At 45.9% G+C, this 143,788-nt stretch overlaps 4 protein-coding genes and 1 non-coding gene across 8 annotated transcripts in view; 2 read left to right on the forward strand and 3 right to left on the reverse strand.

Annotated features, from left to right (window-relative positions):
• Positions 1-2,510, reverse strand: part of WDR24 (WD repeat domain 24) — a 9,886-nt gene extending 7,376 nt beyond the window's left edge. The window contains exons 1-2 of one of the 3 annotated variants that reach the window (XM_028705432.2): positions 2,363-2,510; positions 1-671 (exon numbers count right to left, since the gene is read on the reverse strand). The exon at positions 1-671 is cut by the window's left edge and continues 223 nt beyond it. In XM_028705432.2, coding sequence (XP_028561265.1) covers positions 1-258 — 258 coding nt within the window. In that variant the 5' untranslated portion in view covers positions 259-671; positions 2,363-2,510. Of the gene's footprint in view, positions 672-2,193; positions 2,328-2,362 lie in introns of those variants that run through there. The other 2 variants (XM_028705433.2, XM_028705434.2) reach the window with 2 other exon arrangements.
• A 6,308-nt stretch (positions 2,511-8,818) lies between these two features.
• On the reverse strand, positions 8,819-73,671 carry FBXL16 (F-box and leucine rich repeat protein 16). Its single transcript, XM_028706593.2, has 6 exons — positions 72,947-73,671; positions 29,580-30,301; positions 25,581-26,089; positions 21,572-21,656; positions 20,124-20,187; positions 8,819-19,040 (listed from the first exon to the last, which is right to left on the reverse strand). The coding sequence occupies exons 2-6, from the start codon at positions 30,285-30,287 to the stop codon at positions 18,892-18,894; spliced, it is 1,515 nt and encodes a 504-aa protein (XP_028562426.1). The 5' UTR covers positions 30,288-30,301; positions 72,947-73,671; the 3' UTR covers positions 8,819-18,891.
• Positions 73,672-112,186: 38,515 nt separating this feature from the next.
• LOC114584889 (nucleoside diphosphate kinase A-like) overlaps positions 112,187-143,788 on the reverse strand; it is a 113,828-nt gene continuing 82,226 nt past the window's right edge. Inside the window, exon 6 of the mRNA XM_028707052.2 lies at positions 112,187-112,197. The gene's annotated coding sequence lies outside the window, so the exon portion shown is untranslated. The remainder of the gene's footprint in view (positions 112,198-143,788) is intronic.
• TRNAK-CUU (transfer RNA lysine (anticodon CUU)) lies at positions 114,051-114,124 on the forward strand. Its single transcript has one exon. It is a non-coding gene; the product is annotated as a tRNA-Lys (tRNA).
• On the forward strand, positions 114,758-130,988 carry METRN (meteorin, glial cell differentiation regulator). Of its 2 annotated transcripts, none has more exons than XM_028705912.2 (4): positions 114,758-115,242; positions 121,529-121,953; positions 126,435-126,494; positions 128,429-130,988. In XM_028705912.2, the coding sequence occupies exons 1-4, from the start codon at positions 115,154-115,156 to the stop codon at positions 128,743-128,745; spliced, it is 891 nt and encodes a 296-aa protein (XP_028561745.1). In that variant the 5' UTR covers positions 114,758-115,153; the 3' UTR covers positions 128,746-130,988. The 2 variants fall into 2 exon arrangements, with proteins under 2 accessions (XP_028561745.1, XP_028561744.1); XM_028705911.2 differs by having other exon boundaries at positions 114,760-115,242; positions 126,429-126,494.

Here is a 143,788-nt window from a genome sequence, read left to right on the forward strand (position 1 = left end):
ATCCATCTGGTGCCACACCACGTCGGCACAGCTGAAGTTCAGGGATGGCTTGCGGCCAACACGCAAGTTCAGCTTCTCCACAAACTGGTCTTCTTCTATAGAGTAGATCTTAAAGATGTTACGCCCAGCTACCACTACCTGGGCAGCATCACGACATACACTAATGGCATTGGCAGGGGCATCCAGGTGGCAGAACATGGTCCGTCCAGTGATGGTATTGCCACCAAGGGCAGTGGTCACCCTAGCCATTTTCTCCATGGCTGCCTTCTGAGGGGCTCCCTGTGGTTCCGCCGGATCTCCCAATGACCACACAGCAGGAGCGTCTACAGCTGTATCTTGATGGACAACTTCACAAAATTAAACTCAATCTTGCAAGCTCCTTCATCCACTAAAGCTTCATTTTAAAAAAGGAATATTCAGCACTTGAAATAAGGTCCTACCCAGAAATGGGCAGCATCTTAACACAAGGAAATGTCTGAAGTGATCACATAAAGCCAATGCTTACAGCTCCAGAGTGAGTTTGCATTGAAAGCTTACTTGGCTTTAGGTCTACCTTGTGTGGAAATTTCTTTGTCAACCATCAAGCACTTCTTTTCCTACATTCAAGCAGACTCTTGACAAAAACTTTTCACTTGCAGGATAGCTTCTGGCCGAAGAAATTCAGCAAAGTTCTGAAACACAAGACAGAATTGTTCAGGATGCAGATCAACACACACACACAGAGGGAGAAAATTAGTTAAGCAATAAACATCTCTCTCAAAGCATTGGACACTGAAACAAGACCAGTACCCACCATTGTAGAAGTTGCCATTTGCTTCTGAGAACCTGCATAAAAGAAACTGACACACCACTAAAGGCAAATGTTTTAATGTCTTTCATATTTTATTTATTTGTTGTCATCCGTCTGTCTCAACAGAAATAGAGTGCGCCTCCAGGGGTGAAGTCAAAGTACTGGAGAATCACAGCACCTGCCGTGTCTGCAGAGGCCAGCAATTAATAACTGCTGCCGCCCCTCCCAATTCTTATTGTTGCATTAGCAGCACCAAAGTGACCTCCTTAGGGAGCAGTGTGCATGGAGGTCCTGGACTGCCCAGAGGACAAGACCCCCCTCTCTGCCTTGCTGATGTGGTCCAAAGGGAAGCAGAGCAATACGTTTGGCACCAGCTTGGCTGCAGGAATTGGCAGAAAGTGTATAAGACGACATCCAACCATCCGCTTTAGAGACTCCACTCTGGATTTGTGTAGGGTTTACTCCTTGGCCTTTTCTTTTCCCAAAGATGTCCTGCAAGGCAGCAGGTAATTTGTTTATTTACTGAATATCCCACCATTTCCTCACTTGAAACTAGGGCTGACAACAAGCGTTGCAGCCCCAGTTGAATATATTGCTGGGAGGGATCAACTTTAATTGGCAAGACTGACAGTTAATGGCACATGTATTTTTGGGATCATCCACACTAACTTTTTGCCCTGCACTTTCCCAATCCGTGTCCAGGCACTTTTCTTCTCTCTGCCACTTTTCCCAGGAAAACCCAATCTGTACCCCTAAATCGGAGCAAATGGCAATTCGGGTTTTAAGTGGATTTGCTCCGATTCAGCACTAAAGAGCAGGTTTTTGCGGCTTGGACAGGAAGCTTTAAATTGTGGAGCCGTGCCTAGAAATGCAGAGTAAACGTTAAGTGTGGAAGAGTCCTAAATGTAACACGAGTCTCCTTATGATGCAATAGATGTGCAGCTCTGGACCACCGCTTTAATGGAAAGTGAACAAATTATACCTGAATGCTACGCTATCAAAAAACAAAGCACAACTTTTTCTGAAGTTTGGCATCTGTTTATTGAATACATCAAATTAAAGCAACATGGCCAGCAGCCGCCCTCTTCTCACGGTTTCCTTTGGAAAAAAACTATTATCGGATAACACGCTTATGAAGAACAATAGTCTGGAATTATAATGCTATTTTGTTGTAATACGACCCTCCTCTCTTCTCCCCCCCCCCCTTTTCCCTATATCGTTGTGACCATTGGTTTTTTTGCGTACTGGAAATGAAAGCAAGAACGATTACCAAAAAATACAAATAAAATAAAAAAGCCAACACCACAGATTAAAGTTTGCTTTAAAACTGAGCTTTGGTTAATTTAAAAACAAACAAACAAGCAAACCCGCCATGCCATGTATTCAATCCAGCATTTCCTCACCCTTACATGTCTCGGGAGCTCAAAAAGATGCGCTGCATATATAAATACGCAGCAGTTTTAGTCCCGCGCGAGGCCTACCCAGCCTGGCCTGGCTTCCCTCAGCCTTTCACCAGCGAGCGCCCGGCGAGGCGCTGAGGTAAAAAGCAAAAGCAAACGGGCGGCAGCTCACCTGGCAGCGGGCCGAGGCCGCCAGGCCAACGGTTTCACCGATCGCTGCTCCCGCGGCCACTCCTGGCGGGGCCTCCGTCGCTCAAGGCAGCCGCCTCTCCTTCCGCCGCGGAAACCCGGCCCGCCTCGCCCGGCCCCTTCCGCCACCGGCCAGGCCGCTCCGCCCTTGCTTGCTTTCCCGCCTGCCGGCCCCCCACCCTTCTCGGCCCTTCGCCGGCGAGCCCGCGGGGCGTTGGGAGGGAGGCTTCACCCGTCGCCCCCGGCTGCGTTTTCCCGCAGGATCGCGGGGGGGGGGGGGAGTCGCGTTTTTCAATGCTCCCGTGTAATTTATTTACAGTGGTACCTCGGGTTACATACGCTTCAGGTTATATACGCTTCAGGTTACAGACTCCGCTAACCCAGAAATAGTGCTTCAGGTTAAGAACTTTGCTTCAGGATGAGAACAGAAATCGTGCTCCGGCGGTGCGGCAGCAGCGGGAGGCTCCATTAGCTAAAGTGGTGCTTCAGGTTAAGAACAGTTTCAGGTTAAGGACGGACCCCCGGAACGAATTAAGTACTTAACCCGAGGTACCACTGTATTTGTTTTTAATCCTGCAGGTAGAAAACTAGCACAGCAGGGAGTGGTCTGGGTTAGCATCGTTCTCCCTGACATGCTGCCTTTCTTTTCGGAGGGAGGTTTTCTTTTAAAAACATGCAAGCATTGAAATAGAATCACCCCATCCGGAGTATGAAATCTAACTGTCCACTGGTTTTCACAGCTGCCACATTTTTGGTACCTGGATGCAATCCCCGCTCCAGATTAAAACTGGGTTTCCTTTGTAATTTCGTTGTTCTGTATGGGACAATGACAGTAAAGATTATCGTATATAATGGTTGCCACCACACTGGATGAGAGCCTGATGGAAAGCTATAAGGTACCTCTTGCAGTTGCCTCTGGGCAATGGTCATGCTTTGGGACACTTTGCCCCTGCCATCTCTGTCCGCTGTTGCTCCACCTGTATCAAGGAGTCTTTGGTTCTCCTTTTCTCCCCTGAGATTCCATTGCCCATATTTTGACAGAGTGGGAGTTCGAAGCTGCACGCAGGGGAAAGGCCTGAGCTTTGTATGCAGAAGATCCTAGGCTCAATCCCCCGGCATCTCTAGGCGTAGGACTGCGAGTCACACAGTTCTGAAACCCTGGAGAACTGCTGATAGTCAGTGTAGTCAATACTGAGTTAGATGGACCAGTAGTCTGACTTGGCTTCCTACCAGACTTTTAGACGACATCTGAAGGCAGCCCTGTTTAGGGAAGCTTTTAATGTTTGATGCATTACTTTATTTTAATATTGTGTTGGAAGCTGCCCAGAGTGGCTGGGGAAACCCAGCCAGATGGGCGGGGTATAAATAATAAATAATAATAATTATTATTATTATTACTACTAATACTCCTACTACTACTATGTTCTCAGGGCTTCAACAGTCCAGGGGGACATATTGGGGAAATGCGTGCTTCCCACTGCATGGACATTCATTTGGAAGTTGCACATTCTTTCTAGCACAGAAAGTTCTCCTTTCCTCCTTATATAAATGTTTTGTGCAATGTGTGATGTGGCCCTGTTTTGCTGGGGATGCTGTACATTGAGCAGTAGGCTGGACGTGGGCTGCATACACATCAAATATTTAAAGCACATTACTTTTCCAAATAATCCTGGGAACTGTGGTTTATTGAAGGTGCTGGGAATATACCTCCGTGAGGGCTAAACTACAGTTCCCAGGATTCTGTAGAAATAAGTAATGCTCTTCAAATGTATGATGAGGACACAGGTCTCTTACAAGGCACCCGCCAACTCTCTGATTCAGCCCTGTGCTGTTAGATCTTGAATTTGCACAGGTAAGGTGGCCAGCTTCAAGTATATTTTTATATACATTACCATACAATGACGTGGGTGTAAAAAGTAAATCAGATATTCTGTATTTTTAAATTTTTTAATATATATTTTTATAAACAGATCACGTGATAAAATAGCACAAGAAACACTTACCAAATATAAGGTTATATCTTCAGAATATACAGGAGAAGGAGGCTTGTATGTACAGTAAGAAAATGGTTTTCAGAATTTTATTTTTCTTTCCCCTTTTTATAGTAATTTGAAACATCTCAGCTTCAATAGCTTTAAATAATACTTTGGACCAGTGGACACTTTTAAAACAGGGGTGCTAAGGAGAATGGCAGGCACAACCCACTGAAGGTGTTCCTTTGCACAAGCCCGGCTAAAATGAATGAGCAATTCTCATTGGTGTCAATGCGGCTTGCCCAGCAGAAATTCCTAACAAGTTATGCCCTAAATTCACACCGATACACTCTTGCATGAAGTGGAGTCACCTTTCTCAGGGAGGAATCCCCACTTACTTGGGAGTAAGCTCTACTGAACTTAGTGGGACTTACTGTATAGGAATGCACTGTCACCCTGCTCCGTAACACAAGTAAATCAGGATATTGCAGTTGTATAGAACAAGTGATTGATCTTAAGCACATTTCTATCCTTCATATCTTTCCCTTACAACCCCCCTCCCCATGTCTCTGCCTGATACCTTTCCTCATCTCTTCTTTCATTGAAAGGCCCAACAGTGCACATGGAATGTTCCCCATCTCCTAATCATATTTAAGAGAACATTTCCCTATGTTTATGAGAATATTTTGCTTTCCTGTTAATTATGCTTCTCTAAATGTGGATATTATCAGAAATGTAAAGGGATATAGAAATGATTCAATAAATAAAATTATTGCATTTGGATATCACTCTCTTGCTCTTCCTAGCATACATATATGTATTAAAAATTACATTCTGTTCTCATCTAATCATGGTGGAGCAGTATATTATTCACTTTAACCATGGTTAGCTCCAGGGCTTTTTTTTTTTTTTTAGCCAGAATTTGCCGAAACTGAGTTCTGGCATCTCTAAGGTGGGCTCCATTGCCATTATAAGAGAACAAGGGAGGCATTCATAGTGAGTTTCAACACCTCTTTTTCTAGCAAAATAGCACTGGTTTGCTCAAACCAGAGTTTGCAAACTGAAAGGCTTAAAGCTACTACCTAGGCTGATATTTAAGCCAATGGAATTCCCAAGAATGTGATTTCCACTGAACTCAAACAATGGTGGAAATACCACTAATGATTGGTTATTATATTATAGTATAATAATAGATGATAATTAAAAGGAACATCAATAAGTTTCATGGTTGCAGTAGACAGGATCATTAGTAAAACCCAAAAACATTTAAATGTGCAGAAATGGCCATTTAAAATAATCTATAAACAAAACTTAAAACAATTTTGTAGCAACAATGATAAATAGATTGCTGTTAGCAATTTATTTTTTAAAATGATACCCCAAATCACAGCAATTTATCAAAGTTGGAATGCAGTTTTCTGAAACAATGAGAGTTGCCCAATTTGTGCTCAGTCTGAAATTTTAATAGTTTTTTAGCTGATCTCTCTCTCGCTCTCTCCCCCTCCCCCACTTCAGGCTGCTTTGGATAATAAATGAATGAATCTTTGCATTCCTGTGAATTCTTGTCCAGATTAGAATGGTAAATGCCTAATGAAAGAAAACTGGAATGGACTAAAATAGAAAGTGAATTAGCACTCTGCGTGTGTGTGTGTGTGTGTGTGTGTGTAAAGACACACTGCTGAAGGTTCTACTCTCAATCCCCATCTTGGGTAGCGCTGCAATAGCCTGATTTACAAGCCAAGCAGCTGTTTGTCCTCTTAATTAAAGTTATAAGAATAGTCATGACAATATAAGTATTCAAACTATGCTTTGGCCACCGCCGTGTGAAATGGTACTTTGCATTGCAAGGCTGGCCCAATGCATTTTCCTGCCTGAAGCGAAGGATAAGGTGATGTTGAATTTATTACCCACCTTTCACCAGCAGGTCCAAGGGTGGGTTATGACAATTTAAAATTCAAAACAATGAAAACAGATTACAATCAAGGGATAAGGTGAGCCCTGGAAACACATTTCAGGTGCCAAAGGCCAGGGTAAAGAGATATATCTTCAGCATTCATCGAAAGTGAATAAGCCAGATGCATCTCTCTGGGGAGGGAATTTGACAACTTAGGGAACGATGACATGCTGCCACCCCTGCCATTCTAACATATAGAATCAGACCAGACTGGCAATTGAATTTCACTTCCACCATGGCATTGGGGGCAGTTTTCTCTACTGCACTGAAGACAGCAGGGCAGCTTAGAGGTTACAAGACCAGAAAGAAAATCAAAGTTTGCTGACACTAGGGTGGAGGCTCAGGAGGAGGGGAACAGCAGAAGGTGCTCAGAATGTGTGTGTGTGTGTGTGTCACCTGAAGTGTCCACCTCACTGCCCAATGATGGGGCTGGCCTGGGAATTCTCACACCCATGCACATGCAATTTACCAGAATGTGTGTTAGGGACAAGATTCATCACCCTCTCAAGACGTTTCACATCCAGAAACCTGGCAGGGAGAGATGAACCCTGTGTAGAACAACAACTTTAGCACTTGCAAAATTTTAAGAAGGCACTTCACAAAAGGCCAAAACGGGTGGACACATTAGCCATAGTGGATTACCAGGAATAGGAATTGGAGAACAGGGGCAGCTTGATAGAGGCATACACACTTTTGGGGGGTTTTGGGGGGGCGGGAATTGTAAGTTTTAAAAACTTTCCTTAGCGTTGCACTTTAAATTGTTGTAATCTGCCCTTGGACTTTAGGGTGAAGGACGGATAATACATCGTAGCAACAGCAGGAACAACAACAATGTTCCAGTGGGTCGTGTCTGATTTTCATCTGTGTGTGAGGAGGGCTGTGTGTGCACCACGTGGATTTTCTCCTTCCCATTCAAAATATATTGGCGTTGCCCTGCTTTTAAATACTATTTTTCTCCCATAAATTTCTTTTTCACTAGCTAGCAATAACACAATTTTATCTCTGGAAAGCTCTTCGTGTCCCTCTCATGGCCCTTGGACTACTGCTCCAGGAGGCAGATTAAAGCAAAAAATAAAATAAAATGCCTTGTGTGCGTTCCCTTCATTGCCAGAGCTTCTTCAAGGTCACTCTCTCAATTATTACAGCAATTAAGGCCTCTTTAACAAATGTGGCATTAAAACAATGTCAATGCGTTTAGACTAATAAAGTCTTTAATGGGTTTGATATAATATTAACTAGGGGGAATGTGTCTGGCCTGTAAATGACAAAATGGCCAGACTCAATTATTCCATTGTCCCATTTTGACCTTCGGATCTATTTACATCTAATGAGCAGAAAATCACGGACCAGTCCCTTGGCTTATGGCTCTCCCACTCATGGGCAAGGTGGTGTTCGTTTGTGCATCGCAAAATGGGGAAATACTTCACACATGCACTTCCAGAAGATGAAACACATCCGCACAAAATGTGTGCATGGTAATTTACACATATAGATGCATAGATTTGGAACTAATTGAATTCAATTTAAATAGAAATACTGTACAATCCATCTCATTGGGAAGACTGTGAGCAGGTGCCCTGTGTGGTTGCTCAGTTTGCTCTCTAGGTGTGAATTACTGACGGGTGACCTCAACACCCCTCCTGCCTTCCCTTCCTAAGAGTTTTTAAATATTGAAACAGGACCAGTTGACCTTTCAAACAGAGGACATTTTCCTATCAAGGGATAGCCTCTCTAACAGGACACAATGAATGGTATTCAATTAAGTTTTACTTGGAGTACACCTACTGAAATTAATAGATCTTAGTTGTGTTAATTTCTGAGCTGCACTAACATTGGACACAACCCACATTTACCCTAGACATGACCTAAATGGGGAAGCTTTGCAAGTTTAAGGCTGCAGTCCTGTGCACACTGACTCGGGAGCAAGACCCGCTGAATGAAGTGGGAATGCACTTCTGAGCAAACATGAATATGAGGCCTTAAAGAAGCAGAAAGGGAGAGAGAACAGGAAAAATGTTGAGCAGTCTCAGGTCACATCAACCCCATACATTTAAGCACTCTTACGCCACTTTTAACTATCGTGGCCTCCCCCAAAGAACCTTGGGAAATGTAGTTTCTTAAGGCTGCTGAGAGTTGTTAGGAAACACCACACAGAGCTAGAGTTCCCAGGATTCTTAAAGGGTGCAAGACTGTTAAAGGGTGTAAGAATGCCCCCCCCCCATGAAACATAGAAAGAAAGCTGCCTTATTTGCAGACTATTTATCTCTCCAGCCCATGGTTGCCAGCTGTAAATGATTCTTCAAGGTCTCAGGTGAAGACCAGGAGTTAAGATCCCTCCTCCAATCTCAGCTGTAGGATGCATTGTTGCTGGGATCCCTTGCCCTCCAAATTTTGGACTCAAACTCCCAAGAGTCCCACCTGCATACCTAATAGTCGGGGATAATGGAAGCTGAGGTCCAAAAACACCTGGAGGGTCCCAGGTTTCTCATACCTCTCCTATAACTTTTTTGGGGGGGGGGGTGAAAGGTATTTAAAGTAATGATTCTAACAATAAGACGGTACTCTAGTGAAACCGAACAAGCAGTGATAAGATCAGAGTTCTAAGAAAGCGTACAGGAAGAGTGTGACCGTGTTCTCGAAAGACGGGCTCACCTACACCATATATTTGAAAAACATTTAACACACACCATTTCCCTCCAAAGAAACCTGGGAACTATAGTTAAGGGTGCTTGGAACTGTAGGTCTGTGAAGGGCCAACTGCAGTTTGCAGGATTCTTTGGCATAAGCTATGTGCTTTAAACATGCTAACAAATTTATGGTGTTTCCAGTAACTCACATATGTTGTATCTCGGTACTGCTGTCCTCAAAACAGAAATGGGTAGCCAAGCATGAGATGGATCATTCTGCTAAAGCTACGCATCAGGTTCATGGCAAAGGCCAGATCTGAACCAGAGACTTCCTGGCTCATAGCTCTTAGCCAGTCCACCGCAGCAGTCCTCACAGTTAAGATAATAAAAAGAGCCCTGTGGCATCAGACCAAAAGGTCCCTCTGCTCCACCATCCTGTTTTCACAATGACCAGATGCCAATGGGAAGCCTGGAAATGTGATCAATTATTTGCAGGAGAACATTATAGTTGTCCCAGAAAACGTGCCAACCTACTGTCATCTCAAAGCATAACATCGCAGAAAAAAACTATGGCACCCACTTTCATTTAGTAGTGACATAGCCTGCTTTGCTTGGGACTCGGCCACTGACTCCTCCACTGAGATGTTTCATTACAGTGCCTCCCTTGTCACCAATAATAATATGGTTGACTCCAGCAAGAGAAAGTGATTTCCTGGGAAAAACTCTGGTTCAATAATAAATCCTGATAGCACCCCTCTCCTTTAGAAGGAAAAAAATAAATACACGCACAAACATCCTTTCTGAAGGCACTCTCTGCTCCATGGCTTCTTGTTCTGCACCCCCAACCTCAAACCTTCCTTGCCTCTCCCTCCCCCCCATGAGAGTCTCAAGTGGGGCCATGGAAAACTCTGAACATTGTGGCGCAATTGACCCATGTGTTGTATCAGGTGAGAGCCAGGGCTGCTTGGCACATATAAACTCATAGAAGTGTAGAGTTGGATGGGACCATGATGGTTTTCTAGTCCAGCTGTCTCCAGTACAGGAATCTTTTGCCCAACATACAGTTCAAACATGTTTGTTTGTACAGTAGCTGTATATCTAAGATCAGGGATGTGGAACCTATGGCCTTCCAGGTGTTCTTGGACTCCAGCTCCCATTCAACCCAGCTAGCATGGCCGATGGCCAGGGATGATGGAAACTGTAGACTAGTAACATCAGATAGGACACCGTTTCCCCATCTCTGCCTAAGACTCTCTGGAATGTGAACCATTTCATGAGTAGGGATGGGCAAATCTGTCAATTTCAGTTTCTCTCAGTGTCTCCTTTTTCCAGTCCTAATTTCAGTTCTCTACATTTCCACATCAGTTTCATTTTTAAAGTGCTCATGAAAATACATCAGCATTCTTTGTGTGGATTTATGCACATTTTAAAAATTGAATTGAATTTATCCCCCACCCCTATTCACGGTGGATAACTGAATGTGTGAACGAGCTTCCACTGAAAAACACCCAGGATACAGTAAAAGTGCTGCATGCGGTATTAGATCTGTGGCAGTCCAATCACAAAGGGAGAAATGGAAAGCTGGTCCCACCACAACAGCTCTGCGGAGGTCAGTTCCATTTGGCTCCTCCACTTCCAGAATTTTAAGAACTGTTGCCTGAGTTTGCTTGTTTTCCTCTTCCCTCCATGTCCCCTTTCCCTTTTACTTTGTATCTTTTAGATTGTACACCTGTGGGCAGGGACTGTCTTTTTTTGTTATTGATCGCATGTAAGTTTCTCTGGGATACTTTTTGGATAAAGAGCAGAGTGGAAATGCTTTCATATAAGCTGCCTGCTTGTTGCATTCTGCAGGGGAGGCCCTGCTGGCAATTTGGCTGCCGAGTGAAGTTTTGGGAGCAGCGATGCGCAGCAGGGTGCTTTCTGTGGTGGCCCCTAAATTGTTGAATGCTATCCCTTCTGGGCTCATCACTGTATACCAGTGGTGTGCGGTGAATTTTTTCATAGGGGAACAATTAAGGCCAGAGGCACTAGCTTGTGAGGGGTGGGGTTGGTTGATATCATGCACTGTGATGTTGTAATGTCCTGATGTCATGCACACGAGCATCGCACCTCCCTCTCGGGCTTTGGGAAGGAGGTGCCAGGGCTCTGACAGGATGCTGGAGCCTTCCTGCCTCCTTGCAAAAGCCGGATGGGCTTTGGGAAGATGGCAGGATGGCTCCATCAGAGCCTTGTGCCTCCCTCCCTAAGCCAGGCAAAAGCTTCCCAGGCTTTGGGAAGGAGGCACCAGGGGAACATTTAGGGGACTAGCTTAGTCCCCTTAGTCCAATGGCCACACGCCACTGCTGTACACATTTTGACATCAGGTCAAGACCTCCATTTTGTATTGGCCTTTGGGTGTGGAAAATATTCTATGCAGTGTTGTTGTTTTCCAGGAGATACTCAAGGGTACACAATACTGGCACCTCTTGTTGTTGTTGTTGTTGTTGTTGTTGTTGTTGTTGTTAAAAAATGTGGGACTTACTGCAACAACTTCATGGTGGGTACCAGCACCTATTTTTCTAGGAAAAAACCCACTGATTATATAGATTAATTGTATTGAGTTGTCTGTAACCACATATTGAAGGGCCACATACTGAAGGGCCTATGAAAAAACAAACAACCTGCTGCTAGAGTCATCAGCTGATGAATGCACATATGATTACTAGCTTGTAGTAGCACAGTGGTGGGCTTTTTCCACAGGTAGCTCCAGTTTTGTGGAATGCTCCTCTGCAGATATACGAGATGCCCCATCAGTATTGGCATTCCACTGGATCTTGAATACACAAGCACTTCTCTGATCTCTCACTTGAGCTTTAACTGCTTTGCTGTTTTAATGGGCTTGTTTTTGTTGTTGTTTGATTTTATTGGTTTTATTGATTTGTATTGGTTTATGTTAACGTTTTGATGATGTTGTTTTCTCGTGTATCTTAATGATGTGTCTTTGTTTATTTTTATATTTTGTTTCACACTTGTAAATTACTTCGAAGCCACCTTGGCAATTAAGCTGCATTCAAATATATCAATCAATTAACTAAACACCTACCAGCTCTAAGATCTGCCGGCCTGTTGAATATTGTTATGAAGTAAGAACATTACATGAGTTTTTAAAGCTGATAGATGGAGAATCGAAAGTTTTCTCCTTTTCTTTTTTCTTCTCATCTTTATCTATTTTCTTTTAATTTTTATGTTAAAAATGCTTGATATTTGATATTTATTTCTTTATACTTTTTTTCCTTTGTTCTTTCAAGCTTTAATAAAAATTCAAGGGAGGGGAAACAATCTGCTGGTTTCAATGGGATTAAAACAATTTAACTGCCTGGTTACCAGTGTAAACAATTCATAGGGTGAAAGAAAACTCCATTATAGGAATGTTCACCCGATTTCTACATTAGAGACAATGGGTTTTTTGCATCAGTGGCCAGAGTTTTCCAATGACCCAAGCTTTGAGAAGCCTGAAGCTGGTAAAAATCAGATTCATTTCCCTTCATGCATTTATCATTGATCCAACACTCCCACCTACCAAACTTCAGGAGAGTTCAAAGGGGGGGACGGCGGCTCAAATTATGTGACTAGCAACCTCAGCTATGGCCCACAACAGACAAGAACCCCGACCCCAGTCCCACACTTACCCCACCCAAACCATCATGCACTTGGGGCAGGATGAGGAGGGCAGATTGAAAGAGCAGGAGGTTGTAAAACGTCATCTTAAAAAATAGCTTAAAGCTTTACAAAGATGTTATGGCAACGAAATTTTTTGTAATTAAAGTTCTGTTGTTGCTGTTTAAAAAAAGAAAGTGGTTGTCAAACCAAGTTTGTTCGTGTGAGTCCCATACAAATGAAAGAAGCCTGTGTGTGTGTCCAAACACATCCTTTGGAACGATGCAGGACCACTTTATCGCCAAGCACAGGAGGTCCATAGTCCATCCAGGACAGGTGGGTGCCTTTTGCTGTAATCCTGCCCAGGTGAGGTTTGCGTGGAGAAGCTGGGCCTCTATGCGGTGGCAGAGCTGAGCCAGTTGGTTGGCCCAAGCGGAGGGTTTATCGGATGATGATTGGTTGGGATGGATTTTTCCTGTTCACAGAAGATTCACAAACAAATTGAGTCTCCCCCCCCCCAAGCCCATCCCTCTTCATGCAAAATGACCCGCAGCGCTTCAACCCTCCCCCCCTCCCCAAGCTCTTTGAACCCAGACATCTAGTTGGGGTGTATCAAATGGTAAACATGGAATATCTTTCTTCTCTGTGGTCTCCTAAGCACCCCCAATGAGCAGGGAGCAAACCCCATGGCACCCCTATGGGGACTTGCTTCTGAGTAAACATGCCTTGGAAATTTGTAAAACAGGTTGGATGTGGTTACCATTAATCTCAGTGTATGGCAGGACTTTTAAAGATGGTTTCATTCTGGTTTCATTACTTTTTTTAGCTGCCTTGAGTCTCTTTGGAGAAATAGGTTGGGTAGAAATGTCTGAAATAAATAAACTAGGCCTGAATGGCTAAACAAGGGATGGAGAACCTGTGGCTTTCCTGATGTTGCATTGGCCATGCTAGCAGGGGCTGATGAGAGTTGCAGTCCAACAACATCTGGAGGGCCACAGGTTTACTAGCTCTCAGTTAATCTCATATTTATTTTACCTTATGTCTTTATCCAAACAAGCGAGGTGTTATGAAATGCTGCATGAGAGGGTTTTCCTTATTTATTTGGTTTTTTTAAAATGCAATTTTTTTTTAAATGAATGAATGAATGACTGGATATAACCTTCCTCTAAATCAGGCTTCAGCAACCTGGTGCCATCCAGAAGTTTTGAACTACAATTCCCATCAGTCCCAGCTGGTTGTAGTCCAGAACCTCCGAGATAATTTCTGGGGAATCCACAAAGAAAGGAAGCACTCTAGTTCTGCTAAGGAGATCTGCAGACATAGATCCCTGGCCAAGGAGGGTAAAAAACACATGAATTGCCATTGAATTTATAACAATTGAGCCAGAGTTCCAGGAACACATGGGAACTCTTTCTCAACCTTGAGAAGGAAAGATTAGGTAGATTCCATCAAACCTTACTTTGGTTGGTTTACTAGTCACTCCCAATGGCTGTGCTGGATGGAACAGATGGGTCCAAAACATCTGGAAGGCGCTAAGTTGGGAAAATCTCCGTTATACCTTTCGAGGAGATTCAGGGTCTTCTCGATAGGGTTTAATTCATAATAATCAAGCCATTGAGATATTGCAAACGGGTCATTGGCAATGGGTTTGGGTTTTACTTAATGGGTTTTCACCGGAAAGCTACAGCTGAATTAAATATGGGCTGGCAAGTTGATGTCGGTAACACTGTCTGGTCTCCTGCATGCATGAAGAAACACCCATCTCGAAACACCTTTAGCTGGGGAGAAAGGTTTAATGTTCTGAGAAGGCACCAGCTGGAGCTTGTTCATCCTCTGTTCTCTCCTGCCAATATACAGTAATGACTGGTGCCCACTAGTGAGGCAGAAATCAGAGGAGTCCAACAGGAGGCAGAGCCAGAGCCAACTCATTCTAGTTTTGTCCCCGTCCTCCTACTCCCTGCTGCATTCTGCAAGGGCAACACTGAGACTAAGGAGGAGGAAGCCAACAGGCAGTGCTGGCACCTCCTGGGTTGCATGTGAGTAAGAAGGCAGGTGGGTGGAGACTGGCTGGGGGCACCGTGATGGAGAAGCCTCCACTGCCAATATATAAGGAGGCAGGAGAGGCCAAGACTCAATGTAGGCCTAAGAGCTGCTGCCTTTGAGGGCTTTAGGGAGGCGGAGGCTGTAGCAAACCAGACCTTATCAGTTAACCTTGAAGAGGGAACCGCTTGCAGGGTATGTGAGAAAGCTACTGATAAGAGATGTGAAGTTAACGCCATAAATATGGGACGGAATTGTGAGGGGTTCTGCAACCAGAAAAGGGCAGGCAAATGCGGCGCTTGCTATGTGTGATGCAAAGAGTCCCCACCGGGACCATTTCATGCAGTAGAGGGCTCTAGAGCTCTGAGGATAATACTGAACCTAAACAGAGCTCTAAAAACTGAGAAGAAGGCAGTGAGTAATCTCACAGCTTCCAAAAAGAAAGTAAGTAAGTTGCTCTGTGTATTTTTGAAAACCTTTGATCCGTACATCTTTTAAAAGATGAATGAAATAATAGATTGTCATACAGTGGGGAGAGAGGGATGAGCAGGGAGTGGGAGATGGGGTGGGAGACTGTCCTCCTTTAGTGAGCAGTATCAATATAAAATGCATTACTAGTGCTGGAGCTGAATCCTCGGCTCAAATTAAGCCCCAGCGCAGTGATAATGCTGGGAAGACTCAACAGAGGTAGGGCTGGACAGTGCCTGTGGTCTCTTTCTGCTGGTATTGGGGATGATGGCTTAGCTGCAGGAAGAACGATGGGGACATTAGAATCAGAGGCTGCTTCTTCGGCATCACACATTCCTGTTTCTCCAAGCCACAGACTGGAGGAATATTGTTGTTCGGCGGTGGCTGGTGTCCATTGGGACTGGTGGGGCAGAAGGCAGGGAGGTCAACAGTAGGTGGCGCCAGAGCTAATGGCAGGCAGAGCCAACTAGTTCTACTTTTGCCCCCATCCTCCTGCCTGCTGGGTTCTACAAGGGCAACACAGGAGGGGGAAGTTGACAGGCAGTGCCACCTGCTGGACTGGTTGTAAGAAAGAAGGCAGGCATGTGAAGGCTGGCTGAGGGCAGACTGAGGTTGCCCTAATGGACCTGCCACTACAAAACCGTAATGAGAAGGCCACCAAAACACCATGAATAGGAAATGGCACAGTGTGTAGTAAAATATCTGGGGCTGGCCCAGAGCAATAAGTCAGCTATCACCAACCTGGCACACTCCAGGTGTTTCAAACTACAACTCCCATCAGCCCCAGCCAGCGCCAGGCGGGGAGGGCGGCAATAGGCAGTGCAGGTGGTTGCTTTGGGTGTTGGACTTCCAAGCGAGCCAGGTTAATTCAGGCAAAAGCCACTAGGGGGAGCTGAGACCTCCTTTCCCTAACCTTTGGGACAATGTTGCCTGGGTTGCGTGTACCATTTGCAACATCCCCTTTCTCTGCCTCTGAAGAACAGGACGCAATAGGCGATCAGCATCCATTCCTGCCCCTTTGCTTGTCCCGCCTGGGTGGAAAAAGGAAACAGGGCTGCAAACACCTGGAAAACCCGCAAGGAGGGCAGGCACTTGCCCCATACAACGAGATGCAAGAAGAGAGGCAGCAAAAGGCTTCTCCCTGAAAATCCCTCCTCTCATTTCTGCAGAAACACGGCACAAATCATGGCTTACATCCCTCAGTGCAATCCTAAGCATGCTTAGTCTGAAGTAAGGCCCACCATGTCCAACAGGTCTTACTCCCAGGTAAGGGTGCACAGGACTGCCACCGTGGTGACTTAGGCTAGCCTGCGGACACACACTTGCACCATCCAGCGAAATTGGAAGTAGCCTCTCTTTCTACCATTCCCCAAAAGGAGAAGGTGAGAAGCCTTCGCTGTTTGGAGGCGAGCTTCCTCCCTTTTCTTCCAAAGCAGTGAATTGGGCAGAAGGGTGTGTGTGTGTACAGGTGCTAGAGCGAGCGGCAATGGCAAGCGAGCATTGCTCATCAATAAAGCGGCAGCTCTAGCTGTCCCGACAGGAGATCCCGCCACCAGAATACAACGCGTCCTAGCTGCTTCAGAGGTGCCTGTCCTGATCCTGTAGCTAGCTGTGTCTCTTTGGGGTGGATCTCCATGGTAGCTTGCAGCAAGGGTAGGTGGATGGTTGGGAGTGGAGTGCCTGAGTTATTGAGGTTGCCCTCCAGCACCCGAGGGCCAACAGAGCCCCGAAAAGGACTTTGAAAAGCTACCAAGCAATGTTTAAAAAGAAGTCAAGGATCTTCAAGCAATGGCCAGCCCGATCCTTGACCCAGGAGAGGGCAGGGCAATAGACTCTGGAGTAGGGATGGGTAAACCTATCCATTTTGGTTTCTCAGTTTCCCAGTCTTAAATTGAGTTCTCCACATTTCCACGCCAGTTGGCATCTTTTCCTTTAAAAAGCCATCATGAAAACTCACCAGTATTTTCTTTAGTGTGAATTCTTCCTAATATACACTTTTTTTTTGCAAAGCAGTTTCCCTTGCTCTAATGAATTTCCCTACGTTATTTTCACTAACAAATGCATTGTTATGCACTCTTCACCCCAGTATATGCATATTTAATTTGCACATTTACTTGGCTGCGGAACTGCATTGCAAAATTCAGAGAAGTGCGAAGGAGGGCCGTAGTTTTGGTTTGTGTATCATTACAGAAAGTGTGGATTAGGTAAATTCGAATTCGAACACAAACTGAATCGAATCTCTCCCTCACCCCTACTCCGCATTGCCCACTTCGGTTGGCAGGGTTGCGTAAGGAAAGGAGGGAACTGGTGTGTAAGGGGGTGGTTTGCGGGAGGTTCAGGGAAGGAGATGCCTCCATCTCCTCTGGGCGGAAGCAGAAGACACAGCTGAAAAATCCCTGTGCATCAGTAAATGGAACGTGGATGGAAATACAAAGCCACGCCAGCTTTACACTGGAACAGACAAGCCGAGCCCGGGGTCAAGGCTGCTACCCACAGCCCTGCCCAAGGCGAAGCAAAATCCAGAGTCTACCTTACCACAAGACGGAAGCAAGCGAGCATGCAAAAGCTGCGGGTTTGTTCCGAAGAGAGGAAGAAGAGAAGAAGAAGAAGGAGAAAAAACCCTTCATCATTAGCAAAATAATAAGAATAATAATTTTTTTAAAAAACCCAGAGGGAGGCAGATGGCTGTCTGCCAAGCATGGCATGACCTTAGGGTCAGCCAGGATTGTTCAGATGACTGTTTGTTAAATCCATTTCCTGGGAAACATTTGCTCCTTGGTTTGCTCTCTTCATGTGAAGATGACTTACAGTCAACACACCAGCTTTTGCCTGTGGGAGCACCCATCCACCCCGGTCTCCCAAGAGTCACGGGGACAAGCGCCAAGGCTTTCTTTCACAGCGTTGATCGGTTTGCTTATTCTATCATTTTCTTCCCTCCCTTGTCTCCTCCTATAAACACTTCATTGCAGCGTCCCATTCTTGGAATCCAGAGGTGGAACCCAACACGCATCCGTAATCGCTCCATTATTCATCCTTAACCGACTTTCCTCTATCTCTTTTCTTCAGCTTTCCACCTCTACCTCGAACGACGCCGACTGTTTCAACCGAAGGCTCGGCCATCCAGAATCCATACCTGGGAAGGCCATCAAGGGGGTCTCTCTCCCCTTATTCTTGCATTACAACCCACCCAAGACCGGGCGGGGGGGGGGGGGGGACACAGGCGAACCTCTACCCACCAGCACTTGGCCGGAAACCACTTTTCATCCAGCACTGAGCGGCAGCAGCTTTTGCCACCAACTTGCCAATCTGCCACAGTGGTTTCTTGTTTCTTTCCATATACCACTTTGTTTGTTTTTCATTTGTGTTTTTCTTTTTTTTGTTTTTGTGTTTTTTTTTAAGCATCGTTATTTTTTTCCAAAAATTAAGATTTCAGGACAGATCACTACAAGGAAGACGGGAGGTGATGGAGGCATGGGGGTTTTACAAACTTGAGGAGGGATTTCTTCCAAGTTGCCACTGCCACGGCTTCATGGGACGTGGACGCACATGCAAAGTGCGCTGGTCATTGGTACGCACGATCTAACTCTTGGCTTACGATTTGCCACACGTTGCGTTGATCTCTCTCTCTCGCTCAGTGTACATGTGAGTGCATGTGTGGTTTATAAGTCACAGCATCTCTCCCGGAAAAGAAAATATATATATATAGATATATTAAATGAATAAATAAAACCATGACTCTGATTGGTTGGTCAGTGCTGGGTTGGGATTGGAGGACCTGGCTCCAGACGATGGTCAGATTCTTCCAGGGAGCGGCTTACTCGATCACCATGCAACGGGGCAAGTGTTGGGAAAAATATTTGAAAAGCTCTGGAGTGGCCCCTGGACAATTTGTCAACTCGAGTTCTTCTAAGTCTTGAAGCTGGACGAGGCCCGAGAGCCCAGTTGTGGTCAGGAGAGGACAGCCTGGGAAGACCAAAATCAGAGAGCACCCCATGAACGAGAAGCAACTCATTCAGACGACCACAACTTACAGCAAGCAAGGCTAACAATGGTCACATTCACACGTCACATTTAAAGCACTCTGATTCCACTTTTAACAGCCCCCTGCAAAGTGGGATTAACTGTGAAACCACTCTGGGAACTGTAGTTCCAGGAAGGGAACAGGGGCCTCCTAACAACCCTCAGCAGCTCCCAGAAATCTTTGGGGGAAGCCAGGCCCGTTCAAAGTGGTGTCATAGTGCTTTACATGTGTGGTGTTAATGTGGCCTCAGAAGTCATCCCCACTGAATTCAGCTGAAGCTATTCTAGGGACACGTGAATTCATTAGTTTTGGTTTCTCTCGGTTTCTCATTTCTCTGGCCTCAAGTTCAGTTCTCCACAATTCCACACTAGTTCAATATTCTTTTAAAAAAGTTAGCATGAAACTGCATCAGTATTTTAGTGCAAATTTATCCTAATATACACATTTTATGCAATTTGGCTGGTTACACATTTTTGTATGCCACTTCCTTGAACACAATGCATTTTTATAATATTATTTTCACAAATATAAGTATTTTAATAGACATTTTACCTCAGTTGTATGCATTTTTGTGCCCATTATTGTCATTCTCATGAGGCAATGCAGCCCTTAGGCCAGGCTTCCTCATCCTTGGCCCTCCAGATGTTTTTGGCCTACAACTCCCATGATCCCTAGCTAGCAGGACCAGTGGTCAGAGATGCTGGGAATTGTAGTCTCAAAACATCTGGAGGGCAGATGTTGAGGAAGCCTGCCTTAGGCAGAAAAGGGTTTCCCGCCTCTGAAGTAGAATGACCAAAGAAATGAGTATTATCAATTCCCTTTCTCCACTTTCAGCTTTCTGGGGAGAGGGGGAGGTAGTGTGTAATCCCTAGCCAAAGTTTCCCTTATTTTCCTTTTGCCCTGCCCCCACCCCACACAAAAGAATGTGGTGACAGTGTTTGTATGAATGAGTTTCTCAGCAAAGTGGTGGGTTCAAATGGATTCATGACATGCATCAGAAAATTTCCCCTTAGTTTGGCTCTCACCAGCAACAGACAAGAGGCGTAAACTTCTCATTCCCAGCAGATGCTTCAGGCCAAAATCTTGAACCTGAAACAGGAGAGAAGGAGGGAGGATTTGTGAGCCTGAATTGCTATTACTTGAGAAGCAAGTGGGTTACGTCTGTTAACTATGCTTGTTTTTAAGACCTGAAGTCTTGCCAATATGGGGGTATTCTATTGGCATGGGTGCCAACTGTGAAATAACCATAGCTGTCAACTTTTCCCTTTTCTTGCAAGGAATCCTATTCGGAGTAAGGGAATTTCCCTTAAAAAAAGGAAAATGTTGACAGCTATGTAAATGACCTTTCTAGAGAACTCTGGGGCAACCTTTGGCCCTTCAGATGTTGCTGAACTACAGCTCCTATAAGCCCTGGACACTGGCCATGCATGCTGGGGATTATGGGAGTTGTAGTTCATTAACAACTGGAGAGCTGAATGGCTGTTAGGCGGAAGATGGAGCAGACTGGTTCTCTGTTACTGCAGATGACAACATTAGGAGAAACTTCCTGATGGCTAGAGCTGTTCAGCAGTGGAACACTCTGCTTCAGGAAGCAGGGGGCTCTCTTTGACTTGAGATCTAGCAGCAGAGGCCTACCCAAAGATACCGCAGCTGCATCCTGTATTGTAGATCTTACACTGAGAAAGAAATTGGACCAGATGACCAACTCTATGTCTGTCCGTATTTTCATCAACGAAATATTGGAGCAGTGGAGGTCGGTCCATTTGGGAAAATAGGGCACTGTCCCATCAGCCTCAGTCTGCCCTCAGCCAGCCCCCACCTGTCTGCCTTTCCTACCTACAGCCCATCCAAGATGTGGCACTAGCTGTCAACTTCCTCCTCCTTAAGTCTCTTTGGTTGTCCTTGTAGAACTCAGCAGGGAAAAGGATGGAGACAAAACTAGAATTAGTTGGCTGTGCCTGTCATTGGCTCTGGCTAGTCCCAATGGGCACCAGCCATCACCGTTGTAAGTCCTTCAAATAGAGGACTCACCTCCCCAAAGGTGAGGCTACAGGACCACCTGAAGCTCCAGAATATTGTCATTTGCCAACTGACCTGGCAGCTGCCACCACTTGCCAGCTGTTGGGGAAGAGAGCAGGAAGCAGGGATTGCTTAAAGGGAGACCCCAAAATCTTTCCCACCTCCCCAACCTCTTTATAGCCTCTGCCAACAGATTGAAGGAACCAGGCTGCTCTTTCCCCATTACCAGAGGATTCTTGGGGGCTGCCCAAGAGATTGTGCCCCTTGAAGATAAGGTGGCATCCCACCCTGCTTTCCACACACAAAAGTTGGCTAGAGCTGCTATTGAATTGTACTTCAAGCCTAACAAAGAAAGTCATGTCAGGGGGAGAGCTGCCCCTGTTGCCCCTCAACATTTGCCTCCAGAGGCACTTGCATCAGTCTATTAGTAGGGCCAGCCCTGTCTATTACCTACCTGGCAGCACCAACGGAGGTATAAGTTCCTAAGAGATGACATGGTGGACAAGTAACTGAGCCCGGTATCTGTGATCCGCACACACCTGCAAGAGAGTTGGGAAAAATCGCAACTGTGAGGAGGAAGGCATGAACTATAGGAGCAAGGGGAAAGGGGGGACTTCTCAACTGCCCAGTCCCTTTTTATTATTGATATAAAGTAGCAGTATAATTTATGTTTTTAAATGCCTTTTTTATGCTGAGATGAGTAATGTATGGATTCCATAGTTTGAGAGCTGGAATATTAGAAAATGTACCATAATACAAATTAAATTAATTCAATAATTCAATAAATAAATAATTCAATATATCTATCTTTTGAAGAGTTGTTTCTTTGTTTGCTCCACGTCTGGACAGCTCTTAATATATCCTAACCCAATTTTGCAGGATGGATTCTTCAGTCAAGGAGCAGGTTCCGTCTGTGTTTGGATACAGTTGGAAGCCATTTGGAATCAAGATGGCGGGTCACACCTTTCAAAACTGTACTGATCTTAACAACTGATTTCAAAACTGAATCGACATTTTCCCCCTTAGAATTCCCTAGTGAAGCCAAATATGAGGCTGCCAGTGTGATATAATTCAATAGATTTTATTTATATGATGTATGATGCTGTTGATGAATACAATACCTTTATGTACTAAGTACTGTATGTGCTGAAATATTGTATGTACCATATTTTTTAATATTAGTAATACTAGATACAATTTTTAAAAAGCTGGAGCAGCAGGCATGGGGGGAAAGCAGGGGACCTTTTGATGGTACAGTTTCTAAAACCATCAGGTTGTATCATAGAATCATAGAGTTGGAATAGACCACAAGGGCCATCGAGTCCAACCCCCTGCCAAGCAGGAAACACCATCAGAGCACTCCTGACATATGGTTGTCAAGCCTCTGCTTAAAGACCTCCAAAGAAGGAGACTCCACCAAACTCCTTGGCAGCAAATTCCACTGTCGAACAGCTCTTACATATCAAATGTTAGTTCTACTCAGAGTTATGTCCATTAATTGCAAAGAGTGTACTCTGAGTAAAACTTAGTTGGCTACACTCCAGCCTTTCCAAATGTGTTGCCATGAAAACCTGGGCAATGTGCATTTTAAAACAAATTGACATCACATTTTTAATGAAACACCAATAAACTGAACAGCAGCAGTTGTCAGAGGACCAAACTAGACTATGCATTAAATGCATGTATGCATTGCTATGCATTTTGTACTGGAAGGAAGGAACCTGGGAGATGGGGCAGGGGGGTGTTTCTCGGTGACATCAGAGTGGACAGCCAATCAGTGCTGTGCACTTTGAAGCTTTCAGAACTGTGTCGCCCAATCCTCTTCATCAGAGCTCCATTCTGGAGAGGCACAAGTGCATTTTGAGCTGACTACTTAGAAGACATCTCCACATCCAGAAAAAGCTTCCAGATGAGGATTTAAATTTGGAGACAGGTCTTGGAGAAATTGCACACGGGTTATTGGCAAAAGATTTTTTTAAAATAAGATTTTCTTCTAAAAAGGTAAATCCAGATTAACTTGGTGGCGAGGGCATACAAAAGTTGGTATTTTGATGCCAATGACGCCATGTGGACACTGGCATGATTAAGGAGCACCCATCACCCCAAAACAGGTCTCTTCCAAGTGTCCTTTTTATTGTGCATTCATGATGATTTGTGCTCATGATGTTTGTGGGATGGTCACACGTGACCCTACATTCATGACTGGTTGCACCCGTAGAACCTTTGGGGCAGCCATACTGCTTCATTTCCAGGTAGCGCATCACCTGCAACTTCCTTGTTGGCTTTGCTCTGCTTCCATAGTCAGAGGCATTGTGCTCCTGAATACCAGTTTTTGGAAGCCCCCCAAAGAGGAGGATGCTCTTGTCTGGGGGAACAGGATGTTGGACTTGGACCACTGGTCTCATCTAGCATTTCTTCTTATGTTCATAGGAGCATTGGCCTCTGCCTTACTCCAAGTAAGACAATTGGTCCATCTAGCTCAGTGTTGTCTATACTACCTAGCAGAGACTCTCCAGGATCCAAGACAGGGTTGTTTCCTATCTGGAGATGCCACAATGTCCTGGAATGGGTGGGGAGGTGTTGCCTCACTTTTGTTGCACTTCTGTACAGGAATAATTTGGTAGCATTGGAAAACCACCGCAGAACAGCTAAGCAAGCAGAATAAACTTACCACAAATGCCCTATGATTGTGTCAAGCACATGTTGCGGAATACGCACACTATAGTCTGGAGAGACCCACAGATTCTCTGCATGTGCTAGGATAACTCACAAGGGGGCAGCATTGAATTAGAGAAGCTTCACTGACTGTGCAGTCCCTAGGCTGAGGGGAGGGCCTTTCCAGATGCCCAGAGATCAGAAGCTACACGCACAACTGGTACCTGAAGTTATGGGTGGGGAGGCAGCTGAGACAATTAGTGCCTTGGCGTAACTGGAGCCAGACAATGATGGAGAGAGCCAGCTTGGTGTAGTTGTTAGGATGCCAGGCCAGGACACAGAAGAAGAGGGTTCAAATTAGCCCTGAAGCTCATTGGTGGGCTTTGGGCCAGTCAGCATCTCTCAGCCTCACCTACCTCACAGGGTGGTTGTGAGGATAAAACGAGAAGTATATAGTCCACCATGAGCTTATTGGAGGAAAGGTGGGCTAGAAACATAATCTCATATAAAGACGTTGCACCAGCAGGGTCATCTACAGCAGTGTTTCCCAACCTTGTGCCTCCAGCTGTTTTTGAACTACAACTCCCATCATCCCTGACTAGCAAGACCAGTGGCAAGGGATGATGGGAATTGTAGTCCAAAAACAGCTGGAGGCACAAGGTTGGGAAACACTGATCTACAGCAGCAAGTGGAAATGAGCCACAGGTGTTTGGAGATCAAGGCTAGAACACTGCTCCTTGAGGCACTGCAGTTCCCTGGAAACCCCTTGGTTTCATGGGGACCAAGCTGCATTGCAGGCAGATAGGCAGCTGCCTCATTGTATCAACCAGGCCACTGGTCCATCTAGCTCAGTACTTGTCTACAATGACTGGCAGTGGCTCTCTAGGGTTTCAGGCAAGAGGGCATTCCCAGCCCTACCAGGAGATGTTGGGAATTGAATCTGAGACCTTGTGCATGCTAAGCAGGTGCTCTACCCCTGAGCTATGGGCCACCCCTGGTCCCCACCTTGCCTGCTCTGACTCTGCCCTATCAGCAAGCGTCTCTGCTGCAATCAGCTTCCCTTGAGCCTTGAGTTACGATGGGAGAAACTGCTGCACAGACGTCTCTCCTTGTTTTGCCCCTCTGGAAACAGGCCCAGTCCATTTTAAACTGTACCATTAGCTTCTAACCCTTTCAGTGGTTCTCAACCTGTGGGTCCCTAGATGTTGTTGGACTACAACTCCCATCATCCCTGAGTTCTGGCCTTGCTAGCTAGGGATGATGGGAGTTGTAGTCCAACAACATCTGGGGACCCACAGGTTGAGAACCGCTGCAGATTGTTGTGTGTCTGTGCTAGAACCAAGCCCTAGGGTTGTAGGAAGCCATTTAGCTCAGTATTGTCTACACCAGGGGTTGTCAACCTGTTATCTACTGCCCACTAGTGGGCGTTTCAGGATTCCAGGTGGGCGGTAGAAGCCGAATCCTCCTTCCATTGAACACTGGTGGGCGGTAAGGAAACTTTACCATCAAGAAAGATGCATTAGTGCATTTATAAAAGGTATAAAAAGGTTGACTACCCCCGGTCTACACTAACCAGCAGCAGATCTCCAGGCTTTTCAGACAGGGGAAACATTCCTACCTGGAGGTGATGAATATCAAACCTAAGACCTTCTGCATGCCAAGCAGGTGCTCTGCCACTGATCTATATGGCCTGGTTTCTGAGCTCAGCTGAGGCCTGGCAAGATATTTAGCCATTGCTCAGCATATCATGCTTCAATCCTCCATCCCATCCTCTGTGAAACTTCAAGAGGGCTCAGTTCTCTACCTACCTATCAAGGACCAGCTCCTCCAGCTTGTGCAGGTCACAGGCAATGTACTCCAAGGCCATGTCTGTGATCCGAGGACACCATGACAGGTCCAAGCTTCGGAGTTTGCGGAGGTTCTCTGCCACCAGCTCCACGCCATCGTCCGTCACCTTAGAGCAGCCAGAGAGGCTGAGGACACTCAGGTTAGGGAGGCTGTGCACCATGTTGACCACCCCGTGGTTTGTGATCTCCCAGCAGGAGTTCAGGCGGAGGGTGTGGGTTGTGTAACCCTGCTTGGCAGTGAAGTAGGCTAGGGCCGTGTCCGTCACATGATAGGCTTGGAGATTCAGCTCGGTCAAGTTGGGCAGCAGCTGGGAGATGGCGGCAATGGCGTCGTCGGCCACGTTGATGCAGTCGCTGACGCTCAGGGAAGTGATGCGGGCATTCAGGCTCGACCAGAGGCCAGCTTCGGTGAAATCATTACACCCGGACAGTTCCAGCCGCAACACCCCTTGCATCTGTTCCAGCATGACCTGAGAAAGGGAAAACACAGATTTCATTTTGAGGGAGGGGATCGTAGAGTGGCAAAGCTGGAAAGGACACCAGACATCGTCTAAGCCAGGGATCAGCGGGCATCAGACTTGTGGATGGGGACAGAGGTGTAGTAGTCTGAGGTCACCTAGGGTTAGGTAAAGGTAAAGGTACCCCTGACCATTTGGCCCAGTCGTGACTGACTCTGGGGTTGCGGCGCTCATCTCGCTTTATTGGCTGGGGGAGCCGGTGTACAGCTTCCAGGTCATGTGGCCAGCATGACTAAGCCACTTCTGGTGAACCAGAGCAGCGCACGGAAACGCCGTTTACCTTCCCGCCAGAGAGGTACTTATTTATCTACTTGCACTTTGACGTGCTTCCGAACTGCTAGGTTGGCAGGAGCAGGGACCGAGCAACGGGAGCTCACCCTGTCACGGGGATTTGAACCGCTGACCTTCTGATCGGCAAGTCCTAGGCTCTGTGGTTTAACCCACAGCGCCACCTGCATCCCCACCTAGGGTTAAAGACCTGTTAATATTTCTCCAGCAGGGTTTGTGTCTCCAGCATCCTTGAGCCGTCCAATCAATAGGAAGGGGAGCTTTTTAGCCAGTGAGAAGAGGTCTTTCTGACACTTTGTGCTGATTGCAGCCAATCAGAGTGGAAGGAGGTGAGCGGCCCTAAGTAATGGCTGAGTGGGGATTGGAACCTTTGTCTCCCAGGTCTGACACTCAACTACTATGCCACACTGGCTAAGCAACATTGGGAGGGCCAAAGGTTCCCCACCCTCCTGCTCTTTTGAACCAAGTGGGGCTTACTCTCAAGCAGACACATGTAGGTGCGTACTGCAAATTACCTACAAGGTATGTGTACTTGGAAGTAAGTCCCACTGAGTTCAAAGGTGCTTCCTCTGATGCAACTGTACAATAGTATTGCAGCTTTCACCCACCTCATGCTCTCTCAAAGAGAGAGAAAAAAGAAGAGAATCACACTCTACGGATGCTCAAGAAACTGAATTTCCTTAAATTCCATTGGGAATAGACTTGATCTGCGCATTCCAACCTTATCCATGGATTGGAATGAAATTATTCTCCAGATTTTGCACTTCTCTGAATTTTGCAAGACACTCCTCAGATCCCAACAGTTACTTAAATTGCCAACAAGCCAACAATTATTTAATTTGCATATTTTAGGGTAAGATAGGTTTAGAAAGGCATACACCTAGAGGCAGCTTTTTGGGAGGTGGTGCTCCTAGGAATTAATTTAATAACAAAACAAAATTTGATACCAATCCCTCCATTAGAATTACTGGGGATATGAGAGGGGCCAAATGAAGATGATTTGGATAAAGAATTGACTCTGTATCTTTCTCTTAAGAATTGATTCTGTATGTATTGTTAGCTGCTAGGATGGTTATCACAAGAAAATGCAAACATTTAGAGGAGTTCAATAAGGATTTATAGTGTAGTCAAATCTGGTCCATAGCTGTTGCTGAAAAACTAATTCAAAAATTAAGGTATACTAACAGACAATCAGAAAAAGATTCAATTTCAACTAAGTGGCAAAATTTTATATGATGATAACAACGTTCAAAAGCCTCCTGTGAATTATGCTACTGTCTGGAACTCTTAGTAACATTTCAGCTTTCCTGATATTTATGAATAAAGTAAACTTTTTTTTAAAGTTACTACCCTACAACACCAAGAATACCCACCCCCCGGGAATGTGAATAAAATTAACTGAATTTATACTTTGTGTGTGCATGTGTTTAATTTTCATTTTCATTCAATTGCATTGTTTGTCTGCATTTATTTATGCTTGTCTATTATTGAAGTATATGTAATTAATTGTTCATGGGAAGATATGGATTTAGACAGGATTTTCTCTGCATGGTTTTTTTTTTTAAAGTAAGTAATCAAAGCTAAATAGGGCAGAAGGGCTTACAGAGGTGCACTACCATAAACAGACTGCTGATCCATCCATCTACCCTTACCTCTCACCCCATCAGCCTGCTCAGTTCTTTCTGTGGATCGGGGCTCTCTTTTGCCCAGGCTGCTCAGCTCCTGTAGGCCACCTCTGCTCTGTTTGTCTTTAGACCCTCCCCTTTATTAAAATAACAGCAACCATCATCATATGGTGTTTTGGGATTGATTTTGCACTGGATCTGTGTTTCCATCGTTTGCATATGTTGGGTGGTTTTTCTGATGTTCATATTGTGCTTACAATATGGCTGTGGCTGAGTCACATTGGAATAACGGTTTGTCCTTAAAGACGGGGTGTAAACAAGCAAACAAATAAGGTCACATCTGTACTATGCATTATAAAGCAGCCTTAGACTTCCCCGTGGAAGATGTATTGATTAATATAGCACTCTGAGAATTGTAGCTCTGCATGGGGAATCAGCGTCTCCAAACAGCTCCTGGTACCCTGAACAAACTACAGCTCCTAGGATTCTTTGGAGGAAGTCATGACAGTTTAAACTGGTATGGTGCTGCTTAAAATGCATAATGCAGATGGGGCCTAAATCAAGACAGCCGATGCTCAGACATGTTGTAGACCAACATATGGAATGCCGCACGTTCCCCAGCCCGGCAACAGAGGAAAGTAGACCCTCCAAGTGTCCCTCTTTTCCAGGGACAGTCCCAGATTTATAGAAGCTGTCCCAGTTTCTCATTTGATCCCAGAATGTCCTGCTTTTCCTTAGGACGTCCCTATTTTCATTGGAGGAATGTTGAGGGTATGGGAAAGGCTCTCTCAGCATGAAGGCAGGGGACCAGGGGTAGGGGACATACTGCACCGCGAGGGCCACATTCTCTTCTGGGCAATGTTCTGTGGGCCACATGCTGAGTGTTGGGGTCAGGAAAAGAGGCAAAGCTGGATAGAGAAAGGTAAAGGGACCCCTGACCATTAGGTCCAGTCGTGGCCGACTCTGGGGTTGCGGCGCTCATCTTGCTTTATTGGCTGAGGGAGCCGGTGTACAGCTTTCGGGTCATGTGGCCAGCATGACTAAGCCGCTTCTGGCAAAGCAGAGCAGCACACGGAAACGCCGTTTACCTTCCCGCCGGAGCGGTACCTATTTATCTACTTGCACTTTGACATGCTTTCGAACTGCTAGGTGGGAAGGAGCAGGGACCGAGAAATGGGAGCTCTCCCCGTTGCGGGGATTCGAACCGCCGACCTTCCGATCGGCAAGTCCTAGACTCTGTGGTTTAACCCACAGCGCCACCCACGTCCCTGGATAGAGAAACACATGTAAAAATTACTTTCTAAGTAACACCCCCACACCCCTCTCTATCCTCTATCCAGGCAAGCAAAAGGCATTACTGGAGTTCAGGGACACATTCCAGCCAGAGGATAAAGTCTGACTGGCAAGGGGTGTGGCCTGGGGAGAGGGGGTGTGGCTGGGGAATGAGGGTGTGGCTAGAAGGGGGTGTGGCTACCTGGACTGCCTGTGGTTCCTGGGCCTGAGTTTCCCCCTCTGTGCAGGAGACCTACCTCAAGGCCTGCGTCTGTGATGGTCGATCTCTTAAGGCTCATGGATTTCACCCCTTTCTTGGACAGAGGATAGTTATCGATGAACTCACAAATGTCCAGGTCGGAGACGCCAACCAGGCAAAACCCCTCAAAACCCCTGATAGCAAAACCCTGGAGGTTGACAAACTCCTTGTCTCCACTGGGCAGGACGTTGTAAAGCTCTTTGGTGTGTAGCACCGGCGTCAGGCCCACCCAGAACTTGGGCTGGTACAAGACCCTCCTCCATGCCTTGCAGACCTGGGCCAGGACACACTTCTCGCAGGCGGAAAAGTACGTAAACAAGCGGTTGAGGATCTTCTCGTCCACAGCCAGCTGCCGTTCACTGGGGGAACCGGAGAGGCCTTCGAGGGAAGTGACCTCCCCGTTTGTCGGGGAAGCCTCGCTGGAGTTCAGTCCCACCATGGCAGCTCCAGAAGGAGATGGCACCCCGGCCAGAGCCGCCAAGGACAAGGGCGGTGCCAGGCCGGGGATGGGCAGGTCGCTGTGATTTGCTAAGGCTGGACCGATGAGAGCAGGCACAGATGAAGGCTGGCACAAGCGGTTTTTCATCGCTGGGGTCCCTTTGGTGATGCTGGCAGAGCCGAGTCCATTGGCCTGGGCGGGAATCTTCACAAGTCCGTTCCGGGGTAAACATGGAGGTTTCGTATCACCGTTACTCTGGTTCGACATCTTCCAAGGTCACTCTGGAAAAACAACAAGGAAGGCTGTTAGGGAATTGGACCCATGGCGCACCAGGGAACATCCGACTTTTCATTGAATCATCTTGCGGGAAGAATTGCCCCCCCTTTAGATGGTAATGGGCAGAAGTGTAGTGGCCTATGATCACAGTAGGTTGAAGACCCATAACAATTTATGCAGTAGGGTACTAGCAGCATCCCTGTTTGCAGCATCCTAGGGCCACCCAATCAGCATGGAAGGGGAGCTTTTTAGCCAATGAGAAGAAATCTTCTCACGCTTTGTACTGATTGGAGTCAATCAGAGTCAAAGGAGGTGAGTCAGCCACTGAGGATTGACTCCTAGGGTCACTCTGTGCATAGGAAGAACACCATAGGAAGATTTGTTCCAAAGCTAAGCATTTAGGAACACAGAAAACGGAAGGGGAGCTTTAGTTTAAAAGAGAATGATGTTCAAGTTCTGTTACATATAATGGAACTTCAAGGAAGACACAACTTAAGTCACTTCAAAAGAAGATATTGGAGCACTCCAAACCATTTGCCCATGTATGTCTACAGAAAATAGTAAATCTGGGTGAAAGGCAACACATGGAGATCAGCACTAACTGTTGCAATGCATCCCTAATTAATATTGTATAATAGCAGTATTGTACAATCTTAGAAGGTTGCATAATCTTAGAAGTGGGTATGGCTTTGAGGGGGCATGGCTGGCAATGGGTATTGCTTTGCTTACTTCATCAGCATTTGGGTGTGAATTTCTCCCATCTTTGCATACAGTTTTGACGAAATGTACATCTTTTTGCAAAGCAACTTTTCCTAATATAATGCATTTAGGAATGTTATTTTCACAAATACAGTGGTACCTCGGGTTAAGAACTTAATTCGTTCTAGAGGCCTGTCCTTAACCTGAAACTGTTCTTAACCTGAGGTACCACTTTAGCTAATGGGGCCTCCCACTGCCGCTGCACCTCCGCCATGCAATTTCTGTTCTAATCCTGAAGCAAAGTTCTTAACCCGAGGTACTATTTCTGGGTTAGCAGAGTCTGTATCCTGAAGCGTCTCTAACCTGAAGTGTGTGTAACCCAAGGTACCACTGCATATTAATTTTCATGTGCACTTTCCCCTATAATATATGCTTTTTTGTAAACTTTGATTGCTTGGAAAACTGCACCCAAAAATCCAGGTATGTGCGAATTTTGAAGAAGAAGAACAAGAAGAGGAGGAGGAGTTTGAGTTTGGATTTGATATCCCGCTTTATCACTACCCTAAGGAGTCTCAAAGCAGCTAACATTCTCCTTTCCCTTCCTCCCCCACAACAAACACCCTGTGAGGTGAGTGGGGCTGAGAGACTTCAAAGAAGTGTGACTAGCCCAAGGTCACCCAGCAGCTGCATGTGGAGGAGCAGAGATGCAAACACGCTTCACCAGATTACGAGACTACCGCTCTTAACCACTACACCACATGTTGGTTCTCACAGTGATACGGAAATTGCAAGTTTGATACATTCCCCTTTCAGTACAATGCCTTTCAGTGAATTTCTTCCCCATCCGTATCCATGGGGAATGTTTTACACGAAGCAGCATTCCATCAACCAAGCTCCCTCTGACAGCCCAGAGATCCCTCCCCCTCAGCGAGTGCTAGTCCTGAGTCTGCCGCACTCTCCAGTAAACTAAGCAGAAGGTTGGAAATTGAGCCAATTTTCCTTTAGTGAAATCTTTGTTGCTGAGTTCATCTTGCTCTGCTATTGTCATGTGAATGAAACTTTCCGGCAGTAACCACAGCAACCAAAGGTGGCAGCTTTGATAGCAACTTAATCCTGGGGCTTGCAAGAGTGGGCGGTGGTGGTGCAAGGGAAGCCCACATGTTTAATATTGGTCTTCTAGGAGAGGACTGATTAGGAAGCATAGGAAGTTGCCTTACACAGATCAGACCACTGGTCTATCTAAGCTCAGTACTGACTGGCAGCAACTCTCCAGGTTTTCAGGCAGAGGTCCCTATCCAGAAATGCCACAGACTGAATCTGGGTGGAAGATGGTGTCAAAACTAGACTGAGTTGGCTCTGCCTGACATGGGCTCTGGTTCCCCCTACTGTTGGGTTCCCTGCCTTCCAGCCTACCAGTTACAAGGGGCATCAGCTGCCACTGGATTGAAATTGCCTTGTTTCCAAAGAGTCTACATCCTTTTTCTTTCCAGTTACCTCTGGCCATAAGCATTGTCACCATTTTTTAATTTTTTTAAAAACCCTCATGATTTATCTACTGCCTTTATTTATATGCTGGACCCAATATTACTAGAACAGGAGGATTCAAATATTTTACATATTTTAAAATCCCACACTTTTAAGATGTCACACTTCATTTTGCATATGTGTTATCCATTGAACCTAAATTCAGAAGTCACACGCGCTCGGGTAGCTTTTCTGGTTTGTTTACAGGGGGCCATTTTACCCAGCTGCCTGGCAGGACTCCTAATGCAGGCCTGCAGCAGGGATTTCCCTGAGCCAAGAGATGGATGGATGGGAAGACAGGCTTGTGCTTAGCAGGTCACAGCACATATAATTCACAGGGCCTGACTTCAATACAGTGTGCAACACAGTGCACTGCTGGACCAGAGCATTTGCAGACCATAGTTGTGATGCTCTGGCTGCTAGAGGGTGCCATCTTGGTTACAGAGCCTGATCACTTAAAGAGCTGAACAAGATGATGTGGTAAAATATATTTCCAGCCCTGTCCCTCAGTCCAGAGAATAGTGTGGCCCCAGAGAGTCCAGACACTGGCCAGCTCTGAACTAAAGTGCACACTTGCATCTTGAGGTATACACAATCAATAAAGCCTTAGCTAATGTAAGCCATTATCAGTATCTTATGCGCCTCAGTATTGCATTCAACAGAATTTCATGTTTAATAAGAATGGGGGGGGGGGATGAAAAAAACATAGCACAAGCTATAGCTCAAACGTGCAGCAAGTAAGAAATCAGAATTTGTAGAATCCAAATGGTTATTTCCAGTACACGAAACTGATTGACAAACAGCCGGCTGTTGTCAGGAGTTAGAATGTGTGTGGGACCAAGACAAACTGTTGCTTGGATTTTCTTATTTCCCTCTGCCCTCTTGCTTCCTCCTTCTCCTCTTATTAAACTTTTGCACCTCCCCTGTTCTCCATGAGTGCACCCATATGCAGGGGTGTGGGTGTGTGTGTTAGGGAATTTTGTTCTTTTTTAAAAAAACCTATATGCTTCTGTAAATCTTGGGGGTCCCTCCGAGCATGCAGACACCTCCCTTCGTTGCATCTATAAGGCCAATTGCCATCCCTAGTGATCCTCAGGCTCTATCCAAGTTGGCCGCTAGAGGGAGAAATCTGGCTGCCACCATTCCACACGTTAACACTCCTTTGCTGGAAAAGAGCAACATAGTGGAGGCTGTTCCTTTGGAGCAAATGGGGCACCAACCTCAGTCTGCTCTCAGCCAGGTCCCCTCTTACAACCAGCCCCAGGGTGTGGCACGAGCCACACGAGCCACTCCTTCGTTTCAGTTTTGCTCTTGCAGAACTCGGCAGGGAGGAGGATTGAGTCAAAACTAGAACCAATTGGCTCTGTCTGCCATTAGCTCTGACTCCAACTGCAGTTGGACTCCCTGCCTTCTGCCCCACCAGCCCCAATGGGCATCAGCCACCTCTGCAGCCGTGACAACTGCCCACGGCACATAAAGCAATTGCTGCTGTTTTTCTTCATGCAAAGGATGGGAGCCAGGGAGAGAATTGCAATTTTAGACAGAGGAGGCAGGGACACTTCTTTCCTTCTTGTGTTGCCAGCTGACCTGAAAAAATCACTTTGGCCTGCTCTTGTGCATCGAACAGCAGATTAAGGTGCAGAAATTGGCAAGGGAATCTTTTGATGACAAAAGCAACCTGTTATTACCTCCTAACACAGGTGCGGGGAACATTTTGCACATTCCCTTCTGGGAAACTTTCCAGGGGCCACACGGCAGTGGGGGGCAGTACCAGGAGCCAAGGGGGCAGAGTAATGAATGTGAAGTTAACTTTTGTACCGCAATCTAGTTTCTATGCACATTCACACACCCCATCTCTATCGATAAATTCAGGCAAGCAAAAGGCACGATCAGAGCTCAAGGGCACTTTCCAGCCAAGCAAAAGCACCCAAGAAGAGAAGAAGAAGAGTTTGGATTTGATATGCCGCTTTATCACTACCCTAAGGAGTCTCAAAGCGGCTAACATTCTCCTTTCTCTTCCTCCCCCACAACTAACACTCTGTGAGGTGAGTGGGGCTGAGAGACTTCAAAGAAGTGTGACTGGCCCAAGGTCACCCAGCAGCTGCATGTGGAGGAGCGGGGAAGTGAACCCGGTTCACCAGATTACGAGACTACCGCTCTTAACCACTACACCACACTGGCTCCCAAGGAGGGAATGGAATTGGTCTGCTGAGTGGGTGTGGTCTGGGAGAGTCCCAAGGGCCAGACAGAGAGGCCTGGAGGGCCGCATTTGACCCTTGGGCCCAAGACACACCACCCATGCCCTAACACCTGTGCACCAACCTGCCACTGAGGCACAGCTGCGGCAGCTGGTTGAAAAGTTGGCAACGGCACTGCCTTCCCCTTGCCCTCACGAGATGTATTTCTAAAGTGCTTTTTCAGTCTATAAATAAGCCCATGAATTATTAAGGGTGCCTTCCACTGGCCAGGCCTTGGACTGGGAAGGCCCCAAAACGGCAGCAGCCCCACAGCCTGTCGCATCCCATTTGCCTTGGGAGGTGCAGCCCCCCCCCAAAAAAAACCTTGAAAGGGAGAGGGAGGGAGGAAGCAAAGAGTCTGCATCCCAGGAGACTCGCCAGCACAGACATGTTTGAAGCAAGGCTAGGATCTGCTGTCTGCCGGCCTGGACGCTGCTTGCAATCACGTGCCAATGCAGATGACTGCCTGTTTCGATGCTGAGCCAGCTGGCTTGGAGGAACCCCACAAAGACACAGAGAGAGAGAAAGAGAGAGAGATGCTCAACAGTCATGCTTTCCTCTCCACTGACAGACAACGGGCCTTCCTTCAGTTAAGGCAGCTGGCTGGGAGAGGAATGGAATACAGATGCTGGGTGCTCCCCCCCCCTTCTTCTGAAAAGCCGTTGGTAGCCTCTCCATTTGCACCACCCCACATTCTGCCCCACAAGAACGCAGTGGCCAAGAGAACTAGATTATGCACCCTGTTTAAATGGCACAGAGTAGTAAGGCGTGCCCTCTCTTAGGAGACAGGATTGATTTTGCAGTGTTTACTATTTTAACCAGGAGTTCTGGCAGGGAGAGGGAACCTTTTTCAGCCAGAGGGCCGCATTTCCTTCAGGGCAACTTTCCAGGGGCCACATGCTGGCACTTTGGCATGGGCAAAAGTGGGAGCAGCAATGAAGGTAAAATGTACCTTTGTGCAGTAGGCTAGTTTCTACAAACGCACACATTCACAGAGATCAGCAAGAGGCGTTATCACAGTTCAGTGACATATTCCACCCAGACAAAAACACTTGAGGGAGTAGTCTGGGAAGAGCCATGAGGGCCGAAAAGAGAGGCCTGGAGGGCCACATTGGATCCTCATGCCTTGGATTCCCCACTGTTAAGTTACAGGGAACCCAACCACTGAACATATGTTTCCATCTCTTTTCTAGTTTTGGATATTTCACCAGGCAGCTTCCAGCACTATTATCAAACACTGAATCTTTGCCTCCCACTACCCTCCGCTCCAAAGGAGACCCCCCCCAAAGGAGATTGACAAAGCTGACAATGGCCTAGGAGGAAAGGTTAAAGGAGTTGATGTGTCTTGACTAGAGAAGAGACAATTAAGAGGCTGTATGACACGGGTGGCGCTCGGTCCCTGCTCCTGCCCACCGAGCAGTTTGAAAGCACGTCAAAGTGCAAGTAGATAAACAGGTACTACTCTGGCGAGAAGGTAAACGGCGTTTCCGTGCGCTGCTCTGGTTTGCCAGAAGTGGCTCAGTCATGCTGGCCACATGACACAGAAGGTGTGTGCTGGCTCCCTCGGCCAATAAAGTGAGATGAGCGCTGCAACCCCAGAGTCGGCCACGACTGGACCTAATGGTCAGGGGTCCCTTTAGCTTTACCTATGATGCTGTTTTGGATGCTTTAATTGAGATTCCTCCATTGCAGGGGGTTGGACTTGGGTCCCCTCCACCTCTACAATTCTATGATAGCCACCTTGCCATGGTCAAATATATGATGGTGCAAATGTCTTTCCTACTGTTCCAGAGCAGGGATTGCTAGCATGGCGCTCATTAGATGTTGCTGGACTACAGCTTTCATCATCCCTTACCATTGGCTATGGGTCTTAAGGGAGTTCTGCAACATCTAGAGAGACTATTGCTGCCCTCAAACTTAGCAGTTCAAATCACAATAAAAACGATAGGGTGAGCTTCCTGGCTATGGAAGCTGTTTGATAGTAGAATAGACTGCCTTAAAAAGCCGGGGACTTCTTCATTAGGGTCATTACTCAGTGGTAGAGCACCTGCTCTAAATGCAGAAGGTCCCATGTCCACTCCCTGGCATCTCCAGGTAGGGTTGGGAGAGACTCATTATCTGAAACCCTGGAGAGCTGCTGCCAGTCAGTGAAGACAATACTGAGTTAGATAGACCAGTTGTTTGACTCAGTCTAAGGCAGCTCCCTGTTAAATGACTTGGTAGAAGCTTGCATCCATCCCATACTCACTTAGGTTGAAAACTGGATCATAGCACATCGAGTGTATGCTTGCTGTGCAAGAGAGCCCAGACTCTATTCCCATCATAACCAGTTAAAAAGCTTCTCAGGTAGCAAGTGGTGGGGGAAAGACCTTTGGATTGAGATCCTGAAGAGTCATTGTCCTCTATTTCCATTTAAATCAGAGTCACTCTTTCTAAATGTGCACCTAGGTGCAGGCAACAGCAGGGGCACAGTTCCTGCAAAAATTGTGTCCTCTTTTTTCTCTTGCGTGCATTTTGTGCATCTGTTTCTGACAATGTGAAACTGGCAAACTCCATGTGTGCACATGTGTGTATGCTCCCCTAAGGGGATTGTTTATTTTAGGCACATGGCAGGGGGTGCAAGGGAAGGGAAAACCGCCGTTGGAATTATCCCGACCTCAAGCAGATGGAACATGGCGATAACTCCCAAGCCAGGTGGCGGAAGGGAAGGATGGTTTGTAAATAAATATGAATGAGTCAGATTATGTCTGGCTGGGTGGCAAGCTCAATGGGAAGCTTCCCAATGAGGGGACTGCCCACAAACCCTCTGGGTTCTTCCGGCTTCCCAGTAGCCTCTTCTTCCCATCCCACACCCATTTCTGACTGAGGGAGGGAATCAGAGAGAAGGCCAAGCAAAACCTGTTTTTTGTTGTTTTCCTGCTTGATGTGGAGGTAGAGGCTGGTGAAGGTTGCCACTTTCCATTAGCTGGCTCCTGTGCCTTTTTAACAGCCACACGGAAGGTTGTCTGCAAACAACCTGTTTGTTCAGCTTCCACCCTGATTTGCCTGCACAAAGCTCACAAGGTGGTTAGACAGTGACTGGCCTTTATTGAGGATCTGCTCTATGCAGGGCTGTTATATCAGACCCTCCAAGTGTCAATATTTTCCAGGGACATCCCAGATTTAGAAAAGCCGTTTCGGTTTCCGACTCGCTCCCAGAATGTCCCACTTTTCCTTAGGATGCCCCTATTTTCACTGGAGAAATGTTGGAGGATATGCAGTTATCTGACCCCCCCCCCCCCAGCCACCTGAAGGCAATCCTATATACATGTTTTACATGTTTAATGTTTTATTATTTTTTTATGTATGTTGGAAGCTGCCCAGAGTGGCTGGGTCAACCTAGTAAGATGTGTGGGGTATAAATAGTAAAATTATCATTATGGAATGGGACGTCCCTATTTTCATCAGAGAAATGCTGGAGGGTATGTGTTATATGGCAATGAGTCTCCACCCCAATTTGCTTGCAGGGTGTTTACAAGGGATGCCAAACTACCCAGGGTCTCCAGATTCACCTGCTGCTCCCCCAGGTGAACAAGCTGGTTTCATTACACACCCACACATCCCTTTTTCTCTCTGTCCTCCATCCAGGCAATCAAGAGGCACAATCAGAGTTCAAGGACACATTCCAGCCCATCAAAAACACTCAAGGAAGGCATAAAACACTCAGTGAAGGGTGTGGCCTCCAAAGAAGGGGTGTGGCCTAGGGAGAGTCTCAAAGGCCAGAAAGAGAGGCCTGGAAAGTAACATTTAGTCACTGGGCTTGAGATTCCCCATCTTTAGCTTATCTAGCTCTGGGTGGTGATTTGAGACGGGGGAGAAATTTAAATCAGTCTGCATTTACAGGTAAGCCTACCTAAATCACATTTTCTGAGATAACTACATAAACTGAAACGCACTTATCCTTTGAAATTTGCACTTCTGTGAATTTTGCAATGTCATTACTCCAGTCAAGTAAAGTGTGCATAAAAATGCATATAATAATGAAAATAACACACAAAAATGCATGATTTCTAGGCAATATTGCCTAGAAAATGTGTCTATTTGAATAAATTCACACTAAAATGCTGATGAATTTTTATGAGAGAAATTAAGAAAAAAATCACATGATGTGGAAATGTGGAGAGCTGAATTTAAGACTGGAAAAATGAAAACAGAGAGAAACAAAAATGGACAGATCCATCCATAGTAGTGACAGGCAAAAGCCAAACATTAAAAATATGCTTACTCTATGTAGTAAAGAACACATTACGGAGAAAGGTGTCAAACAGCCTGCTCCTTTAGATGCTAGCTTACTAGACTAAGGGAGTTTTTGAAATGAACATATTTGGATTTGCAACCAGATGCAATTGTGCTGCTGGGTTTTCAAACAACCTTCTGTCCCACAGCAGTCACAGAGTTACACCAGCCTGATTTTATGAGAAGGAGGCAGCACTTCAACCATTGCTGGGATGATATGAGGCATGATAATTTTTGGATTATGTTCCTTGGTGTGTGTGTGTGCATGTATGCACATATACTGTGTGTGTGTGTGTAAAAGGTAAAGGGACCCCTGACCATTAGGTCCAGTTGCGGACGACTCTGGGGTTGTGGCACTCATCTCGCTTTACTGGCTGAGGGAGCCGGTCGGTGTACAGCTTCCGGGTCATGACTAAGCTGTTTCTGGCGAAGCAGAACAGTGCACGGAAACAGCGTTTACCTTCCCACCGGCACGGTACCTATTTATCTACTTGCACTTTGACATGCTTTCGAACTGCTAGGTTGGCAGGAGCTGGGACCGAGCAACGGGAGCTCACCCCGTTGCAGGGATTCGAACCGCCGACCTTCTGATCGGCAAGCCCTAGGCTCTGTGGTGTGTGCGTGTGTGTATCCCCCCACGTTTGTGGGGGGAGCTGCACAAACTAGCCCTCCCTGCACTGGCGGAGGAAGAGGAGGGGGGGAGCGCACTGCCCCTGGCGGAGGAAGAGGAGGGGGGGAGCGCACTGCCCCTGGCAGCGCAATCCCCAGGGTGCCATCGTGGCTGGCCCCCCACGCTAGGCGTCCTGCCCCCACAGGTGGTGCGCCACGCCCCCAGGACACGTGCCACACCCCTACAGGCGGCGTACCACCCCCCGGTGCCAGAGCATGAAGCTCCGCCACTGCCTCCCCGGTGTCCTAGTTTATGACATGCACCCCCCCAAAAAAAAACTCTTCCATGGAGAAAGTATTCACAAATATGACACTCACACCATCAGTTGCATCCTAAAGTGGTGCAGTCCATAATTCCACCCCCCTGCAGCCTGCCTAGTGTGCAAATAGGTTCTCATCTCCAGCCGCCTCCATCTTTAGTGTGGGCGTGAGGCCTGAAGCAACTCTAGGACTCATCTCACTGCAAAGGGGAGGGGGGACCACTGAGGCTGTCTAGGCCCATTTTGATCTCGGAGGCCGTGGGCTCTGCAGATTCCAACCAGTGCCTACAATGCCATCAGGCTTATTAGCACAGATCCTCACACTCCCAAGTGGAAAAAGCTTTAGGCTCTCACTTCAAAGGAAAGGTGCCAATTATGGGCTCACATCCTCCCACACCTCTCTGCTGCAGCACTGGCAGCAAGCACATCGTGCGAGCCCAGCATGGGAGCCGAAGATTGGGAGACAGCACTATTACCCACAGTCTTGGATAGAGGCACAGTTCTCCTGCAATTGCTGTGAACAAGCAAAGGGTGGATGGGGCGACCCTTTGCATAACACCACAGAAGAGGCAACGCATCACGAAGCGAAGAAAAGAAGGCTCAGATTTGCAGGAAATCTGTGCCTGCTCCTTTATATGCATGGATGCAAATTTAGAAACAACTGCTATTCCTAAAACAGAACTACAAGGTGCATTTCCCCATGGTGAGAAAGATTGTGGTTCATTGCCTTGTGTGCATGCTCTGCCTGCTGTCCATGGTGCTGAAACAGTTGACCAGCAACTGTAACCCTCCACCCAGCTCTCCCTTCTTACGGTTCTTTATTTTTAAATCAGACTTGAACTGGGAAGCTTTTGAACTAGAGGTATGTTCTCTGTAATGCAGAACACAATTCCTGGCATCTCCAGACAGGACTGGGAGAAGCCCCTGCCTGAAACCATGGAGAGTCACTGCCAGTCAGTGTAGAGAATGCTGATGTGGATGGAGCAATGGTCAGACTCAGTATAAGGCAGCTTCCTTTGTTGCCTTTTGTGATGATCTTCTAAGCTGTTGCTTATGAAATGCTAAAGGGGTGGGCATGGCTTAGCTACAATTGGAGAAAGTCAGGATGTGGGGCTTCCAAGATTGCCTTACCCCATGCGTAGGCAACCTAAGGCCCAGGGGTTGGATGCGGCCCAAACGCCTTCTAAATCTGGCCCGCGGACGGTCCAGGAATCAGCATGTTTTTACATGAGTAGAATGTGTTCTTTTATTTAAAATGCATTTCTGGGTGTGGAGCATAGGAATTCATTCATATTTTTTTAAAAAATATAGACCAGCCCCCCACAAGGTCTGAGGGACAGTGGACCAGCCCCCTGCTGAAAAAGTTTGCTGACCCCTGGCTTACCCCACATGTGCCCACTCAACTGCTTCCATCTGCAGAACTGGCGCTGTTACAGATGCCACATAATACTCATTCTGTATTCATAAGAAATGAAGCTTTTAATGTGGCAACACCTACACTTTGGAACTCCTTGCCTATTGACATCAGGCAGGTGTTGTACTTGTTTCAACACCTGCTCAAACATTTTTGTTTAGGCAAGCCTATCCCAACATATATAATATCAGCATGTGCTTTTTAGCCTCCCGCACTCCTCTGCATCCAGCCAGTCCATGACAATTCATCAAGCTGGAGGGCTTCATATTGAGGACCATAGCTTAGTGGTGGAACATTTGCTTGACACGAAGAAGGATCCAGGTTCAGGCATCTCCAGACAGGGCTGAGTGATACGCCTGCCTTAAACCCTGGACAGCTGCTGCCAGTCAGTGTAGAGAGTACTGAGCCAGGCCATTCCTGGAAACTTATACTGAATCAGATAATTTGTCCATCTAGCTCAGTATTGTCCATGCTGACTGGCGGCAGCTCTCTGAGGTCTCAGATAGGGAATCTTTCCCAGCTTTCTAGAAACTGAACCTGGAGTCTCCTGGACGCAAGACATGCACTCTTCCATGGAGCTACAGGATGGAGCAAACTTCTAGATGAACACATGTGATAGTTACATGGATAGAAAACAGATTCACCCATTTATCTACCTCTAAGTCCAAGACTGCTTGCACTTCTGTTCTGGGCACCTGATCCACCTTTGGATTTTTATTTTTCACCCTAATAGGTGAAGATCAAAATGCAACCACAGGACAGTCTAGAACTGCCAACAGTGTAGTTTTCCCTCCTGCAAAGTCACAGGATTCAAGGGGTTGGTTTGATCCATCTGCCTCCTTTTCAGGTACGCTAAATTTACTTGGAATCAGATGAAGTAGGAGGAGAAAGGGAAGGGGGAGGATGTAAATGCAAAAAAGAGAAAGAGAGAGGGAGAAGTCAGCTGAGCGCCTAGCAGCAATTAGAAGAAATGAGCGGCACAACATGCAAGGACGTCTAAATTAGAGGGATGCGACACAAATCAAAACAGATAATTATGGCACAGTCAGCACAAAAGGCAGATGACATGGCGTGAAGAGCCTGCAATTTGTGGTGGCTGCGGATGTCTGGCAGGGAAGGAAGTGGGACATGCTCAGCAGAGGATGGCTAGGCCAGGAATCAGGCCTTTGGTCCTCCAAGAGGATGCTTGTGGCATATCTGCACAGGTTTAACAGTCAGCTGCCTTCCACAGGTAACCCTGGGAAATGTAGTTCTGTGAAGGGGTGGGCTAGAGTCTCTGAGAATTCTCAGCACCCTTGCGAAATTACACTTCCCATGACTCTCAAGGGGAAGCCACAACAGCTACACTGGCGGAAAACCCAATATATGTATGTAGCACAGATTAGGCCTGAAGGACTAGGCAATGGTGGCTGGTCCATTAGGGCAAATGGAGCATTGCCCCAGCAACCTCAGCCTGCCCCCCAGACAGCCCCCACCTGCCTGCCTTCCTACTTACAACTCATTGAACATGTGACCCTAGCTGTCAACGTCCTCCTTAGTTTCTGTTCTGCCCTTACAGAATTCACCAGGGAGGAGGAGAATGGGGAAAAAACTAGGATTAGTTGGCTCTGCCTGTCATTGGCTCTGGCGCCACCTACTGTTGGGCTCCCTGCCTTCTGCCCTACCAGTCCCAACGCACACTGGTCACCACTGGGGATTGTCTTTGCTTAAACCCAGAATGGCCAACTCTTTTTGCACCCAGCTGCAGCCAATCTGCAATGGCTCATGCATGATGCAGAATCAGCGTGTGAGATATTGCACTGCCAGCTTCAAACTACACTACTTATTTAAAAAGTTCTCATTAGCAAATATCCAGAAACTTAGAATGACCCAGCTTTCCCCCCACCTTGAAGCAGCACAAATAGATTGGTATGTCTCCCACAGTTAATTGGCCGGAGAGGAAGAGACTAAGAACCCTTCATGGTGCATGTGAAGTTTCGGCAAGACGAACCTGGACACAAACTGCTGGAGATCATTAGACCCAGCTGGGAAGCACAGCTATAGTGATGTTTGGCAGTAAATAACATTTCCGGAAGATGAGGGAAACATCCAATTACTACATTTCCTAGAAGCCAGAACTTAAAAGTCTCCTTGGATATGTGCAGAGAAACCTGTTTAGTATGGTCCTTCTGCAGTAACAGAACAGACAGCAGCAGAGAATCTTCCCTCCTGCAGTGACTGTGTAGACCCAGGGTAGAACCCCCATGCAACCGAGCTCAGAATGGACACGGGAGGTTTCTCATGCAATGGAGCAGGAAGATGGAGATTAAAGGTGATGCTGATGGACAGGCACTGCCTATGGAGGAATCAATTAGGAGCTCAGGAAAACATTCCCCATGGGGATGCTTCCCTTCTAAGAGCCTGGCTATGTGTTAACATTCATCACGTCCAAAGGAGCCACATCTGTGCCAGGACCTGACAGTTGAGAACGGATTGAAGAAACCCAGAAGGCAGACAAAGGCAGCTGGAGGGGATCAAAGGGCCGAGCCCACAAGGAACCAGGAGACCCTGACCACCTTTCTGCCATTCATCTCTGCTTATCTTCACTCTCTTGGAGCAGCTGATTGTCCCCTGCTCCTCCCCTCCTAATCCCTAGAGAAATTAGCTGCTAAAAGAGCAAAAAAGCATAAGGGTGGGGGAGCAAATTGAAGAAGTGGATAGCACAACATGGTCAAGGGCTTGTGTTTCTCTGTGTGCTTGATCTCTTCCATCTTCCTCTGCTTTTCTGCAAGGAAACTTCAGAATTCTCAGCCATCGGGGGGGGGGGAGCACTCCACACAGTGGCAGCCATGTCTTTTGAGAGGCAGTGTGGTGTAGTGGTTAGAGTGTTGGACTAGGACCTGGGAGACCACAGTCCACATCCCCACTTGACTACAAAGCTCACTGGGTGACCTTGGGCCAGTTGCTGCCTCTCAGTCTAACCTACCTCACAGGGTTATTGCAGGGATTAAAGGAGGAGAGGGAGAACCATATACGCCACCTTGAGCTGCTTGGAGAAAAAGGTGGGATAAAAATGCAGCGAGTAAACAATAAATTGTTCCTGTGTTTGCGGGCATTTATAAAACAGGGCAAGGTAGCAGCAGCAATTTTATTTGCCAAGCTATAAGTCATAACAAAGATAGAAGATGTTCAAAATTGAGCTACAGAATTGGTTCTTAATGATCAGCCAGCACAAATTGGGAGACAGGCTAGGTGATGGAATTTTCCTTGTCCTGCAGCAGAAAAGGACACAAAGTCACTTGGTGTAACAAAATTATTCCTGTGGGTAAATCCACCAATCAAAATGGCCTGTTGTGGGATCTAGGATCCGGCATGTTTTTCCCTGCCTATTCCCTACCACTACTGGTGCACCTGATGTACCGAATTGACAGAGCCTTCTTGGTTGTGGTACCATCAGTATGGAATATCCTTCCATAGGAAGGAGGTCTATCCAGCTCCATCTTTGCTACCCTTTCAATTTGATTTTTTAGATTTACATATAGATGATAGATGATAGATGATAGATGATAGATGATAGATGAATAGATAGATAGATAGATGATAGATAGATAGATGATAGATAGATAGATAGATAGATAGATGATAGATAGATAGATAGATAGATAGATAGATAGATAGATAGATAGATGATAGATAGATAGATGATAGATAGATGATAGATAGATGATAGATAGATAAAACTTCATTCAAAACTTATTCAGACAATACATGGTATCAGTGCAATAGCCATGAAAAACACACACACTGTGAAGGTTGGATTGAGGAGCTGTAGAAACAATATCATTAAAGCTCCCCACATGCCCAAGAGAATAAAAAGGGTTTTACCTGACGCTGAAATGTAGTAAAGTTGGCGCCAGGCATGCCTCCCTAGGGCACTCATTCCAGAGACAGGGTGGTTGGGAGGGGAGCTATTACAGGGAAGGTCCATTTGATGGGCTGAGAAAAACCTTTTTATTCCAACAGGCATTTGAATCTTTTCAGCGGACTAGACCTTTTAATACGCTAAGATGCCTTCTGTTTTTTTTAGGGGTGGGGTGGGGCCTTTGATTTGCTCTCATTCATTTCTGTTGCACTTATTGATGTGCTATACATTTTCTCCTAAGCAGAAAGGCAGGATACACAATGAATAGAAATAAATGAACAATGATGATGAAATATCACAATGCTTTATATCCCTACCCAATCACTGAGATCGTGGCTGGGAGGTTCTCTGCCAGTGGCCCCATGACTCTCACGCAAAGTTCATTACTACCAGAAGTCATGCATTCCGTGTTGGGAGCCCAAGACTGTGGACTGTCCTCTTGGCTGTGATTAGACAGTCAAGTTGAACTTTAGGTGCATGATAAAATACTTTCTTATTCCAGCAGGCATTTTCAGCTGGTGTTTGGGTTTCTGCTTGGTTTTAGCCGCTTGTCGATTGTTGTTAGCCGCCCTGAGCCCAGCTTCGGCTGGGGAGGGCGGGGATATAAATAATTTTTTTAAATTATTATTATTATTATTATTATTATTATTATTATTATTATTATTATTATTACTTTTATTATTTTATTTTCCATGTGGTTTATTTTTATGCACACCATTTAAAAATGCTAATGATTAAGCAATATACAAATGACACACACACACACACACACACACACACACACACATTGGGCAAATTAATTGAGGATAAGCCTATCAAGGGCTACTAGCCACAATGGCTCTGTTCCGCTTTCATGGTTGGTGGTAGTGATGCTTCTGAATAGCAGCTGCTGGAAGCCAGGCAAGGGGAGAGGGCTTTTGTGCTTGTGTTGTGCTTGCTGTTTTCCAACAACCATCTGGTTGGTCACTGTGAGAAGAGGATGCTAGAGTAGATGGGCTATTGGCTCCTCTTATGTTCTTATGTACTGTCTTGTCTTGGAGAGCAAGTTAGGAATATAAGGATGGTGAATGAGGGCAACTCAGAGAGAACCAGATGCCACAGGAGAGTTGGGAGCTGCTGCTGCTGCTGCCCCAGGCCTCCTTGCACTCTGCAGCCACTTACCCCCAGCATCCTTGAACTAACGCCAACCCTGAATGATGCCCTGCTGACCTGGCTGTCTGTTCACCTGCAGCTTTTCTTGAAACTGCACGAACCTGTTTTGCCCCCAATCTAGCCACCTTGCACATGTCCTGGCTTTCCCCTTGCCAACCACAGGATCCATAGATGCAATAGGTGTGCAATTTGGGCCCACTGGCACATACCACCCTGTGGGCCCTTCTCCTTACTTGCTCCTGCCTTCAAGGATATCATGAGTCAGTTTCCATCCATGTGTCAGGCATGCACATGTTACAAGAGTGCCATTTGACTTGCAGCAGAAACAGGCATCCATTTGATCTCAAGCTCCAGAGTCTGAGTTTGGATGCAGTTCCCTACGGACGGGGGTGGGACAGGAATCGTGATCCCTTTGTAGTGCTGAGGCTGCCCGGAAATGGAGAGCCTTCATTGGAGGATCACCTTGCAGTCTGCAAAGTGGCACAATGTGAGGCAAGCGTTCTCTCATCCTGAGCTCACAGCTGGCAAGCATCCTCAGAAGAGAGATCAGCTTACAGCCTCTGGTTAAAGCGGCCAAGAGATACAAGCCTGGTTTCTTCAGAGGCAATTTCTCAACATAACAGTCATCTTTCATAGGAATATGTAGGAAAACACCTTTTGTGTTGAACAAAGTGTGTGACTGCAGCCCTTTCCTCAACAAGAAGATTAAAGTAGGGGAAAATGTGTCAGCAGAGAGGTGGACTCGTGTTCCCTGCAAATATGCAGAAAGTTGTATGTGCATTTGCAATTGTGCCGATGCAATTTTTGGGATGCAGTTCCATTTTGAAGTTTGAGGCTTGGTGTCAGTTGCTGTAAGTTAGCAGGGTTCACAGTTCAGCTGTATATTGACTTTATCTGAAGCCTTCTCCTGGGATGGCTGGGATTTGTTTTGCCTTTTGTGCTCTCAGGACACATAAAGGTTAAGCGGAGTTTCTGGGCATTGAATATATGCTGGTTTCCATGGGAAATAGTGCTCTCTGTTTGAGAAAGAGAGAGAAGGGTGGGGGGAGGGGAAACTAAAGGATTGTGCCTCCAATACCTTGTGGTCCTTGGCCTGAAAATATTGCCCCAGCCCTGCCCATCATGACAGCCCTGACTCATGTGCTTTCCTTACTCTGCCCTTTTCAAGCAAAAGTCTTGGCATTTACTCCTGTGGTGTTCAAAGCAGCTCTCATACGCTGCAGGCACAAAGATGTTCCCAGGTAGCCTGGTGAGATTCCAAGAAACATGTGAACATCTTTACAGTGTGAGCATCTTTGTAAAGTGAGCATCTTCCTATCTGGCTGAGGCATACAACACAGATGGGGTAGTACTGATCTTTAAAAACAAACAACCGCCACAGCTATATAACCACAGTAGAGCCAGAATGCTGGGCTTTGAGCTAATGATCATTACTATTATTTATATATGTAAATAGCACCTCTTATTCCATAACCGCACCCACTCAGCCTAAGAGAGATCATAGAATCATAGAGTTGAAAGGAACCCAAAGGTCATCTAGTCCAACCCCCTGCAACGTAGGAATCAAAGCTAAGTGATTCTGGAGAGCCAATAATGATATTACTGGCACTACGTAAGATCTTTCCTGGACTTAGCTCTGCAGTTTAAACAACCTATCCATGATGGAAGGTGCAGGGCAGACATTTGCCCAGCCCTTTAAAATAATTGAAGGTCCAGAGATTTTAGAGTTGGGAGGCACCCCCAGGAATCTAATAACTTCTCAATTTTTGTTTTGAAGGGAACTTTCTGGAGAAGCAGAGGTTGGATGGCCATCTGTCAGGGATGCTTCAGTTGAGATTCCTGCATTGCAGTGGTTTGGACTAGATGATTCCCAGAGTGCCTTCTCACTCTACAATTCTATGATTTTATTGGTTGTAAGCTACTTTGAGCATGGTTTTTTTGTGTGTGTGTAAAAGTGGCTTACAAATAAAATGAATGAGTGGATGGGCCCTATAGGAGACCCACCTCTAAGCTATTAAAAGGGACTGGCCAGGTTCCTGCAACTTCATCCGCCCAACAAATGGGTAGCAGCCCATTGAGTAGTACTGCCAAATTGCATCTCCAGGTAGAGCTGAGGGAGACTCCTGCCTGAAACTTTGGAGAGCTGCTGCCAGTCAGTGTAGACAATACTAGATGAACCAATACTGAGCTAGATGGTCTGACTTGGTATAAGGCAGCTTCCTATGCTTCCTCTTTGATCCACTGCAGTTTCCCACAGGCTTTCAGGCCACAAGAGCATAGTGGTGGTAATTTCAGCACCTTGGACAGCAAGTCAAGTGCTTAGCTGGCATTTCAGCACCTTGGAGAGTAGCAAAAAGTTCAGTAGGCCAAAAACCCATTTTCGTGTTTTCGCTGCATGGCTACTGGCTGCAGGAACGAACTAAAGAGAAGTCATGAAGAATAAACACCGTATTTCCTCAAAGCACACAAAAGCTCTCTGGCTTTCAAAGCACCCAGGGGCATTCAGAGCCATTTTACACTCTTGACTTCCTTCTCAGTTTCTACACCATCCTGGCTAAAGAGCCCACATATTTATTTTCTCCAAGAGTACATGGGGGTGGGCTGAGATGCTGTATTTTATGTCTGCAAAACGCACCCATTTCCCCTTGCCAATATTTTGAAGCCTGGGCCACAGTTCCATGTCTCCTTTGGCTCTTTCTCCCCCCCCCACTCTCCTTCTTGTCCACACATTAGGAAATTCAAGTGCTGAATTTCATCCCCACATTTATGCACCAAGGAGATAGTATATTATTTAATCACAAAAGTTCATACATTTGTAAGACTGCCTTCTTCCCAGCAGTCCCTCTTGGGTGTTATGATAAGCATGGGGGGGGGGGGCTGAGTAGTGCCACTGCCCTCAGAAGTTTGGAGTGGAGGGAGTGGCCGATGAGAAGGTTCTTCTCTGTAGCAGCTCCCATGGTTGTGGAATTCTCTCCCCACATTATCTCCCCACCTTCATTATATAGCTTCTGCTATATGCTAAAGTTGTACTTCTTTACCTTCCACACCCAAGATACGTGTTTTCAGGACCTACCCGACTCCTGTAATTTGTTCTGTTTTCAACATTGAATTTTAAATTGTTATAACCTTAGGACCTCACAGTGAAGGGTGAGTAATACATTTAAAATGATGAAGATGATCATGATCATGATGATGATCATGATGATATGAAGGGTGAAGGTATATTTCAAAGGCAGATTTCCCCTTTAAAAACATACAGAAGCAGGAGACTGATAAGTTCTTATCTGTCTCATGTCCATTTAAAGAGGAAAGCTACATTTGAAACAAACATTTTTCGTGTTTATGTATCAATTGAATTCAGTAAATAATTGCCATTATAAAGTGGTGGTGACCAGAAGTGGGGGAACTCTTATACAGCACCCCAGTTAGCCATGACTCTCACTTTGTGACCTTCGGCCAGCCACTCTGTCTCAGTCTAACCTACTTCACAGGATTGTTGTGAGTCAGAGGCTCTTAAACTGTGGTTTCTGTCCCCTGGTAGCCCACAATCTCCATTCAGGTGATCCGTGGAAAGGCTGTGGAACATTTTGCTTACAAAAACAGGCACATCCATCACACTAGAAGAGCAAGGCTACCATTATTAAAATATGAATTATGGATGCGCTGTGGTTTGTAGAACCAAAAAAAGTTTATTAAGTGATCCACTGAGACCCCCACAGCAATTTTCAAGTGGTCCATAGGAGAAGAATTATGACTACTGGTGTCATGAGAGAAGAGGAGGGTTTGAGCTTCTTGAAGGAAGAATAGTATATATATATATCACCATTCTTCCAAAGAGCTCAGGGAGGGAAGCATACATCTCCCTCTCCCCCATTCTCACAATAACTCTGTGCGGAAGGTTACACTTACTGCACCAAAGTCACTACACAACTCAGCAGCAATTTGGACCCAAGTCTTCCCCAACTTAAATCCAACACTACAGTCTCTAGACCAGCCTGGCTCAAAGCGATGTAGCACAGAGGTATTTAGGCAGTTGAGAACCCCTACTGGAGTACAGAACTTCCTATCTTGTGGGAGGCAGTATATGGGCACACAGGAAGATACAGTTATAGGCAGACTGATAGTAAAGATATTCCAAGCTCTCCTTTCTCAGCCATGTTTCCTGAAGACAAGTGCTCTGTTTGCCAACAAATAAGCATGATGACACATTGTATTTTTATGTATATAGGAAGATAATGGTAACCTTTGGGTAAAAAGCATCTAACAAGTCGTCATCATCATCATACCGTATTATAAGTTGCCACTTAGAAAGAGTGGCCAACTCTAATATTTTCTTTTTTCATTCTCTATTACAGAAACACACCGGAACCAAAGTACCTTCCAAGTATGAACACACAGTGGGGCTTCACTCTTTCTAATTCCAAGGTACCCTTTCCTCATTGACTTGCTTTGCCAAGGGATCTGGAATTCAAGCACGTTGCAGAGGATTCTGGAACATATGCCAGACTGCGCACACTGCTCCCAAGAGGGTTACCTAGCCCTGCCAGACCTCACTATGCCCTCAAGTGAAGTCGGAGCACAATATGAAACACAAGACATCAAAATTGTGTTCTTCAACCTTGGTTCTCCCAGATGTTGTTGGTCTACGGTTCCCATCATCCTTGACCATTGGGGTAAGCTGGCTGGGGATTAGGGGAGTTGGAGTACAACAACATCCAGGGACCCAAGCACTGTATTCAAGCACACATAGAGAAATGAATCGGCCATCACTTTCCCTTCTCATTGAGGAACTATGGAACGTTTGAAGGGTCTCAAGAGCACAGCCTGGAAATGGTGGGAGTAAATCTTTAGTTTATTATTCTACCCACTGAAGAACACAGCCCCAATGCAAATACACAAAGGGTTATCGTCAACTGGCTTCATGGCTGCAGCTCTCAGTTTTTGCTAATGTTAGCACTTCAGGCTGCTCTCAAGGAGAAAACAAAACAACCACTGAACTAGATAACTCTGTTTTCGAGAGGGGGAATAAGAGAGGGATAAAGACTTATCTGGATCCTTTGACGAGTAGCCGGGGGAGGGGGTCTAATTAGCTGTGCAGTTAAGCATTCAGCGAGCTTTGGGTGGTGAACCTCACTAGGCGTACGGCAAGAATAAAGTCATTCTCTGATAAATAATGCACCTCCCTTGTATCCTTTTCGCAGATGGTGCTGAGCACTCTGCAAGCTGATGTCATCCAGTTGACCTCTGCTCCTGTTGTTTATTTAGGCAGATCAATATATATTATCTGCCTCAATTGTAAGATCCCTGTCAGGTGCTTGGAACTTATGGGGCTGGGAATGTTGCAAATTCCTGGAAAGGCAGCATTGTGCATCCATGATCTCATTCCCTTCCTTCTACTGTTGTATTAAGCCATTTCCATACTTTTAACTGTGACCCCCCCCCCAAAGTGATACTGGGGCATGCTTAGGAATGATTGTGGTTCTGTATGGATATGGTTGCTGAAATTCTCTTACTGGTCAGATATAGGCTTCTCCTACTTACAGCTATTGTAGGCAACAACTCCCCACCCCTAAATTCCACTGGATGCTGCATGTTTCCAGTTTTTTCTACCCCCAGCAATATCAGGAGGGTGCAATGGCCAAATGTGCTTGACTGTGTTAGGCTGCAGGCACAGGGCCAAACAGAAGCTGCAATCTTGCCCCTCTACCTAGCCTTCTGCCCTTGCTAAGCCTCAGTGTGAGCTAATATTTAGCTTTTCATCAACAATTATGAAACTTCCATGCTAAAAAGAAATAATAACATCCCATTACCTTAGTCAATTAAAGAAACCCAAACAAGCCGCCGATGTTAGGCTGCTTAGGGACTTAGTTCAGGTTGCACTCAGGGCAGATGTTGCTGCTGCTGCAGCTGGGCACAACCAAAGATAAAATACAATCCAGACTGTTCTGCACAGATGTCCCAGCAAAATAGCCTTTAATTTTAGGTGTAGTGAGGACTGCAGTATTTGGGAAATAAATTTGAATTTATGTCAAAGTGCATCAACACGACCCAGGCTTTCAGCTTTGTGTATTGACTGCTTCAGTGATAACAAGCCAATTAAATGCAGGTGCTTATTTTTCTGACCCCATATCACCTAAATAACTAATGAAGCAATCTGAAGGTACGTGCAAAGGGGAGAGAGCTATTTTGTGGCAGAAGAGGCATTGTGGTCTCAGCCGCCTTGGCTCACTCTGGCCAGGACCGAAGCTGGGGGTGGAGATGATTTTTCAGTTCCCTCTTCCCCAATCCCTGTACAGTAGTACCTCAGGGTTACAGGCGCTTCAGGTTACAGACTCCACTAACCCAGAAATAGTACCTCGGGCTAAGAACTTTGCTTCAGGATGACGACAGAAATCGTGCTCTGGCGGCGCAGCAGCAGCGGGAGACCCCATTAGCTAAAGTGGTGCTTCAGGTTGAGAACAGTTTCAGTTTAAGAACGGACCTCCGGAATGAATTAAGTTCTTAACCCGAGGTACCACTGTATTGCATTTTAAATTTCTGCACTTCTCATAGGCAAGTCAGGGGAGCTTTCCCTTCAGGGGGCGGGGGTGGCACTGTTAGAGATTCTCCTCTCCACCAATGGAATAGCACTTATACCACACCTAAGGCCTCTCAGCTGGCTTTTGATGGGCATTATTTTTTCATAGAATCATAGCATTGGAAGGGACTCCAAGGGTCATCTAGCCCAACCCCCTGCAATGCAGAAATCTTTTTGCCCAAAGTGAAGCTAGAACCCACGACTTTGAGGATAAGAGTCTTGTGCTCAACCAGTTGAGCTATTTGACAGGCTTTTACACATATCCAGACACTCTTGGCAGTTGCCGATGCTATTTTATATGTAATTGCCCCACAAACTTATCTGTAACCATGTATCATCACGGACTTTGAGTTGTCATCCCCTGCTTCTCTTCATTAGTGACCTTGCTGCATTATTTGGTGTTCCTTCTTTCTACTGCCTGCAATGTTTGACAATTATTACTGTATTTTAATATTTTGTTGGAAGCCGCCCAGAGTAGCTGGGGAAGCCCTGCCAGATGGGCTGGGTATAAATAAATTATTTATTTATTTATTTATTTATTTATTTATTTATTTATTTAGGGTGTCTTCATCTTGAAATGAAACACAGGAAGCTGCCTTATTGGTCCATCACTTCACAGCATTGGCTACACAGCCTGGCAGTGGCTGCTCAGGATTTCAGACAGAGGTCTCTTTTAGTCTTACCTGGACATGCTGGAAATTGATCCCAGGTCCTTCTGCATGCAAACCAGATGCTCTGCCATTGAGCTAGACAGCCTTTCAAGAGCCAAAGTGGAACTTTGTTCCTTAAGACTCTCAGCCTACCCCCTCTTCCTCAAAAGTCTCTCATCTCCCAGGCCCCATGTAGTTTCAGCAGCCTGACAATGAAACAACAGCCTCTCACCTCCAGATAACCCATCAAACACACTGGGGGAAACCCAAGGCTGGTTCTTATTTGCCTGCTATTTATAGACTCATCTGAACTCCACAAATCAAAGATCGGAGACAGCAAGGAAATCTATTTCTTTGGATTCGCTGTCTCTGCCTTTAAATTACCAGAATCCACATGTCAGTTTTAAAAGAAAACGTCCATGTGATACTCACATAATCCTCCCTGAGCTCATAATGGGCGCTGCAAGTATTTTCTCCTCTGCCCCGCTTCCCTTCACCATTCCTGCTCATCCATGCAGACTCAGAAAAGAAGTCGGGAAATTTTGAGGAGGGGAGGGGCTGTAAGGATACAGTTGTGCCCTCCCCTACTCAAGCCCACCACTTAAGAGCAAGAGGCTACTTTGACTCAAACCACGCATCCCTTTTGCTTTGGAAAAGTTATTTCAACCCCGCTGGGTTGCAATTTGATTTAAAGGGTTCCCAGCTTTGGGCTCCCAAGACCTCAAGCAACTTCCCAGCTGCTGGCATTCCACTGACAACATATAGATACAGTGGTACCTCGGGTTAAGAACTTAATTCGTTTTGGAGGTCCGTTCTTAACCTGAAACTGTTCTTAACCTGAAGCACCACTTTAGCTAATGGGGCCTCCCGCTGCCACTGCACGATTTCTGTTCTCATCCTGAAGCAAAGTTCTTAACCCGAGGTACTATTTCCAGGTTAGTGGAGTCTGTAACCTGAAGCGTCTGTAACCCAAGGTACCACTGTACCACTATCTCTGACTTATTTTGTCACAGCCCTGATAGCTTAGCCAAATATGAGACGTGGTTGGATTAAGCAAACTTTATTACTACAGTAAAAGCTGGCTGTAACAGGTTCTAATATGATTTGCTTCTAATAACAGTGTTTGGATGCTTTGAATTTCAGCATGTGTTTACAATTCTAGTCCCATTCCTATCCTGCCTGCTCTACCCCTTACTCCTCAGCACCCACCCAGCCACCCTCCAATCACTCCCACAACCAACTATCCTTCCCCCTCACCACAAACCCCTGTTCTGTCACACTCCAATCTCAGCTAATCAGTGTGCAGCACACACCATGGTGCTATCCCTCCCTCCCCTGGCACTCACCTTACCTTGTATCTTGCAAATATCTCCCCACACAAAATTTTACCCTCCACCACTTAATAGTCAAACCTCTACAAGTCTACAAGTTTGTGCTCTGAACTACCAACTGGTCATTGGCGCCACCTAGTGTTGGGCTCCCCGCCTTCCAGCCTACCAGTCCCCCTGTGCAGTAGCCATCATTATCAGCTGTAGGGGCAAAGGGCTGGGCTCCAGCCCTGACATCTTGCCTTTGCTGCACTATGGCTTGGAACAGATGACATACAGAGGCCTTTTGCTTTGGCTATGAGCCAGGTTTGATTCACTTTCTCCCACTTCCCACTTGATTCCACTGGCATTCTGGACCCAGAGCCGGAGGGGTGTGTGTGGGCATTTAGACATCCCATTCCCTTGTCCTCCAATGTGGGAGAGGGCTTTGGAGAGCCCTTCCTGCTTTTCGTTACACAAAGAGAACGCAGCTGTGAAGGGGGACAGGGAGAGAGGGAATTTGTTTCCAAGCAAAGTCCATTATTTTATTCTTCCCCTGTATCTCTGGAATAGCTTTTGTCCCTCTCTGAGTCAGCTGGCTATAGAAATCAGATAATGGATCTCAGCATGGGTCATGAATCTAGACCTCCGGGGAAGGAGGAACAGAAGAAGCAGGGGCTGCATGTTAGCTGGTGCAGGGGATGGGGGGGGGGGGAAGGACAGTGCTTGCTCTGGTATCAGCAAACACACACCTCTGAAAAAGTGTGTGGCTGGTCGGTCCTGCACTCTTGGCAGGGTGGGTGGGGTTGCCATCAGTGAGCTGAGTACCGAAGATTCTTGGAACTTGCTGTAGTTAAATAGAATTGCCAATAGCACGATGCTTTTTGACAAATATGCAGTGTGACATAGGAAGCTGCCCTACACTGAGGCAAACCATTGGTCCATCTAGCCCAGTATCGTCTACCCTGACTGGCAGCAGCTTTCCAGGGTTTCAGGCAGAAGTCTCCCCCAGCCCTGCCTGGAGATGCCAGGGATTGAATATGGGACCTTCTGCCTGCAAAGCAATTTTCTGTGGCAAGAGATTTTGGCTTTGGGTCACATGACAGCTCAATGGAGCCTCTAGGTCACATCCTAGAGGAACTGGGAAGACCCTTGTTAAGGCATGAAGGCTGGAGTTCTTCCCTGTGACTGGGTACTGGGTATTCAAAGATCATGTCCGCACCATTCGGGGAAGTTTTTAATGCACATATTAGTGTATTTTTGGTCTTTGTGGAAGCCGCCCAGAGTGGCTGGGGAAACCCAGCCAGATGGGCGGGGTACAAATAATTTATTTTTTTATTATTATTATTATTATTATTATTATTATTATTATTATTATTATTCATTTTGAGAGCATCGGTTACCCCAAAGCATCATGGAAACCATAGTTTGCTAAGGGTGCTGTAGTAGCTTTGAGAGGGGCTAAATTACAGTTCACAGGATTATTGGGGGGGGGGGAGTTGTACTTTAAATATATGTGGGGTGGCTGTGACTAGAGGCCTTCCTAGAGGGCTGGCTGGGGCTCATGGCAGCTGTAGTCCAAAACAGCTGGAGGGCACCAGGTTGGGGAAGCCTGCTTTACATTTTCCTTCTACTTCTACTCTAGTCCATCTCCATAAATCTTTAAACCTACCTACTCCAATGGAACCATGCTCACTAAGTCAGTGGATGCAAATCTTTTACTTTTGCATAATATCCATTTCCAAAAATCTAGATGAGTTAAGGCTTTGAAAGGGACAAACACCCACCTCATCAAAAATGCTAGATTCCCTTCACGTTGCGTGAGCTGCATCTGGGTACCAAGCTATGCAAATCTCAACTGGAAAGAAAAATGCCCCATGCAAATTTCAGAATAACGGGGGTATTTATTTATTTTTTGTCTCTCCCTGTAGGAACAGTGTGGCAGTAACAAAACAAAGAGAGGGCCCTGAAGAGACATGATAAGGAGTGCTGTGTTCACGAAGCTGGAGGACTGACCCCCCCCCCCAGCTGAATAGCTGCCTCGCTCTAGCAGGAAGATGGGCATCAGGCAACGGTAATCATTTCTCTTTTCAAATATGAATGAAGATGTAATTTGAAGTGTCATGCATGAAGCGTATGACGCCATTAGACTAATCAGCCACACACAATAGACTACTTGATTGGCCTGTAAGTATCTGTCTGGGATGCACAGTTGAATTCTGTTTGGAAGAACAAAGCAAAGGCTTGTTTCTCTCCAATTGGGATAGCGGTGTGAGCCAACACCTGGATTTATTCCTTCGTTCAGAACATCTGTACATCACTTTTCACTTCTGCGACAAACTATAAAAGCAGCTTACATATGAAACACAACACCATCTACTACAATCAATAAAATCAGATTAATAAAACCAAGTCAAAACAACAGGGGAAAATTATGCACACACAAACACGCAAAGCCAAACCAGTAAAGGAAAAATAATCAGGAAAACGCTGGGGTAAATGAGGACTTTTTAGACCACCTAGCATTGAAGTAAACCTGATCTCTGCTGGAAAATCATTCCGCAGGGCAGGTGCCACTACTGAGAAGGCCCTTCCCTATACTGCAGTCAGGCAAACGGCTCAGTCAGCCTCAGGAGATCACAGTGGTGGTCTGTATAGGAGAAGGCAGTCTTTCTGATAGCCAGGTCTTTTAATACCTTGAAGCTCTCTCCATAGTGGACTGGCAACACAGTTATCTCCCCAAAATATTTGGGATTCAAGGCTGCCCCATTAGGGCAAATAAGGCACTGCCCCACCAACTTCAGTCTGCTGTCAACCTTTCCCATTTACAAGTGGTCCAGAGGGTGGGCCCTGCCTGTCAGCTTTCTTCTCTTTAGTCTTGGTCTTGCTTGTGTAGAATTCAGCAAGGAGGAGGAATAGGACAGAACTAGAATCAGTTGGCTCTGCTTGCCACTGATTCTGCCTATGAGTATCATTGGCTCTGGCTCTACCCATGGCCGGCTTCCCTGACTTCCCTAGTCCTGATGTGAATATTAACTGCCACTGAGAGCTGTTTGCTTCTGCCAGCTTTGGGCACAGAGAAACATATATGAAAATAAGTCTGTGCAATAAGTCTGTTCTGTCCCATTTTCTACATTAATCTACCATTTTTCTTATTTAAAAATTCATATTTAAATGCAGTTTTCTCACAAAATTCACATTTCTAAATGCATTTCATCCTAAAATACACATGGGGATATTATGAGTTGAGAATTGCACCATAAAATTTGGAGAAGTGTGAAATCTAAAGGGCAGCTGCAGAAGTGTACTTAGGGTCTCTTGCAGCCCTGGCAAGGAACCATATTGGTGCCTGCCAAAAGAGTGAAAAAATTTGAACGCCTTTGTGCCACAGTGCAAGAAGGATGGGAAACTTCTCCCGCATTTGATCTCACCATGACAGCTGCAGTGCAGAGCCACAGACATATATGTCATACACTAAATAGCCTGATAGGTTATTTTTTTGGGGGGGTGGCGGCCTACCCCTCCCCCCAGGGGGGCACTTTTGCCAACCCCTAGGTACACCTCTGGGCAACTGGAAGCTGATCCGCCCATTAGCCCAGAAGGTGCAAATCAGGTCAGACTGCAAATAATGATTTCCTCAAGAATGATTTCCTATATCAGAGGCTTTCAACCTTTTTGAGTCCACAGCTCCCTTGACCAACTACATTCTTTACGCGGCTCCCCTGTGGGATATCTGGTAAAAACTTGTGTAGTTTCATCATTTACTGGTTTTGCCCATCATTCCTTTAAGGCTTCAAATTTAAGCAGCACAGCTTTGAAAAGGCTTTAAAAAAATTATGAGCCATTCATTGCTTTGCTAAATGTTGCTTTTGAAAGTTGGGAGGAAAATGAAAACAAATTTATATAGCAATCAGAAAAAGATACAAAGTGCACTTTGAAGCACTGATATACTGATATACCGCAATGGCCATTTAGTCTTCATAAAATACACACACAGATCTCCCTGGTGTGTGTGTGTTGTGTGTTTGTGTGCATGTACGTGTGTGGAGATAAGGAATTCCATTCCCTGCAATCCTAACTGTGCCTACTTATAAGCAAGCCCTACTAAATTCCCACTCCTAGGGTCAGGGGTTGGAGAGAGAGAGAGAGAGAGAGAGAGAGAGAGAGAGAGAGAGAGAGAGAGAGTACATGCCTTGGAACTTCACCCCATCTAAGGCAGAGAAAGGGCTCAGGAACTACATTCCCCATCAGGCCTTGCAGGCCATGCCTCGCAGGTGATGCAGCCCTCACTTCTGCCATACACAGCCTCTTCTATTAATCTAATCTATCTATTAAGAGGAAGGAAGAAAAGAGGGATGGAGGCTGGTGCTGCCCGCGACTCCCCCCACCCACAACACATCTGACCATCATACAATGCACCAAAGGGCACAGCAGCACATCCGTTGAAAACCACTGTCCTATATGAACACATGCAAAGCAGTCGTTGGTACCCGACATTGTCGGGCACTTGTCAAAGGCCCAAGCACCCCTACATGGCTCATGTCTGATGCCTGCCTTTGTGTGTTTGTGGTGAGCAGCTGCATCTGGAATAGGATTCCTAACTCTTCCTTGTTTCAATGAATGTTTCCTTATTTATCAAACTTCATTTATTTGTGAGATGACGGTGACAATAAAAAGCAACGTAAGCTGGATACATTGCACAGGTTGCAAACTAGTTTTAACTAAACATTTCTTCAAGCAGCACATAGTTAAGTTCTGGAATTTGCTCTCCAAAGGTTTATTTTTTTATTTAACATAATTTATATACTGCTTGATTGCTTGGAGGGTCTATTTTCAGTTTGCCCCAAAACAAAAACAAAAAAAACCACACACCACAGATTAAAATGGTCAATGCAAGACAAAGTTAAAAACACGCACTCAAAAACTCCAAAATATAAATAAAACAATTCATCTGAAAACTGATTAAAACACATGCCAACTTCTACACGTCTGGATAGACTTGCCTGAACAAAAATGTTTTTAGCAGGCGCCAAAAGGAATAGAGATGTGGGCTTGTCCACACACCTAGAAAGCAGGGGTCCAAGCAGTTTCCCATTTGCCCTGCCGCATTCCCAGGGAAAACACATTCTTCGCTGCTGAATCAGAACAAATGTCAGTCTGTGGAAAAGCCAATTGCTCCAATTCAGTGATAAGGAGCAGGTTTTCACAGAGGAAAGTGCGAGACAAGTGGCAGTGTGGACATAGTCACCAACATGGATGGCTTTCAAAGGGGATTAGACAACTTCTCGGAGAAAGAGGCTATCAATGACTGCTACTCATTATGGCTGTGTGCAGTTCATCAATACAGCCTCTGAATACCAGTTCTTAGGGAACGTTAGTGGAGAGCATGCTGTTGGGCTCAACGTCCTGCTTGTGTGGCACCAGGTTGGCCCCTGTGAGAACAGGATGCTGGACTAGATGGGTCTTTGGGCTGGTCCAGATGAACTCTCATTACGTTCGCAGTTTCCTTATTCTGAAGCTCCTCAGGTAGCATAACTCCCTCCACACACAATTACACACATTTAACAGTATGTTTTTTTAGCTGAGACCTGTGATGGAACACCCAAGGAAGTGTGGAAACTGTTTGATAACTAGCTTGAGCTCAGTGGCTGAGCATCTACTTTGCATGCAGAAGGTCCTGAATTCAATCTGAAGCATCTCCAGGTAGGACTGGGATAGTTCCTAGTCTGAAACCCTGGAGGTCCATCAATACTAAGCTAGATGGACCAATGGTCTGATGCAGCATAAGGCAGTTTCCTACTTTCCTAAGTTCTGCTTTGCATGCTAGCCTAGAAAAGACAGATCAGGTCAGTTTCACAGTGGACTTTGCCAAAAACCTAACCCCTCAAGCATTCCTAGTATGAAGCAACTCTGGTTGTGTGAACAGCCCTAGGATTGCTACCCTAGAGGGTATTATGTTGTTGTTGTTTAGTCGTTTAGTCGTGTCCAACTCTTTGTGACCCCATGGACCAGAGCACACCAGGCACTCCTGTCTTCCACTGCCTCCTGCAGTTTGGTCAGACTCATGTTTGTAGCTTCGAGAACACTGTCTAACCATCTTGTCCTCTGTCATCCCCTTCTCCTTGTGCCTTCCATCTTTCCCAACATCAGGGTCTTTTCCAGGGAGTCTTCTCTTCTCATGAGGTGGCCAAAGTACTGGAGCCTCAGCTTCAGGGTACTATAGTGACTTGTAATCATGGTAGGTGGGTAGACACAGCTGAAACACTCTGGAATACCTTGATCACGGAGGCCTTGGCTGTTTGCTCTTAGGATAATGGAACAAATTATCCTTAACTGTATGCAAACAAATCCTCTGCATGGTAGACATTCCCCGCCATCCTGTTTTTACAGCAGGGTTTCCCCAGTGTGCAAATGTCTTCATGATCTATATCGTCTAACCAGCCTCGTGAGCAGGGTTTATTCTGAGTTCAGCATTCACCAGCACTCGGTTCCAAAACCCAAAGAAACCCTCCATTAAACCCAAACCCTTTAGAGGTTAATGGGAGTCGCTGTCTATCGCAAGAGTGAACACACCAGCGCCCTGCAGGGTTATTTACACAGAGAGGCCTGGCTTTCACCCTCTCTGACATCCCACTGCGAGTGGCGGAGGCAGCAAGCACAGCCCCTCCCCTCTCCCCATCCCCCTCTGCCTGCAAATTGCTGCAGCTTTTGAAAAAGCGAACATATGGCTCTCCTTCAGTGGCTATCTGAGAACTTAAAGGCAATGCTGTTGTGCTCAGCAAAGGCAGGCTGCAACCCGAACACCCACACCCACACACCCCACATCAGTTTCCCTTTTGGGATCTCCTGCACAGTGTGCTTTCCAATGATGTTTGCATCTACCCAGCAGGGGTGCTACCCTATTCCTCCTAAAACGTATGCTCCAAATGGCTCCATTTTTTGGTTCGTGTCCCTAGTAAATTCATGTCCCCTGTCTTTTGGGGATGCCTTGTTACACCCCGCCCCCTTGAGTGTGAGTTGCTAAAGTCGTTCTTCTTCAGAATTCAGCTGCGTCCCCAGACTCCCTGGAAGTGAAACCTCTGAGCGGGGAGCAGATGCCTCCTCTCTAGTGTCGAGGCAGACATGAGGACACTGAAGCACTGTGCAGTTCACAGCCTGCCATTTCACACTCAGCAGCTGCTGAGCCGCATCTGAACTGCTGGTCACCTATTTTGGGACAGCTCTGTTTTGTTTATTTTGAGCGGAAAGGAACAAAACCCTCTTCTGGCTTTGAAATCACTGGACGAGAGAGGCGATTGCAAAGCAAGCAAAGAGAGCACAAGGAAGAGATAGAGTCAAGCCCTTAGCAATGGAAAATAAGGGCGGTGGAAGGTCTCAGGACCACTCATTCTTGGGCCCTTCAAATGAGAATTGGCGTATTATGAGCACGTCCCTATTATTATTATTATTTAGTATTATTACATATTAATGACTCAGTGCTGAGCAGAGAAGCACCAAACCAGACAGATTCAGCAACCATCTTCCTTCTCCCACAGTACTTTTGGGTTTCCCCACACTATTCCCACTTTGACCTGGAGATGCCAGGTTTTGAACCTGAGACCTTCTGCATGCAAAGCAGGTGCTCTACCACCGAGTTATGGCCTTTTGATAAAAAATTAAATAACGGAAGCTTCCAGTCCTCATGGCTATGATTAGAGGGCTGACACATCAATAGAAGCCTGGGAAGCTGGCTTATACCAAGTCAGACTATTAGTCCATCTAAGCCAATATCAGGACTCTGGTCCTGGCGTGCTCTGGTCCATGGGGTCACGAAGAGTCAGACACAACTAAACGGCTAAACAACAACAAACCCAATATTGTCAACACCAGCTGGCAGAAGCTCTCCAGGGTTTCAAGAGACCCCTGGAAGAAGCGTGCGAGGACCTGACTACCACAGCACTCTCTCATCGGAAGCTGCCTTAAACAGAGTCAGACCAACCATCCCATCTAGCTCAGTATGGCCAGAGCTGACTGGCAGCAGCCCCCTGGAATTAAAGGTAGGAGCATTCCCCAGTCCTATTTGGAGATTCCAGGGTTTGAACCTGGGACCATGTGCATGCAAAGCAGCTGCTCTGCCACTGAGCTATTGCCCACTCATTCAGCCCATCCCCTGTGCCATCACGAGTAATCAGGAAGATGAGCTGGACGGATGGGGCCTTCTCAGTAAGTTGGTGGTGGTGGTGAAGGTGACTGTTTCTACATCACACACAAAAATAGGATAAGAGAGGGTGCAGATTTGCATGAAATATGGGTTTATATGCAATTTGTAAAGAATTACTACAATTTTAAAAGAAACACAATACTTTTTGCCATAGTGGAGAAGACTCTGAGCAGATAACCTCTACTGCAATATCTGGAGGGTCAAGGAGCCCCCACCTCTGCAGAAAATCAACCACAAAAACAGACAGGTGTCCCTGGAAGGAATAAAATGATGGGGGGTGGGTGTGGGTTCAGGGTTTGTTTGTTTTTGTTTTTGCATCTGATCACCTGCCATTAGCCACACTCAAGACTGCAAACTCTAGATTTATGAGGAAGAGAACAAGGGGCTCCAGGATGAAATTCTGCTGCAGGGTTGTTTGAAAAGAAAAGCCATTCAAAAAAACTGAAGCCGTTAGTCACTCAGCTGAGGGCACATGAGGATAAAACCAAGGTTTCCTGAAGATGAACCACAAGACCGGACAGTTTCCTTTGGGTTTAGACAATTGAAACCAATAGTGGGCTGTTCCCCCACAATCATGTTTAAAAACAAATATATATACAAATCCAGTGAGATTCGACAACCCTGTAGCAGCAGCAGAAGAATAACTCCGGGGTGTGGCAAACAAGGGACAGGATGACATGATCACCAGTTTCTGGCAAATACGCCCATTTCATTTTTTTCTCAGTTTTCTAAGCTTAAGTTCAGTTCTCCACATTTTCACATTAGAGAAAGAAAGAAAGAAAGAAAGAAAGAAAGAAAGAAAGAACAAATCCCCATTAAAATTCACCAGCATTTTAGTGCAGGTTTCTCATACATATTTTTGATATGCAATTTTGCCCAAAGCATAATTTTTTTGTAAAGCCATTTCCCCTAATATAATGCATTTTTGTGTTTGTGTTCATGAATATATGTATTTCTATGCACGCTTGACCCCAGCATATGCATCTCCTTGCTTATGCAAGGATTGTTATCTTTGAAACCAGACTTGGAATGAATAGATCAGCATTTGAACAGAGCTGGGGTGGCAAACTGGTGGCCTTCCAGATGTGGTTGATCTCCACAGCAACCGGCGTGGCCAGTGGTCAGGGATGATGGGTGTTGTGGTCCAAAAGCATCTGGAGAAACAGCTTACCCAGCTCTGAAACAGAGAATGTCTTCAAATAGAGGACTTTCCTCTGTAAAGTGGGACATAGGGACAAAGACTGCCATGTTCTCTGGTCTACGGTGGACATGTAAAATAGTAAAAAGACTTCTGGGAAATGATATACAATGAATTGAAAAAAATGTTTAAGATAACTTTTATTAAAACAAACAAACCCAGAAGCCTTTTTACTAGGGTTAACAGGAGACAAAATGCCAAAAGATTTTAATAGACTATTTACTGGTATGTACGTGACAACATCTGCAAGAATGCTACTTGCCCCGAAGTGGAAGGAAAAGAAAATCCCAACTAAAGAAGCTTGGATAACCAAGATGATGGACTATGCCAAAATGGCAAAGATGACCATGAGGATCAGGCACCAAGATGGCAAAAAAATTTAGTCAAGAGTGGAAAAAGTTTATAGAATACCTTAAAGACCACTGTATATACTTAAAAACATTAGCAGGATTGTTGTAACACTTATAATGTAATATGAAATTCCTTCCAGTAGCACCTTAGAGACCAACTAAGTTTGTTATTGGCATGAGCTTTCATGTGCATACCAATAACAAACTTGGTTGGTCTCTAAGGTGCCACTGGAAGGAATTATTTATTTATTTGTTTTGTTTTGTTTCGACTATGGCAGACCAACAAGGCTACCTAGCTGTAAATGTAATATGAGTTAAGGAGTTCAAAAAGGAGATAATGTAGATTAGAAAAATGTAATGATTTTATATATATATACACACACACACACATACATATATAACCACACACATATATATATATTGGAAACCAGAGGGTGGGGGAAGTCCAAGGGATCCCAGCAATGTAGAAATTGAAAAAGATGTGAGTGTATAACAATATTGCAGCCCTGTTCAGGGAAGTTTTTAATATTCAACACTGTACTGTTTTTAACACTTGATTGGGAGCCACCAAGAGTGGCTGGGGAAACTCAGCCAGATGGGCGGGGTATAAATAATAAATTATTATTATTATTGTCTTAAAAAATGAAAAATGAATTTTTTTAAAAAAAAGACTGCCATGTTCTCAGGCCTCTGTTCCCACCTCTGGTTCAAAGGAAGACTCAGAGGGGAGAAGGCATCACCCAGGGAGGCATCACCTCCCGCTCCAGGACCTTCCTGGTCAGATGACATGACTTAACCTGATTAATTGGACTGAAAGCCCCCTGCCCCATGCAGTCTTCACTGCCCCTGTGCCCCAGGAACCTGCAATGGCCCTTTGAGAAACAAACAGGTCTTCAGAGGCAGGCAGGGCCCACAGCCAGTCAGACCAGTGACGATTCATAAGGAATCAGCCAGGCTGCTAAGACAACAGCTCTTCTTGGGAGAGTTGCAGCCAGCATTTGCCACAGTGATCTGTCCAGGGTCCTGACAGACAGGCCTTGTTGTGATCCTGCAGAGCCTACCTTGACTCTGCTCTACCAGACTGGACTTTGCATTGTTATTGGTTTTGACTCTTCCTCTTCCTCACCTAACCCTGCCTTGCCAGGAAGTGCCACATCCTCAACACAGCCTTCCCCAGAAGCCTTGAGCCAAGCTAGAAGAGGACATCAACAGGATAGGTTAGATAGTGCACCCTCTCTACGGTTTAGCCAACACCTACTGAAAACCTTCTTCTTCCAACAAACCTTTTATATAGATATTTACATTGGAATGCTTTATATATATATATATATATATATAGAGAGAGAGAGAGAGAGAGAGAGAGAGTTGTACCTTGTTTGTCGAATGGAATCCTTTCCAGAAGTCCGTTCGACTTCCAAAAAGTTTGCAAACCAAGGCGTGGCTTCTGATTGGCTCCGGAAACAGTGCCAACAGCCAAAAAAAGACGTTCGGCTTCCAAAAAACATTCGCAAACCAGAACACTTATTTCCGGGTTTGCGGTGTTTGGGAGCCAAAGCATCCGAGTACCAAGGCGTTCAACAACCAAGGTACGACTGTATATGGAATTGTTTTTCATCGTTGATTGTTTTAGCAGTAATGTGTTTGCTGCCCTGGGCTCCTCTGGGTGGACAGATGAGATGATACAATAAACAACAACAACAACAAAGCATATCATCATTAAGGAAACTCTACTGGTCAGTTCACCTATGCATCACTTGCTGGTGGCAGCATCAAGCAACAGGTTGAATGTGTGAATGAGCCACCTATTGCCCACTTAGAGTGTTCCTGTCACCAGATGCTGACTCAAAGGCAAACACTTGGCCACGTAGGCAGCTCCTGTATGCAGCTATGAGAGTCCAAAGTCTTGAGTGCCCCATCCCTAGCTGAGGTGGTTCTGTGTGGGTAATCTTACCATCTCTTCCCTTAGGAACTGGCTCAGGCAACTTTCTTGTGAATACTGTATTAAATTTTGGAGGGTGGTGGTGGGGAACAGGTCTGATATTTTTGGAAGTGAGATCCTGTGAAAATTTAAAGGTGCTAATTTGTGACATTTAAGTGCAAAAGCTTCTCTGGCCTGAAGGAAAAGCTGTTTTGAATATCTCGTTTTTTTTCAATATCTCTTCAGCAGAGTGAGCTACCGGGTTCAATTAATGTGACATCTAAACTGCTCACTGCAGCAAACGCCTCACTCCCCCCAAATATTTTGTGTAATCGTTTAGAGGTTTGCAAACTTCAGGCAAGTAATGATACCTTTTCCCCACCTCCTGAATTATACTCCCCGCCCCCTAAATTAAAGTTGGAGTGTAAGAACTGCCCTGCTGGATCAGGTCCGTGGCCATGTAGTCCAACACCCTGTTCTCACGGAAGCCAGGCAGATGCCTAAGGGAGGCCTGCAAGCAAGACCTGAATGCAATAGCACTGTCCCTATAGGAACGGAGGAAGATGCCTAATACCACCCCAGGCTAGCTCAGCATCATAGCTACTCTGGCAGGTCTTCTCCAGGGTTTCAGGCAGAGGAGGGTCTTTTGCACCACCTGCTATTTTGTACAGTGGCAGAGCATCTGCTTGGCAAGCAGAAGGTCCCATGTTCAATCCCTGGCATATCAGGGTAGGGCTGAGAGAGACTTGCCACCTGAAACCCTGGGGAGGCGCTGCTGGTCAGTGTAGGCAATACTAGGCTCAATGGACCAATGGTCTGAGTATGAGGCAGCTTCCTATGTTCCTATCTAACTAAAAATGCCAGGAATTGAACCTAAGACCTTCTGATTGCAAACCACATGCTTTACTGCTGAGGAGTACAATATTGCCCATTGGTCTAGTCAAAAGTTTTGTTTTCACGCTATTAATGTGCTGCATTTCCCCACAGGGACACCCTTTCCTCCATGTGCTTTGAGAGGCAGAAACAGTAACCAGCTTTTAAAACACTTCTTAAACATACAGTATAGGATTGCATTCCTCTAATGCCCCATCTGCACTATTTGAAGCATCATCGTACCACTTTAAACAGTTGTGGCTTCCCCTAAAGTTTCCTGGGAACTGTAGTTTGTTCAGGGTGCTGAGAGTTGTTAGGAGAAACCCCCCTTCCCCTCACCCAGCTACAACTCCAGGTGTGGTTTAATAGTCAATTCCTCTTCACAAGGAATTCTGGGAACTTTAACTTTGGACATGACCCCTCTGTGTTCACCCAAGCCGTCCTAGATTCTTGATTCCCAATTCTTAAACTTTTTCATTCATGCACTGTTCCATTTTATCTGTGGCATATAGTTTCATTTCTGGTTTCATTTACCTTTTAAAAGACATTTTATTCAATTGTATATATATATGAAATTTATTTTTATATTAGGCAGATTTAAATATACAGAGATGCTATATAAATAAGAGATGCTATATAAATAAATACATTTCTGCCCGAAGGGCTGCAAGAATAAGGACTCCCAGTCCAGCACTTCTGAGTGAATCACTGTGCTGGACCCACGTCCGCACTGGAAACAGGAAGAACTGGGGCACTGACTCATGCCTGATCTCCTCTGAGTGTGGCTAATCTTGCTACCTCTCTGCAGCAGGTGTGATTGGGTCATCCAATCACACCTGATGCAGAAAACCAAGAATATAAACTTAAGAATATAAAAGGAGCCCCACTGGATCAGGCCAATGGCCCATTTGGTCCAGCATCCTGGACCCAAGCACAAGAGCACTCCTCTCCTCATTTCCAATTCCCAGCAACTGGTATTTAGTGGCATACGGCCTCTGACAGCAGAAGTGGTACCCAGGTAGGTGGTACCCAGGTTTAGGAACGTAAGAAGAGCCATGCTGGGTCAGGCCAAAGGTTCATCTAGCCCAGCATCCTGCTGTCAACGTGACTTCCTATGGGAAGCCTGGAAGCAGGACTTGAGCACAGCAGCCGTCTCCTCACTTGTGATTCCCATCATCTGGTCTTCAGAGCAGTGGTGGCAGAGCCTAGCCATTGTGTCTAGCAGCCTTCTCCATGAACCTCTCCAATTGCCTTTCAAAGCCACCCAATTGGGTGGCCATCAATATATCTGGTGGGAGCAAATAATATATTTTTATCTATGCACTGCTGTGTGTCTTGAATCCTCAGATGTTCATTGTGAGAGAGGGAGGATTTTTTCCTCTCTATCTACTTTCTCCATGCCATGTATAATTTCATAAACATCTACCATGTCGCCTTTTATTCATCTTTTCTATGAACTAAAAAGTTCCAAATGCTGTAAGCTTTCCTCTAGGAGAGTCGCTCCATCCTCTTTATTTATCACCTAGAGAATCGTGTTTGCGTGCACACCAAAATCTGGAGAACTTTTGGCATATGTGCCGTTTAAAATTTTCTGAAAGGGATCCCCACAATGTACCCGCATGAAGCATTTGAAGGTAGGGTGGTCAGTTATGCATTAGCAAAAGAAAAAGGAAAAAAAAGGAGTAAGTGAATCACTGGAAGTCCTTCTTCATGCAGTGCATAGTTAAACTATGGAACTCACTGCCACAAGGGTCCATGATATGGCCACCAACGTGGATGGCTTTAAAATAGGATTAGACAAATTCCTGAAGAATCAGTTGATCAATGGCTTCTAGGCACAATGGCTATGTTCTTCCTCCAGGATCAGTTGCTGGAAACGATGGGGTGGGGTAGCTGTGCTCTTGTGCTCAAGTCCTGCTTGAGGGTTGCCCACAAGAATCTGGGCAGCCAGGACGGTGGGCTAGATGTGCCATTGGCCCCATGCAGCAGGCTCTTCTTTCATTCTTATGAGAGTCATGTATAATGACTGGTCGGCTTGGGCCTTCAGATCCCTCCTGAAGAGCCACCTTCTCTTTGAACCTTTTCGCACAGCCTCCCACTTCCCACATCTAACTGAGCCTGCAGCCAAACCTCAGCACATGCAACTGAAACATGCCAATATTCCTCCTCTGTTTATTCTGGCTGCACTTCCCTCCTTTTCCTTGGTTTAGATCAGGTGTGGTGAACATTAGGCCTTCCAGATGTTGCTGAACTACAGCTCCCATCAGCCCTAGCAAGCATGGTCAATGGCCAGGGATGATGGGAGTTGTAGTTCAGCGACATCTGGAGGGCCAAAGGTTCCCCCAACCCTGATTTAAATTGGAAGGTCCTCAGAGTGGGGATCTGTCACCTGCTACTCTGGCAATACAAATGGATGAAAATCCTTGGTATGATAAGGAGGCTGCCCTTTTATAGACACAAGAGCATTCCTAAATTCATTTGTGAAATATTTCAGGATACACAGTCACACAGTACCAGCATTGCTACCTTTTAACAACTTTTCTCTCTTTTTTTTTTCAAGTGAAAAAAGCAGGAATTTTGCAGATGATTTCTCCACTAACAACCCAAAACAACAACCTCCTACAGGAGGAAGTGATGGCCATCAACTTGGATGTCTTTAAAAGAAGACTGGATGCTGGACTAGATGGGCATTGGCCTGATCCATCAGGGATCTTCTTATGCCCTCCAGATGTTTGGGGCTATTGTTTCATCAGTCCCAGACAGGAGCTGCCACCCTAAACCTCTGGAAGGAACCAGATTATGAAAGCCTGGCTGAGGGCTTCTCCATACCTTCCTTTGCCCCACCATTTTCTTCCTGGGGAAGCCCAGTTGTTTGCACTGCATTGGAACAAATGGCCATTGGGTTTTCCATGGATTTTCATTTGTTCTGATTTAGTGTGAAGGAGAGGGTTATCCCGGGGAAAGTGTCACGTCAAAGGCAAAACCACTCGGACCAGTGTCTAGAAAGTGTGGGTCAAGTGTGAAACCGCTTGGACCTAATCTTTTTGGGCACAGGACAAGCAGAAATGTGGATGAGCTCTTACACAGAGTGAAGCAAACACCAACCAACCCAGCATGCTGAAACTGAACCTTGGGTGACCCCTTGCCCATCTTTCTAATGGCAGGCATGGATCCCACAGAAAATCGTTTTTTTGAGCATATGCAAAACGTTTTGTTTGCCACTACTGAGAATAGCCACAGCCAGCTCCCACATGTCTGGGCTTAGCGATTATGGATTTCCAACGCAGCAGGCACAATTTAACCAGGGAATGGCCATTTTTAGAACAGAAACAGTGAAGAACACAGCCCACCATAATCTGCTCATTGTTTCTGTTATTATGGGGAATCAGCACAGCTAAACTTGCACGACTACCAGCCCTGTTTAGTTAACAACTGCGGCGTCTTTCAGTGCTAAATTAAGACGGAATTATTATCAGCTCTCTCTCACACCTTCACAATCTTTACACCACAACCCTCTTTTCATATCAGAATTCAGTTCTCAAACAGAGAGGGCAGCACATCTGGCATATGCCAGGATATTTTTCACCAACCATTGGAATTTCCAACTGACCAGAAAATAAAAATGGCCTAGGCTGCTTCTTCTGCCTTTCACAGCTGCTTCATGGGCAGATATCAGCAGGTGAAGCTTTCAGAGTGCAAGGACACACACCTGTTCATCTGACAACATCTGTGGCTCAGCTCCAGCTATTGGGAAAGGTGCAGGAGCAGAGGCTAGAAAAAGAGTTGGCAACTCTACTGCTTGTTAGCAGGGGTAGGGAGAGAACCACATCTCACCAGCTGCCACACTCATGGAACAAGGGATCAAGATTTTCAGGGCAGAGCACACAAGTTGGAGCCTCCAAAATAGTCATTTTAGAAAGAAACCAAGCCCCAAATTCAACGAGAAAACAGAAGCTCTCCAGCTAGCCACAGACCACTCTCTTAAGCATGGGAAGAAAGCTGCAGAGACATCTTCCAAACAACACAGCCCTCGCATCACCAACCCAAAAATAAATCCACTGCATTTCGAAACAATAACAGGCAAGCCAAACAGCATCCTGATGAAATCTGCCATTGGTGTCTCCTCTATGGCTGCTGATCACTACAGTGCCATTCCAAATCTCGGCTCTTGGCAGTCTCTAGGCAGAACCCCCAAGTAGACCATTTGCTCTTTCTGTATACATATATATGGGAATGGGAGCTTATGATAGTGCTGCCACTTTTTAAATTAAAACCCCCCCAACCCTTCTGATGTGCCTTTAACTACAGAACCCTGAAAAAACATGTAACAGGTGACACTTTCCTGGGTCATTTCTTGTTCTGCGCCAGTCAACCTGTTTTTTATTTTTATTTTTGTACCAGAGGTTCTTAGGGGGAAAGCATAGGTATGGGGGGGGGGGGGGGGGAAGGTCCAGAAAATTAAATTTGTGCAGACCAAATCTGTGCATAGAAATAATTCTTGATGAGTTCAGTGGAGCTTACTCCCAGGCAAGTGTTCCTAGCAGTGGACTCTCAAGACCCACATAGAAGTGGATATACGACATCAAACAAAAATTCTTGCATTGTTATTACTATTTCTTTCTTTCTTTAAAAAACAAACAAACCATTTTCCAACCACAATGGAAGGCAAGAGACCAAACAGCAGGGCCCTCTTCTCTTTCCACTGGGCAGAGAAGCAAAATCCAAAACAGTCAGGTCAGGCTCGCCCTGTTTTCTTTCGCCCAGTCTACCTTCTTTCCAAACTAAGAGATCCACGTGGGGCCCAAAAATCAACCATCTCACCGCCACATCCTCTTGGCCAGCCCAGATGGGGATCAGGAAATGGCGCCATCAAGACACCCCCCAAATCCATGAATCACAACAGCAGCTCCCCAAAAAAGAATGACAACAACAACAACAACAACAGTGTGTCCCACTCAACACCCAGCCTCTCGATGAGATCACCTTGGTAGCAATCCACTAAAATTTCCATTCAATGCAGCAAACCAAAACTGGGGGAGGGGGGTGTTTGAGCAGGAGGGGTCAAATTCCCCCCCCCCAATCTAAAAACAACCACCACCTAGGCTGCCAGACTATATTAGAGTATCTGCTGGAGACAGATAGAAACACAGAGTCGGATCCCTGTTAAGCAAAGCAAGGAGGTTTGTCCTTATGTAACACTGGCTTTGAGATGCTCTGATCTTCATTGAGGAGGGATGTAATTACAGCCCCTGGATGGTCTCTCCCTTGGTGGTGCAAATGCAAGAAAAACCCTCTGGGTGGGATGCCGTCCTACAGACATCAATACCTGGTGGGAAGGTATTCAGGGGAGGGAGGGAGGGAGAGTGTGTGTGCAAGCGTGAGAGAGAGGGGGGGAAAAAGATATTTGTGCCGTAAAGGATTAAAGACACAGATGCAGCATGCTTACCTCCAGGAGAGTCGTTTTAGCTCATGCCATGCCTTCCGCACACCGACGGCCTTTTCATGTAAAGAAGAGAAGCATCAGGGACCGGATGGAGGGATGCCAGAGGTGGTGGTGGGGGGGACAGCAAAGAGGAGTCGAAATCTCCCTTGTTTTCCAATCCAGCCTGATGGAGAACCTCAGCCAGGGAACCTTCTTCCTTCTCCCCTCTCCTCCAGCGCACAAACCTCCTGCTTCCAGCCTGCTCAGAGGAGAATCCACGGCTGGTCTCTGTTGTTTTCAGAAATGGAGATGGGAGACAGAGGGAGGGGGGAGAGAGAGAATAATACTAACAACAACAACCTGGGGGGGGGGAATACTCGGGGAGAAGCATCCCACCAGATCAGGATGAATGGAGCTGCAGAAGAGGTGGCAGCGATGGGAAAATAGGCGTCCCCTTCTTTTCTCTCCTCCTCTCCCCCCCCCCAGCAAAAATCAAGAGATGGTTATCCAGAGTGCAGGGAATGAAAGATGCTGGCGTTGGTTCTCTCTCTCTCTCTCTCTCTCTCTCTGCCTGTTTCCCTCCCTCAACACACACTCACATGTACACACACCCGCTTGCAGGCATGTTCATGCACGCACCCTCAAGTGTCGTAGAGCAAAGCCAGTTAAAGAGGCACGGCTGTTATTATCAATAATGCATGACTGCAGGCCGGTGAGTCCCATCTCTCTCTCTCTCTCTCTCTCTCTCTCTCTCTCTCCCTCCCTCCCTCCCTCCCCCCCCCCCCCCCACCTCTGCACACTCACTCACACAGAGAGATATACACACCCCTCCTGGCTTGGATCCTAAAGAGATTACAACAACCACTCGCTGTGAATAAATACAAGGGCTCCCCACTCTCCTCCTTTACGGCCTTACCTTGTTTTGATTTGGATTATTTTTACAGTTTAGGTCGATCAAGTGGGGTTGGGTTTGCAAGAGATCTATTGCAAACCGTATATATCTATATCTGCAAGCTCGGGAGGGAGGGAGGGAGGGATGAAATGATGGATAGGGGATTAGTGTGTATGGTTTATAATAGGGCTGTCAAGAGGCTTTTTATAGCCCCATCAACAACCCAGTTGAGCCTGGACTTAAACCAATTTACATTCCGATCCTAAGTCTTGCAGTGCCAAGGTATGGCCAGCAGCTCTGAAGGCCAGGCCCAGGGTGTTTCAAGACAGTTTCTAACTTCCAAGATTCAAATCAAACCTCTCCTCCCCACTGCATTTATTGCCACTAGGGATGGGCAAATATGTCCATTTCAGTTTCTTTCAGTTTCTCATTTTAGTTCTCCTCGTTTCCACATTTGTTTGCAATGAAAAAAACGAACAAAAGTCCTCATGAAAATTCAGCAGTAGTGTTAATTTCCGCTAATATACATATATTTGTATTCTATTTTGTCCAATATACACAATTTCTACAATTTGAGAAAAGGCAAAGCAAAGGTGCAAATTTCAAAGCATGGGTTTGTGTACTGATCCAGAAAGTGCAAATTAGGTAGGTTTACCTAAAATGCGAACTGAATCCAATTTCTCCCTCATCCCCAATCACCACGTTTTAAATATTTTATTTTATTTTGAGGGGGAATTAGGAACGAAATTAATATCCATGTTCCCCCATCCACATTTTCCCTGAGCAGATTAGTAGCATGGACAGAGCAGCATGTTTCTGAATGGTTATTGATGTTCCACAAAGCAGCAGCAACTACTACCAGCACAGAAAGTAAAAGGGGGGGGGGGAGAAGGTGACATATTAGCAAACTATTTTACTGAATCCTACCACACAAGAGCCTACTGTGCAAAACAAGAGAAGCCACACAATGGTCTGGTGGGCTGGGGAACCTGTCGCCCTCCAGAAGTTATTCGAACGCAATGTCCAGCATCCCTGATCATTGGCTATGCTGGCATGGCCCAAGGGGAATTGGGGTCATCTGGGGCTGAGCCGAGTCGGAGTCCAACCACATGTGGTTTTGTATTGTGTTTTAATTTGTTGGAAGCCACCCAGAGCGGCTGGGGGAACTCAGTCAGATGGGCAGCATATAAATAATAAATTATTGTTATTATTATGTGGAGGGACCATGTTGGCCACCTCTGGTAGGGCAGAAGGCAGGCAGCCCAACTGCAGGTGGAGCCGGAGCCAATAACAGGCAGAGCCTGAGCCAATGACACAACTCCTTCTTGTTTTGTCCCCCTCCTCCCCTCCCTGCTGAGTTCAACAAGGACAACATGGAGACAGAGGAGGAGAAAGCTGGCAGGCAGAGCCCCATTCACCCTAATGGAAGCAGCCTCTATTGCTTAACAGTATTTGGGTTTATTATTACAGTGGTACCTCGGGTTACATACGCTTCAGGTTACAGACTCCGCTAACCAGGAAATAGTGCGACAGGTTAAGAACTTTGCTTCAGGATAATAACAGAAATCGTGCTCCGGCGGCGCAGCAGCAGCAGGAGGCCCCATTAGCTAAAGTGGTGCTTCAGGTTAAGAACAGTTTCAGGTTAAGTATGGACCTCCAGAACGAATTAAGTACTTAACCCGAGGTATCACTGTATTAAATGCAAGGGTATCATCACATACACTAATATCAGTATTCTGTGTCTCATTATACAGCCAAAATCCACACAAAAAGAATATGTATCAGAGTGGTTGGGGGAAACCTCTGAGGTTTACATAAATTGCAAAAATTATGGAGGGGGCAACTCAGGGGGAACGGGAGCCAGGCCAGTGAATGTTGAGCATGCTCACTGGGTATGAACAACTTGGGGTGGTGTGTCTGGAACTCAGAGCTATGCACTGTGTTGCAAGACCCACGTCATCCCTCTAGTTCAAGGTGTGAGTGCCATTCCTTATGTAGCCAAAACAGCACCCCCTATGCACCAGAGAGAGGTGTTAGCAGGCTTGAGGAAGCCATAAGGTTTTCAGAAGTACAAAAAATATTTAGGGGAGGGGGAATCCAAAATGGGTAGCAGCTAAAAAAGAAAAAAGTTCAGTGCAGACTAAGCATACCCAATGAGCACACAATGCTAATTTACTAGGGGGGGGGGGGATGGAAAAGTCAAGCGGTGGGGTGACGGGGGGGGGGGGGTAGAAGAAATCAAACAGTATTGTACGGGAGGCCATGGTTGTCTGACTGGAACAGTGAACAGGAACACTCCACACACTGCAACCTTTTGCTTTAGTTCCCTTTAGTTCCCTTTATTGTTATTTATTACTTTTGTATACAGTGGTACCTCGGGTTGCATATGCTTCAGGTTACAGACTCCACTAACCCAGAAATAGTGCTTCAGGTTAAGAACTTTGCTTCAGGATGAGAACAGAAATCATGCTCCCGTGGCGCGGCGGCAGCAGGAAGCCCCACTAGCTAAAGTGGTGCTTCGGGTTAAGAACAGTTTCAGGTTAAGTACGGACCTCCGGAACGAATTAAGTACTTAACCTGAGGTACCACTGTACTGCCCTTCATCCACAGATCTCAGGGTGATTCACAACATAAACGTACAAAATAAAAGTACAAAATACATGATAAAAACAAGAACAAAACCCCCACAAACCAATCACCCCCCTCCCTGCTACCCCTCCTACAAACACATTTAATAGGGGTATAAGATGTCAGTCAGTCAGTCAAAGGCCTGGTTGAATAGGAACGTTTTTGCTTGGCACCTAAAGGTGTATAATGAAGGCATCAGGTGAGCCTCCCTGGGGAGAGCATTCCACAAATGGGGAGCCACTGCAGAGAAGGCCTGTTCTCATGTTGTCAGACCTCTTACAGAGGAGGCGCATAAGGAAGGGCCTCCAAGGATGATCTCAGGGTCAAGGTAGGTTCATATGGAGAGAGGCAGTCCTTGAGGTATTGCATATTCCTCCAAGGAGCTCAAGGTGGTATGTTACCCTTGCTCTCTGTTTTATCCCAAGAGCCCTATTAGGTAGGCTAGGCTGAAACAGGGACAAGGTCACCAAGTAAGCTTCTTGGAGATTTGAACCCTGGTCTCTCAGGTTGTAGTCAGACTGTCCAGCCACGGCCACACACTGACTCCCACTTGTTTAACAGAATGTTTTATCTCAGAATGGACCTGCGTAAGGTTGCACTTTTTTGGAAAAGCTTGGCACATCCAGTGTTGGGATAGGCACTGATACAGGCTGGCGGTGGAGGAGGGGCAATGTGTACCCTGCTTCAGATGCCTGTGTGCTAGAGCCAAAGTGCAGAGATTCATCACTTGCCATAGAGATGGGCACTACAGATGGTCCCTCCAGATGCTGCTGGACTTGCATCTCCCATCAGCCCCAGCCAGCTTAGCCAATGGTCAAGCGTGATGCCCAGTGACACCTGGAAGGCCACAGGTTCCTCATCCCTGATCTAAAAGATGGGGCAGATACACACACACAGGAGCAGGTACCAGAAAACTCGACTTGTCCCCTAGTAAACAAGGGCAGACAGTTGGAATGCCTGTAATCAGATCCTGGCAGGGACCCTAATTAGGTGGGAGCCCTGCTCTGTAGGTTACTTAGCATAATGATTAATCCAGCCCAGTCCCCGAGTGATAAAAGGACAGTGAGGAAGAGGAACCATCTTGAACCTAAGGCGGGCGAGGGGGGGGGGTTAGATGAAAAAAGTGGAAGGGAAAATCTGTCTAGAGAAAGGGTCGGCTAATATGCAGGGAATGTGTGTGTGTTAGAGAGAGAAAGGAGGGAGGAAATGTTTCTATTTTAAGAGCTGCAGTCTCCCTCTTCCTCTCCGCCAGCCCCCCCCCCCCCTTAGCATTTTGCACGCCTGCCAGATTGAGAAACCTGACCTGCCTTTTAAATAACCAAGGAGGAGGGGGAGGCAGAGGCGGCCGCCATCCCTGCAGGCCCTATCCTGGGTTTCATCAGCCATTCACAGGCCCCGGGGACAGGCCGGTCCCAGTGGCAGCTGGGGAAAGAACCTTTTACTGACTCTCGCATTCGGTGGCAAGGAGGATATGGCGTCCCTTGGCAGATAAACACGACTTCTGCCTCCTCCTCCCATCCCCTGCTGTGTCCTTAATTTATGAGCAGTGCGACTCCTTCTCCCCCCCCCCCCAGCTTCACCCTGGTGGGGTATTTTAGCTGAAGGGAGCAGGTGTCATGGCAACAGCAGCAGAGGGACATGGGTGAAACCCTAAAAACTATACAGGGAGCTTCCCAGGAAGGGTTGCTTTCTGCTCAAGAGTCGTCTTGCACCAGGGTACAAAGTGTCTTGCTCTCTCAGCTTGCTGTAGCCCATTAAACTTTGTCCCACAGAACTTAACGGAAGCCACCAAGAGCTATGCATGAGGGGTAGACAGGAGAAATCCAGCCTTGAAAGGTGAATCTGTCTGATCTGAAATTCAGCCTTCATTTTGAAATTTGCATTTCTCTGAATTTTGCCACCAAGGTTTCCATCCAGGTGTCCAATAAAAGAAAAAGAGTGAATGCACAGACTTGGGCAAAGTGTGTGAGAACATGTATGTATTAGTGAAGATGGTATACAATATGTGTTATATCAAAGGAAATTGCATACAGATATATAGACTGCCATTGCTTAGCTGCCATTGCTTCACCATATCCAAATCCATCCTTTTGTTTCATCTCATAGAAATAGTCTCCCAACTATGCCCAAAACCTAGCTCCCAATCAGGTGGTTGTTAAAACATGGGTTTGGGGAGCATTCCCCAAGTAGAGCACTAATATGCACATCTTTGCAAAGCAATTTCCTCTAAAATAGTCCCTGGGTAGTCCTGCCCCAAGCAGACCAGTGAGCAACTCAAATGTGAAATAATCAGAAATAAACCCTCTGCAATAGGAAATCAAGATTGCATGTTTGCATGATCATCCTTTGATGATTTCATCCTGACCTCATGCAGATGACTCTGCCAGGCAAGCATTTGGTATATGATGAGGCAGAAATCCAAATGCAGCTGCTAGGCTGGTAAGTGGGGCAACCCAATGTCACCAGTCTTGACATTGCTGCACTGACTGCCAGGGAATTACTCTACTCATAACTATGTGCTCATAACTAACACCCTAATGGCTTGGGAGACAATTACCCAAAAGAGTGCCTTATCCAATGACAAACTGACATGAATCTGGAATTGACAAATTCACCCATTCTAACTCTTACCAAGTAGTCAGCTGACCTACAAAAGACATCATGTGATTTGTCTTGGATGGTGCCAATTGGCCAAGGCAGGATAAGGGAGATAAAAAAGGGATCCCAGGAGGAAAACTATCTTGGCCCACAAATAAATTCCAAACCCGGTTGGTGGGTTTAGACATCAGGTGAGGAAGGAAATGCCAGCAGAGGAGTCATGTTTAGACAGGCCTCTTAAGCACTGCCCAAAAGAATGGAAAAGGGTCATGTATCACCCCTGCCCCCTGCAGAAAAGTTTTAACCCATGTGGCATCTTCAGGTGTGAACAGAGAACACTCCCTACCTGAAACCCTAAAGAGCAGCAGACAGTCAGCGTAGACAGTTAGTAAGGCCACATCCACACCATACATTTAAAGCCCTATGATACCACTTTAAACAGTCAGGGCTTCCCCCAAAGAATTCTGGGAGCTTTAGTTTGTTAAAGGTGCTGAGAGTTGTTAGGAGATTCCCTTTCCCCTTGCAGGTTACAGTTCTCAGAGTTGGTTTTAATTATCAATCTCTCCTCACAGGGAACTCTAGGAATTGTAACACCGTGAAGGAATTGGGGGGGGGGGTGTCTCCTGATAACGCTAAGCAACATTAACAAACTACAGCTCCCAAAATTCTTTGGGGGAAGCCATGACTATTTAAAGTGGTATCATAGTGCTTTAAATTTATGGTGTTAATATGATCTCAGACGAGCCAATGATAAGGCAGCTTCCTATGTTTCTGTGGGGCACATGTCACTAAATACTCAGTGGGGGGGGGGAGGAATCCCCTTCATGTAGAAAACCAGCACTTCAAGGAGCGAGCTTGATTTTCCCCCTGACGTACTAATTTTCTTTCTTCATTTTATGGTGTGGAGGAGCACTCCGTGGTGTGAAGTACCCACCTGCCACTTGAAGTGGTACAGTCCAAACACTTAGGCCGATCTGCCTCTAGGAGGACTAAGGTTTATGTTTCATTCATGCACCAGATGACATGTGAGGATTTCTCTCTCTCTCTCTCTCTCTCTCTCTCTCCTATCCTATCCTACTTGCAGAAATGCACTTCCACAGTGCTCAGGGTAATACACACAAAAACATTGCCTTCCCCACTCTCCACAGCAATTGAAATAGATATAATGTCCTTCTGCATATTGAATATTTTTTTAAAAGCCTGATTCTTCCCGAGCCCAAATCTCCACCGCTCCCTCCTCCCACTCTGCCGGAAACAAACATAAACAGAGCAGGGGGTGTGAAACCTCTCAGCAGGCGCTCAGTCACCGTTTGGCCAGCTCCTACCCAAGATAGACTGCACTGCAGATGACTCAGGCTCCTAGCTGTCACCACGGCAACCGGTGTCGCCTAGCAATGCCTGCCTCCCAGTAACCACGGTCTCCTAGCAATAGGATGGATGGATATATATATATATATATATATATATATATATATATATATATAATGAGAGAGAATTTTTTCACAGCTCTGGATGGAGAGTTTAAAGTTATTTTTGGTATTCCCACAAATCAATAGATAGCTCTCTTTGCTGTTGGAGAATAGGCTTGCTAGGTATTTTGTTCTCTCTCTATATATATGTTAGCAACGCATACTTGGTACTTAGTTGCAAGCCTGCTTATGTGCCTCATTTGTGGGACAAGTGGAATCTTGGCCCCAGGCTCCCAGAAGCATGAAACTGAAAGTTCCTCTTTGGAAGCTGCCTTATAATGAGTCAGACCACAGGTCCATTTAGCTCAGGATTGTCAATGATGATGGCAGGTCCATGCCATAGAGCCAATTCAAGGCACATTTAAAGCACCTGACTTCCACCCAAAAGAATCATGGGAACTGTAGTTTCCCCCCTCATAGGGCTACAACCCCCCAACCCTCTTTATAAACTACAGTTCCCAAGATTCATTGGGGTGAAGTCATGTGCTTCAAATGTGCACTTGGCATGCTTTAAATGCATGGCGATGACAGTGTCTCTCAGGGATTCAGACTTGGGATATCCTCACCTGAGGATGGCAGGGGTTGAATCTTGAACCTTCTGCATACAAATCAGGTGTCCTGCCATTGAGCTCTGACCCTACCTGAAACCTCCCTACACTGAGCAAGGCCCTTGGTTGATCAGTATTGTTGTCAATCACTGGCAGCAACCTTCCGGAATTTCAGAAAGGGTTTTCAATCCCAGGGGACTGAACCTGGGTCTTTCTGCAGGCATAGAAGATATTCCTCCTCCTCCTGGCTTCTTCCAGAGAAACCAGGGACAGCCCCAAACATTTTTGCTGCTTAAGGGCAAGGGCAAGATGGAGCTGTCACCTTCCATGTATAAAATCCAAGTGGGAGCAGAATCTCCCTTCAGTTCTGGTGAAGGAACAGCACCTTCTGCTGCATCTAGGAATGGCCAAATAGCTTAGACTCGCAGCAGTTCTCAACCTGTGGGTCCCCAAATGGGACTACAACTCCCATCATCCCTGAGCTCTGGCCTTGCTAGCTAGGGGTGATGGGTGTTGTAGTTCAACAACATCTGGGGACCCACAGGTTGAGAAAGGCTGGCTTAGAGGGTACAAGTTAGCTTCGGGGTCTCTGAGGGGAATGGGGGGCCCCCTACTTTCCTGCCCCCAGAGATTTGCTACCTGAGGCGGCTGCCCCACTCAGCCCAATGGTAGGGCTGACGATGCATTCAGGGCAGACAAACAAACAAATGCCTCGCCCGTAACATGTAGTTAACTGATGGGATTTACAGCTACAGGAAATAACAGTTAGCAGAGGTTGCCAGCCTTTGGGGGCCTGTAGGCACATCTGGATTTCTGATAAAGTGCTGAGGATGCCAGTCACAAAATGGCTGCCATGGGGGTGTGGCAGAACACAAAATGGCTGCCATGGTGTGTGGCAAAATGGCCGCCACATCTAAAAGAGAAGGAAAAAGAAACAGGACTGCAAAATGTGTGGACATAACCCCCTCCCCATCAGCTGTGCCATTGATATGGGGAAATGCACCCACCACATCTGCCACTGTGCTCACGGAAAGAAGGTCTTTGCGCCTCTCCTCTGTTCATACCTGACTGGAGTTCCAGTTCTTATGTTCTTCAATCATGAACATACATCCACAGGGGATTGGACTACTTCTGAGATCCTTTCAATGATATGGGTGTCATTCAGCTACATTTTACTCGGGGTAGACCCACTGAAATTAATAAAGATGACTAAGAGCCAGTATGGTGTCAGATGGGGACCTGGGAGACCAGGGTTCAAATCCCCACATGGCCATGAAGCTCACTGGGTGACCGTGGGCCAGGCCCTGCCTCCCACTCTCACCTACCTCACAGGGTTGTTGTGGGGATTAAATGAGAAGCGGGAAAACCATTTATGTCACTTTGAGCTCCTTGGAGAAAAAAAAGTGGGATATAAATGCAGGAAATAAATACGGTACATAAAGACAGGTCCATTAATTTAAATGGGTCTACTCTGGGTAAAACATAGTTGAATACCACCCCATAAGGACTTGGTGCCTTAAATATTCCATTGGCTTATCCTGTTCTAATATAGGATGAAAGATTGCCAAAGTTCTGAATATTTTCCCCAATGTACACAACTTAGACCGGAAATGTCTTTAAAAAGATATTTTATTCAGAAGCATAATATGCCTACTCATTTATGGCTGGCATTATTTTCATCCTTTCAAATCTTTTGGCAAGTAAAATTTCTACCATTACCATCACCTTCCCACAAGAACGGTATGTTTCTCTCCCACATCATTCCTGACATGCCCTAATAGATTTAATAATGGATTCATTCATCTCTCATATCCTATAATTGCTTTTATGTGTTCTAATATAGTTTGCCAATATTTTCTAGCCACTTTGCAATCCCACCAAATATGTTTAAAGTCTGCATTGTCTTTGGTACAGTGCCAACATCCTCCAGGATTTCCTGAGTAGAATTTGCTTATCCGCAAAGGCATATAATATCACTGGAGTAATATTTAATAAAAAAACCTTCCCTTTGGTGTTGTCTCCAACAAGAATCTTGGGAGAATATTCTCACCATGCAGCTGGAATAGCACATTCATTGTATTGTTTTCTGTGCCTACTAAAACCTTCTTTTTGTTTTGGCCCACCCAGAAATATAATTTTGACATGTATTCCATCAGGTCATTTTATTTTACTAAATATATTTTTTATAACTGTAGATTTTATTCCTGCATTTTGGGGGGGGGGGCAATAATAGGTTAACTTGATTTTCACATCTGATTTTATTGGAATGCCTAATGTATATTTTATATTGTTTTGTGTAAACTACTAAGAGATATTGATGTTTAAGTGGTATAATTACTGCCAAATAAATAAAAATAAAAACAATAATTCATGACCCCCTTTTCTCTCACACTCAGACAAAGACACACCATAGATGTGGGGTGCAGACTTGTACATTACAGACCTCTCTTGCCTCGGAGCTAAATGTTACATTGGTGCATCACAAGCTATAAGGATCAAAATTGGCCATGATGGAAAACGAAGCCCTCTTGGAAAGTAAGTGGCTTTATTCTGCCTTTGGCTGCTCTGCAAACAATACGCCGCTCATCCCAAACGATAACCCTAAATGGGAATGCAACCAAAGCTTGGCATCACTAATGCGTCCTGCAAGAATGCCAAAGTTGCAGTGACTGTGCAAGAAGATGCTGCCCCCCCCCCAATCTCTCTATAATTCACCCTTCTGGTCTTTGCTCCTTGCAATCTGCTTTCATTGGGGTGGAAATGGGGGCAGTAAATCTGCTGAGTCTGCATTAGGTGTGATTGGATCATTCAGAGACACATCAGAACTGGTCATCCCTATTCCTTTTTGGCCCTGAGCCTAAAGACGTGGAATGCAGGAATTCCATTATCAAGTCTCAGAAGTCTCCTCACCTGTGAAAGCCTGCTTCTTTGTTTTAAAATGATAATAATCTGATTTATTGTGCCAGAGCACCAAATCCACTTTAAAAACCTGGATTTCCTGTTGTTGTTTAGTCGTGTCCGACTCTTTGTGACCCCATGGGCCAGAGCACGCCAGTCTTCCACTGCCTCCCACAGTTTGGTCATGCTGGTAGCTTCGAGAACACTGTCCAACCATCTTCTCCTCTGTCGTCCCCTTCTCCTTGTGCCCTCCATCTTTCCCAACATCAGTGTCTTTTCCAGGGAGTCTTCTCTTCCCATCAGGTAGCCAAAGTATTGGAGCCTCGGCTTCAGGATCCGTCCTTCCAGTGAGCACTCAGGACTGATTTCCTTCAGAATGGATAGGTCTGATCTTCTTGCAGTCCATGGGACTCTCAAGAGTCTCCTCCAGCACCATAATTCAAAAGCATTAGGTGCTTGAATTCCACCTGGAAAAACCAGTGTAGTGTTTGGAGTATTAGATTTCCACTTGGCTCCACGTGGCCACAAAGCCACAAAGCTTGCTGGGTGACCTTGGGCCAGTCACAGCCTCTCTCAGCTTGACCCAACTCACAGGATGGTTGTGATGATAAAAAGGAGGAAAACAATGCATGCCGCCTTGAGCTCTCTGTAGGAGAGGCAGGACAGAAATATAAGAATGAATGAATGAATGAGTAAGAGCCAAAGGGGAGGAAATGTTTAAATACTGGTGTGAGTCAACCTGAGCCTGAGATTTGGGGTGGGTGCTTGAGAGTGAGGAAGAGTGGAGAAGAGAGAGTGATGAGTGAGAATAAAGAAATAAAGCTGTCAAGAGAGAGAGAGGAGAATCCACCAACATTCTGTTTTAAGCAAGTGCAATTTTTTCTTCTTTCTCCAGCCCTGCCGAAGATGAAAAAGGAGTGACCTTGAGTTTTTCACAGTGGAGTGGGTCAGAGAGAGAGACAGGCAAGCCTCTCAAGGGCTTCTGTCCCATTAGGTTTCCTTGCCAGGGTTAATTAACCTGAATTCAAGAGTATGGACTTCCTCAACCAGTCAGTTTCCACTGTGAAAGTCCCTGTGGCGTCTCCTGCCAAACGGGCTGATGTCGCAGAGGCTCAGCCTTAACTTAAAGGAAGCCGAAACTACACTTGACAGGCAATTGTGTGCATGTTGTTGCTGATTCTTACTTTCAACACACACAAAACCCCAAAGCAGATTTCCTATATCTTTTAATCTTCAGGGAGAAGAGAAGATCGGGAACAGGGGGCAGTGATTTTGCGCTGGGAAAGGCTAGAGGGGAAGGGGTGAAGCAGCTCCTCCTCTCTTGAGAAAGTGTCACTGCCCCTCCAGACAACCTTTTTCTTGTGCATTCATGAGGATTTGTGATAATGATGGTATTAGGGCAGTTAGACGCAAAGCTGCTTTCTATACTGTTTGCCCCTGCAAAAAGTTTTGGAGCGGATATCCCGCTTCATTTCCAACCAGTGCCTGTCTGGCAATTGAAATCCTGCAACTTTTTACACCAAAAATGTCCCGGGCTTATTTATTTTTGTGTCCCTCTTTTGTCGTGCTGCAGTGCAAGGGTGCCCCTCCAGATGGCAATAATGCAGTAACATTGGGGAAGTGTCACAGAACCGTGAACACAGAGGGATTGGTGTGTGGACAGCCCAGGATTAATCCATCCCAAATGGCCTGTTGCTGCATCAGTGACCTGTTGCAGAAAACACCAGCAAAGAACCCCCGTCAGGTAGAGCAGCAAATGTAGTTTCCCCTTTTTACAGTAGGCTAGTTTCTGTACGCATTCACACATCCTTCTGTGTTCTCCAGGCAAGAAACAGCTATCGCCAGAGTTCAAGGACAAATTCCAGCCAGGCAAAAACATTCAAAGAAGTTGGAAAGCAGGGCCAGTGAGTGGTGTGCTCTGGAAAGGGGAGGGTGACGTGGGGTGAGCTCTGGGGATCAGATAGAGAGGACTGGAGGACTGTATTCAGCCCCCAAGCCCAATATTCCTGCCCCCCCCCCCCGGTTTAAAAGACAGAAAGGATGGCAACACTTCATACAGAGTCAAAAACAAGTGCTAAACCAGCACCCCTTGCTGCCCGTGTGAACACATGTTTTGGATCTTCATGGTTCAAACACGATTGCAAGCAATAAAGCTTGGCTCTTGAACTGCTTTTGAGATTGTTTCTGTTAAGGTTGTTTTCGAAGCTTGGGACTGAACAGCTCTTAGGTGGCACCTCTGTTTGACAGAGGTGGTTATTATAAGAAACGCCAACTTGGTGGTGGTGGGGGGAATAACATTATCTCCTTGCTGAAAGGGCGCAGTTTCATTCAGAGTGTGCTGTGACTCAAAGACACAGTGACGCGTGCTATGAATATGCAAGCGTGAATCATTAGAGATGGATTGAGGCGAGAGCAGAGGGAGGATTCAGGCCTCCTGCCTTGACGCAAGAGGAAAAGGGGGAGGTATCAGAAGGACTTCTTTCAAGAATGGCCAGGGCCCATTGGGACCAACAGGGCCGAAGGCAGGGAGACAAACAGTAGGGGGAGCTAGAGCCAATGGGAGGTGGCAGTGGCGGACTTTGGGCTCTCAGATTTCAGCGGCTCCTTGTGCAATGCTAAAATTCAGCATCCCTCGCTCCATTCCACAGCATTGTTGTGGCACCCTTTGCAGCTGCACTGGTCATGCTTACTTAAAGCTGCCTCTGGAGGCACAGCCAACTCATTCTAGTTTTGCAATACCACCATACCTTTATTCCAGAGCCCAACACCCTCCCTGTTGCTCCCACCACCTTGAAATGTTGGTGTAGCCATTCAGCCAGGTGTGTGATCAATGCCTACTGGGCTAAAAAGCTGCTTGGCTCCCCTGGCGTATTGCAAAGGCTCCCCGCTGTAGTTGTTCTTAAGCGTTCAAGAGCTTTGACGTGTTAATGCATGCTACACCTGGAGGCTGCAGCAATCAGGTGCTGCAAGCCTAGATCAGATCAGTTTGCCACATATTTGTATAAATATGCTACCTGATATTATTACAGGAGAACTGGCCATTTGTGAAGGAGGGTTAGTGATGACAAGAATGGCAAAGGTGATAAGAGATAAGTGACATCTGTCAGGATAGGCGGCTGCCAATACTTCTGAGAACAGTTTTAGCAGCAGAACCTCCGCAGCTGGGGACTCCATTTTAGCTGGGCTAATGCTGGTTTTATGTAGCTTAATGCTATCTGGGGTTGAACCCACAAGCTGTTCCTCTTCACACACAAAAAATGAATGGCAAAGCTATACATTTAAAGCACGTTCGATGCCTACTTAAAGCAAATGACTTCCCCCAAAGGAATCTTGGGAACTGTGGTTCCCCCTCACAGAGCTACATTTCCCTGCACCCTTAGCAAACTACGCTTCCCAGTATTCTTTGAAGGGTGAAATTGCCAGGTGGCCAAGGCAAGAGGCAGGGAACTTTTATCAGCCTGAGGGCCACCTTCCCTTCTGAGCAACCGTTTTGAGACCACATACCAAGGACCTTTCAAATAAGCAGAGTGTGTGAGGTTTGACATGTTGGCTTACACTCATTTATGGCTGTCTGACATGAGAAATCCCCACCATCTCCAGTTAATAGGATAAGGTAGAAAGGCACGAGAAAGAAAGGCCGCCAGATAAGAGCAGCGGCTGCCAATCAAGATAAAGTGTGCATAACAATAGATATATTGGTGAAAACAACATGCAGAAAGGCATTCTATTAGGGAAGGGGTGGCCAACTCCCAAGAGACTACGATCTACTCACAGTTAAAAACTGGCAGTGATCTACCCCCCTTTTTGGGGTTCAGGTTTTTTTAGGAAGAAGGCCCATTTTGGGGGGGGTTGGGTTAAAGTTGTTGAGTTTTTTCAGGCAGGAGGTAAAATGTTGAGCTTTTTTTAGGGGGGGCACAGTTGTTCAGCTTGTTTGTGGGGAGCCAATGATCTACCAGTGATCTACCACAGATATCCAGTGATCTACCGGTAGATCGCGAACTACCTGTTGGACATGCCTGTATTAGGGGAAACCACTTTGCAAAAATGTGTATCTCGGGAGAAAGTCGCCAAGAGGAATTTCCAAGAGGAAAAAAAAATCTCCAAACTGATGTGGAAATGTGGAGAACTGAATTTAGGATTGGAGGGGAAAATGAGAAACTGAGAGGCAAGCGAAAAGGATGTGTTTGGCATGCAGAGGGTCCCAAGATATAAAGCAGGGCTGATGTGAAAGAGGAAAGATGGAGGAGGAAGTGCAGAAGAGGGTCCTCATCTCTTTCCAGAATGGCAGCTGCGTACAATGAAACTCAGAGATTTCCAAAATGTTCATTTAGCAGCGCTAGTCAAAAAATGCTGATGGTTCTTTTTTGATAAGTGCCAGGCAGGCAACAAGCAATCTCTATCCCACTGTTTTGTTACTAGCTGTGTAGCACTGCCCTCTGCTGTTTGGAAGGAGTCACATCGGTATGTAGGATGCAGGAACGATTTTCTCTGCAGGTTGGGTGGGTGTGTGACACTAGGAAAGCAGAAAGCTGCCTTATACTGAGTCAGACTAGCTCAGCATTGTCTGCACTGACTGGCAGCAGCTCTCCAGGGTTTTAGGCAGGATTTCATCCCTACCTGGAGATGCTGAAAACCAACCTGGAATCTTCTGCATGCAAAGGAGATGCTTAATCATTGAGCCTTTCCTGGGATGAAAGAGAGAAGCAAAGGAAGCACACTGGGTCCAGCCTTGCTTTTTGTTCCTCTATCAAAATGAGGATGGGGAACACCTGGCTTGACAACCATACATGTGAAAAGGATCTAGGAGTCTTATAAGACCACAAACTTAACATGAGTTAATAGTGTGATGCAGCAGCAAAAAAAGGGCTAATGCTATTCTAAGCTGCATCCACAGTATGCTTCTGTGTCCCGATCAAGGGAAGTAATGGTCTTGCTCTATTCGGTCTTGGTCAAACCACACCTGGAATACTGTGTTCAGTTCTGGGAAGTTTAAGAAGGACGTGAGAGGGAATATGAAAGCCATCTTCAAATATCTAAAGGGCTGTCACATGGAAGATGGAGTGTGCTTGTTTTTTGCTGCTCCAGAGGGTAAGATCTGAACCAATGGATTCAAATTAGCGGGGGGAAATTGTGGCTTAACTTTAGGAAGAACTTTCTGAAGGAAGAACTGTTTGACAGTGGAACGAACTACCTCGGAAGATGGCTTTAAAAGAGAGGTTGGATGGCCATCTGTCAGGGATTATTTAGCTGTGATTCCTGCATTGCAGGGGGTTGGACTAGATGACCCCTGAGGGTCTTCCAACAGTACCATTCTATGATTCTGTGGTTTAACAAAGTTCACAGAACTAGTTCAAAAATCTCTGAACTTCCCCTGAAAGTGTTTCCCTTAACTGCTGAGTGAACTGAACATGAATTAAGTGCACTCCAGGATAAAACATTAAACAATTTCATGTTTGTCTTAAAGTTCATTCTCTTACATCTGTGTGTTTACTCTTTAGATTCCTTGGGCCTTAAAGTTTAAAGATCATAATTGTTGAGGAAAATAAAGTAAACCATTCACATTCCACTGTGTGTGTGTGTGTGTGTGTGTGTGTGTGTGAGAGAGAGAGAGAGAGAGAGAGATATATGATGTTTTCCTAGTCTTCTTGCGTATCTTTTGTATGTTAGCACATCAGCTTGTAACACTCAGGATGCGAAGGGGAGGAAATCACTGAGGATCAGTTGGATGATTTGAATCAAACAGTGAACCAAACCAGTTTGTTTGGTGGCAGGATGGATATGAACTGGAATTAGTTCCTTTTTAAGATGAGCTTTCCAAGCTTTGCCTGTCACTCAACTTCTGGTTCCTGACTTGCTTCATCACTTCAAGCTACTATGGCACCCTGTGTGAGCCTAAATTTTGCCCTTCTCCCCAACCCTGCTTGGGAAGGAGGCATGAGGTGTCTGATAAGGTCCTAGAGTCCTCCCATCTCCTTCCCAAAATGGGGGAAAGTGCTAACTAGGCTTTGGGAAGAAGACAGAAGGACTCTAGGACCCTGTCAGCACCTCATGCCTCCTTCCCTCGCCCAGCACTAAGTCTGCCCCTGCTGCCTAGGAAATATATGTGTACTATGTTTAATTCCCACAGATCTTTACCAGTTGGAAGGCAGAGTGTCCTTCTTGCGGGTTTCCCCACAGGAATCTGTCTGGCCACTGTGAGAACAGGATATTGGACTTAGCCCTTGGTCTGATCCAGCAGGCTCTTGTTATGCTCTTATGGTGTAACTCCTAACTGTGGCCACCAGAGGGCACTTTAAGACTGCATCTGCTGCTGGCCATGACAATCTCCACTTTCCCTCATAGCTTCCTAGATCAAAAGAAAATTTCATTATTGCTTACCTCAGCCTTTCCTCAACTTGGTGCCAGATTACATCCCCCATGATCTCTTAATAATTGGCTGTGCCAACTGGGGCTGATGGGAATTAAGAATCCAAAACACCGGGTTGGAGAAGGCCGACCTATATGATCGTTTTATTGCCAGATGAAATACAAGCGTGTCGAAATGCTCCTGATTCCGTCTGCGACTTCCGGGATATCTTTTTTGCCCTGTCAGCCTATCCTAATTTGGGAAGGCGGGAGGGAGACATTGGGCACAGTCTGATAAACTTGACGTTCCAAACTTTCACATTAAAATAGCTGTTCCCCAAGATAACGCCTGTTGTGGTGGTGGAAAATGTCACAGAAATAAGAGGGGGGTTGGTGAGAGGCCCCTCCAACCGGGCCTGCCCCAGACTGAAGTGAACTGTGGGCATTTTTTTACCTCACGATAACCGAATGTGTAAACGGTTAGTCACTGTCCCGTCCTGGCACCTGGAAGGCTTTGGAGTGGTGAAACTCCCCTCCAGGGAGGCTGGACACATCAGGAGCCATCTGGGAAGTAGCTGGCAAGTTTTAAAAAATGCAGCAAATTTGGCCACTTTGAACATTCATACGGTTGGACATGGCCGTCGGAAACAGTGCTAGCTCAACAACTTTTCCGTCCGGATTTTCACTTTTTGAAATAGAGCAACTCTAACTCAGCAGCCATTGCAGACGAAGGTCCTGTGGGATGTGAAACACAAGTAGCAGTCAAGTACAACATTCCTTGTTTGCCTAGAGTGGACGTGCAAAGGAGATGTTTGTTCTAGCCAGTCAAAAACTTCCTGTTTCCTCCTGGACCGGAACATACTTCCTCTTGCATGGCATGTGACTAGAGGTGGGTGTGACCTTACCTGTCCAGGTAACAAAAAGGACAAGGCATGCATCTCTTTCTTTCTTCTCTTCCTCTCTTTGAGTTCCTTTCGTCGTGTGAGCTGCAGCGACTGCTAGTCTGCAGTCACTGGGATTATCCCCTCATATGAGGTAGATCCACATGTATATATCTCTGTAACTAAGTCTGCCTTCAGGGATCCAACTGTGAACTGATGCTGATGCTGTGAGAAAACTACGTTTCTATATCTTAAATAAGATTGTGTCGTGTTTATTCTTTTAAGAGGGAAATGCAGTCATACCTCGGGTTGAATATGCTTCATGTTGAGTGTGTTTGAGTTGCGCTTGTTGTGTATTGAGTCAAAGGATTTTATATCTGTATTATTATTGTCTGTATTTGCATTAGGGTAAAGTAACTGCCTTTTGGTTCCAGAGGGTACAGCTACTATTGGTTCATTTAAGCTGCTGTATTTGGATCCTCTGTCTTATTGGTTCCCTCCAAAATGTATCCTTTCTAGCTAGTTCCCTGTCCCTATAAATGTAGCTCTCCCCTCCTCAAGTCTCAGTCTTGTTTGCTTTAATAAAGAAGTGTTACTAGAGAACTGACTCCAGCATATTATGTCAAGAGAGCTGAAATCACAAACCCCACGTCACAACAGCGCTCTGCGGCAACCCGGAAGTAACAGAGCACATTAGTTCCGGGTTTTGCCGCTCACGCATGCACAGACGCTCAAAATGACATCACGCGCATGCGCAGAAGCGGCGAAAAACGACGTGTGCGTGCGCAGACGTGCCATCGCTAGTTATGTTTGCTTCTGGATGCCAACAGGGCTCCAGAACGGATCCCGTTCGCATCCCGAGATACCACTGTAAAGGGATCTTACCAGGAATCTATATTGAGAAGCTTAAACAAGCTTGCAACCAGCTACCCGCTGTGCATTTAAAAGGGGAATGTTAAAACTCTGCTAAGTTATAGAACTTGCTAGTGCAAGTTAGGCGGGATATTAATAAACAATATATCCTCTCCTGCCTCCCTGAACATTCCCACAGGTCCCACGTTTGCCTCTGCTCTAGCTTCCGCCCAAGGCTTCTTTTCCTCAAACTCCTTCTCTACATCTTCCCATCCCAACTGCCTATGTGAAGAAAGTGCCGGGCCATCCAACAACCTGACAACAGCTGGGTGCTCTGGGGTCACAGCTGAACTCCGCTGGCTCATTGGGCCCACCTCCTCACCTTGGGCCCAACACGGAGATGGAGATTTTGTGCAGCTTCGCCATGGCAACCAGAAGGGTTGGGTGAGGAAGACACGCCAAAGGTAGTCCATGCTTTACTGGAGATGAATGAGCCCCAGGCCTGTCACTGCGTTGAAGGCGGGCTGTTTAATTCTTCTCCTGGTGACAGGAAGAAAGGCATCTCGAAAGGAACTGCTGTAGGCATCACGGTCCCTCTGAAGGCACTTGAAAATCCCAGGTTTCTTCTGGAGGCGGGAAGAACAGGGTACTGGATTAGACGGGACCTTGGCAGCCGCTTCTTATGCTCCTATCCTTTCGCACGCACTCCTAGTATATAAAATCTCTATTGTTTTATTCAGTACCTACGCAAAATTCCCTCTTTCTTCAGCAAGGCTTTTTAAGTGGAGATATTTATCCCAGTCTGAATCTGTATTGCAGCTATTTTTAACAGTTCTTATAGATGGAACTGTATCATTTGTATCATTATTTTTTTTTAATAGTCTCACTTTAAATTGCTTTTACATTTTTTTGTTGTTGTTTCTCTTTTATGGCTGTAACTGTGTTCTTTGTTTTATCATGTAAGCCATACTGGGACTTTATGGAAAACGCCAAGGAAGACATCTAATTCATTAAATAAATATTCATTTATTTGGGGTAAATATATAGTAATAACAATTGAACCATTTGCTGCCTCCATTATGACTAGTAGCCATGGATAGCTTTATCCTTCATGAAATTGTCCAGTCCTCTTTAAAGCCATACGAGTTGGTGGGCATCACTTCCTCAGGTGGGAGTGAGTTCCATAGGTTTACTATGCAATGCATAAAGAAATCCTTGCTGCTGCTGCTGCTGCTGCTTCTGCTTCTGCTTCTTCTTCTTCTTCTTCTTCTTCTTCTTCTTCTTCCCCCTCCTCCTCCTCCTCCTCCTCCTCCTCTATCATTATTCATTTCATTATATTTTTTGCAAACAAAATCCAAAGTGGTTTACAACACATTAAAACATCAGCTAACACAAGCAAGAAAATAAAACTTTACTGAAGAAAGCAAAGTATATATTCAAAGCAATGTAATTGACAGGAAACTAAAATATTATCTTAAAGATTGCAAAATAAAACATTATAAAACAGGTTAACTACAGAATGCACGTGTAACACAGCAAAGTTAACTGCCCCCCCCATCATAAACTCTTAAAAAGGGAGCACGACTAAAGGAAGTCAAATATAAAATGCACGTTTCAAACAGCATAATTAACAAAAGAATAATCTGCTCCAAATCTTCCAACATTCAACTTCATTGAATGTCCATGAGTTCTAGTTAAATGAGAGAAATGCTTCCTTATTTAATTATTATTTTATAATGAAATGATGACTAGTTCTAAATGTAATGGACATGGCTAATTGGAAATACATAAAGCCACTTGAATACTTTTCAATAGTACATTAATCAGCAGAAGATACATATCTATCTATATCTTTTATTGATTCTATTTCTTTAACTTTTTTAATATACATGTGTGCCCAGCCAGAACTTTTGTTATACCTTCTACTAGTCCTCTCTCTGTTTATTTCTTTCCTTGAAGCTTGTTTGTTAATTTTAGGCTGTAATCTTATACATACTCACTTCGGAGTACCGGTAAGTCCCGTCGAACTCAATGCATCTTCCTTCTGAGTAGGCACATATAGGACTACACTGTTGTTTATTTACTTCATTCTTCTAAAAAGCATCCTATGTCAGAAGGACCACCTAGTAAAAAGTGGGGAGGGGGACAAAAGTAGTTTGGTTTTTAATTAAATGCACAATATCTATTATTGTTCTTGGGTGTTGTTTTTAAAGTTCTGCATCTTTTAAATGGATCAGACTCCAAGGCAAATCTAGTATATAGCTGTATTGATTTTATTTTTTTGAAAACTCTGGGACGATCTGTTTAGGAGGAGAATAGAATACACTTAACTGGCACAATCAACTCTAAAATATTATACAAACTTGCTTGGTATTTGACTTCATAATTTACATTTCATGTGCATGGAATGTTTCGGGCGTATATGAGAATTGTTTGTTTTAAGCACTTTTAGAAACTGGAATATAAAGTTTGTGTGTGAATTTAGCTTGGCTGGCAGGCTGTCAATTCTGACTCTTCTTCTTTCTCTCCCCTGATTGCTGCCTAATTTTAAGGTGTCATGATCAGGCCACCTCTCCCATCAGCTTCTCCTATTTGAGTACACCTTTCCAAATTTGATGTTTTCCCAAGTCTTTTTCCTGATAGTCACAGTGAAGTATTAATTAAAGGGGAAGTATGCCAAGGCAGGGAGTCAAAAGTTCAGCTGCCAGGTTCCCCCGCCCAGGCAATTGAACAAGAGGAAATAGAGAGGCAAAAAAAATCCCAGCCAAATGACCACATAGCTCAGCTCATTAAGTGACCGGGAACCTGCCAAAGCGTGGCCATTAATTCCACCCAATTGATTGCTGCTTCCCATTCTGCAGAGTCAGGCCCAGAAAGTACGGGTCCCATCCCTTCTCTCGGGAAATATTTATTTAAACCCAACCCTGTGCGAACAGCCGTTTGTGAACGCCATTTAGAGACAGGCTACAGGTTCCAAATGACCCAACACCATTTAGATGAGGTCACTATAAGAGAGAGAAAGTGTGTGTTTGTGTGTGTGCGTGTGCTTTTTAAAGAGTGAATAGCAGATGGAAGAGGCAGAACTGGACCTAGACCTGGGGAGTAGGCAGATTTAAACCATGGGTAGGCAAACTAAGGCCCAGGGGCTGGATGTGGCCCAATCGCCTTCTAAATCTGGCCCATGGATGGTCCAGGAATCAGCGTGTTTTTACATGAGTAGAATGTGTCCTTTTATTTAAAATGCACCTCTGGGTCATTTGTGGGGCATAGGAATTCGTTCATTTCCCAAAAAAAATATAGTCCGGCCCCCCACAAGGTCTGAGGGACAGTGGACCGACCCCCTGCTGAAAAAGTTTGCTGACCCCTGATTTAAACTCTCTGTACCCTGCTGTGGTCCAGATCTGGATCAAGCCTTCTCTTGCAGTGGTTAAGAGCGGTAGACTCGTAATCTGGGGAACCGGGTTCGCGTCTCTGCTCCTCCACATGCAGCTGCTGGGTGACCTTGGGCTAGTCACACTTCTGTGAAGTCTCTCAGCCCCACTCACCTCACAGAGTGTTTATTGTGGGGGAGGAAGGGAAAGGAGAATGTTAGCCGCTTTGAGACTCCTTCGGGTAGTGATAAAGCGGTATATCAAATCCAAACTCTTCTTCTTCTTCTTCTTGCACCTGCTCTTCGCATCGTGAGGAACCCTCCCAAAGGCTCCAGTAAGACTTGAATGTGGTAGAGGATTGAGGGAAAGCAGGTCCAGGAAGCCGCATATGGTCCACCAGTGGCTTCTCTATTAGGTTCTCAGGAATGTCCTTAGACCCTGCTCTTCATGCTACTCCCCCTTGAGTGTTCCCCCCCCCCCAGCTGGAATGTGTCCTTCACCTGTGATAATGGCTCTCACGTTTGCATGCTTGGAATAGGAATGAGGTTGACATCTTTGGGGTACTTTTGGTGGCAATTAAAGACTCATTGGCTCACTGCTAGCACCCATCCTGGGTGCCTCTTTTATGATGATGTTTTACTAGTGATTTTGATTCTGTTGAATTTTCGAAGGCTTTTATATTGTGACCCATGACTCCCCCCCCAAAAAACCCACCCTCAGACCAATGAGGACTCTGCATGCCCAATGGCTACAGAGTATGTGGGGGGGAGTGGAACCAGACAACTAGGGGGAGGGGAATGGAATGGAGTATCCTGAAATAGGGCATGGTTGCCTGGGTCACTGAACAGGGACACTCCACACTGCAGCAAAATAGGAACATGGGAAGCTACCTTTTGTTGAGTCAGTCCATTGGTCTATCTACATCAGTATCGGCTACACAGCCTGGCAGCAGCTCTCCAGAGTTTCAGACAGGGAGTTTCTCCCAGTCCTACCTGGAAATGCCAGGGATCTTTTGCATGCAAGGCAGTAGCTGCTCAACCACTGAACTACACCATAAGAACACAAGAAGAGCCCTGCTGGTTGACCGGATGTCTTCGGAAATCCTAAAAGCATCAGCTGAATGCAATGACACTCTAACCTCTTGTGATTCACAGCATCATAACCAAAAGAATACAGGTCTCAGTGTTGTTCTAGTCCAGGGCTCAGCAAACTTTTTCAGCAGGGGGCTGGTCTACTGCCCCTCAGACATTGTGGGGGGGTTGGACTATATTTTGGAAAAAAATGAACGCATTCCTATGCCCCACAAATAACCCAGAGGTGCATTTTAAATAGAAGCACATATTCTACTCATGTAAAAACATCAGGCAGGCCCCACAAATAACCAAGAGATGCATTTTAAATAAAAGGACACATTCTACTCCTGTAAAAACACACTGATTCCCAGACCATCCGCGGGCCGGATTTACAAGGCGATTGGCCCAGATCTGGCCCCCGGGCCTTAGTCTGCCTACCCATGTTCTAGTCATAAGTTTGTAGGAGAAGCATTGCTTTCTCCTCACCCCAAGCGCCTAGCAAGTGGCTATTTTATCAACCCACATTTGCAAGAGAGAGAGAGAGGGAGAGAGAGGGAGAGAAGCTACTGCTCCTTTCAAGATCACCCCTCCCAGAAGCTGCGCAGATTGACAAAGGACCATATTCCATCTCCCTAGCAATAAATGCCCTTCTGTGCCCAGTCAAAGCGAGACGGAGTTTAATTGAATTAAGATTCCAGCAGGAAAGGCAAGATGCCAGGAGCCTCCAGTTTTGCTGCCTCCTCTCCTCCCTGACCCCCCCCCCCCCACTTTCCTAATTTCTGGGCTAACCTAACCTAGAACTGTCATCTCCATCCCTCGCTGCTTACTTCACTCCTCAGCAATGTGGAAGCGTTCAAAGAGGAAGATGTGTTGGCTGGGATGGAGATGGGGGTGGGAGGGTTGGGGGGGTGGGAGGGGGGTGAGAGTGTGTTTTCCCAGGCTCGTTGAGATTCATAAATTTAACTCGGGGTGCGGGGTGGAAGTAAGGGAACAAAGAGAAGAAAGCAGAGAGAAAGGCTGGCTTGCTGGAAGGAGCGGCGCAACAGCTCCGAAACAGTTAAACCAAGGCAGCCGCCCAGCACCGTAGGGGCAAAGATGCCCATGTTTCGGAAGCTTTTGACAGGAGAGCCGCTGGCTGGCATCCAGGGCTTCAGGGGTATACAAAAGGGGCCGAGGCTTTGCTGCCAAACACAGCTCTTGTCTATAGCTGTTCTCCAAAGAGTTGTGTGTGCCACAACAAGGCCAATTTTAAGAAGCCGGGACTGCAGTTTTAGGGGCGCAGGAAGCTGCCATCTACCAAGTCAGATGGTTGGTATGTATATAAGAATAGTTTTAAGAACATAAGCAGAGCCCTGCTGGATCAGGCCAGGGGCCCATCTAGTACAGCAGCTTGTTGTCACAGTAGCCAATCAGATGCCGCAAGGGGAAGGATGCAACCAGGACCAGAATGCAACAGCAACACTTGTAATTCTGGTCCAGTGGTATTCAGAGGCATTCTGCCTCTGACAGTAGAGGGAAAGCACAGCTAGCAGCCTCACCCTCCATGAATCCTCTTTTGAAGTCACCCAAGCTGGTGACCATCACTAAATCTCATGGGAACAGATTCCATGTAAGTTGCATGGAAAAGTACTTTTCTTTATCTTCCCTGAACCTTCCATTGGATGGCCTTGAGTTCCAGTACTTGGGGGACAGGACTTCTCCCTATCCACTAACCAGCGGTTCTCAACCTGTGGGTCTCCAGATGTTGTTGGACTACAACTCCCACCATCCCTGAGCTCGGGCCTTGCTAGCTAGGGGTGATGGAAGTTGTAATTCAACAACATCTGGGGACCCACAGGTTGAGAAAGGCTGCTCTAAACCATGTATAATTTTATACACCTCTACCATGTCTCCACCTTGAGCCATATGTGTCTAAACTACAGGGAGACAAGAAGAAGTAAAGGTACAGGGATAGTCTGGGCATGTGGATGTCCCTCACTCAATCTGTCTTAAACACCAGGCAAACCCCTATTCTGCAGAGAGAGACCTACAAGGTCAGGTTGGTTCCTAGGAAACATCTATTACAGGACAGACCAAGGACAGAAAACTGTTGCGTTGTAACCCATGCTAGCCCTACTCAAGAGAAGACCCATTGAAATTAACAGCCTTGACTAACTCAGGTCCACTCATTTCAGTGGGTCTACTCTGAGTAGTAGAACATAGTTGGCTACATTCTCAAACATGAAACATGCAAGAGAGAAGTCACCTGTATTCTTGGCATATCAGAAAATTGTCTTAATATTTTGTAAGCAAAGCGGGATGGCATTATAGAACATAGCACTCTGTAGCTCTTTCTTTTTGCTGGTCACCAGACTGAACGCTTCCCCATCTCTCCTATCACCAAATCTTCCTTTTCCCCTTCTCTGCTCCCCCACCTTTCTGCAAAATGCACCCCCCCCCATCTTAATCACAAATGCCCGGCTCTCTTCTCCCATTCAATATGCACCCCCTGCTGCGTCCTTTAGAACCCGGGGAAAGGATAACTTCAGCAACAGCTGCTGGCTCAAACTTCCCTTGGCAATCACATCCTCCTCCCCACCATGACTATTTCCCTGCCCCCAGCCCAAAGAAGTCCCCTTCCCCCCTCCCAACAGAGGAGAGTCTATATACTCCCTGCAAAAGCCCATGCTGAAAAAGCCCGTGGCATGCATTTCCGTTGACTCAAGCCCAGCTCAACGTATGCATGAAGTCGCATCCTCAGTTGCTGTGCATGTGTGCAAACTCTCTCTCACACAGGGTAGTATAGAGAGAGGAAATGCAAACAGTGGCGCCATAAGACCATGAAATGCAAGAGGTGCATTTCTATGCAAAGCTCAGTCGTATGAAAGACAAGCACAGTGACAGTGGGGGTAATAAATGGCCTTTGCTGACTGCTCCCTCTCTCATCATAATTCTAGAACTCGGGGACATCCAATGGAGATCAGTGTTGGAAAATTCAAACCAAAGAAAGGACTTCTTCACACAGCCTGAAGTTAAACTATGGAATTAGTTCCCACAAGAGGTAGTGATGGCCAGCATCTTGGGTGGCTTCAAAAAAGAGGATTAGGCATATTCAGGCAGGATAAGCCTTTCAGTGGCCACTAACAATGATGGCCACATCCATGGTTGGAGGCAGCATGCATCTGAATACCAGCTGCTTGAAGCCACTGTGAGAACAGCATGTGGACTAGGAACATAGGAAGCTGCCCTGTACTGAGTCCATCTAGCTCAGCATTGTCTACACTGATAGGCAGTGGGTCTCCAGGATTCCAGGCAGGAGTCTCTCCCAGCCCTACCAGGAGATGAACCTGAGACCTGCTGCATGCAAATCAGATGCTCAGCCCCTGACCTATGGTTGTTATGAAGCTTTGGCCTGAGCCAGCAGGGCCCATATTATGCCCTTAAAGGTAAAGGGACCCCTGACCATTAGGTCCAGTCATGGCCGACTCTGGGGTTGCGGCGCTCCTCTCGCTTTATTGGCCGAGGGAGCCGGCGTACAGCTTCCGGGTCATGTGGCCAGCATGACTAAACCGCTTCTGACGAACCAGAGCAGCACACGGAAACGCCGTTTACCTTCCCGCCGGAGCAGTACCTATTTATCCACTTGCACTGTGACATGCTTTTGAACTGCTAGGTTGGCAGGAGCAGGGACCGAGAAATGGGAGCTCACCCCGTCACGGGGATTCGAACCGCCGACCTTCTGATTGGCAAGTCCTAGGCTCTGTGGTTTAACCCACAGCGCCACCCGCGTCCATTATGCTCTTAGGTTCTCTCTAATAGCAAACGCAAGAGGTGAAAAAAATGAAGCCCAAACAGGGCTGCTGAGAGGTGTAAGTTTGCTTTGCAAAAGTTTGAAGTTTTTTTTTTTAAAAAAGAACATGAACACCAATGAAATACTGAGAAGAGGACTTGGGAAAAATATAAATTCTGTTTAATTTGCCTTCTCCTTCCCAATTAGGTAAAAAAGGTAAGGTAAAGGACCCCTGGATGGTGAAGTCTAGTCAAAGGCGACTATGGGGTGCAGCGCTCATCTTGCTTTCAGGCCAAGGGAGATGGCGTTTGTCCACAGAGAGCTTTCCTGGTCATGTGACCCGCATAACTAAAGCACTTCTGGCGCAACGGAACACCGTGACAGAAACCAGAGCACACTTTTCCGCCCCATATTTATCTACTTGCCCTGGTGTGCTTTTGAACTGCTAGGTTGGCAGGAGCTGGGACAGAGCAACGGGCGCTCACCTCGTCACAGGGATTCGAATCATCAACCTCCTGATTGGCAAGCCCAAGAGGCTCAGTGGTTTAGACCACAGTGCCACCCACATCCCAATTATATTACACTAGAAACAGTGTAACCTCTAAGTCAGGACAAGAAACCTCTAAGTCAGGTGGCCATGTGTGTCCTACTTTACAGCAGGCAGACCTCTGCCTGAAGAGCAGTCAGGGGACTGTCCTCTATTTGAAGGCATCCCCACTTTGAAAGGCTGTCTGGTCAAAGCCTGAGTTAAAGAACTTGGACAGCAGGCACACAGGATTTGTCCCTCTTCTGTTTAAATTCAAGTCATCCTTCTGAAATTTGCATCTATAGATGTAAAGTAGTTATTCACGTTTCAGTGCATGGCTATATCCCCTGCCTGTCCTTTTTTGTGTGATGTATACATTTATATTTATGGTTATTATTACATTTATCACCCAGCCCTTCACCAGCAGGTGCTAGGGCGTGTTACAACAATATAAGATTCAGAATTAAAAACAGTTAAAACTGGTTACAGTCACAGGAATAGGGTGTGCCTTGAAAACACACATTTCAGGTGTCAAAGGTCAGGGTAAAGAGGCCGCATGGTCTAACGCCTGCATGACCCCAGGCTGAACAATCTCAAATATTAGAAGTAATATTTCATATCAGATTAGGCAGGGGAGACAGTACTGTGCAGCAGTTAGAGGGTCAGACAAATCACTGGGAGACTGGGGTTCAAATCCCTACTCAGCCATGAAGCTCACTGGGCGTCACAGTCTCAACCTAGCCTACCTCACAGAGCTGTTGTGAAGTTTAAAAAGAATGAAGGAAGAAAACATTGCATGCCACCTTGAGCTCCCTGGAGGAAAGGTGAGACAGGAATGTAATGTAATAAAACAAATAAATTCACAGAGCAATCAAATCATTTTCCATTTCAGTTAACTGAACAGAATTGTAACATATGCTATGATATAGGGTGCCTTACTGGGAGGGATAAAGGCGAGGCATTTCCAAGAAAGGGAACAAAAATCTGCATAAAATTTGTCTACGGTAATTCCAAGCTGTAGATGCTAATTTAGAAGTGCTATAATTTAAACAGAAATGCAATGGGAAGGACTTTGGCCAGGTGACTTGCTTGATAGGTAACAATGGACAATTGCGGCACCCGCCCTGTGGAACGCCCTCCGACTAGTTGTCAAAGAGAAAAACAACTACCAGACTTTTAGAAGACATCTGAAGGCAGCCCTGTTTAGGGAAGCTTTTAATGTTTAATAGACTATTGTATTTTAATATTCTGTTGGAAACCGTCCAGAGTGACTGGGGAAACCCAGCCAGATGGGCGGGTGTATAAATAAATTATTATTATTAATTATTATTATTATTAAGCCCCATCCCACTCTCCGTTCTTGGATTCTTCCTCTCTGAAATATAGAGGATTCCTTCAAATAGAGGACTTTCCTGGATAACGTAGGACGCATACGGACAGAGCTTCCCTTCTAAATTTACTGCTGGGTGGCAAGGCAAGGGTTAACACAGCCCAGTTCTCAAGAGGTGGTGTTGTTGACAGCTGTGATGAATGAGGCATGAATCCACCTCTGGCTGGACTGAGAGGCAGGATGGGGGTGTGCGGAGGAGAGAAAATTACCATTATCCACACCCCATGCTCCACTTTTCTCAGCAGGAAGATCTTTCTTCTCTGTTTTGGCACTGGGAGACTGTCTCAGGGCACGAACTCCAGGTCACTTCACAGGGGGGACTTGCTCCTTCCTTACACCCTTGAAACACCCTTGCTTGCTCACATCCAGGGTGGCAAAACAACCCCCCACCCACCCACCCACTTCCCAGACTGACTATTTCTAAGGCTGCATCATTAACTGGTGATTAACACCAGGAAAGGCCCACTTTAACTTGCAGAGTTGAAAGCAAAAGGTTTTCTGGGCTTTTTGTTTAGCATAGACTTACTTGTCCTGATCAAGGATAAGCCATAGTATGTACTGCTCTATTCTGCCTTAATCAGAACCCACCTGGAGTCCTGTGTCCAGTTGAAGAAGGATATTGGCAAGCTGCAATGTGTGAGGAGGGTGACCAAGATGATCGGGGGTCTGAAACCAAGCCTTATGAAGAATGGTTGAGGGAGTTGGGTATGTTTAGCCTGGAGAAGAGAAGACCAAGTTTCATGTCTCTTTTGTTGGAAATGAATACAGTCGTACCTCGGAAGTTCAACGGAATCCATTCTGGAAGTCCGTTTGACCTCCAAAACATTCAGAAACCAAAGCACAGCTTCCAATTTGGACGTTCAGCTTCCAAATATATTTCACAAACCAGAACACTCACTTCTGGGTTTGCGGCATTCGGGAGTCAAAATGTTTGACCCGCAAGGTGTTTGACTTCCGAGGTACAACTGTACTTGTTTATGCATTCTGTCACATGGAAGATGGAGCAAGCTTGCTTTTTGCTGCTCCAGGGGCAGTGAGGCAATGGATTTCAATCTACAAGAGATGACCTTTGGGGTCCCTTTCAATCTACAATTCTATGATTCTGCGAGTATTTATAGCGTGCTTCATAGCTCCCAGAGGGCTATATTCTCCCTCCACTGTCGGTGGCAGTACAGTCTCTGAATACCAGATGACGGCAATCACAGGTGGGGATAATGGTGTTGTGCGCAGGTCCTGCTTGTGGGGATTCCCATTGGTCTATAGCTGGCCACTGTGAGAGTAGGATTTTGACTTCGATGGACCTTTGGCCCGATCTAGGCCTAGGCTCTTCTTACATTTCTGCATTCTTAACCAGGGTGAAATCCACACACACATTAAAAAAACGCTGTGCCAATGCTTTTTTAAAAACGTTTTGAAAAATACATTGGAATTGCCATAGCTCACGGTCACCATCTAGTGTCACCTTTGTATATTGCACTCTACTTAAAACATTTTATTTGCAGTTGTGTAGCTGAGTCCCATGATTATTTGGTCCACACTTCCTGCTCTCGTCACCGGTCTTCTTTTGTGCCAACCTAGGCAGGCAGCACCTCCTGCTGAGGACCTCTGAATCAGGAGACATATTAAAATGCTGCATATTGGGGAAAATATCCTTGCAAAACTGTGCATATTAGGTAAAACCGCCTAGAATAATATTTATAGTGGGGAAAAGCTGCACTTAAACATTAGTGAACTTTTATTAGGTTAAGGTCTGGTTAACTACAATAACATTCTCCCCCTTTTTCTTTCTTTTTTGGTTCTGTTTTGTTTTCTACATAGGTACTAGTTTCTTCTTCTTTTTGTGTCTTACCTTACTCTGCGCACTTGTAATTATGTACTTTTTATTTTTCAATAAAGAATATAAAATGATGATAATAATAATAATAATAATAATAAACAAGAATTTGCTAACGGATGTGGAGATCTGAAGACTGGAAAAAATGAGACACTGAAAAGTTTCTCCCATTCCTACCCACCTGGATTGCAGCCCAATCAATCAATATCCAGTCATGTTGGAGATGGTTCATTCTGCCATGATCAGATTGAGGAGGCCTTTTAGAAGGAGCCTGGACAGCTGGAGACTTTGGGTTCACCAGCAAGGAAATGCAAAGGCTCCAGGCAGCTGATGCTGAAAGGGCCACCAAGTAACACCAAGAAGGCAACATCTGTTTGCAGGCTGGAGACAAGCAAGAGGGCCTCTTCTGCCCTCAGCGGAACGAAGTGCCTGCATGCCAAGAATATGGCGTGTGGATGGCTTTGTGGGGTATATATAATGCAGCATTCACAAGAGCCGGGGAGCAGATGTTTCTCTGTAGGTGAGAAGGTGGCCGAGTCTCTAATCCAGGGGAAAGCAATGCCCTCATTGTTTGAGCATTCCACTCTCCAGGCTCTACAGATGTGTCTGATCTCATTCAGACCGGATGGAGAGCTCAAGGCGGAGGAGGCGCAGGCTCGAGGCAGGCCTGCCACAAGCGTTTGGCACGTTGGGGTGTGAATGAGAAGGTGCGGAAAGATCCCCGTCCCATTCTTGGACGGACGCTGGAGATTGAGAAGCCACACTCCATGCAGATCTTTCAATGCAGCGCTAGTGTGGTTTAGTGGTTAGAATGTCCGCCTAGAACCTGGAGACAAGGGTTCGAATCCACACCTGGCTATGAAGCTCACTGGGCGATTGTGGGTCTCTCAGCCTAACTGACCTATGAGGAGGAAGAGAGCTCTTTTAAGAAAAGGGTGGGATTAAAATGCAGGGCATGTGTGCTGTGTCCTGTTGGGGGGTGTGGCGGCACTTGACCTTTTTCTGATAGGAAATGCTTGAGAGGGGAATGGGGGCAGGGTCAAGGAGGTTCAGTTGTGGGGGAGTGAGAAATGTCCCAATTTTCATCAGAGGAATGCTGGAGGGTATGCAAGCATGGAGACAGCAGACTCAGCTGGCCCCCAGCTCACCTGGTCTCAGCACTCTAAGTTATATTAACTATTGCAAAGTAGATGGGGCTGAGAGTGACTGGCTCTAAGTGTGCTTCACAGCTGAGTGGGGATTTGAACCCTGGTCTCCCAGATCATAGTCCAGCACTCACACCCGGCTGGCTGGCTGTTTCTTATCCTTGCCCTCTAGCAATTCGACCCTAGTTTGGGTTGTGTGTGTGTGTTTCAACTCACCACATACCTGTGAGCTCCACCCCCAGGCCTAGCAACAGTTGCCCATGTGGTGTGAGATTCCCCCACTTCATCTTAACGAGGTGCAAAGGGTTGGAAGCCAATTAGGAACAGCTTGTCAACATCGTTAAGTAAGCTTTGCTATGCCGGAAACAAGCCAGGTCTGCTGGGCATTCCTGGAGTTTGAAAGGCGGCAGCATGCCAGAAATCAGCACTCAGGGGCTTGTAAATCTCCAAGAACCAACTCTAAAACAGACTGGCCTTCCTCTGCTGATGACGATGACGATGATGGAACATTTATTATGCAGTCCCAGCCACACTTACCCCTTCAGGTGCCCTTTTCATTCGTGAATTTATGCTCTTGATGGTAGTGGAGCAGTTATGCTCTTGCATTTTCAATACCATGTGTTTTGCAGGTTTCAGGGCAGTCATACTCCGTCATTTCCAATTAGTACACTTCCTGCTGAATTTCCCTAAGTTTTTAATACTGTAATTATGTGTGTTTATTTGGAAAAGTGCTAACCAGGCTTTGGGAAGGAGGTGGGAGGACTCTAGGACCCTGTCACAGCCATCACACCTCCTCCTTGATCCAGACTGACTCCCCACCAATAACAATATACTATAACAATACACCACATCAGCTATAACAATAGACAACATCAGGCACTTTGCCAAGCAGGTGTGCTCCAGCTGTTTTGGGCTACAACTTCCAGCCGACCCAGACAATGCTGGCTAGGGCAGGTAGAAGTTGTAGTCTAATACAGTTGGTGGGGAATACCAGGCTGGTGAAGTGTCTGATACAGTATATATTTTCCAGAAGAGCAAGTACCCTCCTGGCTTTTAAATCTGCACAGGCTACCACATATGAGCATATCATAAGAGCTGGTTATTCAGCAGTGCTATGTAACCATGTAAGTGAAGAGAGCACCGAAGTCAAATCTGAGGAATCTCCTTGGCTTCCTTTCAGAAGTGGGTCACATGCCAGTTGTGGGCTGGACCAAAGAGAAAGCTATGGATATTATTATTATTATTATTATTTAAATACCCTGCTTTGCACCTCATCTGGGTCTCAAAACAGCTCACCAAAAAGAGAGAAAAGAACGTACAATATACCTCTCTGAATTTTGCAGTACAGTCGTACCTTGGAAGTCGAACGGAATCCGTTCCGGAAGCCCGTTTGACTTCCAAAAGGTTTGAAAACCAAATCGCGCCTGCAGCCAATCAGAAGCTGTGGAAGCCCCGTCGGATGTTCGGGTTCCAAAAGAATGTCCGCAAACCGGAACAATCACTTCCAGGTTTGCAGCGTTCGGGAGCCAAAACAACTGAGTTCCAGGGCGTTCGACAACCAAGGTACAACTGTATAGTTCTTCAGCCATGGAATGTGTCCAAAACAGCATTTACCGCTGTAAAGTGTCCCCATACAGTAATTTATTAGTGAAAACGACATACAGAAATGCATTATATTAGGGGAATTTTACCAAAATGTGTATACTAGGAGAAATTTGCACTAAAATGCAAAACATTTTAGGACTGAAACAAAACCTGTTGTGGAGAACTAAATTTAAGACCGGAAAAATGAAAAACTGAGACTGACAAGATTCACCCACCCCAAATCCTGGTGTACCTTCTTCCCACCCCTGCCTTTTTAAAGGAGCAGAAACAAACTGGACCCCTTCCCAATCAGTTGACAACCTTACGTTAAGCCAGCTGTCCAGGGGATTCTGACTCTGAAAGGCAAAATCTGTGGAACATGTAAATACTTTTTAAAGCACAATTATCCTGCCATTTGAAAGGCATCATACATTATTCCTACAAAGGGGTAGCAGAGCACATAACTGTGCAGATGTGGCAGGCCTGGCCCCAGGGCAGTGAAAGGAACTGGGGTTTTGGGGTGGGGGAGGGCAGTGTTTCCTGCTGACATCCCTCCACCCCTTCTGAAGATGGCGGGCTTTGATCTTAGGCAAGACTAACAGTCATTTATGATAACCAGCTGGGAGGAGGCTGCGATGATGGCCCCTCTCCTTGTGTTGCTTCCAACCCTGGGACCCCTGACTTTTGAACTCTGACCCCCCACCGTCTCAGTGCCCCACTGCAGGGAGCCTCCAGAGCTGAGATAATGAAGATCATGAAAGTGAATAGAACCAAGAGAAGAAATTATGCCACTGATGACCGGGAGGCTAAGAATGGACGAATATGCCAATTTCACTTTCTAATTCCGCCTCCCTCTCCCAACCTCCATTCTCCATATTTCCACATTGGCTTGAATATATGGGGGCTTGAGTGTGTGTTGTATCCCCTCGTGAAAATTCAACAGAGTTTTAGTGTGAATTTCTCCTACTATACACACTCGTATGCAATTGTTCCTAATATAAAGACGTTTCTGCATGCGATAGTCCCTAAATACGTTCTGAATGTTATCTCCACCATTATAGGCATTTTTAATGCACACTTCACCCCAGTTTATGCATTTTTGCACACATTACTTGGCAGGAGAACTTCATTCCAAATCTGGAGAAGTGTGAATTTTGAAAGATAAGCGGGTTGAGTTCCACATATTATTTTGGAGAATGCAAATTAAGTAAGTTCCCTTTTAAATGCGAACTGAATAGAATTTCTCCACTGTCCCTAACAGAAGATGGATCAGGATCTACCAGTAAATCTCTGGGGCTCCTAATGGATTCCACCCCATTTATGAATTCTGGATCCTGTGCAAGTTGAAGACATTTTGAAGTGCATACAGTGGTAACCTCGGGTTAAGTACTTAATTCATTCTGGAGGTCCGTACTTAACCTGAAACTGTTCTTAACCTGAAGCACCACTTTAGCTAATGGGGCCTCCTGCTGCTGCCACGCCACTGGAGCACGATTTCTGTCCTCATCCTGAAGCAAAGTTCTTAACCTGAAGCACTATTTCTGGGTTAGCGGAGTCTGTAACCTGAAGCGTATGTAACCTGAAGCGTATGTAACCCGAGGTACCACTGTACTTGCAATGCTGGATTACTAAATAGGCAGCGTAGGTACTGCGGTGCCTGTGGGCTCCACGTCTTTTAGGGGCCTCACGACAATGGATCAAAATAATATTGTATCATAAAACTGGTTAATTAAAATTGTTGGTTGGTAAAATAAAAAACGTATTAGGAGATGATTTGCAAGCCCCCCCCCCACGGAGATTTAGACTGCCTAGGGGCCTCTACGGGGCTTAATCTGGAACTGTATACTTGATTCTGACCAAACTAAGCCTACTAGAGCAAAATATACATCCATAGGCTTAGTTTGGTCAGAATTGAGCATACACTTCTGGAATTAATGCTAATTTGTCCGGTGCTTCTTGCATTTTTATGTTGAGGGAAGCATCCATTCTGTCTTTGCAACCAGGGCTGTCTCTGTCACTAGGCAGCATCTGGTCGGCCACTATGAAAACAGGATGCTGAACTAGGTGAGCCATTGGTCTGATCCAGCAGCCAGGCTCTTCTTAATTGGAACTGTCTACTCTACCAGCTATGGGACGCGGGTGGCGCTGTGGGTAAAACCTCAGCGCCTAGGACTTGCCGATCGTCAGGTCGGCGGTTCAAATCCACGCGGCGGGGTGCGCTCCCATTGCTCGGTCCCAGCGTCTGCCAACCTAGCAGTTCGAAAGCACCCCCGGGTGCAAGTAGATAAATAGGGACCGCTTACTGGCGGGAAGGTAAACGGCGTTCCGTGTGCTGCGCTGGCTCGCCAGATGCAGCTTGTCACGCTGGCCACGTGACCCGGCAGTGTCTTTGGACAGCGCTGGGTCCCGGCCTCTTAAGCGAGATGGGCGCGCAACCCCAGAGTCGGACACGACTGGCCCGTTTGGGCAGGGGTACCTTTACCTTTACCTTTTACTCTACCAGCTGTTTTTATGTGCAAGAGATATCACTTATTTCTATCCATTTACATCCCATCTTTCTTCCAGGTATTGGACATGGTCCTCTGCCCTCCTTATTTTAGCCTCACAACAAACCTGAGAAGGAGTTTAGGCAGAGGGATTGTGATTGGTACAAGCCATACACACACATACCCATGCTTCATGGCCAAGTGGAGCATTGAACCCTGGTTTCCCAAGTCCAAGGTCAATATAACCCCACCTTGAGCTCAGCACAATGTTATATCGTAATATTGGGTATGTGTGTGTCTAGTTAAATATTCTGGGTTTGTGTGGGCATATTAAAAAATCTTAATACAAAATTATTTAGTAAAAGAAAAAGGTGTGGCTGGGGCCTTGTGATGAAGAGTGCCTGCCGTTTTTCAGAATTTATCAACACAACATTACACTACTCCCCACCCCTTGCAATGCAGCTCAGAAGAGATGGGAGACTGGTAGATGCCTTGCTCTGCTCTTATTTCAGCCTACCAGATTTATGAGTATTTGCGGAACAAAGGAGAGCAGGGGTCGGCTAGCCCTTTAATCTCCAGCGAACTGCCTAGAATCCCAGATCTTTCTCTTTCTCCCTCCTTTTGCAAACTTGCTGCTTCTCTCCTAATCACAATTCTGGCGGGAGCTGTGATTGATGGGGGCAGGACAATTGGGCCTCCCAACTTTGTGCCTCCTGCCCTCCACCCCCCCTCCTCTCTGCCGCCTTTTCGTTTATCTCCCCTCATTTTATGGTAATGAGCCCTGGCTGCTTTCCTGCTCCAAGCAGTCTTGGATGCTTCCCCTCCAAAGGCATCCAAAGAACCGCACAAATATTACGGTGTTTTGTCCAGGGTGTGCAGTACGTGAAGGGTGAATAACTCCACCACTTGTTCTTCTCTGCAAAGCACACCCGCCTTTCTCTGAGCACCTTGGTGACCCAGAGACCACCACGAATCTTCGACATCTCTCACTCAGGAAAAAAAAGAGAGAGCTGAATCTCTGTCTCTGGCAAAAAAAAGGAGAAGAAGCCCAGGTTGCTAGACATAGCCTGAACCCAAAACCAAACCCAGTGCCATGAGAAATAAAATAATTCAATAATGAAGATGTGTGAGAATTGCGTATGGCTCCATGATGCAAAACAGATGGCTTGGGCCTCTTTAAAACTACAAAACCTATGATCCACAATGAAACCTCGCAGTTTGGGTTCACATGCCCCTTGTTCCTTTTTGCCACCAAATGTGCATTTGCATTCCAGAATATGCTCCAACACTTTCATGCCACATGCTCCATAGTCTTCCAACAGGCTCTTTTATTACCAAATTCCCCTCTTTTAAAATTTTGTTATCATGCATTTATATATTGAAATATTTCTGAAAAACATCTTCATGTATGCGACAATGGCCACGAGCGTTCTGGTAGAACAAGGATGGAAGACGGAAGAAACCCACAACTAAAGAATCATGGCAAGAAAAATTGATGGACTATGCAGAACTGGCAAAACTGACAAATAAGCTACAGGACAAGGATAACTGTGACTTTAAGGATGAATGGGAACCCTTTACAAAGTATCTGAAGATGTAACAAAGTGAACTGGACTCCTTGGCAGGTTTTGAATAAACATTCACAAACTTTTTATTGATAATAATCAGCCAAATCGTTTGAGGATCTGTACAACTTTGTAACATGCAGAAAACAGCAGTCTCAGAGAAACCAAAGATTGGAACTGAGGGAAGTTGGAAGGTGGGGGCAGGTGGGTTTTGTGTTGGATGGGGGAGGGATGATATGTCTTGTTTTAATTTTGAATAAAAATTTTAAAATTTTTATTTTAAACTTAGTTTAAAGTTTAAAAACTTTTAAAAAAGAAGAAATATTTCTTTTTGGTGTTGGTTAACCAAGCCCTCTATGAAAAGTACCTTTCCTTCAAGTGAGCAACCACAATGGCTCGTCAATGGAAGGAGGGAGAGGGGCTGCTTGTCCTTGGGAAGAGCCACCATCCAACGGCAGAGCACCTCTTTCGTAGGCACACGCTGCCAAGTTCAGTTCTTGGCATCTCCAGTTAGGACTGCAGAAGACCCCTGCAGAAAACCCTGAACAGGCACTACAGGGAATGCTGAACTAGATGGACCAATGACCTGGAAGGTGACTTCCAGTGGAATGGTCTCCCTCCAGAAGTTGTGGACTCTCCTTCCTTGGATGTTTTTAGAGGTTGGATGGCCATCTGTCATGGATGCTTTAGCTGAGATTCCTGCACTACAAGGGGTTGGACTAGATGACCCTCAGGGTCCCTTCCAAATCTACAATTCTATGTGCTCCAGCTCTGTGTATATAAGCCAAAAACTCCTATCCACAGAAGAGGTTGCCTGGCGGTCTCTGTGTGATGCATTAGTTCCTCCTCCTTATTGGGGCAGCAGTGATTTTTCTCCATCTGTGCATCAGGTGTGCTTGGGTCCCTGATGAATCACTCCCTAAGCCCAAATCCAGCAGAACAGCATTGGTCACATCCGCACCATACCTTTAAAGCCCTCTTATGCCACCTTTAGCAGTCTTGGCTGCCCACCACGAATCCTGGGAACTGCAGTTTGTTATCATTGCTGACTTCATGGACCTCCTATTCCCAGCACCCTTAACAAACTACAGTTCCCAGGATTCTTTGGGGGGGGGGCATGACAGTTAAGACCTATGGGTGTGACCTGAGTCAGACCATTGCTCCATCTAGCTCAGCATCTTCTTCACTGACCACCAGCAGCTTCCGAGGCTACAGCAGCCTTCCTCAACCAGGTGCCCTCTGGATATGGTTGGACTGCAACTCCCATCATCCCTGCCTGCTGCCCACACTGGCCAAGGCTGATGAGAGTTGTGCTCCAAAACAGGTTGGCCTACACTGACTGGCAGCTCCAGTCAGGTGTCTATCCTCAGTCTTTCCTGGAAATGCCAGGGATCCAACTTGGGGACCTTCTGCAGTCCAAGCAGGTGCTCTGCCACTGAGCCCTTCCCCACTGGAAAATTTCAACATACCGTATTTTTTGCTCTATAAGACTCACTTTTTCCCTCCTAAAAAGTAAGGGGAAATGTGTGTGCGTCTATGGAGCTAATGCAGGCTGCACAGCTATCCTAGAAGCCAGAACAGCTAGAGGGATTGCTGCTTTCACTGCGCAGCGATCGCTCTTGCTGTTCTGGCTTCTGAGATTCAGAATTTTTTTCTCTCCTTGTTTTCCTCCTCCAAAAACTAGGTGTGTCTTGTGGTCTGGTGCGTCTTATAGAGCGAAAAATACGGTATATAGCACCCTGCCTCGTAGCAAATCAGACCATTGGTCCATTGACCTCAGCATTGTCTACACTGGCTTGCAAGGTTTCAGACCGGAGTCTTTCACAGCCCTACCTGGAGACGCCAGTGATGGAACCTGGAACCTTGCTGCATGCAAAGCAAGTGTCTTCCCCACAAGTGTTGCTTTAGCAGCAGATGGGAGCTTTAATAAATTGACAGTGCCAGGACTTATTTATGCTCTGAATTCATTCTCTATGGATTCCGACAGATTGTCTTCTTCCACTGTCCCCTTTTCACAGGCTGCATCCCAAATGCACTCTCTGGTCTGCCCTCCCCCCTCCCCTCCCTCATTCCTCTCTTTCTCCCATCAAAATTTACAATCCCTCATTTTCATTCTGCTCCACCCCCCCTCTGGACGCTTTGTTCTTCAGCCTATATCACTGCATCGCAATTGTTCCGTGTTTATTTCAAACATTTTGGCGGGCTGTCACTCCGATGGAAATGTAATTAATTGGAGGGTTTGTTAAACCTGGGGACAATGGTGTCTGGAGCAGAGGAGGAGGGGAAGGAATAAATAGAAGAGGCTTGCGGTGGGTTTGTATGGTGTTCTAATGAACAGGCTAATAATAACAGCAGCGGTTTGGTGGGGAGCAGAAGAGTGGTGGGGTTCTCTTTTATTAAATGTTTGCAGAAGTCTTAAAATGCACTGCGGCTGGATTGCATCACTGCCTAGCATTAGTAAAGCTTGGATAAGAATTCCTTTGGGTCTAATCCTGCCAAATCTCTAGTTACAAAGAATGTCAGTAGTCACAGCACAAGGTTCCTAATCAAGGTTGTGGTGGTGGTGGGTGTCCTCCCCCCCCCCCTTGTTAATAAAAATAAAGAGGAAGGAAGTTGGATGCAGAGTCAAGCTGCAGCCTTTAATCAGTTGATTAGTGCAAATTAGCAATTTGGGCTGCAATCCGGAGCCCCACTTACCCAAGAGTAAACCCCATTTAATTCAACAGGCCTTGACTTTTGAGTAGACATGGTTCAGATGGCACTGTGAAATTCGAATTGTAGATTCAGAACTGGATCTGTTACTCAGGAAATGCAATAAACTGATGCGAGCAGATCCACACCACACATTTCAAACATATCCAACACACATTTCAGACACACAACTCTCTCTGCCAAGAATCTTGGGAATTGTAGTCCCCTCTAACACTGCTACATTTCTCAGGACACCTAACAAACTATGGTTCCCATGATTCTTTAGGAGAAATAGACCCTAGCGACTTATTTGCACAAAAGTTTGAAACACACTGGTGCTACCTGGGAAGTCAAAGAACTCCCCCAAAAGTGTGATTTTTAAATGTAATTTGTGAGTTTTTTAGCTGTGCACTCTTCTCTCTGTGTGTCTCTGACATGGGTCTCACTGTATCCAACAGCATCCAAATGTAGGCAAAAACCACCTCCTCAACCTTGGGAAAATTTATAATCATAGAATTGTAGAACTGGAAAGGACCAGGAGGGTTGGATAGATGACTCTCCGGTGCCTTCCAACTCTAAATTCTAGGATAGCTCAGTTGGTAGAGCATGAGACTCTTAATCTCAAGGTTGTGGGTTCAAGCCCCACATGGGGCAAAATATTTCTGCATTGCAGAGAGTTGGACTAGTAGATGACCCTGGTGGTCCCTTCCAACTCTGATTCTAGGAAAGATTCTATGTGGTCACATTTTCTAGAGAGTAATCTAGAAGCAGTGGGGGGGGGAGTGAGGTGAATATAGGGGGGGATGGGAATGTTGAGGGAATTTTGTTCACTTATCTTGAACTGTTGCACTTTGTAACTTGTAAAGAAAAGTTAGTTAGAAATAACAAAACAAAACAAGAACCCCCCTGAATTTCTCACTCTCCGAAACAATATTTTTGCCTCCTTTGAAAAAGCAATTCCCAAACTCACAACTTTTAATTGCTACTAATCCTATGGGATTTAAATGATGGCTTAATTTAAATGCACTCAAAACTCTGAAAGCAAAGCATGCCTGTTCTGCCTGCAATGGACTTCCACACATCTGGAGAAAAATATTTTCAGAGTCCGTCCGTCCGTCGCCCCCTTTTTTTTGAAATCACATTGTTCTCAGAACCACTAACTTGCTAATCTAGCGGAGAATCGCACCCTCCCCTTTGCCTGCATTCCGATTGGCCGAAAGTTTCCCAGCTTGGTTTTGATTGGGAAACCGCAGAGGATCTCCACCCCACCCCCGCCCCGCGTCTCCAAACCCATACACTCCCGGCTCTCCCCTCCGCCCGGGTTGAAACTGCCTTGCGCTCTGCGGGCGTCTTATATAGCCCGTTTCAAACTCACCATGAGAATCTCGGGAGCTTCCCATCTCTCTCCAGGTCTGTCTTGCCCCCGATTGCAGCGTCTCTCGCAGCGAGCGGGGGCGAGGACGCGCTACTTTGCAGCCTGAAAAAGAGGGGAAAGGAAGAGAAAGCGGGGGATTCCTTGCGAGGAGCCAGAAGAAAGCCGGCAGAAGGAGGAGATGGATGGAGGGGAGACTCGGGCGTTCCTAACTCCGCCAGCTCATTCCAGGATGATGCTCCAAAAGGATTCGTTCCCCTACATTTGATTCTTCTCCTTTCCTGCTTCTTTGCCCAGGAGTTAGAGACCTTAAGATGTCTTTGGCGTTGGGGCTCCTGGGCTTAGTTCTTCTGCATACAGCCCTTTGCAATTACTCAGAAGATCAGTGTAGCTGGAGAGGGAGGTAGGTATTAATACGGACAAATTTCTTGCCTTCAAAACGTGTCGTCGAAGAGTGATGCTGTTTGACCTTCATTCATCTGCAGAGGTTTTTCCTTCTCTCTCTCTTCGAAATACAGTGGTACCTCGGGTTAAGTACTTAACTCGTTCCGGAGCTCCGTACTTAACCTGAAACTGTTCTTAACCTGAAGCACCACTTTAGCTAATGGGGCCTCCTGCTGCTGCCGCACTGCCGGAGCATGATTTCTGTTCTCATCCTGAAGCAAAGTTCTTAACCTGAAGCACTATTTCTGGGTTAGCGGAGTCTGTAACCTGAAGCATATGTAACCTGAAGCGTATGTAACCCAAGGTAGCACTGTACTGGGTTACGTAGGTTCTTCAAACCTGCTGTGTTCCATGCTAGCAGCTAGAGTTAGAATAAGTTCTGGTAAGCATTAAAGGAGTCAGTGGTGCAACAGCAGTTCAAGGAGACAGGCAGAAAAAGAAATTAGATTTTGGATGCGGAAGCGGTGCAGGGTGTGAGTCACAGGCTTGTCTTAGCCAACTAAGTTTTACACAGAGTAGACCCATCGAAATGAATGGGCCTAAGTGAGCCAGGCTTATTAACTTCAATGGGATCTACTCTGACTTAGAACCAACAGTGGCTACAACCCACAGCTTCTTATAAAGAGCAAGGTCAAATTCCCTTCAGGGTTTTGCAAAGTTAGCTGGTGATGGGTCTTCTTAACTGGGCCTTTTATGTTGCAAAACCATGTCCTGGTGTTGGTTTGGCATCCTCCTTAACTAATTGATTTTAGGTTTTTCATGGAATTACAATGGAACTTGGCTGCTGGTCATTGTTGTCGTCCCGTCCCCCCACAAGTGGAGATTGGGAGTGCAATTCTATATGTCCATACTCAAAAATATGATTTACTGAGTTCAGTGGAACTTACTTTCAGAAAAGGATTGCAGCCTAACTTGTTCTTATATTTTATGGATAAGAGAGAGAGAAGTATTGGAATCTCCTACTGTTCTTTAACAATGGTTTACCAGAAAGACAAGTGAGGTCCTACTTATTTGAGAGTTTAACTTTCCTCCTGGCTTAGTAAACATTGGTTGGCCTAAACCAACCTTGTGCACAGACTGTAATTCTGGTCTTCTGCTAGGGACACCTAACTTATACTGGCTGAAACTGATTGAGTGATTTTGTGGGCTGGTTCTTTGTGCCTATGAGTGGCCTAATTTATTAAAAGGAGAAGAATTGTATGGTGTGGAGAGGGAACTGGCCTGGTAGCTGCCATTTCTTCATTTTTCTTGGGTGCTGAAAAAATCCCTGGGATTAAAGTACTTTCATGGGGTGCTTTACTCATTTATTATGGGTTGCTCAGAATAGACCCACTGAAAATAATGGACATGACTAGCTTACATCCATTGATTTCAATGGGGCAGCACTGAATATAGCTTGGATACAACCCTATCCTGAACTTCTCAAAGGCTCAGGGTAGTATTGCTGGTTCTCCCACTCCATTCATGTCTGCAGACAGGTCCTGATTTCATGTTTCCTCATTTTAGTGTGTTACAAGTTTTTCTTCGTTTTCTGAGCAACCGATTAAATAGGGCAGCCCTTTTTGCAATGTGTGCTGCAGTAGCAAACCGAATCCATAAAGATTTATGGATTTGGCACCAGAAAGGCTTAGTTTGTTTTTTAATATTATATCCAACCTTTCTATAATTGAAGCTGGTTTGTGACACTAGTTGCTGTGCTGGTGTCCAGAATGCTGGCCACACTTCAGGGCAGGCATGCCTAGATTGAGATGCAGGGGGTCATGAGAACAGCTGCGCTGGACCGAAGCCTCTGCTTTAAAAAATAATAACAATTTGACAAGCTGTGTGGCTGGAGGCAATGGTATAACTGGGTAATTTTAGATGGTGGGATTTATGGTCCTAAATCCCTATCGCCCCACCACCAGTAATGGGTTTTCCTTCGCTTCCATCAAAATGTGTTGAGCCAGCCCTGTTGTGTTCCAGGGCCCTGTTTCTTATTCTGGTGAGTTGGGGCCCCACCATAGAATCATAGAAATGGAGAGTTGGAAGGGGACCCCCAGGGTCATCTGGTCCAGCCTCCTGTGATCCAGGAATCCTGCCCACAGACATCCCTGGGTGGGCCTGAACCACCAAACTTCTGATGAACAGGAAAGCGCACTGACCCATTCCACCACGGGATCATCTGCCCTAAAGTCCTGTCCTAATGGCACCACTGGCTAGAGGAGAAAACATTGGAGTTAGACTGAATGCTTCTGAGCTATTGTGGCTTGTGGGATTCGAAATGTTTCTGATATCTGAACATGATGGGTATGTGATTCCTCCACAGTTGGAGGTAGTAACTTATCTGAATGCCACTTGCTGGAAACTGCAGGAGGGGACAGTGCTCTTGGGCTGTCCCACAGTCATCTGTTTAGCCACCATGAGAACAGGATGTTGGACTAGATGTTGGATTGATGCAGCAGGGTCCTTTTGCTGTCTTATACTGAGTCAGACCACTAGTCCCTCCATTTTGGGGACCTAATCCGGCCCCCTGGATTTATTTATTGGGGTAAAATACTAAAAAAAGATCAAAAACTCCAATCCTAAAAAAAAAACCTCAACAACTTTGGGGTAAAATCATAAAAAAGCTCAACAACTTTGGTCGGCCTTCACGCTTGTTCACGTCATCAAATCTGGCCCTCTTTGAAAATAGTTTGGGCACCCCTGATCTAGGCCAATGTTTTCTTGACTGACAGGCAGCAGCTCTCCAGGGTTTCAGGCAGGGATTGGCCCTGATACCTTCTGCATGCAAAGCAGAGGCTCTACCACTGAGCTAGGGCGCCTCCCAATTTCAAAAAGCAACAAAAGAACACGTCATACTTCCTTTGGGTAGAATGCTGAAATGTGACGCAGCGATGGTGGGGTAAACTGGAGGGAAGGAGGCAGCGCCTGTGTATGGCTACTTACAGGACATCCTATCGAGCAGAGACCATGAGAAGTCAATGCAGAGATTAGAGTATGGCTGGCTTGGCCAGTTTAGCCTCCTCTGTATGGCAGCCCCTTGTGGCATGCATTACAGTAGCCGAGCTGAGAAATACCGGAGATTTGTGTTTTTTTTGCACGTTTCATCTTAAATGGTAACCTTGCGCTTGAAATGCACTTAGAGAATGTATTGACAGTTTGCATTGGAATTATCATAAATGCACCATCATTTATTTCCTTCCCACGTAATTTAGTATAGTTGTATCCTGTGGGAAATGCAAGAAAGAATGACAACATTGTTAGGTTGTGTGGAGGCTTTGAAAGCTGGTGGGTTTTTTAAAAATCTCACTAAACAGGCCATGCTGGGTTTGGTGAGCAAATGCTCTGTTACAATTTCCCCTCTTTTAGCAGCTGTTCCCCGTGGGAGGTGGGGCAGTCCAGGCCCTTGCTACCTTATAGAGCAAAGGTTGCTGCTGCAGCTCAGCTGAATCAATTCAGCTGTTGAGCCACAGACAGCTGACGATAGTTGTTGTGTGTCTTCTTATTATTATTTTCATCGTTATTACACAATCGCTGACCATAACACTTTTTAGGGAGTGCAAGCGGACGAGTCTCCATCCTGATGGGTTTATGATTCAAAATGCAACGTAGGGAAAACATCAGAGGAAGGGGAGTCAGGACAAGCGAGGGCCCCTCCAGACTGGTGCTTTATTGCGGGTGTATTCTGCAACATTTGTATGTTTAAATTTGCAAACTGCACTGAACTAGATTGTATTGAAGGCATAGTTTAATAGGTCTTTTTATATGAAAATAATTGAACTCAGAAACTTGTATTTTTCCAGGGTTGATGACTGACCAGTATTGATTTAGATTGCCCAGTATAATCTGACCCAGAGGTCTTTGACTGTGTACCAACCACTTCTCTTTTAAGCCTTAAAATGAGGGGGGGAGTATAAAAAGGGGGGGTGCTTGTTACTCTCATTAATTCCATAAGACAACTGTTCTTCCTCCTGTGTCCTTTGCAGAATGTCCAAGATGAAAATGGGAGGAAGGGGGAGAGGTATCTGCAGGCAAAATAACTCACAGCTGCAGGGCAGAATAATTTAGATTGCAAGAGCTTTGAAGAATTCAACCTTGTGGGTTAGTTCTACTCAGAGAAGACTCACAGAAATTAGTGGGCATGACTTATTTATGCACATTCATCTTAATAGGTCTACCCTGAGTAAAACTTAGTTGGCTACACAAACCTTCTGTTTTCTGAATATTCTACGAATGTGAATGAACCATGTACTGCAGTCCATGAACAGGGGAACCCTCAGACTTCATTCATAAAGAAGGGGCCCACTGTGTCTTCTAGCATAATGCGTTTGCTTTTGTGGGGCCTCTAGAGGGCAGCGTAACAGGGTTTTGGAGGGGCGTGTCGGGTGTGTGACACAGCTGCCGCATCTGTTTCTCAGTGATCTTGATCCTTTGCAGAGCAGATGAGTCACTTTTGCTGCGAAATGGCAAGTCGCTCCAGAGTCTTCAACCATCTGGACGGCATCGTGCTGCAAGAGACATCTTTTCTGTCCATGGATTGGGAATAGGATGTCCAGGTGTCCTACTTTACAGGGGAAAGTCCTCTGTTCCAAGGGTGGGGAACCTTGGGCCCAGCAGCCAAGTGCAGCCCTCCAGGCCTCTGGCTCTCGGAACTCCCTCCAGGCCACACCCTTTTCTCACAAGCCACACCCCCAGTGGCCCCTGCGTTGCAACCTGAGTGTTTTGCCAGGCTGAGCTCCATCCCTATACTCTGCTAATGCCTCTGGTTTGTCTGGATGCAAGATAGAGAAGAGTGTGTGACACCATGTGGAAAGTAGGGAAGTGGACATATGTTGCTCCACCTACTTTGGTCTCTGGCCCTGCCCACCACTGGTATGTGGCCCCTGGAAGGTTTTCCAGAAGTGAATGCAGCCCTGAGACTGAAATTTGTTCCCTGCCCCTGCGGAATTCAATGGCACCCTCTGTTTGAAGGGTCATGTGGCCTAAATCCAGATAATGGGCTCTAGCCAATGCTAGTCCTACTCACAGTAAACCCATGGAGATGAACGGACAGGTCTAACTTAGGCTCAGGAGAGTAACTGAATCTCCTCTAAGTTAAACTTCATTGTGTTATGACAATAAGAAGGGAGAGTGGCAGGAACCTTCAAATTACCCACAAATGTTTAGCATCTAAGCCGCCAAACAGGTCACCAACTTCCTCCTTCTGCTGAGATGTATTTCTATTTAAAGTAGAGCGATTATGTCTAAAGTTGCATTTTTACATATACGCTAGCACCATACATTTTTGGTGGTGGTGTAAAACAAAGTGCTACTACTCAAATATCGATAAAAATGCTGTGAGTGCCAGTACAAAATGGCTGTCATGGGCAGTGAAAAAAAGAGGTGACTGTGCTCCGTACCGGTGAAGATAACCACAAAAAAGCTATTGCATTAGCATATTTAGAGTTTGTACAAATCTGTGTCTTTTGTCATTTTTTGTGATGCATTTCATCTGTTTTGACAAAGTGTAAGGGGCAACTCTAACGGGTGCGAAGGGCAATCTGAACAGGTGTTAATGATGCAGAGGCAAGCTCTGAGAATGTGGTTGAGAAATACTCATGGGACTCATTATTGGCCACTGTGTCTCCCTGAGAGCTCTCCAACCGCCAGGGCCAGTTCTGACATCAGTTAGGTGCTGGAGAACAGCAGCAATAGTCAGAGGTGGCCCAATAAATCTTGCTGCTTACAACAATGGACCAGATGCTGCTGCTGCCACTCCATGCCATACACCACTGCAGGGCAGCCTAGGATGTTTGGTCGCTCCAGGAAAAACTGAAAAAGCCACCGCCCTGCCTCTTCCTCCTCTCTGGAGGCACCATTGCCTGGAGGCAGCCCAGGGATTAAAAAGAGGCTGGAATGGAGCGTGTGGCACAGCAGCGGCACCCCTCTCAGCTGTCTGGAGGCTGCCCCAGTGTGCCTCCTGGGTGGGCTGACCCTGGTCCACTGCACTGGCCATTGGTGATGGGTAGACATTTTTTCACACCTGAGAGCAGCAGACTAGCTTGGGAGGGTGCTATGCAACACACACAGCTCTGTTCTCCAATGTCTCACCTCTCAGACCCTTTCAAACCTCCCTTCTCAGCCCTAACTTGCATCTCTTTGCTGATATTCTTATGATACCAGTTGTTGCCTTCTTCCTGACTGATGTATGTCCTGACTTTCTTGGGAACAGACGAAACTGCCCCGGCTTCCTTGTTATACTAACTCCATTCCACTATCCCTTGCAGTGGTCTGTCGCAGGAATCAGGCAGCGTGGAACAGATCTCCTTGCACTGTGCTGAGGGATCCTTGGAGTGGTTGTATCCAGCGGGAGCCCTGCGCCTGAGCCTTTTCCCCCGCCTTCCCACGGGCACCACCGGCAGAGAGAACCCCAGACGGGTGACAGCCTGCATCAAGTCCTCCAACAGCTTCCGAGGAGCTCAGATTTACTTGGAGAGGGACGGTGTCTTGGAGCTCCTCCTCTCGGAGGCCGACGCTACCTTGCAGCCCAAGGTGCGCTGTTTTAGCTGGCTGCCCAAGGAGAAGGTTGCCCTGTTCCTCCAGTCCACCTTGCACCAAGACATCAGCCGCCGGATCGCTGCCTTCCGCTACGAGCTGCGGGGTGACTGGAACTCCCGCTTCTCGTGGCCGTCCAGAAACCTCAGCATGGAAGGTAAAGTTCTTTCATGGCTTTCATGGCTGGGTTTGGAGGGAACATTTGTGATGCATCTGTGGTAGTATTTTCTCAAGCTTTTATCTTCTAGCTTATCAAACCCAGAAACAACCATCTTCTCCCCATGTGAGCATGGAGAGATTCTTGTGCAAGACCAAGAGTCCATTTAGCCATGCCAGATCATGGCTTGTACTGAGCATGGTTTAGAACCCAAACCATGGTTTGAGCCTCCAAACATATAGGCAACCCGTGGTTTACTGTTGTTTTACCATCTCACCACTTCCATTTCCATGGTGCAGAGGGCTGTAACTTTGTCAATTTAGCCATCATGCCAAAACAGAGTTAAGCCTCCTTAAACATGATATAATTGTGGATTCAGCTTAAAATAAATGTGACCCCCCCCCCTTCCATAAAACTGTACAGGGAAATGTCAGAGGGACACTTCCTTTCTCCCGCCTCCAGATCAGGGTAGGAATACAGGGTATATGCCCATTTTCAGAAATCTAACATAGACCAAGGAAGTTCTGCTGCTGGGGGGCATTCAATTCACCCAGTTCCTTGGACCTTGGGACCCCCAAACTCAAAACTGGTTCTGCTTTTCTTCAAGAGGAATATAAATTGAAGGACAAACAACTCTGAAGTAGAGCAGTTTGGTATAATTCCTTCACCTTTACTTATGGAACCCCCACATTCAAAGCGTGAGACTCTTAATCTTGGGGTTGTGGGTTAGAGTCCCAGATTGGGCAAAAGGTTCCTGCATTGCAGGTTGGACTAGATGACCCTTGTGGTCCCTTCCAACTCTTTGATTCTGTGAAAGATGGTATTCCTCTGAATACAAGATTCGGGAGAGGGCCAGGGTCAGCATAATCAGCATTCCTCCCTGTTGCTGGCTGTTCGCCTGCCTTCTGCCAGATGAGCAGTGAAAAAGGCAAGGGAATAGGACCAGCATCCTCTTAGCTGGCTCTTTCCCTCTGCCTTGCAGTAATGCAGATTTGGCCCAGAAGAAGATAGCAAGCCAATGGGCAGTGGTGGGGACACTGGCATGGAGGGGCAAGGTTTTAGATTTAGGTTTATGAAATGTGTATATTGCTTCTCACTAAAAGGTCCTGAAGCAATATGCAAGTAAGTGAAAAATACAGTAATAAATATTCAAAAACATACTCAGGACATTTGCCCAGGATCCTTTGAAATCTGAAGTTGACACTTAGGAGGTAGGGATCGACAAATACGTCAATTGCAGGCTTTCTCAGTTTCTCACTTTTCCAGACTTAAGTACAATTCCCCCCACTTTAGCTCAGCTGGTAGAGCACGTGACTCTTAATCTCAGGGTCACGGGTTCAAGCCCCATGTTGGGCAAACAATTCCTGCATTGCAGGGGTTTGGACTAAATGATGCTCATGGTCTCTTCCAACTCTACAATTCTATTATTTCTATATAAGCTTTTTTTTTTTTTTTAGTTCCCATCCATGAAATTCTCCTAATATACACATTTACTATGCAATCTACCCTAATATACACATCTTTGCAAACCAATTTCCCCTAATATAATGCATTTCTCTATATTATTTCCGCTAATATATGCATTTTATGCACACTTTTCCCCAGTATGTGCATTTTTGCGCACATTATTTGGCTGGGGAAATGCATTGCAAAATTTGGAGAAGCTCCCGTTTTGAAAGATAGATGTGTTTCGGTTTGCATATTGCTTTGGAAAATGTACATTACCTTTAAACATGAACTGAATTGAATTCATCCCCCATCCCCATTCAGGGAATAAAAGATCAAGGAAGGCTCAGTGCTCTCAAGCTCTATTTCCAAGCTTTCCAGAATCATTTCCCTGGATACTGCTAGGAACTGAATCCTGGAACAGATGAATATTTGCATCATATTCTTATGCCTATTGTGTTACAAGTGGCACATGCGTAGGATCATGAGCCACTGTGGTGTAGTGATTAGAGTGCTGGATTAGAGCGTGGGAGACCTGGGTTCAAATCCCTACTCAGCCATGAAGCTCGCTGGGCCAGTCATTGCCTCTCAGCCTAACCTAGCACACAGGGTTGCCTTGGGCTCCTTGGAGGAAAGGAGGCTATAAATGTAAAGTTAAACAAAATAAATAAGGAAGAAACATGACATTCAGGGCTATGCTAAGTCCTGCTGGAAAGAAACTGTGCATGTAGCTGGGGCTGTTTGCTTTTTCTTCAGTGTGGAAATAAGGTTGCCACACAACCAGAAAATTTATGTCCTGATCAGAATGGTGTCCTTTTTAGCCTAAGTGTGAGGAAGCTTTTTCAGCCCTGGGGCTGCATTCCCTCGTGGTCAACTTTCCGGGGGCCACATTGCAGTGTTGGGTGGTGCCGGGGCAAAAGTCTGTGGGACAATGGATGTGACTCATTCCCTTGCACAGCGCCATAGCCCAATCCAAGAGTTGGTTCAGCAATTCCAGGCTCAAACAGCACACTGGGCTTTCTCTAGGCAGGCAAGAAAGCAACAGCTTTCTGTAATGGTCAGAGTACTATGACTCATATATCATTTTTTTTAAAAAAAAGAAGTCTTTCCCCGCTTGGGTTAAAGGAACTCTGCACATGCCCTGAGACACCCTTATGCTAGAGCATTTGCAAACCAAACGTGGAAACAGTCTTAACTTGCTTCCCAGGCTTAGGACAGCGGAAACTCCTTTTGCTGTTGTTGCATTTCAAGGACTCTGAATGCTGTGTGGGCCTCCCTCACGGCAAGGGGAGGAGGTGGGCAAGTAACCCAAGCCGTCCGGAGTGTGCTCAGCAATCGAAAACACAAGGCCGAAGAAGGAACATCTAATCGGCCTCATCTCTGAGCTAACAAAAGTCCAGTGTGCGGCAGTTCGTAGCGGAGTCACCCGCCAAGACGTTCAGCTGCATCTCAGATAAGGCCTGAACATGGTTACCATAGCAACCCTAGGCATTCTCCCCAACTGGGGAATGGCTTTTTTTTAAAATGCTTTTTACTAGGCTTTGTCTTGAGAAATGTTGGCACCTAGGGCACAGCCCAGCCCAGAGTTAGGCCCACTTGAGCCCTACCAGCTTAGCTCTTTAATGCCAATGGGATTGTGCCCAGAGGGCATCTTAGGAAAATAGAAAGCTGCCTTCTACCAAGGCAGGCCATTTTGTCAGGCCTATTTGTTTATTACATTTCTATCCTGCCTTTTCCTTCAAGGAGTTCAAGGCGGTACACATGGTTCTCCCTTCCCCCATTTTATCCTTGCGACAACCCTGTGAGGTAGATTAGACTAAGAAGCTGACTAGTTTCAAACAACCTTCTACAGGTACTTAAACCTAAGAAGACCCGTTTGTTGGCGCATGGTCTCATAATGCCAAAATTTCTATTTTGTTTGGCTGTAAACCTTAACTCTTAAGTATATTCTTTCCATTAAACACTAGGAGCAGAAGGGGAAGCTTAAAGCTAAACCTTTTATTTTAGGGTTTTTTATGTTTCATATATATATCATCTATCTATCATCTATCTATCTATCATCTATCTATCTATCTATCATCTATCATCTATCATCTATCTATCTATCTATCATCTATCTATCTATCTATCTATCTATCTATCTATCTATCTATCTATCTATCATCTATCTATATCTAGTTATGGAAAATGAGAATTTATATTGAGTTAATTTTGTTTACAGAATTTATGTAAACAAAAACAAAAACCCACCTCTGCATATGCCAACTTGACATTTAATACATGAAGAGTTTGAAAACTCGCAACAGCCCTGTGAGGCAGGTTAGGCTGAGAGGCAGTGACTGGCCCAAGGTCACCCATTGAGCTTCATGGCTGAGTAACGTTGAAAGCCTCATCTCCCAGCTTTTAGCCCAACTCTCTAACCACGACACCCCTCCTGATCAAGGATGAGGAAACTGTGGCCCTCCAGATCTTGATGGGAGTCAGTCTGAATGGTCAACAGCCAGCGGTGATGGGAATTCCAATTCAACAACTTCAGGAGGGCCACTGGTTCCTCATATATTGTCTGGCAGTGGCTTTCAAGGCATTTGGTCCAGGAATCTTTCCCAGCTCTTCCTGCTCAGCAGAGAAGCCCCACATGGAGCTCATTGCAGTAATCTGGTCTTGAAATAACCAGTGCATGAACTGCTGTGGCCAAGTTTTCCCAGCCCAGGAACAGTTGATGATATTGTACCAGTCACAGCTGATAAATGATGCCTCTAGCCACAGAAGCAGAGTCTCTAGTGTCAAAGATGAATAGTGTATACAAGCCACTTTCCATATTTTCAAGTGAAAATCACCTGGCCCAAACATGCCCTGGACTGCTATTTCTCCTTCCCCTCAACAGAAAAACCAAACTTTTCACGATGCCTTTCTACGCTTTACTTCTGCCTCCCCTCATTCTCCACATCCCTTCTCTAAAGAAGAACTATTGGATAGTGAGGCCGGCATGAACTCTGTTTGAGTGACTGTTTCCTTTTTCTCTTTGGAAGATGCAGGGAGCTGCCGTCCGTGTAACAACACTGAGATTCTGATGGCCGTTTGCACTAGTGATTTTGGTGAGTACATCTTCCTCAACTTCACATTTTCCGCTCCTCTCTTCAGCATCGTAAATTGAAGCTGCCTTATACTGAGTCATTGGTCCACCTAGCTCACTATTGCCCACACTGACTGGTAGCAGCCGCTCAGGATTTCAGACTTCTGGACTGGCCCAGTTTGCTTAGCGATCCTTATTGCATTCCTCATTGCAACCAACCCTGTGATTTACTTGCCTAATGTTACCCAGGGACCCAGGCCTAAGAATTGTTAATTGCAGGGCTCTTTCTTTTGCCTTTTCCTTTTACATGGGAAAAAATGCCATAGAAATCACTCTTAATAATGCATGTGCAGCTGTGAAAGCCAAAGCCTGCCCTTCTGGAACTCTGTCCTCTGTCCCTGAACGCTGCTTAAGTAGCTAACCGGGAGCTGCCTGCCTGCCAGTCCGGGCTGAGGCACCAGCAGCCAGAGCTGCCCCCACAGAGCAACTCGCTCCACAGCTGGGATGATGTGGCCTTTCCATTCTCCCCTTTAAATGCCTGCACACTCAAGGCTGTCCGGCTCAGTGGGCAGTTGCCAATTATTGCCCCGCACGCTCTGCTAACCTCCAGATTTGCAACCCTAAACAATAGGAGAAGGGGGTCAGGGGGTCCGCTGGCTGCCCACTCCAAAGTTCCCATGGCAACCAGGAAGTCAAACAGGAGAACAAGGGGATTTGCCACGCCGGATCAGATCACGAGCCTGTCAGAATGATCTCGGAGGGGCTAATTCTTGCTGATTTGGAGGAAGCCAAAGGCACCTGCGTGCAAGCAGGCTAATAGCAGGATTCCTCTCCATAATTGGCTAGATCTGACCAGTTATACTCAGCTGTAGCCTTAGAGCTGGGTGCCACTACAGAACCACTTCTCTTGATTGATTTGGTTTTGTTTCCATGCTGCCTTTCAGTGCAGGGACCGCCAGTGTGGCTGAGAAAAATAATAAAACAAGCCCGACAGCAATAATGTAGAGCATTGATTTAGAAATGCCAACAAATACATGAAAGCCAAGCAAGCAAAACCAAACTGAAATAACTGATTTGTTTGTGGTCAAATGCATGCCAAAACAAGTAAGCTTTGCTGTTTGCCTAAAGCAGGGATGGGGGACCAATATCGGGTCCTGGGGCCAAGTGTGGCCCTCCAAGCAACTCTGTCTGGCCTTCGGTGATCTCTACAAGCCACACTCGCCAGCCCTGCTCCAAGACCACCCACAAGTGCTTTTGCCTAGCCAGAATATGTCCTTGAACTATGGCAAAGCCTCTTGCTCCCTGAGTAGAAGACAGAGAGAGATGCATGTCCAAACTTCTGACTTTTGCAGAGCTGGAGTGCAGCCTATTGTACAAAAATAAGGACCACATCTCCTGCTCCATCCACTCTTTGCTTCGGGATCCACCCACAACTGGCATGCCCCCCACCCAAGTTTACTGTTGAGGGGTGAACTACAGTTCCCAGGGTTTTTTTGGGAGACGGATATGCTTTAAATGTGCTTTAGATGCATGATGTGTACATACGGACGTAGCCAGGATATTTGGGGGGGGGCCATGACTTTTGGGGGGCAGAACTGATGTGATTAGTTAGTTAAGTATTTCTATTGTTTTACTTGATTTGGGGGGGCAGCTGCCTCCCTGCCGCCCCTGACTACACCCATGTTTGTGCGCATATCCGTGGTTTGTAGGATTTCACACACACACACACACACAGTTGGGTTTTATCAGTGTGCTGCTGCTCTGTAAGTAATTGTTGACATTGTATTGATATATCTCATCAACTGTGCTATTTTTAGTCTTTAAACTGCCGTCCATTTGGCTTTAATCTGCTGTTTTCTCTCTGTGTGTATGTGTTTTGTAAAACTGCTGTTGGCCAGTATATATATAACAAACAAACAAACGTTTCTGTTTTCTCCACTCCTTCCACCCCTGCAGTCATCCGTGGCAATATCCGGACAGTCTCCAATGACATGGAGTCGCAAGAATCCATCATCAGTGTTAGTGCCACCCGGATCCACCGCCAGAAGTTTGCCTTGTTCCAACCGGTTGGCAAATATGGGAAATCCACGGGCAGCATCCGTACTCTGCTGCGGTGTGGAGTGAAGCCGGGACCTGGCAGCTTCCTTTTCACTGGGTGGCTGCATTTTGGGGAGGCTTGGCTCAGCTGCGCTCCTCGCTACAAAGACTTCCGCCACATCTATGAGGGTGCGCGCCAAGCTCACGAAAACCCCTGCGAAGTCTCCTTGGACTGATTTGTTGATGGGAAGTGGGTGGCAGGAGTCGATTTTGCCAGGAGGGCAGGATCCACACACACAAACCACACCGTGACCATGCTGGAAATGGCATTTCCTGGCTTAACAGTGGGAGACGAGACCTGTCTTTTGAACCCAGAGGGAAACAAGCTCTTTTCTTTCCTGTATGAGACTGATGGCCCTACCCATAACTTTCTCATTGGGTCTTTCCAGCAAAGGGAGGAATTGTAGGCCAAGCGAAAGGGCAACTGAGCTGCTCTCTGGTTAGGTTGGAACATGCCACAAATTGCATAAAGGGAATTGAGACTCTCCCAGTGTGGGAAATGTTGTCTTGCTCAGGACTTCTTTATCCTATTATTTACTGGAGCGCCAAATCAAACCCACACCTAAAAATAAGTGCATGATGCCCTTCCCGAGTTCTGCCCCCACCCCCCAGCAAACCCCTAATGCTATCGCCTATGGATCGCATATGCATTACCATCCCTCCCAACAGGAAATAGCATCACAGACAAGGAGACACTTCATTCGCTGCTCCTGCCTCCTTCCCAGTTTCTGGATGAGCTAAGGAAGCCTGCAAAGCGACCTCGTCTGTCTCTCCCTTCTGCGGCTTCCTTGACAAGAGAAACACCAGGATTGCATCTCGGTCAGTGACCAAAAACATAACAGGAATGAGATTCCCTTTTGAAAAAGTACAGTCTTGGTTTTCATTGGCACACCTTCATTCAATCAAACGTGGCAGAAGACATCAGGTAGGAAGACAAAGTGAGCAAGCAGTAGAAGTGAGAAGTCTGTTTGCCCCTTCTTGGGCAGGCGGTTTTGTAGGCGGGCCTCAGACTTCCATGTGAATGGCAGGCCGGATCGTTTCCTGCTGCTAAATCAGCCAATGGTGGCAGGAATTTGGAAGGTGTTCCCCTGGGCACAGGACCAACCGCCCAGTGGCAGCGTTTAGCCCTACGCCCAGGGCCAGGATATATTGCGGGCCTGCCTGGCCCTTCTCTTCCTGCGCTGGTTCTGGAGGGCCAGGCTCCATTGCATCGCATCATGGAATTTTCCTACCTGATTGAATTGTGGATCCTGGACTGTTCATTCCTGCTGGCGTGCTTTGCTCACTGCACACCTTGTTTTAAAAAAGCCTGCATCAGTGTAACACTTGAGATGCCACAGATATGGCTGTAGTTCAAAGGCGGGCAACCTGTGGGCCCTGCATATGTTGCTAGACTCCCAAAGCCCATCATTTGCAACCAGCACGGCCAGTGTTGAGGGACGATGAACTTGTAGGTACACCAAAATCCTGCAGGGCTACAGGTTCCCCAACCCTATTATAATCAACCTTTCATTTTTCTCTGCCCCTATGAATCCCAAATCTAGATAATCTAGTCCATTGGATATGGATTTCTAACCCTGCTTCAATGATGAGCTCAGGTGTTAAGGACCCAACCCCAGGTGCTGTTGCAGCTTTTCCTGGTAAAATTTAATTCCCTGTCCCTAACCTAGGGGTGGACCCCTTGCCTCTCTCCAGATGTTGTTGGACCCCCCCCCCTGTTGAGGTGTGGGTTTTTTGTATGTGTCATTTTTTTCCTTTTGCTTGTTTGTTCTTACATATTTGAAAACCTAACAAAAACAAATTTAAAAATACAGTTTCAGAAAATGCAAAACAAACAAGCAAGCAAAAGAATTTAAGCTTGAGAAATTAGCCTGTCTACAAACCACCTTAAATCAGTTTTATTAATCCAGTTTAAATTAAACCACTGAAAATCTCAGTTTAGGTAAGCCCTTAAAACTAGTTTTCAGCCCAGTAATTATTATTATTATTATTTTTACAAGTGAGGATTGAAGGAGTATCATGTGCACTAAAGTTATAACGATACCAAATTTGAGATTTTGTTTTTTAAATCTAAATTCTATTGTAAGGTTTATGTGTATGTGTGGTTTCTTTCATTTTCTTTTCTTTTAAAAAGTGAAATGTTAATATAAAGCGAATCACCACAGTCAGAGAGACACTGCCAGATGCATTTGGGCCGTCTGTAGTAATTTTTAGACCAAAAGCAAAACAAAATGCTAAGAAGATCTGTAATATTTTAAATATAGTTTTTGTACATATTCATGTCTGTGTACAGGTCAAGAGAGACAAATCTGACTCTATGTAGCTTGTAATGGTGGGATTTCTTTTCCATTATTTGTTCTTTTTTAATCTTGCATTTGTCTTGGGGCTGGGAGGGTACATTAAAAATGCCTCTTAGTAATGCCTGATCTATGGTGATTTCTCTCCCTGGCTGGGTTTATTCTTTCGCCCCTTGGCAGTCATCAAACAAAATGAACGGAGCACTCGAAAGAGCTGGAGGATGGTCAGCTAGATAATTATTTGTCTAGGGAAGCAGCCGAAACAGCAGCGGTCAAACGAGCTCGAATAATTTAACAAGCTCTGGAATGTGCAGTAGCGAAGGACAAGGCCGGAGCATTGATTTTGGCACCTGAGGCGGAAAATCCCAATGAGTTGCGCATTGCACACATAAGTACACACACGTATAATAACTGACCAGTTGCCACCTTTGACGAGTTTCCCAGAAATGCAACTCAATGAGCGAAGAGAATGGAAGCGTAGGGACACAGAGCTCTGTTGCTTCAAGTGTTTTCCTCCATTGCCCAATGTGCTTGTTGTGAAAGCAGGGGTCGGGAACTTCAGGCCTGGGGGCCAAGTGTGGCCCTCTAGACCAGGCTTCCTCAACCTCAGCCCTCCAGATGTTTTTTGAGACTACAATTCCCAGCGTCCTCGACCACTGGTCCTGCTAGCTAGGGATCATGGGAGTTGTAGGCCAAAAACATCCAGAGGGTCATTGTTGAGGAAGCCTGCTCTAGACTTCTATCCTGCCATTCTCTGGCCCTGTTTCACACCCTCAGTGTATTTTCCTGGCTGAAATGTGGCCTTGAGCTCTTGCTGGTCTGAATGGAAGATGGAAAGAGGGACGTGCTGGTGTGTAGAAACTCGTCGACTGTGAAAAGGTGAAATTAGCATATGTTGCCCCACCCACTTTTGTTTCTGGCCCCGCCTACCACTTGCATGTGGCCCCAGGAAGGGAAAGAGGTCCTTGGGCAGAATAGGTTCCCCGTGCATGGTTTGAAGTGACAGAGCATAGCATGCAGAGGTGGGCAATGGTTGCACCCACTTCAGAGCCAAAGAAGGCCTTGGCAGTGCCTTCTGAGGGGGTCAGCTCAAGACTCAAAACAGAAATAGTAACAATAGTGACAACTAATTTCATTAATAACCAACCACAACAAATTGCATATATATCTTGTTCTTCCTCCAGTGCTGCTAAGGTGGTACAGTGGTACCTCGGGTTAAGTACTTAATTCGTTCTGAAGGTCTGTTTGTAACCTGAAACTGTTCTTAATCTGAAGCACCACTATAGCTAATGGGGCCTCCAGCTGCTGCCACACCGCTGGAGCACGATTTCTGTTCTCATCCTGAAGCAAAGTTCTTAACCCGAGGTACTATTTCTGGGTTAGCAGAGTCTGTAACCTGAAGCGTCTGTAACCTGAAGTGTCTGTAACCCGAGGTACCACTGTATATGGTTTTATATTCATTACAATCCTGCAAGATAGGTTGGACTGAGACAGCCCAAGGTCACACCATGAGTTTCACAGTTGGGAGGGGATCTGAAGCTGGGTCTTCCCCGGCCCAGTCTGGCACTAACTGATTCTGTGGACCTCTGTTGGAAAGATACCCACAACTAGAAATGGATGGATGGATCAGTCAGTTTTGGTTCTCTCAATTTCTCATCTTTCCAATTTTAAATTCTGCAGCAATTTGCATTTTTATTTTATTTTAACTAACACCTCATGAGAATCCATCAGCATTATAGTCCATGTTTCTCCAAATAGCTTTGACTCGTGTACACATTTTGGCACAAACATTTTCCTAATACAGTGGTACCTCGGGTTAAGAACTTAATTCATTCCGGAGGTCTGTTCTTAACCTGAAACTGTACCACTTTAGCTAATGGGTACCGCTTTACACACTTTTGTATTAATATTGTCATGAATATATTCATTTTTATGCACCCTTTCTCCTAATACATGCACTGGACTGTATGCCGTATAGCGCTGAGTAGTGCTGTGAGCCAACAATGACTTCCACTATCCACAATGGAACTTTGTCCCCTTCTCGTCCCCCTGCAGGTCTCCTAAATTTGTTCTGGGGGTTCCCCCAACCACCCAGAGCAAATCTGGGGACACTATGGGCCACATGGAACTGGTTCCCACAGGAGACAGTGATGGCCACCAACCCAGATGGCTTTTCAAAGGATAGAAAAATCATGGAGGAGAGAGCTATCAATGGCTACCAGTCACACTGGCTACGCTCTGCCCCCACATTTGGAGGCAGCAATGCTTCAGTTGCTGGAAACCACAGGAGGGGAGAGTGCTCTTGTGCTGGTTTCCCACAGGTTTCAGCTACTGTGAGACCAGGATGCTGCCAATGGCCCTGATCCAGCAGACTCTTCTTATGTCCTTATGAAGCCTTTGCAACAGTCAAGAGGCATCGCCCTAAAATGTGCTACTTGGATAATTCTTGCTCTGCATCTTCACTCATTTGGAGCCGGCCGCCTGAGCAGCCGCGGAGCTGGAGAAGAAGTGTGTGGGAACAGGGAGGTGCTGGGGCTGTCAGTGGTGGGCAGCAGCGGGCTGCATGGCTGAAAAAGCTTTGTTGGAGGAGGGGCAGGCGAGAGAAGGAGGCCCGAGAGGCTCCCACCCTAGATGCTGTCAGGCCTTATTTCTGTCATACGCCTCAAGCCCACAAGGCCTCATTGTGCGGGCTTGTTAAACATGATTTTCCCAGCCAAACATAAGAGACCTGGCTTCGATGCTTACATGCTCCCAAATTCCCATCCGTCCTTTCTCCTTGTTATTCCCTCCGCCCTTCATCACTAATAATGAATTCCCCCTGCCTTTATTTGCGGCTCCCCCCTCCCTTTGCATTAGCCTGCAGCTTCTCTGAGCATGACTAGAGAGAGTTGGGAAAAGGCCAGGAGGTGGACTGTGGCACTGTTCCCTGCCCACTGGGCTCTTTCGACACAGCCAGACAGTCCATATATCCCCAAACACAAAACGCTAGCAGCTCGTGGGCCGTTCCCCAAAGGGGTCTTCCTGCTTCCTTCCTGATGAGTCATTTCCTCAGCCCACCGATCCTTGCTCTACTGGGGCATTGGAAGATTTTTCATTTTTCACACACCATAGTCCGGGTCCCCCGAAAGCACCAGTCAGCCCCTCACTCTCATGGATAGAGTTGGGGTGGGTGAACCTGTCAATTTCAGTTCCTCTCAGTTTCCCCTTTCCCTCCCAGTCTTCAGGTCTCCACATTTTCACATCAAGATTGGATTTTATTTTTTTTAAGGCCTCACAAAAATTCACCAGCATTTTAATGATGATTTATCCTAATATACAGTACACATAGGGCTTATTCACACATTTGCTCCGTGTCTTTTAGGCACAGATTCAGGTCCATGTCTGAGCAGGGTTTTTTTTCCCCTGGAGCCATGGGCATAGCCAGGGGGTGCAGCTGCCCCCCCTCAAGTAAAACAATAGAAATACTTAATTAACTGATCAATCATGTTGGTTTTGCCTCCCCCCCCCCACAAACGTCCTGTCCCTCACCCCCCCCCCCCCAAAATACTGGCTATGCCCATGCCTAGAGCTTTCCTGAGGAAAAACCATGTTTTTACCACTGAATCAGAGCAAATATGAATCCGTGGAAAACCAAATTGGCGTTTGCTCTGATTCAGTGGTAAAATGCAGACATGGAAAGCCCGGACCTGTGCCCAGAAACACAGAGCGAAGGTAAGTGTGGAGGAGCCCAAATATATGGCTTCCCATTAGCTATTTGTTTGTTCCATAGTTTTCAACGCATTTCCCCCATCACTTTCCAAAGCACAAAAGTCTAGTCAGTGTGGGGTTTTTTGTTTGTTTTTTGTTTAAATGGATTTGTTGCTCTCGGGTGACAACATTTTAATCCACATTAAATGTGCAAAACTTAGATCACGACTTCTGCCAAAGAATCCTGGGAACTCTCGTTTCCTCTACAGAGCTTCAATTTTCAAGACCGTTAACAAAAAAGTTACCAGGATTCTTTGGGGAAAACCATGTGCTTCAAATACGCTTAAAAGTGTATGGTTTTGATTGTGACCCTCAGGCTCTGGTATATTATTTATTTAATTTTTAGATCACCCTATAGCTCTCAGGGCAGTTAACAACGTATGCCATTGAATCCCTCCTGCCAAATACTGAGAGTCTGAAGGAAGCCTCTATGAGTCCCATAACAACCTAAGACAAATCGGCACATATACTGTTTTGGTTATGTGAGACTTCAGCACAGGCTCACACAGCAAGGTGGGATAGAGGGGGAAGAGCCATAGCTCAGTGACTGAGCATGCTAAAGGTCTCAGGTTCAATACTCAGCATCTCCAGGTAGGGCTGGGAATGTCCCCTGTCTGAAACCCTAGAGAGCTGCTGCCAGTCAGTGTACACAATAATGAGCTAGATGGACCAATGGTCTGATTTGGTGTATGGCCGCTTCCTATATTCCTAGAGTTGTCGTCTTGCACCATAGAGACTACAGGCCAGACTGTCCATCTTTAGGTCACACCTTGCCACACTCTCCTGCCACTGTCAATAGTTATACAGTCGTACCTTGGATCCCAAATGCCTTGGCTCCCAAACAAATCGGCTCCCGAATGATTGAAACCCGGAAGTGAGTGTTCTGGTTTTCGAACAATTTTCGGAAGCCGAACGTCCGGTGCGGCTTCTGATTGGCTGCAGGACGCGCCTGCAGCCAATCGGAAGCTGTGCTCTGGTTTCTGAACATGTTGGAAGTCAAATGGACTTCCGGAACAGATTCCGTTTTACTTCCAAGGTACGACTGTACCATGGAAAAGTGTTTGCAGTTTAAGCAAGAAAAGTCTCATATCACATTAGAAACACACAGACAAATTGCCCTGGGTGCATAGGGGAGAGAATGGCAGAAAGCAAAGAGGAAGGAAAAAGGCGGAAAGAGAAAACAGCTCATGAAACAACATAGATTTTGGCTCTCCTCCCCAATGCATTCCTCTCATTTAAATTATTGCATTTAATACTGTGCACATCCGGTGGGGTTTCTGCCCAGGAGAAAAATATCTTGTTTTGATTTAACGAGGGCTTTTTTGGCCAAATCAGATAGCCTTTTCTGCCAAAGCGAAACATTTATTCTTCTCTTTCCCCATGTCAATTTTTTTCCTTTGTTGTTTTTGCTGCCCTCTGCCCTGTGTCGGATTCAAGCTCCCCCTCCCACTTCCCCACATCTCTCTCATTCCAGAGCAGAGTTTGGGCTGCAGCCAATTTCAGTGCTATAGAAAGACTTATTTGAAAAAGGAAAGAAAAAGAAAGCAAAGGATGGCCAAACCAAACCAGAGGAAATGAGAACAAATGAAAGAGAGCTCAAGGTAGGCTCTAGACTCCAAATCAAAAGCAAGGCAGCTCAAACCAAACACACAGAAACACCAACTGCTCTCCATATGAACGATCACACCACAACACGGTCATTTCTTGGAGTTCTGCCCAGTGATGATGCAGAGAATTATGTACAGCCCCATCAATGGTAATCCAGAGAACTATTCCATTTTAGCGTGGTCATGCGGTTTACTTTACAAAGGACAGCCCTCTGCTTGAAACAATGGGGAACCTCCAGCCCATGGACCTCATTCGACCCCCTCCCCTGCCTGTTTTGGATAATTCATGCCTAACTGCCCTACACCTATCATTACATATGACATTTGCAGGCCTTGCTCATCAGCTGATCATCAGGGCTTGCAAAGTCCTGTGCTTTTGCCTATGTGAAATTGGTCCACAGTTGTGTGTGTGGATAAAGATCCAGTGAGGCCAGGTGGAGCTCAGTTCAGGACAATGGTTTGTATCTAATGTTAGTCCTATTCTGAGTAGACCTATTGAAATGAATGAACATGATGTTATTTTTGTGTTATGTTTGGATATCTCTTTTGAAATTGTTGATTTGTTTTTTCTTTTGGTTATTTAAGTGAAACTCAATAAAAAGAAATGGAAAAAAAAGAAATGAATGAACATGAGTAGCATGGATCTCTGAATTCCAGTAGGTATACTCTGAATAAATGTTAGTAGGCTACAACCCATTGTATACCTACTGGAATTCAAACGTACAGTAACTCAAACGTACTGGCTTAATTATTTGCTATACAGAACCTCATGAACCTTGGTACCTTGGCACAGAATTCAGTAAACCTGTATCAAAAAGAAAACATGCCCCTCCAGGGACACGTCCAAATTAATATTTCCTCAGCAGGATGAAAAACAGTGTGTCAGCTCCTGTCACAATGGGAGAGAAAAGAGAGTGAGCAAGAGAAGCAACATGAGCGATGAATGATCTGTTTGCACAAACAAAGTTTGTTTTCTTGACATGGCACAACCAGCCTTTGACTTTTCAGTGGCTGAATCAAAAAGTCATAGGTCTCTCTCTTCATTGTCACTTCCATTCTGTCTTAAATGTGATTGTGATGGTGTGAAGCACTTCCAAGCTGCTGTTGGACATGTGTGTTGTGGACTTCCCACAGGAATGGTTCTAGAACAGTATTTTTCAACCTTTGGTCCACATATGTTGTTGAACTACAATTGTCATCATCCTTGACCATTGGCTAAGTTGACTGGGCATGATGAGAGTCACTGTCCACAAGAGCATAAGAAAAACGTTGCCGGATCAGGCCAGTGGCCCATCTAGTCCAGCATCCTGTTCTCACAATGGACAAAAATATGCCAACGGGGCGCAAGGAAGCAGGACCTGAGTGCAACAGCCATCTCCCCACTTGTGGTCCTTGACAAACAGTATTCAGAGGGATACTGCTTCCAACAACAGAGGCAGAACATAGCCATCAAGGTTAGTTCAACAATTTCCGGGGTACCAAGATTGAAGAGCACCGCTTTAGGACATATGCACATAATGTACAACCCTGTTACGACTTTGGAGTCACTCCTCTGACTACATGAGATGCTGGAGCAGTGGGGTTCATGCCCAAGAGCATGGCATATTATGCATTCTCTTTAAGATTAGTTACTCAAGGAGGACCAAGAGTGGAATGACCAAGAGTCTTGTGGAAGGAGGGATCCAGCTCAGGGAGGAGAGCTTGTAACAGGCATCATTTTGTCCTTTTCAACTTTCAGAATGAAGCTTTAGGATGGCACCTTAGTGTTCATGTGTGTATGCACATCCCTATGCATGCACAGTAGACCCAAGATGCACCTGTGTCTCACCGAGCGATATAACTTGCAGGTGCCAAGGAAGGGGCTGAAACCTGAAAGATGGGAACTTCTGAACTGTGGAACACTCCCCCCCCCCCCATGAGTATGTTTTCCCTGGGGAAAAGTGAAGTGATGGTAGGTGGGGGGAAAGCGGATAAGGCCAAAGCACATTATCACAAAAAGGGCCACAGCTCAGGAGAACGGCACATCCTTTGCATGAAGATGGTTCCAGGTTCAGTTCATGGCATCTCCAGCTAGGACTGAGGGAGACATCTGTCTGAAAGCCTGGAGAGCAGCTACCTTAGTGTTGACATAAAGGTAAAGGTAAAGGGACCCCTGACCATTAGGTCCAGTCGTGACCGACTCTGGGGTTGTGGCGCTCATCTCGCTTTACTGGCCAAGGGAGCCGGCGTACAGCTTCCGGGTCATGTGGCTAGCATGACTAAGCCGCTTCTGGTGAACCAGAGCAGCGCACGGAAACGCTGTTTACCTTCCCGCCAGAGCGGTACCTATTTATCTACTTGCACTTTGACATGCTTTCGAACTGCTAGGTTGGCCAGAGCAGGGACCAAGCAACGGGAGCTCACCCCGTCGCGGGGATTTGAACCGCCGACCTTCTGATCGGCAAGTCCTAGGCTCTGTGGTTTATCCCACAGCGCCACCCGCATCCCAGTGTTGACATAGATGGACCATAAGGCAGCTTCCTTATGTGCCTATGTACATACATACCACATTCACACACACACCCATTCACTTTCTCATATGCACATCATTCTCTCTCTCTCTCTCTCTCTCTCTCTCTCTCTCTCTCTCTCTCTCTCTCACAGACACACACACACACACACACAAAGACTCAGCTTGCTCTTCTTCCAGCTTAACCTATACCTGTGCCTAGTGGCCAACATTTTAAAAATTGCTCCCTGGAGACAGAGAAACCAAATCAACATGTGTATGAAGCAAGGACAAAAGTTACAAACTCAGGACCGTCCCTGCTTTAAACAAGAGCTCTATTACCTATGGATGTATAATAATGGGAAATGTGCTATCATCCTGCCATGCAGTGTGGTGTTCTTGGCTATGCCAAACCATTTCTAGCAGCTCCCACCTGGCAGCCCTCACATAAGAACAGGCCACAGGAGAGGTAGCCGTTGTGAGGGGCTGCAGGGATCCTTTCTCGAATCCCAGAAAGCTGTGAAGAAATCCTGTGGGGTGTTTCCCCAACACAGTCACTCATGACCATGCATGTAATGAAAATGCCTAGCTAGCTCAATAGGCCAGGCTCTTTTCTGCACTCAAGAGCTCTCGGGCAAATCAGGAGAAGGGAAGACGAAGAAGAAGAAAAACTCTCTTCTGGTGCGTGATTTTTCCCAAAGCTCTTGGGGGGAGGAAAAGAAAAAAGAAAAACCACAACGGTGAAGAATGTGCAGCTTTTCAGTGAATTCCCCACCGGGGCCCAAGGCCTCCTTCTCACACATGATTAGTGTGTTTACCCTTGTAACACGGCAAAGGCGGACAATGGGACCTCTGAGGAGACATTTCCCGCCATTTCCCCCTCTTCATTGTAGCCTTTCACTTTCCTCTTGCAACCCCCCCACCACCATTTTTTCCTTCCTTCTTCCCCCGCTGCTTCCCCCCCCTTTTTTCCAGGGAGATAAAAGCCTGAATTTGTGAATCACTCCATTACAAAGGAGGGAATGACAAAAGCGAAGAGAACTGGAGTCTTTAATGCCGCTCCACCAGTGAAAAGGGCTCGAGGCCTATGGGATGAAGAATAAGCCTTTGGCGGTGCTGATGATTCCTTCTCTTCCCCCTCTATTGTAGATGTACAAGGTCTGCAGAAGAGGCGGATGGAGGGGGGGACGGACAGCAGTGCCATGAGGGGCTTATCTGAAATAAAACAGCAGCTGGGGGAATTCCTGAGGGCCGCCGCGTCGAGCTGGCAGGCAGAGCGAATGGCAAAAGATCGCTCTCAGGCGTCCCTGAGGGCCCCGGCCCTTGAACTCCGCGAACTTTGGTTGTGAAGTAATCCTTCCCAGCCAAGCGCTCAGCAAGAAAATTAAGACTAGGCCTCCCGTACAATAAAGGACAGGACGGCAGGTGTTTCGAGGGCATAGGTTAATATACCCTCCGACATGGGCTGGAGGAAGAGTGGGGGTACAGTGGGGTGTGTTTGTTTTTAAGGTGGTTGAGTAAACAAAGTAAGCCTTTACGCAATGCCTTTTAAATCAGGTCCCCGTCCCCCAAAATGCTTGAGTTCATTGGCCCCCTTGAGGAGATTATAAAGTTGTTGATCCCGACCAAGAGTCGTAGGAACATCAATGAATTAAAATCAAGAAATACTGGCATGTAATCAATATTGAGCACTGTGACTAGGAATCATAAAATGTTAAAAAGGAATACTGTTGCATTGTGGAATCATCTTATTAAACACAAAGGTTCCCTGGTGGCTCAGAGTTCCCAATTCAATTTTTCACATTATAACTCATTAACATCTTTTCCCTCCCTAGGACTTTTTTCACCCCAAGGTCTTTTATTCACCCCCTGCACAGTCCTAATGACCCCAGGGGTCAATACTGACAACTTGGGGAAAACCCTGATTTAATTCAACCAAATATATAATCTAATTGTACAAAAGGTTCTTATTGTGGCAGTGAGCAATTTCAGGAATACCATATATTCTATTCGTAAAATTGTTCACTAACAAAATATAAATCTTTGTTTTGTTATGTTATGTGATATGTTATGATATGATATAATAAATTACAGAATAGAACAGGTTTATTTTAAAAAAAAAGACTGCAAATATAACAGAAGAAGGAATGAATAAAGATTTAAACATTGCCTGCTGACATTAACAACAGGAGTATTCCATCAATTCTAATTTAAACAAATGAACTAATATATGCAGTCCATATATCCAAATAGGTATGTAAATCAGATTGACAATTATAAGCTATGTGTTCATTGGATAATAGAGGGTGGGTATCTTTCCTGTCATCTTGGACAATATAATGACAACAAAAGGTTTCTACTGCAGTAGTGAGCAAGCCTCAAATTGCAGTCCTGTGCACACTTCATTGGGAGCACAAGTCCTGGTGCCTCAGTTGGACTTCATAGATTTGCAGAGCTGGAAGGGACCACAAGGATCATCTAGTCCAACCGATCTTTTTGCCCAACATGGGGCTCAAACCCATGACCCTGAGACTGAGAGTCTCATGCTCTACCAACTGAGCTATTTTATGTTAAAGCATTTATAAACTGCTATGCCTAGGATTTGTGCAGCACTGCTGCATCAGTGGAGTTTCATGTGAGTAGGCCCCACCAAAGATTATTTTAAATATTAGCTGTTAAATGCATCACTCTCTGAAATCTGGAAAACAGATTTCATGTCAGCGATGAGCACATCGGTGGCATCAGCAAAGCTATCAGATGGATAACTCCCACTACCCCAAGCAGCAACCATGCTGGCTGCGGCTGGTGGGTGTTGTGTAAAACATCTGGAGGGCACCAGGTTGGGAGAGGCTCTTGTAAAGGATAGGGTACAAATCCCAAAATAAAAATAAAAGAGTCAACACTATAGCAAAAGCTCCAGAAGGAAATCAGCATGAGTGTCCTGTTGCATTGAAACTGGAGGAGTCAAGACTTCGGAGTAAATGTGCAGAATTGGGCTGCAATACAGCTATTTTGCTGGAGCCAGCTTCTCTTGGCGCAGTCTGCCATCCCTCCATGTCCGCATTTCCTCCTGCCACCCCCCAACTCTGTGCATCTGTTTGGGCCCCCACAGCTTTTCCAGTGGCTGGCTAAGCCTCTGACAGCTGGGGAAGGCAGAACTTAGCAGTGCATAGCGACAAATTCTTTACATTCACTGCTGCTTTACAGCCTCTGAGAAAAAGTCCTGAGCTTTGGGGTGGGGGGTGGGGAGGGAGGTTAGAGAGAATCAGCTTTTATTGAAGGCTTTCTATTTTAAAAAAAAATCCACTCTCATTAGCACAGAACCATCTCTAGGGGATGCCTGCTACTCCCAGGCACACCTGCTTAGTTAAATAATAAGTGCTTCAGGCTTGGAGCCTAAACTACATTCTTCGTTTGCCACTGCACACACATATCCACCCCCAGCGGGCTGCTTATACCTTTAAACAGCAGCACAACAGGCAGAAATAAAACAGGTGAAGTTTTCTGTCATCACTAAGTCCCCACTGATACATTTCTCCTGCTGTTTACAGCTAGGTAGCCACTGTGAGAGAATGCAGGCACATTCCCAAGACGCACATGCCCCTTTCTCACATCCAATGGGTATTCAGAGCATAGAAAGCAGGGGAAATTCTTTAATACACCCATCCTTGTTTTTTTCTGCTAGTAGTCTAACTTGGATATTTTCTTCTGAGTGTTCTGTTTCTGGGGAACACCTCACTGGTATGGTTGTATCTCTGCTTACCAGAAGTAAATACAGATACAAGAGATTTAACTTTCTAAGCGCTGCCTACAGCAAATATAAGAATAGAAGCAAGTTTCCCATGTACCTCCCCCCCACCCAAGGAAATAAAGAACCTCTTCCTGCCCCTGCTGCAAGCTTTCAAAGTTATTTGTTTCTTCCATTTCAGTGACTTGCACAGCGTCTCTTGTGAATTTTGGGTTGTTCTTCCTGTCTATTTCCTTACTTAGGATTTGAATCAAGCTCGCATTGCCACCTTCCATTCTGGCAGGGCTCCTGTGTCTTTCATAAGCTTGCATGACAGGCCAAAAGGCGGGATGGGGAAGAAACTTTGTTCAACCTGCATTGAAAGGCAAACCTACTAAAACTGCGCTTCCCAGAGCAATGCAGCAACTGAAATGCAACCATCGTTTGAAATTTGCATTTGTCTGAATTTTGCAATGCTGTACTCCCGCCAAGTAATGTGTACAAAAATGAATATACTTGGGTATGCATAAAAGTGCATGTATTTGTGAAAATAGCATATAAAAATGTGTTATGTTAGAGGAAATTGCTTACAAAAATATTTAGATTAGTCAGTTAAAAAATGTGTTTATTAAGAGAAATTTGCACCAAAATGCTGATGAATTTTCATGAGGATTTTTTTTTTAATTGAAAACTGATGTGAAAGTGTGGAGAAATCTAAGATGGAAAAAATGAGAAACAGAGAGATACCAAAACTGATGCATTTGCCCATCCCTAACCAGGATAGGGTTTTCTTTTCCCTGATCAGTTGCCAGCCCTCTAGGATCATTCACACATTAGGATGACGCCATAGAGGATGGAGCTGGATCATGGCTGCTGCCTTAGGCTTGCCCGCTAAACCCATTCAGCATATAGCTTCTGAAGGAACCTCCATGTGTGCAATACAGGTTGCTTAGGCTTAATCTGCGCATTTGGAAAACCTGGAAAAAGCAGGGCCTCCCATCATGTGTATATCATGCAGTTTGTGCACTCTTTCAGAAGTTGTAGTGAACACACATGTACGGTGGGAGCAAGGAGAGTCGGATGCAACCCCTCTGCCTGTAAAACGTCTTCCTGTCTTTCCATGCCTTCATCTTGCAGTTTTCCTCTCTTTCCCTATTTTTCCTCTGTATATTCCCCCAGCCTTTTCTCTCTCTCTCTGATTTTCTGCTTGCTATTAGGCTAATTGGCTGCACCTGCCAGCGAAAACCATAAAATTGGAGAAGCCGCCATGGCTGACTGATTTGGATATGCCCAACTTCCAGATTGTTTACATTAGTGTAACCCTTTGTCACGGGTTCCCAATGGTTCTCAGCC

This window comes from Podarcis muralis, chromosome 14 (assembly GCF_964188315.1).
Source record: "Podarcis muralis chromosome 14, rPodMur119.hap1.1, whole genome shotgun sequence".
In the NCBI taxonomy this organism is placed as follows: domain Eukaryota; kingdom Metazoa; phylum Chordata; class Lepidosauria; order Squamata; family Lacertidae; genus Podarcis; species Podarcis muralis.

What these genes read in the sequence shown, in the direction of transcription:
- FBXL16 (XM_028706593.2), bottom strand. Translation starts at nt 30,287, where the DNA reads ATGTCGAACCAGAGTAACGGTGATACGAAACCTCCATGTTTACCCCGG. An exon ending in GAGGAGCTGGTCCTTGATAG is followed by an intron (nt 21,657 to 25,580) that starts GTAGGTAGAGAA and finishes ACTCTCTTGCAG; the next exon opens with GTGTGTGCGGATCACAGATA. An exon ending in ACGCCTCTTGTCTGTTGCTG is followed by an intron (nt 19,041 to 20,123) that starts GTGAGAGCCAAA and finishes TGGTCTTCCCAG; the next exon opens with GCTGTCCTCTCCTGACCACA.
- METRN (XM_028705911.2), top strand. Translation starts at nt 115,154, where the DNA reads ATGTCTTTGGCGTTGGGGCTCCTGGGCTTAGTTCTTCTGCATACAGCC. An exon ending in CAGTGTAGCTGGAGAGGGAG is followed by an intron (nt 115,243 to 121,528) that starts GTAGGTATTAAT and finishes TATCCCTTGCAG; the next exon opens with TGGTCTGTCGCAGGAATCAG. An exon ending in CAGAAACCTCAGCATGGAAG is followed by an intron (nt 121,954 to 126,428) that starts GTAAAGTTCTTT and finishes TCTCTTTGGAAG; the next exon opens with ATGCAGGGAGCTGCCGTCCG.